The 104,150-nt window shown below is 40.0% G+C and overlaps 2 protein-coding genes across 3 annotated transcripts; one reads left to right on the forward strand and one right to left on the reverse strand.

Moving 5' to 3' along the window:
- Positions 1–17,688: 17,688 nt before the first annotated feature.
- On the reverse strand, positions 17,689–86,446 carry hk2 (hexokinase 2). 2 transcript variants are annotated; one of them, XM_012878326.3, is made up of 19 exons: positions 86,138–86,446; positions 74,756–74,918; positions 70,539–70,687; positions 68,566–68,685; positions 68,112–68,174; positions 63,540–63,635; positions 60,478–60,577; positions 57,410–57,593; positions 53,853–54,014; positions 51,856–52,089; positions 48,684–48,988; positions 48,428–48,576; positions 46,820–46,939; positions 38,092–38,187; positions 29,632–29,731; positions 29,320–29,503; positions 28,653–28,808; positions 20,216–20,452; positions 17,689–19,334 (listed from the first exon to the last, which is right to left on the reverse strand). In XM_012878326.3, exons 1-19 carry the CDS (start codon positions 86,198–86,200, stop codon positions 19,190–19,192), a joined length of 2,826 nt encoding a protein of 941 aa, XP_012733780.1. In that variant the 5' UTR covers positions 86,201–86,446; the 3' UTR covers positions 17,689–19,189. The 2 variants fall into 2 exon arrangements, with proteins under 2 accessions (XP_012733780.1, XP_012733860.1); XM_012878406.3 differs by lacking the exon at positions 68,112–68,174.
- LOC118565047 (zinc finger BED domain-containing protein 1-like) lies at positions 34,504–36,139 on the forward strand. The gene is made up of 2 exons (XM_036144626.1): positions 34,504–34,542; positions 34,949–36,139. Exon 2 carries the CDS (start codon positions 35,354–35,356, stop codon positions 36,119–36,121), a length of 768 nt encoding a protein of 255 aa, XP_036000519.1. The 5' UTR covers positions 34,504–34,542; positions 34,949–35,353; the 3' UTR covers positions 36,122–36,139.
- Positions 86,447–104,150: the final 17,704 nt, after the last annotated feature.

Genomic DNA, 104,150 nt, shown 5'->3' on the forward strand with positions numbered 1-104,150 from the left:
AATGTAACTGGGGCAAAACAAATTATACGTGTTATTTTTTAAGAAATGTAATAAAGCGGGAAGGAATTCAGCACTACTGAGAAGTCTATATGTGAACGCATTTTGCATCCAAAATAGGCATTGTGTTTGGTACACTCGACGGTCAAAGTTAAAGCCACACTGTCTGAGCTGGAGAGGAAAAATCTGTACACTGAAGGGTTAAAGCCATGGAACGTACACAACATATTTTTTACTCCACGGCCTGGTACCAGTCATTTGGGACGCCTCCTTTACATTCCTACATGGAATTAAGACACAATCAGATAGACTATTACTAAGAGTGTTTTCTATGGTGAAACATACAAACAACAACATATATATATATATATATATATATATATATATATACATAGATGTCTGGACACGTGAATGTTAAAGTTTGAAAAAAAGTTGTTGTTGTTTTTTTTATCTGGGCTAGCTGTATTGCTGCATGGTTCTGACACAGAGCTGACGCCTTACTGACAGTACTGAGTAGATGCCGACAGGCAGACTCCATCTTCAACATCATCATATTCATGTCACGTTACAATCGGAAACGTTGGCGAAAGTGCCTGGGGTTTAATAGGATAGACAAAAAGCAAGTAGTTCATACAGAGTTTAAAAAATATGGAAAGTGTGGCAGGGATTTGGTTTCAGCAGCTGTAGTGTTTATTTGGGTTATGTTCCTGTGCAGCATCTAACAGTAGCTCACTGTAGTTCAGCTTTTATTCAACAGTGACATACTTCTTGTTGATCATCAAGGCCAGATTTGTAAAGTGGATAAATGTACACCCCCCTTGTATCTCTGCTGTGCCTCCAGAGTCACTTTTAACCCCCTTTCCTGCTTCTCTGATAAATGCTCTCCTTGTCTGGCCTTCCAGTTTAGGTGGACGGCCATGTCTTGGTAGGTTTGCAGCAGTGCCATGCTTTTGCTATTTTTAGATGATGGACTGAACAGAGCTTTGTAATATATTCACAGCTTTGGATGTTTTAGAACCCAAATCTGCTTTAAACTTCTCCAGAACTTTCTACCTGACCCATCTGCTGTGTTTTTCTCCGGCCCTCATGATGCTCTTTGTTATGGTTCTCCAACAAACCTCTGAGGGCTGCATGGAACACATGCATTTATACAGTTTTTAAACTATACTCAGGTGAACTGTAAGCGACTCCTGAAGGTAACTTTTTGCATTAGCTTTTATTTAGGGATGGAAGAGTAAATGGTAACAACTAGAAAACAATGCCACACCCTTTCAGATTTCTTGTAAAAAATCTTTAGCAATCGTGGATCGTTTTCCTACTTCACAATAATGCAACAGGCCTACTTTTTATCGTGTAAAATCTCATAGAAACACATTGTGGTTTGTGGTTGTAACGTAACAAAATTTGCAGAATTTGGGAATACATTTTCAAGGTCCATTAAAACCTTTTCAGTGGAGCTTTGGGTTAAATTGGTAATTTTGTGGATTTCCAGTATTGCACAGTTTTATTGTTGAACCTTTACTAATGTAAATTATTTACAGATCATTTCTGCGTTCCTTGCTCTCCATCAGAGTACAGAACAGACCCATCTCATCACCAGTTTTACTGTCATTAAAATCAGCTCAATGTCAAAACATATTTATTATAAAACGTCTGTCTGTATTTGAAATGAACAAATGTTTACTCCAGTGTCATAGACAGAGAATGTCTAAGCTACAGTGGGCTTTGGTTTTATTATCACTGTTGACTTTTTGTGAATGTATTACTGATGTCAAAGAAGTCCTGTTTCCTTTTACTCTGGTGAGTCGGTGTTACCTGATGACCGCTCAGGAAAAGCACAACCTGTTGAAGTCTGTGTCTGTGGCTTTGAAATGCAAACTTTGAGTGTGTACTGTGGTTCTCGGAGCTTTCCTGTGTTGTGATACCTGTGTTGAATAGTGATCACTTCTGTTTGTATTTGTCTCAAACAATTCAACCTATGTGGTTTTGTTAGTGTTACTTGTAATTGCTGATTTTTCTGATGCCATCAACCTCCTCTTGTTCAACTTTTGGATAATTTTTTGCTTTGATGAAAAATGCATTGGAGAATGTTTCTTGACAAGCTGCAACTTCAAATAAACCAGCGATATCTACTTTGACTGTCTGTTATTTAAAGGGAAGCCTCCCTTACATACACACCACATCTGATGCTGTATAGAGGAAAATGCATTCTGAAATAAGTTGAAAAAAAAACAAATTTCTTGCCAACAACACATTGGAACGGGAGCATGTCCTCTGCTTGATTGCATCATCTCTTGTGTGTAATTATGCGGCTGAGGGTTTTCATCTGGACTGCACACAGGTAAGTTTAGCTCCAGCAGGGTTCTCCTGTGGAAGCATGCTGCTGTAATAGGAGCAGAAAGCAAATTTGTTTTGATTGGCATAATTAAACAAGGTCTTGTCTGAGGCAGCATACAGCATGTCACTTCAAACCCTGTGTATATCTTTCAGCATTAATGACGCCTTCACAGATGGTCAAGTTAGTCATGCTGAGTGCACTCCTGCACCTGCATGGCATCTCTGCTGGAACGCACGTAGATAACAAGCCAGGTGGTCTGGACACAGAATCTATGAAATATAAATGTTCAAGTTTTTCCACTTTCTATCAGGGCTGCTTCACCCTCACAACTTTGAAAGACAGAAAACTGTACAACTGTAGAAAAGGCACCACAGGTAGTGAAACCTCCAATCTGTTCCAAAGATCTTTTTGAAACACAACCACATATGGCATAGAGGTTATATCGACCAACCGGCATCAAAAACTCCACTTAAAAGTCTGCCATGTTAGCCACCAGCATCAAATCCTTTGGGTTGGACGTATCCAGGATGGATTTCCCGCAGTGAAAACATGGGTTAGATGAAACAACCCAATACTCTCAAACATTTGCTTAAGTGCTCCAGATAAAAAGGTGCAAAGCACCCTGCTAACCAAAAGTCAGGTTCTCTGTGATGTTACGAGGTTGACCTTGAAACACACCTTCCCAACTGAATAACACTCACTGGCCAAAAGAATTGGCTGAGTAAGAAGAGGATAGAGGTACTGGACTGGCCTGTCTGTTGTCGTGGCAAGGGACAAGGCAAATAAAACCAGATATTTACAATGTCTTACAACAGTATCCACCCCCTTTGGAATTTTTCATGCTCCGTTGCCTCACAACCTGGAATTGAAATTGAATTTTTACAGTGTGCACCACTTCATTTAGAGAACATGCCTACAAATTTGAAGATGTTTAATTTTGTATTATTATTATGAAGCAAACAACAAATAGGACAAACTAATGGAAGCCTGAATAACTGTTTAGTACTTTGTAGAGCCACCAATTCCAGCTGCAAGTTGCTTTGGATCAGTCTCTATGAACTCACCACATCTGGCCTCAGGGGTTTTTGCCCATTCCGCAAGGCTAAACTTCTCCATCTCCTTCATGATAGATGGTTTTCTCCTGTGAACAGTAAACTTAGAGTCTAACCACAGACTCAATTGTATTGAGGACTGAACTTTAACTAGGCCATTCAAACACATCTAAATATTTCACTTTTAACCACTCTATTGGTGCTTTAACAGTGTGCTTTGGGTCATTGTCCAGCTGGAAGGTAAACATCTTTCTCAAATAACTTCCTCCATACATTTGGGGAGTCACAGGTGTGTCTTTTGGCAAACTTAAAACACGCCCCCCTATTTTTAGCAATAAGTAAAACATTTACGTGTTTCTGGCCATTCTTTGCCAAAGCCAAGCTTTATGGAGTGTACAGGTTATTGTGGTCCTATGGAGAGATCCTCCAGTCTCTGCTGTGGAGCTCTGCAGCTCCTTCAGGGTTACCTTTGGTCTCTATGCTTCCTCTCTGATTAATGCCCTCCTGGCCCAGTCTGTGAGTTCTGGTGGATGGTCCTCTCTTGGCATGTTTGTTGTGGTATCGTGCTTTCCATTTGCAGATGATGAATCTGATGGTGTTCTGGGGGAAAATCGGGATATTTTTTACAACCCTAACTCGCCTCCCCCTGACTTGTACTTTGTACCTGACTTGTTCAGAGAGCTCCTAGGTCTTCATGGTGTGAGAATGCTGCAGCTCGTGTTCTCACTAAAACCAGGAAGATAGAGCACATCACCCCAGTTCTAAAGTCCTTATTCTGGCTCCCTGTAGCTCAGACAATAGACATTAAAATACTTCTGTTAATTTATAAATCACTGAACGGCTTAGCACCCAAATACATTAAAGACCTGTTGTTGCTGTATCAACCCTCCAGACCACTCAGATCTTCTGGATCTGGTCAACTCTGCATGTCCATTTTGTGGATAAAAATAGCCCCACCACTGGGTGCGATTAACAAATCTAAAGAGACATGGCGACATCCAGTGACACTATCGCAGAACTATCATAATGCTGGTTTGCTTAATTTATAAATCAATGGAAAATAATGCCGGACCGAGCATGACCCTCTGCAATGCCTCGCAGTAAGGCGGCAGCTCGGCATGATAGAAGACCAACCTTTATTAATTAAATACACCGATCTACAGCAACTTTAAGAGCCTCATATCAGAACATTTACTTATGTCAATCAACTCTGTGGTTACATCTGAACCTCGGCAGGTTTAGCGTCTACTTCAGTGAACACCAACAGTCTGTATTCCCAGCAACGATTCAGTCTTTTCCCTCTCAGAATCATATTTTTTGCGCTTTTTTTCATTGGACCTTTCTGCATTGTTTTGTTGGGAGATGCTAATAGCCGTTAGCCGATGTTTTTATGTTTTCATTATATAAAGCACATTGAACCGCCTTGCTGCTGAAATGTGCTATACAAATAAACTTGACTTGATACTTCATGCTTGGTGATGCTGCAGCCTCTGGTGCCTTTCAGAAAAAGTTTGTTTATACTGACAGCTCATGGGACACATAGTGAAATGATGTCCATCTATGTGCAATCTAACAATGGGACTTTTGAAGTTAATTGGTTGCACCGGAATTGTTTAGGGGCTTCCTTGTTCTCAAAGGGGGTGGATACATATTCATAAGGCAGTTTCACTTCTTTCCACATTTCACTTCAGCAATTTAGACTATTTTGTGTTCATCTGTGAGATAAAATAAGAATGCCATTTTAAAAAAATATTAATACAGGTTGGAATGTAACAAAACAGGTAACTGTAAAACACTGTATAAAAAAAAGAAACAAAGTTTTCTCTCTGCCAAACTTTAAATTGAACCAAATCTTTCCCGTTTTTAGGTCAGTAAGATTAGGAAAATTGTTTCAATTTCCTAAATCCTAGAATAAAGACAACCAGACATGCTCTAAGATCATTGTGCCTTAAAACAATTTTGCAAAGCTAAAATAATGATTTCCAGGGTTTGTAGTCAAACAGATAAATAAATCACAAAATTCAACTTAAATTGAGGGACACCTGTGAATGAATCAAACACTCTGTTTCCTTGAATGATGTTGTGGAAAATTTAAACGAAATCAGCCAAGACATGACGAAGAAAATTGTGGAGCTTCACCAGTCTGCTCCATTCTTGGGTAAAACTTCCAGATGTCTGAAAGTCTCACGTTCATCTTCACACGCATATGGAGACCATGGGGTTGTCCAGTCATGTAGTTCAGGAAGTAGTTGGGTTCTGTGTCCCAGAAACATCATTTGGTGCAAAATGTTGTGGACCTGCCTCAGAACAAAAGCCTATGACCTTGTGAAGAAGTTGGCTGAAGCTGTTAAGAGTGTGTTATTATTTAAGGTGAAACAAGTCCAACACCAGAGATAGGAAGACAACAAACAAGAAGCTATTATGTTAAAATGAGTGTCTAAAGTCTGGCCAGGGGGAAATTTTGCAGCCCTCAAATGCAATTCAAGGATTGTTCAAGTATATTAAACTTGGCTAAATATAGCAAGCATTCTAAAACAAAGAGTGACCAAATCCTGATTTTGTTGCTGAGATTTTTTTTTTCTAGCCCAAGAAAACAAAAATCAGTTGACCCACCTAAAAACTAAGAACTAGTGTGCCTAAACTAACCTAAAACAGAAAATGTTTACTCTGATTTAATGGCAATGAAGAAAGGTTACGTACCTTTTCTCATGGTGCATGCAAACATCAGGTTTCAGCTGTGTGACATAAAAAAACGTATCAACAACAACTTATGCTGATGCTTACCCTGAATGTTCTTGCAAGAAATAAAGCATGATAAAATCTCTAACCATTGATGTCCATAAGTCCCATTACGTGGTAAACTCGCTCCTGTTTGAACTATTTTTTTGTGGCAGTCAAAGACAGCAATTGTGTTTTATCAATATGCAGATCTGACCTGGGCACATGGGAATGTTATAGGTTGGCTGTAATAAAATGAAAGTCAAAACCAAGACTTTCAGCTTAATCGTCAGGATTTTTTTGATCTGGAGATGTGTTTTACTTTGCAGCCCTTCATGAGTGGTGAGCCTGTCTCCATTTGTAATTCTGAAATGATTCAGCCTGTGGCCTGTTAAACTGCATAACACAGATATGAGAAATCAGTTGGACTTTTGATGGAGCATATATTCTAAATTAGCATTTTGTTAAACTTCTTGACTTTTGCCATACAGGTATCTGCATTCATACAGCGGCACCAGTTTACACTAATCAAATTATCACACATAACAGTTCCCAGACTTTCTTGGAAACCGCTGATTAGTAGCTTGGGGTGAAAATGGAAAAAAAAAACATCCTCACATTTTCTCTTTAAGGCCTCAATCCTTTTACACTTTACTGTGCAAACATTTGAGCATACTGAGAGGAAGCTCATTGAAGTCAAATAGATCGAGGAAGTGGGCATCATTATGGATTTATGAAACAATTAATCAAGCAGATGCTTTTAAAACTGAACTGGGTCTCTTCTCTCAGAGCTAAGACAGGGTCAGCGGGGCATAAACATTCACTTTCAGCTAAAAACATTTTAAAAGGAATTATGCATTTAACATATGATTACTTTTTATTGTTGGGCATGCTAACCACAACTGCTGACCCTGAACTGTGCCGTCCTCTCAGCAAGCTGTTGGGCCTACCCTGCTGCGTTTGCTCGTGGGTGCAGATAAGCTGCTGCCGCTGTTGGACAGATGGTCTGTCAGTCAAGAAGCAATCACTTCGTGTTTCCATATCTGTGCTCAAAGCCTTTTCCTGTTTCTGTATTTATAAACCGGCACAAACAGTTCATCAGTGTGTCAGATTAGACGGCATTTTCCACACTTAGTTCTGGGTAACATGCTCCTTTAGCTTGTTTTCCTTGTGTTCTCAGTTTTCTGTAATGCAGCACGGTTCAGAAACAACATGAGCATGTTCCCCGGATCACCAACTGCTTGGCTTCATTAAAGCTCCATCCAGAGAACTCCTTTAACATTTTTGAACAAGTTCAAGCCGGCTTTCTCATTAGCCTGCCAGAAATCATTAGCTCTGGTTGTGAGGATACACTTCACTCAGAAATGGCAGATGTATGGGGAGCTGGAGATGCATATTTAAGGCATGCTGACTCTGCCAGCTCATTGCTCGAGGCAGTGCAGTGAAAGGCATGAGCCTGAACAGGACCACTTAGAAAGCTCCACTACAGTCCCTTTTAAAAGCTCCTCGAGCTCCACGTGTATTCTTGTTCTCATGGAAATGAGTTGGTCTCTTGTAGCTCTGTCTCAAAGCATCTGACAAGGTGAACAGATCCTTGGCTGATCAAAGATAAAGGAAAATCGTGACTTGTGAAAGTAAGAAATAAACAATGATACACTGAGTTGTTTATGAAGAAAATCATGTACAGGTAAACAAATTTATTTCAAGCTAAATATGAATGTCATCTCTACATTTCTGTCAATGGGAAGCATCTGAGGCGTCAACGGCCAGTTGGGATATTCATAATATGTCCTCTCTGCTGCCATCTGACAGCAGAATCAACCAGTCAGCAGAGAATGCTCCTTCTAAGCTACCAGGAAAATCATTTCTGAGGACTAAAACCAATTAAATTGTCACTTTTATTTCAATCCGAAAATACTTTATTAATCCAAAAGGGAAATTAAATGCTGGTGTAAAGCATGGGGGTTTCTTCCACAAGTTGTTGTGGATTGCTGCAGACAGGAAGGCTCTCCTGTAGCGGTCTGTCTTACAGCAGATCTGGAGAAGTCTCCAGGTCCAATCAGCTGGCTTCACACAGCTGGATTTCAAAGCTGCACAGAGCTTTCTTCTTCAAAGCAATGAGGTGGGTGTAAGGAGAATGTACCAGCATGTATCTCAAAACCCAGTTGGAATTTGCTCTCAGAAAGCAATGCCAGTGACGTCACAGAGAAAGAAGAGCATGGTTTAAAGTCTGCGGCTTGCGGGTTCCGGCAAGATGGCGGAGTGAATAGCCACAACGTAACAAGCTCTCGCCATCAAACCGATTTTATTGCACACATAGGCCACCAGTTTCTGCAAATGCAGCTGAAATAATTTACTAGAAAAGATTAACACAAACTCTCAGGGAAAGACTAAACTAACAAGCCTATGATGCCTAGAAAGTCCGGACAGAAGCGACTCCATGCCCAACGAGGAGGGTGCTAGCTACTTAGCTAGCGACCACGATTATACCAACAACGGAATGGATTGCAACCAACAAACAAGCCTTGTAGAAGAATTCCCTCCCTTACCCATAACGCCAAGTAAGCCTCCGCTCCATAAGAAACCAACTTTTACTAGAGAAGTCGGGCTAGGCTCAGACGACGCAGTGCGCTCCTTGGCGGATCTTATTAACAGCAGGAGCGACACCCTCGAAAAAATGGTGGAATCTTTTCACGGAGACAATAAAGTCTTAAATGCAAAGGTGGTTTACATTTAGAAGAGGGTGCAAAGGAACGAGGAGTCTGCTTTGAAAACCATGAATCGGGTCAGTGAGCTGGAATGATACAGCCGCCGGTGGAACCTGCGGCTCCAAGGGCTGACGGAGGACAGGGAGGAGGATGTGCCGGCTCGAGTAATCAGCGCTTGTCAGGCGATTCTACCGGAGGAAAAGGAAAGGCTCCCTGCTGCTATAGATGTCGCACACCGGGTGGGAAAACCTTAATAAGATCAGTCGAAACCTAGAGGCGTTATCTTGAGATTTATCTCTCAAAGATACAGGGATGCTGTTTGGAAATCAGCAAAAAAACAACTCTTCACTTCTCAGAGGACTTAACCCGAGAGGACAGAGAGAACAGACAAAAACTGTGGTCGCACATAAAGAATGCTCGGGAGGAAGAAAAAACTGCGTATTTCGTGGGTGGAAAAGGATTCGTGAACGGGTCGGAAATTCATCTGTGATCTGTCAAGCTTAGATCCAAGGGTTTTCTTTTTTATCTCAGGCAGGAGTTTTGTGTTAGTTGGATGGCAGACATAGTTCCTGATGGGTAAAAAGGTATAATGTTTATATGTCTTTTACTTTTACGTTATATGTTTGAATATTATTATTCTTTTTGTGAGTGATGTCAAGTTTACATCATGGTGCTGAGTTATAATACTAAATAGGGAGCCGATCTCGACAGCCTACAGCTACTTTTCAACACTAGTAGCATTCAATCAAGGTTTTCTAAGGTTAAGTTTGTTATCTTTCATAGTTCTTATCTCTGTTCTTATTAATGTTGTCAATTGTCTCACTAAATGCCAGGGGTCTTCGTAATAGTGTTGAGAAAAGCTTTATTTTTGTTCGCAAAACAATTCAAATCAGACTTTACCTACTTTCAAGAATCTCTCTCTAATGAGGACAATTCTAACTTTTGGAGGTCTCAATGGGGAAATACTATATGGCTCTCCCTTGGAACAGTGGGGTCAGCTGGGGTAGCCTCTATAATAACAGGTTTAATGGAAATGTCTTGACCACACAATGTGACCCAGATGGTCATTTTATTTGCCAAGCTATTGGACAAAATGACTCAATCTACTTAGTTTAAAATATTTATGGGTACAATACAAAGAAAGAAAATGTTAACCTTTTGTTGTCAATTGAAAACATTTTCACAGGTTGGTTGATTAGATGACTTTATATTGTTAGGAGGTGATTTTAACATTACTCTAGATGGGTCTATTGATAAAAGTCCTCCTTCTCAGCATAATAACTCAGACTCATACTTGGCTGACTTCATAAGAAGATTTAAACTGATAGATATATGGAGAGAGAAGAATCCTAACAGTAGATTGTACACCTGGAGCAATAAATTAGGCAATCACGACTGGACTATTGGCTCATATCTGACAGTTTAAATAAGGATTATGTTGATTATGATTATGTCTGCCCTACTCCCTTAACTGATCATAAAGCCATATGCATATCTATTAACACCTCAGCTGGTTATACTCCTGCCACACGCTCAGGCTATTGGAAGCTCCATTGTTTTGCACTGCAAAAGGAAGTAGTCCAATATAAGATTAGGGACATGATTTCACTTTATTGGTCTAAAGCAAAAAAGAAAACTGTTTTGGGATCAACTGGGATCTGCTCAAATATGAGATAGGAAAATATTTAAGAAAGTTTGGTGCTGAAACAGTCAGGAACGCAGAGGAATTAAAGATTATCTCTAATATAACAAAATTATCCTGCAGAGAATTTGACTCCCTGACAAAGGAGGAAAAAGAAGAGTTATCTTACTCACAAATCAAACTTGATGAAACGTATCAGCAAAAAGTAACGGGTGCCTTTATCAGGTCTCGCTCTAAGTGGTTAGAAGAAGGTGAACAAAACTCTCGTTATTTCTGTGTCTAGAGAAATCTCGTTCCACCAACAACAGTATTAGTAAGTTAAATATTAATGGAGTTATCACTGAAGATTATCGCAAAATTTCAGGGTTTTGTTCAAAATTTTATAAAGACTTGTATAGCTCTCAATTTAGCGCAACTCCGTCTGATAATTTTTTAAACTCCCTGTCAGTGAAGATGATAAGTGAAACGTATACATAGCACTGTGACATGCCTATATCACACTAAGAAGAAGTAAAGCAAGCTATAAACCAACAAAAAAATAACAAATCGCTGGGGTGTGATGGGCTATCCTCAGAATTTATAAATCTTTTATTGCTGAACTGTCCCCTTTTTTATTGAAAGTCTTCATAGAATCCATTGAAAACGAATGCCTTCCCACCTCTCTGACCCAGGGAATAACAGTTCTAATTCCTAAACCAAACAAGGATAAATTATTTCTAGTCAATTGGCGCCCTATTTGTTTACTCAACATTGACTATAAAATCTTAGCTCTCTTATTGGCTAGAAGATTACGTTCTGTCTTGGACTCCATCATAGATGAAACGCAATCAGACTTCATGAACAAAAGGCATATAGGAAATAACATTAGGGTCATTTTAGATATTTTGGATTACCCAGAATTGGTAGAGGAGGGTGGGCTCATGCTGTTTGTAGATTGTTACAAAGCATTTGACACCGTTGAACATCCATTCATTTTGCAGTCCCTTAAAAAATTTGGATTTGGTGAGTTTTTTTCCTCAGCGATCATAAGTCTATATAACAATAGTAATAGCTTAATCAGGTGGTATGTCCTCCAGGTTCAACGTATCTAGAGACATCCGATAAGGGTGCCCGGCTTCGCCATACCTCTTTCTGTTGGTAGCCCAGCTTTTGTCTGATCATATTAAATCAAGTGAGATAAAAGGCAATAAACGGTATCACAATTACTAAGGACCAAAAAAAAAAAAAAAAAAAAGAACTTCATTGAATTTCGATCCCATTATTCAAAGAACCAGAAAAAAGCTAAGCCAGTGGCTGTTATGGGATCTCTCCCTCAGAGGCAGAACCCTATTGTCTAAGTCAGAAGGTTCATTACGGTTCACATATCCAGCTCTTTCTCTCCATGTGGACAAAAAACATATTACTGAGATTGACAAGCTCCTTCTTAATTTCTTATGGAAAAATAGAACTCATCATGTGAAGACGTTTTTCCTAACAAATCCACATGAAAAGGGTGGATTAAACTTTATCGATTTCTGTACTCTTAATAATACTTTTAAATTAAATTGGTTGAAACACTTCTTTAAAAACCCTAATTCTGTTTGGAATGTCATATCATGTCATTTGCTGTCAAAACTGGGTGGTTTGAGCTTTTTCTTAACCTGTAATTATAATATTGATAAAGTCCTGATAAAAATGTTATCAGCCTTTCACCGCCAGGCCTTCCTTTCATGGTCTCTTGTTTTCAAACACAACTTTTCACCCAACAAATATTTCATATGGAACAACAAAGACATATTGTTTAAACACAAATCTTTTTTTATTGATTACTGGTTTAATAATAACATTATTTTTGTGACCAATTATTTAACAAGGAGGGCTTTCTTTATTCATATAAAGAGTTTCTTGAAGAATACAAAATCCCTGTGTCTCCTGTAGATTATACCAAAGTCTTTGGAGTAATTTCTTCTGATGTTTGCATGTTATATAGAGCTCAACCAAGATTGGACACACAACAACTAACCTTATCATTACTGACTGATACTTCAGTTGGTAAGATTTGTTTATCTTGTGACAATGGTAAGAACAATAAAATAATTAGATCCCTGTTCAAAGCAGATTTTATTACAGTCCCATATGTGGTTCCATACTGGAATAAATTTGTGCAAAACATTGACTGGAGGAAGGTCTGGCTCTTACCCAATGATATTAACAAAATGAAAGAAATATCATTTAAAAATATTCATAAGTTTTACCCGTCTAATGATCATATTGTCAAAAAATTATAAAAAAGACATTGATGTAATGTGCACTTTCTGTTCTATTAGTGTTGAAACAGTAACCCATTTGTTTTGGCATTGCCCTTTTGTCCAAAATCTCTGGCCTGACATTTGTCATTTTATTGCAGAAAAAAATGAGAAAGAGTTCAAGTTATTTTGGAAGGATGTCCTTTTTGGCTTTTATGACATCAACAGAACTAAGACTAGGCCAAATGAAACTTTCATTATTAATCTGATTATTCTCTTGGGAAAATTTTTCGTTCATAAATGTAAGTTTGCGCATTCCAAAACATCTTTTATTGCTTTTAACAATGAGGTCAAGCAATATGTCAACACGATTAAGTATTCTCTTAATCAAAAGGCAATTAAAACTGTGAATGTGTGTAAACAATTGAATATATTTTTGTAAATTTGTACTTCCCCTGGCAAAATGTGATTATGTAAATCTTCATTTATGTTTCATGTTTAAACACCCGCAATGTTGGAAACTGCACAATGTATTATTTTTACAATGGAGAGGCATGTTCATATAAACTGTGCAATTGTTGAATAAAAAAAAGTATTTGCCTTGCTTCTACATTGCATGGGAGGAGCTAAGACTGCTGGAGTGTGAACAGCATAGAAAGACAAGTGCAAAGCCTGCTGGGACTCTGAGTCAAAAATGTTTCCTTGATCCTAGATCCAACATCAGTGTCAGAGTCCCTGACAAAACTTGACACATGATACCTTCTGTTGGTCTTCTGCCTGTGGTTCTGTCCGCTCAGGGCTCGCCCAAAGCACAAGCAAGCTAAGAGGCTGCTTGGGGCACCAAAGAGCAACTGAAAAAAGTTTTTGTTTTTTGATGTGTAATGATTTCTATATGATTATAGTAACAAAAGCACAATTTACTAAATAATAATACATCATTGATTATGTAGAAATCATTACTTATGAATTTCAAAAAAAAAAAAAAAATGTATAATGGGTCTTAGCGGCCCTTATGGTAAGTCACACTGCGCCGATTATATGAGCTTCACGCTGTGCAGCGCGCATCCAAACCTCCAAAGCACGTGAAGCAATGTCGCAAAAAGACATATCCTTCAAGGGCAGAGAAAAGAAAGAGGAAGAAGGGAAAAAGTCAAGATAAAAGTATGTTTCAATGTTTTGGTTATGTAATGTTCATCAAAAAGATTCATGTGGCTGCTAATAGAACATTAGCTTCTTAGTGACCTTTAATAATCCAGTTAAATAGACAAATATTTATGCTAACATGCTTATATTTATAGCTAACAATAATTACAACATCACCATGTTTGACATTTACATTTATAAATACATATTGGTGCCAGAAATAGAGGGCCTGAAATCTAATTTCATTCAGGGCCAGTGTCTACCCCAGTGAGCCGTGCTGGTTGCATGGAGAATTTTTAACAATCATAATTTGCAGGGAGAAGCACTTTTTTTGTTGGATTTTACATAGCAATTGAAGTGTTGTTCTGTTGTTCCGGCTTTGTAAATTATGCATTTTGGCAGAAAATGTTATTAACCCAGAGAGCCTGAGGCTTAGACAATAATGTTGCACAGATCTTCAGGCAAGTAGGCCAATAGGGGTTTACCACACATCGTTAAATAAAATGTCATCTCCTTTCAGTTCAGTGCTCATGAGTGCCATTGAAATACCTTTAAACATTTCAGTGTACCAATCTGTAACTGTAGGTGGCTTGTCTCTGATCCAGGATTTTTTTTTCAACAATTTATAGCTTGGGTAAATCTTTCTTGCTCGCAGATCCAATCTAAATCGGATCTTTTGCATAACCGTAAAGAAGTAAGGCCATTCGACACGGTCGAAAGCCTGCATCAAGAGAAATAACAAGACCCTTTGTTGTTTGTGTGTTGAATAACATTCAATAATGTCCTCATGTTCCACATGAAATAAGCAGGTATAGGTTAAGCTTACTGAAGACTATAACTATATCTGTCCAGTCAGATCTAAGGTATACGACCTAAACTATTCACTCATCCATCCAAATTATTGAATTCAACTGATCCAATCCTTTCCGCAGCAACAGGTGCCTAAAATCCAGCTCCTCTGCATGCAGACTGCTTCAAGGAACATCACTAAATATTCCACAGTCAACTGTTAGTGGGGTTACAAAAAAGTGAAAGTAATCGGGAGCGACAGCAGCAAGGCGTGTGTCAAATGTTAATCTTTAAGAACAGCGAACAGCTCCAATTAACACACTCCCAAACCTTGTGGAAAGCCTTCGTTGTAAAGTTAAAGCTGTTACAGCTGCAAAAGGTTGACCAAAGTTGTCTGAAACGGTGTGAAATCATACAAGCAAATACTTCAGGAAAGTCTGGTTCATCTGTCAAAATAAATGACTGACAAGGTGACCAGTCAGAAAATTATAGGTGCGAGTAACCAAGATATCCTTTGCTGAAGGTGCATATTGAGGCGAAACTGCAGAAAACTCCAGTAGGGACAAAATACCTATCACCACTGATAAGTGCTACATGATCACGATACTAACATAGACCATATCCTATAATGTATATGACACCATTATTTGATGTGACAGTATGTCATTTTACTGCATTTGCAAGGGATTGATTTTATCGAAGCATCAAACTGAGATTCTGGATCTGCTACTGCCTATTCTGAAAGGAGCTGGATGCAGATATCCTCATCAGGGTATTTTTTTCCCCTATAGTGATCCCTAATAACATCACAATAAATTGGTAACAAATGGACGACTTCAGAAAAACGTACCTCAATAATTATGTTCTGAAATCACCTCTCTAAAAATATCAAAAGCCACATTATTTATTTTTGGTTAGTCTAAATAGAAAGCAATGCTGCACACAGGTATCCTCCTTTAGGCCATGACAACCAACAAATGTTACATCAATCTATCGATAGGATGTGGATATTTTGTTCCTACCAATAGAATCCTCAGAACCTGTATGATTATGTTAGCATAGTAAGTCACTGGCTTAAGGTGAACATGACGGTGCCCTTCTGGCACAAAAACACCATGTTGGTGGTTCCTGACTTCTAATGCTAAACCACAACTTAGAAAAGTAGCTAATGGCTGACGCATTTCCATTGGTCATGATCATTGTTTTTTATTAATAAGGAGGTGACTCTTGCAGTTTACTACTGTAAAAATGACCCGAGTCAAACGTGTTCTTCCCCTGCAGTTAAAAGCGTATTGAGCTGCTCCTCGTTTCTCCTCCCAGCAGCGGGGAGAAATAACTGGTGAATGGTCTTGGTTTCAAGCAGATGAATGGTGAATTGCTCAGAACTGAGAATGTAAATGGGGATTACCTGTAATCTATTTTAGTAAAGCGACTAGAAAACATGACAGGTTAGACAGAAAATGGAATATGTGAAAAAGGAATATTTTAAAATGAAATTACTGAGATTAAAAAAAAAAAACACCTTTTCAATCCAGCTGCCGCTTGTCAGGCGCAATATCAGTCTGCCTTTTAAGGCAGAAAACTACCAGGGCCACCATTGTAACTGAGCATGATCAAACACTGGCCATATGACAGATGGATAAAAGTGTAACTTTTGAAGCTAATTAGCATGACCCCCCCTCCATTGGACTGTTTGAATTCTACTTCTAAGTCAGACATTCAGGGACATTCAAATGGTGCAAAAATGAAAATACGTTTCAACAAACACTTGGCACACCCGTATCTCCAGTTCCCTTCAATACTCCGGTTTTCCTTAAACATCATCAGCCTTGTGAATATTTCATCTTGAAGAGTAGGTCTAATGAGCCTCGGCATTTTTATCATCCATCCATGGCTGCAGTGGGCTTAAAGTATGGTCACAGCTCCACACTGAAAGCACAAACCGCTAATTAAAAGTGACGCTTTTAATGGGATTTTTACAGAATGCCAAAATTGTCCTCACTTCACGTTTAGTTTTGGGCTTGCAGACACTGACGTGTCGGAGTAACTCAGCGACTAGGAGTGCATTCATGAGAGGCATCTTAGTCATTTAATCGTCGGTCGCAGTCCTTGTGCGGCAAATGCCATTCAGAGGACCAAAGGCTCATTACAGAGGTCGGTGCAGCGACAATGAGTCAGAGAAAGCCAAGTACATTAACACTAATTAGACTACACGTTATGCAAATGCACAGTTGATAGTTATGGGGAAGTACTAACTCTCTTAAGCACAGCATATGAAGTGCGGCCATATTTCTCTTCAATGCATGATGCATCTCTCTGTGGAGCATGCAGCACTTAGAGCTGCATGGCTTTTAGTGCAATTTTTGCTTTCCTGCTGCTTACAAAGGTCTATTATATATTGTTATATTCAGAAGACATTAAAGAGATATCCCTCTCCCCCCTCCCCCCACGTTTAATTTAATTCTGTAACGGCCACTGTGGTTTTAACAAAACATCTCAAGGACGAAAACAAGGTAAGCTCTGAATCATTAATTAGTGAAGGCTTTGAATATTTTCCAGACATCATGAAACTTTGATCGCCGGCTTAAACATGATCACAAGTCCACTTCTGTGTGTTTGGCTCAATCCTCCACTGAACATTAGATCCAGTTTGATCAATATTTCATACAGGGCTCACCACAAATCTGTCAAAACGCAAGCATATGGTCTTTTTCTCAAGAACAGAGGGAAATACGAGTCAGAACCTTCAATAGACCTTTAAAGTATAATGCGGCAAATGCATTTGGGACTTAAAGCAGATGAATAAATGGGAACATTGGATTGGGCTTGAAGTAAAAGTTTTCCTTTCCGTTTACAGCCTTTGTTATGCATTGTAACATCTCTTGCCCTCAGCAGCCTTTGACGGACATTTCTAGTAGTTTCCTGTGAGCTGCTGATCAGCGCAGCCCATCTGTGAACCCGGGCCAACAGCTGATATTTGTTGGCTTGCAGATACCCAAATCTAAAAATAACAAAAGGCCAGACAGTGACCTGCTAGTCTCTATGACGACAGATAAACAAGAAAAAAAAAACAACATAGCCGGACAAGATTTATTATGTTGGCCTTGGTTGGATGAAATAATGAAAATGAAGCATTTACAGTGGTTCAATAACTGTTTATGTTTTCAGGGGATTTCTTTCCCTTGTAAGTTAATCAATGTGTTCAAAAGCATGAAAATACATTTTTTGTGCAGAATATGAAACTGACGGGTCCAGCCAGGGTGCAGATTGTTCTCTTTCTCATCTTCAGCTTCTCCACCTCCCAGCAACAGGTCTGCCCTCGTTGGGATCACCTCGGGTTTCTTCCCTTTCGGGAAAGCAAATCAAGGCCCCTGCGATTTATTCCTTGCTTTATCTGGAACTGTTGATATTTTCCTTTTTAGGACAGACCATAAGCTTGGAGCAATCAGTACAACACAGTTGGAATTATTTTTACTTCCAGTTATTTGCTGCCTCCTAAAACATTCACAGTTTTCTCAAGTTTTAAAAACAGTTTTGGTTTTTTGAGCATGTTAACAAGCTCTCAACCTGTGGCTAGGACTGTCACGATAATCAGTAAATCAATTAGTCACGATTAATTTAATCTCGTGATTAATTAATATAAGGTTGATAATTTGTGTATGCATGCTTACTTTTTCCCCCCCCATGGGTTTCTTTTTTGTAGATAACAAAAGGTTTCAGTACGGTGCATCGGTGTCTATTTACCCCCCGCCCCTTCTCGTTTCCTCAGTGTAGGAGGAGTTAAATCATGCGTCAGGTAGGCACATGCTCAAAGTTTAGCATGAGGGCCTCGTGAGAGAGAGCCACAGAAACGCTAGTTTGAAGAAAAATGTAATTGGTGCCGTTATGTGTCAAGCGGATATACTTGGATTATTATGTCATTTATCATATTATCTGAAAAAGGTCTCCAAATGACAATATTGTGGTTTATCGCGATAATGTTTCAGAAGATTTATCGGCCAGCAAAATCTGTTATCGTGACAGGCCTACCTGTGGCCAACGGTACAATTTTAAAACACAACACCCCCAAAATGGTTTAAAAAAAAAAAAAAACATTTGTGCGTACCTTCTAACATTCAATGTGAAATTCTTTTAAAACTTAAAGTTATCAAAGAGATACTAAAATAGCTGCTTCATGTCCTGATCTGCTCGTCTTTGGTCTATTAAAGGGTTTTTCTGAACTCATCATACTGTAAATTTGCTAAAAGTCGAATTATTCAAAGTTGACTCACTAAACAACTACAATGTGGGTATAAAAATAAAAGACAATTGGGGAGTGTACAAAAAACAAAGGTCCAATGCTCGTAACAGTAAAGTCTGACTCAAGGTGTAGATTCATTACCACACAGCAGAGCTGTGAGTTCTGAGCTTAATTTACACCCAACCTCCGGCACAGCATCGCGTCATACCCTAAAACTTAGACACCTACATGGGATAAACATGCAGAAAACTCTAAACTACAGAATATTGATGGACTGCACAGTATGTGTCGACCCAAAGGAAGAAACCCCTTGCAGCTCCGCTCTCGTCCAGTGGATTCATAGCAGCTTCTCGCTCTTGAATCTACAGGCCACAGCTGTGATGAGCGCTGCTCCTTTGCCGCTGCCATCCTCCGACTTGAGGAAAGTCACCTCACACTGTGGGGCCAAATCCTGCAGGGTTTCCTGCATGATGCTGGAGAAACTTCAGAGCAAAAGGAGCAGAGAATAGAGAAAAACTTAGCGACTTTACAGAAGAGGAGGGAAACCTCAGCCCAGGAGGGTCAGCGTTCTGCAAGTTTTAGATGTGGAATATTCTCCTCTGCTGGACACAGAGTTCTGCAAAAGCCACGGAAAAGATGTGGTTATTTCAGTTGGGTGTGTTTAAACATCGAAAAACTTGCAGGACAGCAACCCTAGAGGACTGGAGTCCTCATCACAGCATACTCAAAAATAACCAACAGTGAACCAATAAACCCAGCTCATTAATTGATACCAGATACCAGTTTCACAATAATACTGTGTTGAAACAGAAACCGTGCATTTCATTGTTCCCATTATCACAACAGACACTTTGTGCTTCGAAGCAGATGCCGACTTCAGCATTGTTAACGCGCTTAAAAATCATTTGGACCTAGTCTGCTTTTGTTTTTATTGAATCGTCTTATTACGGAAAAGGGCAATATAAATAAACTTGCCTTGCCCTAAATGCTACCAGTTAAAAAAGTAAAAGGTTCCTTCCTGCTTAGAGGTGGCACATGATTCCTTCAGAGGCCAACCAAAAGCTGAATAATAGCTTACAGTAGCTTCATGAGACAAAGTAACATGCTGACTGCAACTGGACAGTAAAACTTCAGTTTGATAAGGAATACTGTTCTAATATCACCAGATGTCGTTACAACCCTGAAAACAACGGCATGATATATTTTCCTTCTGCTTTTGGTTAATGTACAGTAAGACTGTAGCAACTGGGAAGCTTTAAAGTAAAACAATAACAATGAAGGATTGATCCATAAATCAACCTAATACTACCTTGTTTAATGTGAGGCCAAAATGATAAACTTTTCCGATTAAACTGTTCCTTACTGAGGGTGCGTCTTGTAAAGGGTGCCGTCCACTCCCACGGTGATGGAGAGCTGATTCTGGTTGCGGTTCTGCCGTATCTTGTCAACAAGGGCTGCTAAACCGGCGCCACAGAGCTGGGCTGCACGGCGAGCGACAACGCTGCACACCTCCTTCACCAGAACGCTGTCATCACACGTGGACCCGGTGAGGCCCAGGTGCTGCAGGATGGAGCGGACCTGACGCATGGCCAGGCGGTCGCTGTGGGAACAGGAACAATAACGCGTTCATGGACCAATACGAAGCAGGTTTAGAAATATTCATTTTAACTCCGTCCTTACATGAATTGTTGCTACCACCCTTGTTATACAGACGTTTTTTGCCAAACTGTTAAGCTTTTAGCTGGCTAAAAATCTGTCAAATGCTTTATTTTTATATACATGAAAAAATCCAAATACATGGTTTATTTTCTTTTAACTGGGTAAAAATTAAGAGAAAAAACCATTTGCAGCAAGTACAAAGTAAAAAGGACAAGCTGTAAAATGGGAAACAAAGAGATAAAGCAATTTTTACCAGATCCAGAACAGAAATGCGACAGAACTGCTAGATGAAAAAAGAACAGTAACAGTAAAATGAAACTGAAAGACGCCCGTGTGAGGAAAACATGGCCATTTTCTGTCAGTGATCAGATTTGTGAGGCTGCGGGTCAGGTAAGGTAAATTAAAGGTCCAGGTAAATAGTGAAATTGTGGACATATTACTCTGTGTAGTACTTGAATGCAACCCCGGTGCCAAGTCATTTATTTTCACGATCATCTGCCACTGTTTCACTGACATTTAACCATCTACAGCACACCACTACCCCTTCCAGTTGCACAAATATCACACAAAATTCAGAAATATTTGCTGATGGGAATAGAAAATGATCTTCCAGACTTATGTCCACACAGGGACACAGTGCTTGGGAAAACAAATCATACCCATTGATCCTTTCAATTTTGTTACATTACACTCAGAAAAAAACAACTTTATTGGGGTTTTACATCAGAGCATGAGATAATTAGGAGATGCAAGGAAAATGATGCATGGTTCAAAGAACACAGTTCTGAAAAGAGTGGTGTGCATTTGTATTCATTATTTCAGGGTATGCCTCTACCAGTCTTGCACATGTAGACAATGACATTTCTGTTTACTCTTCTTAGCAAATCCGTTTTGTTGACTACAGGCATGTCTTGAAGTCACAAAAACCTGGATGACTTAAAGGTTTCTGCATTTAAATTCAGCTGACAGAAGTTGTCATCTTTAAAAAAAAATAAACTACTTAATCAATCATTTAATCTGGATGGCATTAAACTGACCTCATAAAAAGTAAAAACAAGACATGACATTTAAATCCCATATTAAAACAGGTTTCTAGGCTTTCCTACTTTGAACCTTAGAATATTGCCAAAATTAGAAACATTCTGTCCAGGGATGATGCTGAAAAACTAGTCCATGCATTTGTTACTTCAAGGCTAGACTATTGTAATTGTTTACTATCATGCAGTCCTAAAAAAATACAGTTCAAAGTCTTCAGCTGATACAAAAAGCTGCAGTGGGAGTCCTGATGAAAATTAAAATAGGGATCAAATTTCTCCAATTTGACTTTCCTTTATTGGCTTCCTAATAAATCAACAATAGAATTGAAAATTCTCCTTCTCACTTATAAAGCCCTAACCCTAGTAATCAAGCAGTAATCAAGCTCCATCATATATCAGAGCTCTGATTACCCCGTATGTTCCTAACAGAGCACTTCGCTCTCAGACTGCAGGTCTGCTGGTGGTTCCTACAGTCTCTAAAAGTAGAATGGGAGGCAGATCCTTTAGCTATCAGGCTCCTCTCCTGTGGAACCAACTCCCAGTTTTGGTCCGTGAGGCAGACACCCCGTCTACTTTTAAGACTAATCTTAAAACTTTCCTTTTTGATAAATGCCTTACCCTAGTGAGAGGGGCTTAGGTTTTCCTGAACTATCTCTATAGTTACAGGGTACTCACCATAATTATTTTGTGAGCGTAACGGTGGATGGGGCGCGCGCTGGTGTATCGTTCTGCTGCTTCTCTAGATGCATTCCCACAGCAGAACGTTGTGTTGTGCAGCACAAGGCTGTTCATTAAGCTAATGACAGCTAGCATGAGCTCATGTTTATAGCTGCACTGATGCGCCTTCAGGAGTTTTACTCACTTTTCTATGTTGCTCTCAAAAATCCGTGTCGCACTGAACGCTGAAATGCGCAGGCGAGAACTCTGGGTTATGCTGCTGTAGGCTTAGAGCTGCTAGAGGACATCAAGATCAATTCCTCTCACTGCTGAGTTCTACCGTTCATTTTCAACTTTTAATTTTATGTATGGTTTCTCCTCTTCATAGTAGCTACATCTGGCCTGTCATTCTGTTCAGCACACAAAACAAATAGGACTTTTGGTGTGTATGTGTTGTCTTCTCATATCCTCAGTGAGGATGATGGCCATTCACACTAAGCCTAGTTCTGGTTCTGCTGTACGAGTCAATGACTTGATGCAATCTGCAGGGTTTCTTTAGATTCAACTTTAGATTCAAACTTTCAAACAGTTTGTCAGTATGATTCAATAGGATACTTTGTATAATGCCTTAATATGATGTGTGTTGCTATCTGGCACTATATAAATAAAGTGAACTGAAATAGATTGTGTGAACTTTGGGCCATTTTAACACATGAATAAGCTTTGATCTATAGCACTCTGGTTGCAAGTTTAGTGCATCTGTGCTGTTGGAAGGCAACCTGTGTCCCAGTCTCAAAACGTTTACAGTCAAAGACAAGCCTCCTTTTTTTTATGTCGCAGTTTGTAGTATAATGTGAAAAGAATGCAGTTTAAGTGCTAAAAAATACTAAACTGCAGCTGATCTAATCACAGTTTCTGAAGAGAAACTGGCCTTGTTTGCATAAAGCCCTTTATGGGTGCTTTACATCAGAGCTGTTTAGGAGTCAGAGCTTTCTGAAAGGACAGAAGTATTTTAAAGATATAGTTTTACATTTCTTAGTGGCTTTATTTCATGTTGGAAGTCACAACATCAAGAAAATTGAATGAATCAAAGTTAAAAATAGGAGCTGTTGACGTCAGAGGCAAGACATTGGCTCTGCACAAGGCTGAAATGGGCTTTAACACCATGAGCAGGGTGGTTAGTCAGAAGGTGATACCTGCTGCTCAGATTACCCAAGAATAGAAGAAAAATAAAATGACAATCACCTCCCCTCTGACTTGCTCTCCATGGATCTTGCCTCATTGGGTGAGGATGATCTCAAGAAAGGTGAGGGATCGACCCACAGCTACACGGCAGGAGGTGATTAAGGACTGAAGGCAGCTGGCACCACAGGCACTGAGAACGCACTGATATCACAGAAAATCTGGGCGCAAGAGAAACACCTAAAACCTGCATGCCGAATACACTGACCTAAAGCATTCAGAAGGCTCCAAGACGACTTTACCACACTGAGGGCAGAATCAAGCGCTTCATGTACCATAAAATATTGGATAAGGAAATTTCTTTTCTCAGCCAGAATACTGAAGATGGGTCAAAACACACACTCCAAAGAATTTCCAGAAATGTTGGTCAACTGAAAAGTATGGGCATGTTCAGCACTCAGTACTTGGTTAGGGCTCCTTTTCCCTGCATTACTGCAGCATTGCAGCGTGGCATGGAGTCCATCAGTGGTGCTGCTAAGGTGTTACAAGGGCCCAGGTTGCTCTGATAGTGGCCTTCAGCTCTTCTGCATTGTTAGGTCTGGCGTATCACATCTTCCTCTTCACAATACCCCACAGATATTCTATGGGGTCAAGGTCAGGCAAGTTTTGCTGGCCAATAAACAACAGGGATACCATGGTCCTTAAACCAGGTACTGGTAGCTTTGGAAAATGAAATCTGCATCTCCATAAAGTTGGTCAGCAGCAGGGAGCATGAAGTGCTCTAAAACTTCCTGGTAGACGGCTGCATTGACCTTGGACCTCAGAAAACCCAGTGCAGCAACACCAGCAGATGACATGGCACCACAAACCATCACTGAATGTGGAAACTTTACACTGGATGCCAACGTGGATTCGTAAACTAAAATGTATTTTAATTAGAGAACATAACTTTGAACCACTCAGCAGCAGTCCAGTCCTTTTTGTCTTTAGCCCAGGTGAGACGCTTCTGTCTCTTGTTCAAGAGTGGCTTGACACGAGGAATGTGACAGCTGAACCCAGGTCCTGCATACGTCTGTGCGTGGTGGTTCTTCACTCCAGGGTGCGGTCATCTCTATTACTTTTTTCTACAACATCCCTTCCTTCCTTCCCTTCGCCTCTCCATTAATGCGCTTGGACACAGAGCTCTGTGAACAGCCAGCCTTTTAGCAATAGTCCAATTTTCTTGGATACTTAATTTTGGGTTCTCATTAGTTGTCAGTTATCACAACTAAAAGAAATAAGCACTTAAAATATATTGGTATCTGTGTAAGGAATGAATATAATATACAAGTTTCCTATTTTGAATGGCATTACTGAAAATAAATCAACTTTTTCATGATATTCTTAATTAGGGCTGGGCAAGTTAACGCGTTAATTTCGCGTTAACTCATTAGACTATTAACGGCGATATTTTCTTTAACGCGCGTTAACGCATGTTGCTCACATGCTTTTATTTTGTGAAGGTCTGTTGCTGCGGTGTAGGGGTTTGAATCAGAACAGTAGGTGGTGATAATGCGCCAATAACCTCGCTGTCAGCCCAGCCTCAGATTCAAAGAGGAAGAAAGGTGCTGGCCGGAAAAAAACAAAGCTGACATGCGGAAGGCGGTGTTTCCCGCAGGTACCGCGAGCGAGCTTAGGCGAGGCGAGGCGAGATATCTATGGAGGCGAGGCGGTGAGTTGGCGGCCGGAACAAGTTTTGTGCGGAGCGGAGCGGGGGGGGTCTGCATCGACGCCGTCGGTGAAGTCGCTTCTCGTTTCAAAGTATCCATGTATTTTTGCCTGTTTTCCCCCTGCCATTCACTATATGCGCGCGAGAAAGCAACAACAAAAAACCGCGTGTCAACGTCAAATAAACGCAAGCATATCGAGTTAGCAAGCATTTCAGTTTAAAGTTCTTCCAGCATGGAATATGACAGAAACAAGTTAGTTGGAACCACTGCCAAGTTAAACTTTGGTATTGAACATAAAATGGTAATGCTGCTCCCTGCTGTTACCTCAGAAATTGCCTGTTTTTGGTAGATTTTTTCCCCATAAAGAGAATTCCCTGTCAGTGGCAATAAGCTTTAATTTATTATTATTGCTATTTTTTGTTTTACATGTTTAAGTTGAGCTTTACACTAAATATGTGTTACTGATAAGTGCTACAAATGTTACAACACTTTTGTTCATATGGCAGCAGAACATTAAAATAAAAGTGCTCTTTACACTACTTTTGAATTCATTCTTGGAGTTTGTAAATACAATGCGATTAATCGCGATTAATCGCGATTAATCAGTGCGATTAATCGCGATTAAATATTTTAATCGTTGCCCAGCCCTATTCTTAATATATGTTATTGGAATATTATCCTAAAGTCACTATGACCTGATGCCTCTCGGACATGGGAGGCCTGGAGACACGAGGACTTCATATCGGCTCCACGGTCCTGCTGACTGCCAAGGCCAAATGCTGCGTAGCTACTGCGCGGGATGATGATTGTCTAGGATAGACTGTCTCTGTTTTGTCTCACAGCAAGGCCACTGTCAAGTATTAGGGAGAGCCAGAGAGCGAGGAGGGACAGAGATGGGGCAGACGGATAGGATGCAGCTGGACTGTTGGGTGTGATTATTTTCATCTATGCAATTTCTGCTCTGTTTCTCAATAAAGTGCTGGAACTTGACCACTTCACCATCTCCTTATTCAATAAGTCTTGGAGGTCAGTTATGGTTTGACTTTCTTACCACAATGATAAGCATCTGTATATCAGGATTACCGGTATATGATCTGTCATTTCTATGAAACTACAATTACGTTGTAACCTTGTTTTCTAGAAGCTCCACAAATAAAGTGTAATATATTAACTTTGACACATGCACACAGTGCTCCAAAGTGTGAGTGACCACACTGGTCACACCAGCAGCCAAAAATCTGTCAAGTGTGACTGAAATTTTAATCAGAGCAGTGTGTTTATGTCTTCAGCATTGATTTTCCTCCCACACTTGTAGTCTGTCTCACATCCCATCACTGATTATCTGCTGTAAGAGATGCTCTTCTCTGTTCCTTTGTGGACTCCAGCTGGAAACACTGATACCCAGATATGGTCTGATGGAACATGTGAGTGTTCTGTAAGTGTTAAATGCCACTACTGTGTTGGACACCCATTTTCCAGTTTGTGCCTGGCACCAAAGATGATGACATTTGGTCATCTCATGTAAGACTCTGGACACATTGAACTGCATATCATAACGAAGTCTGTCTCTGGTAAAGAAAAATATTTAACTGCCCTTAAAAAACAGAAATTAACCTTGTTTTACTTGTCGACAAAAGACAAAACCAATGTGTATCTGAGAAAAATGTGAGGACACCGTGTCACCTCTTAGCTGCTTTTATCCATTTTGACTGAAATTAACCTCAGCGAGGCGCTGTCAGGGATCCTGCCAGCACATTTCAGCACAACGCACTATTATGCTGAAAGTTGTCAAAATTACGCTGAAATTGGAGCATGGTCAATGGTCAGTAGGACACGGATGTTTTAAGAGCAACAAAGAATGGTCAGTAAAGCTCTTCAATGTGCATTAGTGCAGTTTTATACCTCCCAGACAGTGTAGGCTAATGCTAGCTGTTATTAGCTTGAAGAACAGGCCCTATTGAGCTGGACTACGCAAAGGAAGTTTTATGCTGACATGCTTGGACCATACCTGGGCATGTTGGTGTTTGTTTTAAAGGTCCTCCCCTCAGACTATTCTTTGTTCAGTGGAATACATGAATTGAAATTCTCTGGAGATCTCTTTAAACTCTTTTGACACCCATGAGCTGCTACAGTCTTCATACTGAAGGCCTCAGACAGGCTCTTTGATCCCATCTTGTTGTTCCCTCACTTCAAGGGTTATCTTTATTTGTTCTCAACCAGAAATTGTATTCATTACATTTTACAGAACATTTTAAAATTGCAATTTCTTTTCTTTTATTTGGTTATCGTATTTTTTTAAATTATTTTTTTAAAGGTATGTAGCTACATTATATGCTTCAGAAAAGAACAAAAAACGTTTGATGATGATAAAATAAGGTTATATACACCAAGCCTCCATCATGATAATGTTTTGATGGTCCTTTTTGTGGATGAATATCGCCCCCGCACCACGATTAGGAGATATAAACAGATGTGGCACCATCTAGTGACAGTATTGCAGAACTATCATAATGCCAGTTTGCTTAATTAATAAATCAAAATTAAACAATGCTGGGCCGAGCCTGATGCTCTGAAATGCCTCGCAGTAAAGTGGTAGCTCGCCGTGATCGAAGACCAACCGTTATTAATTAACTAAACCGATCTACAACAACTTTAAGAGCCTCATATCAGAACATTTACTCACGTCAGTCAAGTCTGCCGTCACACCTTAGCAATCTGCAGGTTTAGCGTTCGCTTCAGTGAACACCAATGTTCATACTGTATTCCCAGTGACATTCTAGTCTAATCCCTCTTGGAATCATATTTCTTTGCATTTTTTTTTCACTAGATCTTGGATTCTTCATTGTTTCGGTGGGAGATGCTAATAGTCGTTAGCCGCTTCCTTGTTTTAACTCCTGCTGCGCATGCGCAGTGCGGACTTTCGTTAAAATAAATAATAAATGAACAAACAAACACGAAAGGCTTTATTTACTAACAAACTCAGCAAAAACAAAGGAGAAAACACAAAAATAACAACTAATATGCCTGCAGAACATGATAATCTTTGATAAAAAAAAAAAAAAAAACTCTGTATGCAACCAGAGTAAGCTACTGTCAAATTTTTACATTTATATTGAGAACTACATGCTGGCTATAAAGACTGCTGGCACCTTGTCTGAGCATGTCAGGGGTGTCTGGTCAGCTTCCGCTAGAAGAGCTCAGGATTCAGCAGTTCCATTTTGAGAGTGGTATGGGTTCTCACATTTCATAATAAACTCCATACCATGGTCCTGCCTCCACTGTGCTGTACTGTTCTATCTATACTGTACTATTCTCCTGTGGGAGATGAGACGAGGCAGGAATTCACTACACTGTAATACGAGCAAGCAAAGATTACCTCAGATAACAAAAACCTCTGTCCACGGGATAGATTCATGGGTGTGGCACCCAAAAGCCACACCAGAGCAACAGAGTTGATAAATTAGGGTGGCACACTTTTTTTCTGTTCTTTCCACACAATTACATTGACACACGTGGCTGAGTGAAGGAAACACAGTGAGAATGTTGGATAGCTCACCTTTCAATTTGTGACAAAAACTTGGTCTCGAAGATGCCCCGTGTCTTCAGCCGCTCTGACATTTTGCCTCTGAACAGCAGACCCTTAGCGGTGAAATCCAGTAGCACATTCCTCACTATCTCTCCAAGGTACATGCCACTGATCAGCTTCTCATACCTTCAAAAAATAAATAAGAAAATAAAAGACACATTAACAGAGATGTTTTCATGCCTGCACAGCATTATTATGTACAGACAGACATTTTATCACAGGCATATTTTCCCACTGTCTGCACAGCTTTGGACACACAGATGTCTAGTTTCCAAATTCAGGAAGGGGCATGAGCACCAAGCTTATCAGCGCTTACACCTGCTCTTAAATAATTACTGGAAAACAAAAACATAGAATAATAAAAAAAGAAAGAAAATAATTAAAGTATATAAATATTCTACTAATTTAAACCATATATGTATGAATAAATATGACTTAATGCAGTCAAACATTTCTTATTAAATAATAAATAGGAATACATCTATTTAAATCAAACAAGTTTATTAACATCTCTGCTGTTTTTTTGTATTAGCTGCCCAAAGAAGCTGCAGTGTGCATTTGCACCTATTCTTTCTGTATATATTCCTATTCCTATTGATTGACTAAACTTGTTGATGCCTTCTTCTAATTCAGATACCTCTGTTTCCCTGGATAGTTGGAGCATTCATCGACAGCATGATCAAACTCCGTGCAAAAGTCGTCCAGTTCACCATTTTCACCAAATGCTCCCCACTCCACATTGACACACATGCGGCCTTCGTTCCCCTCCACTGTTTCAATGTTTTGCATTTCCTCCATGTAACAGGCATTGGTTCCTGTGCCTGAAGTAAAGAGAGGGATGTGAAAGAAATGCTGATGACAGTAAATATCAGAGAAACTTTTGGCTCACAGTTAAGACATTTATACTTTTAAAAATCAGGCAAGAAAGAAGTGGAACAGACAGACTTACCTACAATAAGGCCCACCTCACATCTGGGGTCCTCATAGGCACAGGTCATCATGGTCCCCACTGTGTCATTAACCACCGCCACAAAGTTCAAGTCAAATTTCTGGATATAGAAACAAAATCACAAAAATCTCGTTTCAACAATGAACCAGAAAAAAGCACAATAACGATGAGACAGATCAATACGGAACAAAAATAAATAATAAATCATCCAGAACCCGCTTACAATCACTGAATTCAAGGATAAGCCCACATAAAGGAAAATACTTTGCTTCGGCTGGTGAATAAAAAACAAACTATATACAGTTTTTTTTCTCCTTTTAACCTTTATCTCTGTTCTGCTTTTTTAACCAGGTGCTAGCAGGGGTCTCCGTCACTTTAGCTGCTCACTGCTGGAACTAAAAAGCACGGAAAAGGTTTTTCCTGTAATTGTCTCCATACACTTACTTTCTGTTAGATTCTAACCATTAAACTCTTAAACAGATAGTGGCCTGCTAACAGCCAAACAGTCAAAGTTTTGGAGAAAAGGTTATCGAGTCTATTCCATCAGCGTTCCTATTAAAAGAAAATCTGTGCCTGCCAGGACAAACCAAGCTGAAACCTCCTCTGTGTGAAAGCCTTCAGCAATGTTTGAGATGTTGGTCTGAACATCACACAGACTGAACTCTTGCTTCTTGTAGAGTACTTTAAAACTTTAGGAGGGGGTCAAACTGTCTGCCACAGTTTAAGTGACATCTATGGAAAAAAAATCATAATGCAAGTTTTTCTCGTAGACTACTGTGCCGCAACAACATTCTGCTTAAAAGAATAAAAGGAGACTCAACGTGTTGTGATTACCAATGTTTCACAAACATAAAAAGAATAAGACAAGTTGGTTGACCATCTAAAAATAGGCAGAAGCCTGCTTGCTGCAGTAACGAGGATGTAAACAATTAGTCCTGACGTGATTTGGGAAAAAAAAAAAAAAACGATAGGTGATTTAAATATGGTATGAGGAACAAGGCAGGAGTCTGAAATTGTGGGACTGCTCAGGCAGTAATAGACATACTCTCCCAGTGGAAAAATTTACTGTTTGTTTCAAGAAAATGGTGAAATTAAAGTTGTTGAAGAAGGAAGAAATTCAAGCACATTGTTTGGTCTCATAAGACTGAGGTAAATACTCCCAGGAAAACATAAAATCCTCCAAATGTTTGGGTTATTAAAAGCTTATCTGAATTCTTCTCCAATTATTACAACTTAACCACCTCAAGTCAAACTGCCTGTGGCCCTACTCTCTAATATGGTGTCCAATTAAACTGTATCAGAGCAGCAATACTGCTGCCAGGTTGAGAGAAAGACATACAAAAAACAGCATACAACCTTCACACCATGGCGACAATCAGAAAAAAATAATTTCATCAGGTTCCAGAAAGGTGAGTGGAAATAATTATAACTATTGTAAAATGATAGATGTCAGTTGAAATTGCTGATTACAATTGGTAATTATATAGTAATAGTTACAAGTACTGTGGCAGCTGACATTTACAGTCAAACAATACATCTTCAGATATATAATAAACTGCAAGTTTATTTGAAAAAGCAACGCTAGGATAAAAAGACAAGAAAAAAGACGTGAGAAAGTATTTTCTATATTGTACATAATGCAATTTCTGCCTTTAGATGGCTTAAATGGCCATCTAGAAGTTTGCTTGACTAATATAATCTCCTCTCTGGTTTTTGATTGCTGCACAGAGTGCTTCTCACTTTCCAAGCTGCTGCATAAAAGCAGAGAAAAAGATCTGTGGCAATGCACTTCAAAGTACGCCTCCTCACGCAATGATCCTGGGACCAACTTACATTTAAAAACACTCCTCTATACACTTCCCAGAAAGGTGCTGCTCCTTTGTGCATTGTGTTTTTTTCCCACCATTTCTTTCCCCATTTTATGTCGGTTGGTTTATTAAATACAACCACTTTATACAAACAGGCAATCCCAGTATAATGCTGAAAGCCGAATACATGTAAATATCAACTAGATGAAGTAGTAAAATGACCAGTATGGCGAGTAGACATAACACGCAAATCAGAATAATGATGAGGATGTAAACACAGTACGTTCAAACATTTTGATCCTCTGTGACAATTATTTAATTTAGTTAAAGTTCATCCTCATGTCACAGATTTCTTAATCCAGTCAAATTGGTTTCTCCATTGATTACTAGGACCATATTTGTGGGGTTTATTTGTCAGCCAATCACAGCCCTTAAAAGACAGCGTCACACCTCGCAATGGGGTTAACCACACCTCCTCATTAAAGATAAAAAATTGTCGTCTCCTTTCTCAGAGTCGCTCTCAGCAACTATCTGAATCATTCATAAGCTAAGACTCCAAGGAGGGATTTTTTGGGCTAAAATAGTACCGTATTTTTTGGACTATTAGTCGCTCTGGAATATAAATTGCATCAGTCAAAAAATGCATCACGAGGAACAAAAAAAAACGTATATAACTCACATCGTTGCATTTATTTATAATTTTATTTCACACAATCCAAGACTAAAAACTGACATTTAAAAACTGACTGCAGACTGAAACAGTGAAACCACATATGTACATGTGTTTTTCTAAGTTAATGTTTTAATTAATTTTTAAGTGGTGCAAGAACAGCATATAGTTTTCACAGGCCTAGAACGCCCTCTTGCGGCTATTAAACGGTAAGGTTTACTACTTGGTTCATCTTGGTCAGTATGATTTACCATTCAAATTTTATATATATTTTGATATATATATATATATATATATATTTTGATATATATATATATATATATATATATATATATATATATATATATATATATATATATATATATATATATATATATATATATATATATACATTTTAAATGGTAAATCATACTGACCAAGATGAACCAAGTAGTAAACATTACCGTTACATTAAGTCTGATCTGGCGATAAGTCGCAGGATCTGCCAAACTATGAAAAAAAAGTGTGACTTGTAGTCCGAAGAATACGGTACTAAATGTGCCTGCATCTATAAAATCAGGAGATCCATCAGTTTGTTCGTCTAGCTATGGGGGTCTGTTAAAACAATGCCAAAGTAAAAAGACATCAGCAATTGCTACAGCCTGTAAAATTAACAATTGTTCCCAGCTTCATATTATGACAGCAGGTTTGCTGGTGGTTCATAGAGTTTCTAATAATATACATACATGTCTTTCAGGTGCCAGATTTTCCTGTGAAGCCAGCTCTCAGTTTAATCAATGATGCCGACACCCTGTCTACTTTTAAGACCACACATTAAACCTTGCTTTATGGTAAAGCTTCTACTAGAGTAGCTTATGTTATCCTGAGTTATTTCTGTAGGGGGGGGGGGGGGGTATTGAGAGGTCCTACGGCGCTGCACATTTTCAAGCTTTCAGCGTGTTTCGTGCTGCAAATGTGGTTTGCCGCGTGTTAAGCACCTCTAGGGCGGCCGAGACTAGAGTTGGAAAAACTTTTGCAGCTGGATGCAGGGCTTTCAACCAATCAGAGAGCCTCCGACTCCGCTTTTTGATGTATTTGGGGATTTTCCGACAGCAAAAATGTTTACTTCAGATTAGGGCTGGGCGATAGGACGATACATATCGTACGGACGATAGAAAAGTGTCTACAGTGCTAATTCTATTCTATCGTTTCTAACACAATTTTATCTCGTATTCAAGCAAATATTTCCCAATGTAGACTACGACAAACTTATTAGTGTAGTCACGTAGCCTACACACAGTTTCTAAGTGATAAACAAGATTTATTTATTTTTAATTCACAAAGAAGCGCCGTCTTGTGGTTTTGCAACATGACGCTGCTTTACGGCTTTTGACTCACACGCGGGTTTGCGACATGCTTTACGTTACTTAACTCATGAGAGCTGATAGATGGAGACGCAGGAGGCTGAAGTCTTAAACCCGTGGTCGCAACAAACAGAGACAGCTACGCCGGCAACCCAAGATGAAGCACTTTTGCCAAAAAGAGGGGGTACGTCTGTGGTTTGGTTACATTTTGGATTTAAGAAGTCCGACACGGAGCAGACAACGGTCATTTGCAAACTATGCTACAAGACTGTTCCCTCACCCGACGGCAACACGACAAACCTCTTCTATCACTTAAAGAAGAACCACGAAAAAGAATACATAAGGATCCAAAAAGTGCGAGGTAAAGCAAGTTGTGAAACAGCGGGGGGAAGTTGCAAAAATAAAAATCATAGCCAGCCGAAGATAACGGAGTCATTATCACGGTGCACCCCGTATGAGAAAACTTCTCAGCGGCATAAACAAATCACAGTTGCCATTGCGCATTACATATGTAAAGGCATGGTCCCCGTGTACGAAGTTGAGAAGGAGAGCTTCCGAGAGCTAGTCAAAGTACTTGACCCGAGGTACGTTATGCCCAGTCGCAAGCACTTCAGCCAAGTGGAGTTACCTCGCTTATATGACGCATGCCGGGCCAAAGTAGAAAGGGAGGTTTGCAGCGTGGGACATTTCGCCTTGACAACAGACCTGTAGACAAGCAGGGTGACGCAGCCCTATATGAGTGTAACCATCCATTTCATCAGTGAAGACTGGACCCTCTGCGCTCGCTGCTTACAGACTGCCTACTTTCCAGATGACCACACAGGAGCCATGTTAGCCCAAGGTATGTTACAGGAGCAGTAATTGTGTCATTCTGCTATTGCTGCATATTTATTCTATTCATAATATTTATATATATAAATAAAAGCATTTATCTATCTAGGTCTGAGAGATGCACTGGAGTCATGGGGGCTTCAAGAATGCCACCTTGTCTGTGTCACCACAGATAATGCCACCAACAACATAACTGCAATGGAACTGAATGAATGGCAAAGGCTACAATGCTTTGGTCACCGTCTCCAGCTAGCTATTGGTAAGTGTAATTTAGTGTGAGTGCATCACTGAGGGAGCGTGTCTGTTTTTTCTGTGTATTATGCTATCTGTGTACTTCTTGAGCTAGCATCTTTCTCAAATAATTTCACCATGGTAACAAGTGGTGACGATGACGATTCTTAATTAAACTTACAACAAAATATTAGTGAAATTTAACTTGTTTGTTTATCCTGTTTTATGTTTGATCAGCCTACACACAACACATTAATACTGAACAGGTTTTCGCCCAGCTAATGGAGTAATCCTGGCTGTGGGTGTTGTAATGGATAACAGGAGTTGCGTGCAGATTTAATTAGATTTTATTATAACTTAAATATATTTATAATTTAGATCATAAAATTCACATTTGTTATTAAATTACATACATTTTTCTTTTATCTATACAGAGAACGCTTTGAAAGCTCTCACACCAGCATCTACAAAGCAGGCTGTGGAACGTGCAGTTGGGGTCTGTAAAAAGGTTGTGAGTGCATTCTCCAACTCGTGGAAGAGAAAACGTGACTTGGCCAAGGCTCAAGCAGTGCTGGGCTTGCCTCCCCATCAGCTCATCACTGAAACCCCCACAAGATGGGGTTCACGGCAGCAGATGATCCAGAGGTTCCTGGAGCAGGAGAAAGCTCTGTCACAGGTCCTTCTTGCAGACAAGAAGGTGAGACATGGAAACTGGACTTTGCACACTGATTCCTTGGATTCTGATTATGTTTGCAGTCTAGATTTACCTCCTGATGAAAGTAACCCATTTCCTTTGTTATCTGACTTAGGCAAGAAATCTGGTGCCAAGCTGGCAAGATATGATGGTACTAGAGTCCATGAACAAGGCACTGGGTCCACTGTTCGAGTTTATTGATGCTTTATCGGGGGAGAAGTACGTCACCGTATCTTTTCTGAAACCAGTACTGCACCTCTTCAACAACGAAATACTAAGCCAAAAAGATGGGGACACAGAGCTCTCAAAAGCAATCAAAGAGGGTATTCTTAAGTACCTCAATGAAAAGTATGATGACTGTACCACCAACAACCTTCTAGACATGGCGACATTTGTTGACCCACGGTTTAAGACAGCCTATATGAAGGAGGAGAGGGTGGAGTTTATAAAGATGAGAGCTGCAGCAGAGCTGGTGGACATGGCAACGCTGGCACCTGAAAATGCAGAGACAGCCACCTTCATTTCACCACCAGCTGCTGAAGATAATCCAGACCTTCCTTATCCAACAAAGAAGACAAAGAAGAGTTTGGGAAGCTACTTCAAAAAGGCACCAGCTGCAGGCCAAGGCACCAGCCGCTCTCAGTCAAGCAGAGCATCCATTGAACTGGAGCTCTCCATGTATCTTCAGACACCTGGGCCTGATTCAGAGGCTGACCCTCTGGTATGGTGGAAACAACACGAGTTAAACTTCCCATTAGTGGCCAGGCTTGCTAAGAAGTACTTGTGCATTCCTGCTACTAGTTCTTCATCTGAACGGGCCTTCAGTGTGAGTGGAAACATTGTCACATGTAAGAGGTCATGTCTTAAGCCAAATACAGTTGACCAACTTGTCTTCCTCGCACTCAACCTATAGATTTGACAGAAACAACATTTCTACGTCAACAATGTCAGACCAGATCAGACATACTTTATGTTTGCACTTTTTTGATGGTTGATACCTTAAACAGTTTATAGGTATATTCAGCCTGGATTTATTTAATTTCGATAATCTATATTGCCGTTATGGTATGCAAACTTTGCACTACAAGGTTAAATATTTCAGAAACTTGTAACTAACGTTCGTTCAAAAATGTGTGCTTTTCTACTCCGAAACTTAAACTAAACATTAGTGCACTTTTATTTATTTATTTTGGTAATTTAATTTAAAAACCTGTAGGATTTTGAAAAAAAAAATGTGAAGGGTACTGTAGCGCTACTTCTACCTCATTTTATGTATTTATGTTACTGCACTACAATTTATTTTTGTAATTTGTGACAGTACTATAAATGTCACTTCAAAATAAAGTTGGAAAAAAGTAAAAAATTATGTTTTGTCATATTTTTCAGAGATTTGCTGAAAACTTACTTAATTGGGGCATATTGCAATATATATCGTTATTGTGATATAAAATAGTCCATATCATGATATATGATTTTTTCCATATCGCCCAGCTCTACTTCAGATCACTCAGAAATGTTAATATCGAGATGCCCACTGAAAGTGACCCTCACCAGTGCACAGCTTCTGCTCTAAGTGGTGAATGTCACCAAATTTAAAATGCCTCGGAATTATCTGGTGAATTTAGACACAACACAGATTATATTATATTATTCAGTAAATAAAGCCAAGCCACTCTTGATTTCATCCGCAGTTTTACAGAGAGTCCGGCAGAGGAAAAGAACAGGGTAGCTCCTTCCTACGGGGGCAACTTTGACTGACGCTCCGTCAAAGCGTTCAGTCGCAAGACAGCACGTCAGACTTTTATGTGCACAAGCATCCAAGTTGAGGTCTTGGACGCCTTTTTGACGCTCAAAAGGCGTCTGGTCTGGACACAGCATTACCTTTGGACTCTGTGCCGCCTCTCTGATTAATGCCCTAATGGCCCGGTCTGTGAGTTCTAGTAAAAGACCCTCTGTTTGTTGTGGTACCATGTGCTTTTTATTTGAAGATGATGTAGTTGATGGTGCTCCAGGGAGCATCAAAGATTTGGATATTTTCTTATTACCCCACACTGACTTATACTTCTCAACAACTTCATCCCTGACTTGTTTGGAGAGCTCCTTGGTCCTCACAGTGTGACACCTCTTGCTCAGAGATGCTGCAGCCTCTGAGGTGTGTCAGAAAAGATCATGTGACACTGGCAGGTGTCTGACAGGTCATGTGACATTTAGATTGCACACCGGTGGATTTCATTTAACTAATTATGGGACTTTTGAGGGTAACTGGTTGCTCCAGATCTTTTTAGGGCGCTTCATAGTAAAGGGGGCAGATGGATATGCACATGTCAATTTTCTATTTTTATACATAGTTTTCTAATTTTACTTCACCAACTTAGACCATGTTGTGGAGATCAATCACATAAAATATTAAAACATTTACATTACAGGTTGAAATGTAACAAAATAGGTAAAAAGCCAAGCCAATTCTTCCACAATGATCAGAGAAATACATTATGCACAATATTACTGTATTATATTATTGCTGCTAAAGCTGGTTCTACAATCATCTTGAAACAGCTCTTTGCATCCTTCCAATGTAATGGTACATAGTTCATCAGCTCATGCCCAGTGAAAGTAGTAATCAGATGCTGGATGCTTTAAATAAATGGCCATTCTACCACCAGCACTTCCTATTTTATGTCCTTACCTGGAAAATCTGCCGCAAATAGATGGCATCTGCACACAGACCTACTATGCCTGGACTATTTCATTGCTGAGCGTTTAATACAGATATAAAACTGTGAGAGCTTGTCGAAAGCATTAACATTGGATATTCTTTTATAAAAACAAACTACATAAACGTTTTGGTTTTTTTTCGCAAATATATTTAAAATATGCACTGACCTGTTTGCGCTGGACAGCCTCTTTAAGCAACTTAACGACATCTTTCCCCTCACAGCCGCTGGCTTTGAAACCCTTTGTCCACTTCAGAAGAATGCCCTGCGCAAATGAGACCAAGGAGAAATTGTGTCACTCTCTGTGTATATGAAAACAAACTTCATCAAAATACTCAAAACCAATCATAACTTCAAAATAATCTAGACGTATAATTCCTAAGAATTCCATGAATGAATGAATGTCTCTTTTAGGAAGGAAAACGTTAGAACCCCAGAAACGCACAGAAACAACATAAAATGTTCTATAGTAACTGAATGATTCAGTAATAAATTTTACACAAAAACAAGTATACTTATGACAACTTTGTATGTGAGGGTTTGAGGAAAAAAAAAAACTTGGCACGAGATAAGCAACATAATGCGATGTTTAGCTCATTCCTTTCTGCTGTTTCAATGTAAACTGATTCCATGAGAGGCCTGAAATTAGAGGCTAAGTGATTATTACTCCTTTTCAAAGAAACTTTTTAACTGTAAAAACCTAATAAGTGGTCTGGTCATATGGATTAATAAGAGAAGCAAAACCCACAATTTGCCACTTTAAATTAAAACCCTTAATTGCCCATACTAAAACATAACCCTTACAGACAGACTTACTAAAGTATTTAGACCAAATAACCAAAGATGTTGACATATTTACGATCTGAAGCACATTTGTTCTGCAACTGTTTTGCCTTACTATGACCAGCGTGTTTTAATTTAAGAAGCAAACCACACCACCTCTCAAATAAAGTGCATTCTTACAATGTAAAAGCTAGCTTTTGTAGATAAAGCATAAAGAGGAGAGCAAAACTGCTGACTTTGTACAAAGAGCATGGAATAGCTAGTTACACCCAGTCACAACCCTGGTGGCATGGGTTACTAAATTTGATCAGGCAATTCATGGCAACACTTTGTTGGAAATAATGTTTCATGCTCAGTCCACACAAAAGCCTCCTTTCTCTCTCCTGCTTTCTTTCCCTTCCCCCATGCTCTTCTTCCTTTACTTCTATGGCAGCGTTACTGCACCACTAACTGGCATGGCATAGGTCTGGAACGCCTATTACGGCTTAATGCGGTTTCATCTTTAGGCTCAAATTTTTCTGTGCGGACACAGTGTTCGGTTCTGTGTGGACGTAGCCTAAACCCACTTTACCTTTTTCAGGAGTGAATCAGTGACTGACAGTCTTCTGAAGTCTGACTTTACTCCCTTACAACCAGCCAAAAAGGTCTGGTACCATGGAACTGATGCTAATGGAGAACTATAGGTTACTTGCGTAACCTCGGTTCTCAGAGTAGCATGAGTGAGATGTCTCACTATGGGATACGCCCCTTGCCGTATTCCTCAGAAGCATATATCTAATTACGCCAATCCTGATTGGCTGGTGATCGCGACGTCTGCGTCACCCCTCCTATAAGTAGCTTGCGCTACGACGCCACGTCATTCGAAATAAGTACCTCTTCTCGCTTAGCCCCAGCAAGAAGGGTTGTCTGGTGAGACATCTCACTCATGCTACTCTGAGAACTGGGGTTATGCAAGTAACCTATATTTCTCATTCATAGCATTCGTTTCAATGTCTCACTATGGGATATGGAGATTCCCGTATTGCCAGACTTCTTATCTCTAGCGACCCCCAGTACTCGGATGTGCATGTCCCAGTAGTGCCTCAGAGTCCAATACAGCTGACGCCACACTTGGAACCGAGACATCCAACTTATAGAACCGAGTAAATGCGAGTGGCGAAGACCAACTCGCTGCTGCACATATGTCCTGAATGGACACTCCCCTAAAGAGGGCCCCTAGTGGAGTGGGCCCGTAGACCCCCCGGGGCCTGAAGACCCTGGCTTGTATAAGACAGCACAATAGACCCCTTGCAACCACGTGACTCCGTTACCCAGAACCCCTTGCGTGGCGGCCATATTGGTTGGCACGCCATTTGACGAAATGACGAGTTCTCCAGGTATTTTTCTTCTTTAGATAACGTATCACAAGATCGTTTTAAGAGTAAGTTGATGGTTGATGGTATCAGATTGCCAGATCCACACAGCAAAAGCCTGAAGGGACGGAGCGAGTCTGTGAAATGCTGGCCAAGGGTTTCGTACCGCGACACAGCTGCTTTATAAACGCGCAGGCCAGTACGGACAAGAGAGCACGAAAGCCCTGAAACCACTGGACGGCTGCAATTATTTTATATCAGGAAAAAGGCTCCAGCAACGCCCGCGACGCCATGAGGGATTAAGCGGTCAGAAAATGGATGGATGGATGTTCAGACATGTTTGTGTAACAGCACAAAGCAGAGGAAGACCCGCCCGGTAGGTTAAAAAAACATCACTCACTACGGATTATTTAGGTGTTTTTGTCTTGTTAAAATGGGTGGGGGTGTCGGCGACATTGCAGCGTAAACACAGACGTACTAGCGCCCGTGAACGGGCGGAGGGGAGGTGGCGATCGTTACACTGGCCGGAGAGCCGCCGCTGTCTGGAGCAGCAGGAAGCGGGTGCTGCTCCAGACGGCGGCGGCTCTACACGGGCCGGAGAGCCGCCTCCGCCGCCGCGGCTGCTGCCTCCGCCGCCGGAGAGCCGCCGCTGTCTGCTGCTTCAGACAGCGGCTGTCTGAAGCTACACGGGCGGCTCTCCGGCCCGTGTAACGATCGCTACACGGGCCGGAGAGCCGCCTCCGCCGCCGCGGCTGCTGCCTCCGCCGCCGCTGTCTCCGCCGCCGGAGAGCCGCCGCTGTCGGCTCTCCGGCGGCGGAGACAGCGGCGGCTCTCCGGCCCGTGTAGCGATCGCTACACAGGCCGGAGAGCCGCCCGTGTAGCTTCAGACAGCCGCTGTCTGAAGCAGCAGACAGCGGCGGCTCTCCGGCGGCGGAGGCAGCAGCCGCGGCGGCGGAGGCGGCTCTCCGGCCCGTGTAACGATCGTTACACGGGCCGGAGAGCCGCCGCTGTCTGAAGCAGCAACAGCTACACGGGCCGGAGAAGCCGCTGTTGCTGCTTCAGACAGCGGCGGAGGGGAGGTAGCTATCGCTACACGGGCCGCTTCTCCGGCCTGTGTAGCGATAGCTACCTCCCCTCCGCCGCTATTTAAGTAGAACAATGACTAGAGCAGAATTAAGTTGTATTTACCGGAGATGAAGTGTAGACTGCAAATTCTGTTGTAGTATGATCGCTCCCCCAGTCCATTGTGAGTGTCTGCCTGCGCTCTTTTCATTGAAAATATCCAATTCTTTCTTCATCCTTCGGTAAACGACAGAAACGTACATCCAACGATTTGGAATGCCTCTCTGTGCAACCGGGAGCGCAACAAGTCGTAGGCATTGTTTAGATCCCATAAATAAACGAACTAAAAGTACGCTCTAAATCACCCGTTTTCTCATGTAGTAGACGGGTTGTCAGGCTAGCCTGCCCACCAAGATGGAGGCGCGCACCCCCGATCACGTGACTGTGACGTCAGATGCAAGGGGTCTATTGCTCCCACAATCCAGTGGGAGAGCCGTTGCTTTGAGATGGGCTTGCCCTGAAAAGGCTTTGCCCAGGACACAAAGAGCTGATCACTCCTCCGGAAACCGCTAGTCTTGTCCACATAGGCCCGCAGGGCCTGGACCGGACAAAGCCTGTTCTACCGCTGTTTCTCCGGGGAGGAAAAAGGAGGAGGAGAGAAGGCTGTAAGAGTAATAGGAGAAAACGAGCCCACCACTTTAGGTACAAAAACCGGGTTGGGTTGCAGTGAGACCTTAGCACTCTGAATGGTATATATAACACTCTGAGGCAACCCTGCTGTGTTTAAATTATACCACTCACGGGCCAGGCCCATAGTTTTAGGTGTTCTGGGTGAGGGTGGAACACTGTCCCCCTCACCATGAGACAGCATGTCGACCCGTAGCGGGAGTTGCCAAGGCTGTCCTCTCAGGAGCTGATATATCTCCGCTAACCAGTGCATCGCTGGCCAATGTGGAGCTATCAGGATCAGCGAGTGGCGATGCTCCCTCACTCTGGCGAGAGTGGGGAGATCAGAGCCAGAGGAGGAAAAACGTACAACAGAGCGTGAGGCCACTTGTGCGCAAGCGTGTCCACGCCGAGCGGTGCGTTCTGATCGCGCATCGAGAAGAACAGCGGACACTGAGCGTTCTCGCTGGAGGCGAACAGGTCCAGATAATTTATGTGGAACTGTCGGAGGTTCGGGCTCCACAGGCCTCTAACATACCGACCCTCATGAATTCCTCCCCATCCTGACAGGCTCGCGTCCGTCGTGATCACCTTCCGTGACACAACCGGACTCAGCGGCACACCCAGCCCTAGAAAAGTTGGACGGCGCCAGGGGCGCAGCGCCCTGATGCACTCTGAGGTGACAACCACCCGTTGCGCACCATGACGCGCGGGATGAAGCTTGAGTGCGGCTACCCAGTGCTGAAATCCCCTCATATGCAGACGGCCGAGGGGAACAACCAGAATGACGGAGGCCATCAAACCCAGCAGCCGCAGGCATAATCTGAAAGGGACTGCCCTGAGCAGGCGGAATGAGGCGAGGCAGGACCTCAGCCTGAGCACCCTGTCTGAAGACAGACGAGCGGTGCACGAGACCGAATCCAGCTCTAGACCCAGAAAGATGATATTCCGTGTCGGGGCTAACACACTCTTTTCGTGGTTCAGCACAAAACCCAGATCGAGCAGGTGCCGAACGAGTATCTGTGTGTGCGTCACCGCCTCCCTCTGTGATCGAGCCAGAAGGAGCCAGTCGTACAGATATGTGGCAAAGCGGATGCCCTGCTTCCTTAGTGGAGCAATCGCCGCTTCAGTACAGCGCACAAACACTCTCGGGCTCAGGAAGAGCCCGAACGGGAGCACTGTGTATTCATAACAGACACCCTGAAAAGTGAATCTCAGATATTTCCTGTGTGGTGGGTACACAGAAATATGGAAATACGCGTCCTTCGGGTCGATCGAGGTGAACCAGTCGCCTTCACGTACCAGACGCAACAGGGATGCGTGTGTGAGCATCCTGAATTTGTATTTCCGGAGATAACCGTTCAGAGGTCTCAAGTCCAGGATAGGGCAAATTCCTTTCCCTCCCCGTTTCGGGATCAGAAAATACCTGGAGTAGAAGCCACTGTGTTTCTGCTCCGTGGGAACAGGACTGATAGCTCCTTTCCTCAAGAGCGCAGAGATTTCCTCCTGCAGCGCGCAAGCAGATTCTCCCCCCGCCTGAGTGGGAACTATGCCCTGAAAAGCAAGGGGGAATCCTGGCAAACTGAAGCCGGTATCCCCTCGTTACGGTCCGCTGAACCCAGGCTGACGTTGTGAGGGAAGCCCATCTGTCTCTTTGAGCGGAGTGTGGCGTCCTTACAGGGTCTCTCTTCGATCTCAAAAGGCGGACTTACGGGGTCCCCTAGCGACAGAGCAGAGTCTTCGCGAATGGACGGCACTGCGCATGCGCATGGAAATGACTGCTTCATGAAGCCGGTCCCAAGCTGCTGCCTGTGAGGATGAGGCGTCCCCTGCAGGAGCAGTGATGTGACCGGTCCGTTTATTTTTATTTTTTGTGTTTTCATCTGCGCCCTCGACCAGGTCTGGATGCGACAGGAGAACATGGTTTATTTTTGAACATGTGCGTGTGCTTGCGCGACTTGTAGGGACAGGAACAGCAGTCGCAACTTTCAAGCTTCCTCGTCCTCTGGCTGAGGGAACAACTCGCAGCAGAGGTCTCGAGGGACACACATTCGTTGGCGGGTCGTATAGAACTGGTGAACGGGGAACGTCCAGTTCTAACACCCGTGAGAGGGCTGCGCCGTCAGGCCGTCCTCTTCTTTCTCCTGGCCTCGTGGCTGGAGGTTTGCGCCGGCTGGCCCGCAGGGGGAGTTGTCGGAGGCATCGACCTCCTTGGCCTCCTTGGTCGGAAGGGACCGGTGGAGAGGGCTGGGGTTTCGGCCGTCTGGGGATCTTGAAGGGAGGGGGCCAGGGCATTGCCTAGGCATAGGACTGCCTTGATGTCACCTGAGGAGAAGGTTCCGTCTTCCTGGGTAGGCAGAAACGGAGCGCTTCGTCCTCCTTCTTCAGAGCCTCACAGAGCTGTTGCATGGATGCCAGCGCAGACCCGAAGATGCCTTCCGGCACGATTGGCATGTCCAAAATCTCCTCCTTTTCTCGGTCCGACATGTTGGTCAGGTTGAGCCACCTAGCTCTTTCCTGCAACACCATCATCCCCATAGATTTACCCGTGGCTTGGACTGCGCAGCGCTGTACGCGGAGGCAGAGGTCCGTTATCACGGTGATCTCATCCCACGCGTCAGGGTCCGGTTTGGAAGCCGCAACCGCTGTCACTTTATATGCTCTGTCCGTCAAGGCGGACTGGAAGCGGTCCGCCTTGGCTGGCAACGTGCTGGACTTGGCTGGCAACGTGGGACTTTTGGAGGACGTCGGCAGCTGTGGATGCAGGTGTGCTGCTACCAGCGGCTCCATCGGGGGCTTGCGATGGATGCCAAGCTTCTTCATGCCCTCGAAGTCCAGGGACGAAGCTCCCTGAATCTGGGTTTTCCCGCTGAACGAGCAGTCCTTCCAAGAGACCGCTACTTCATCCAGGAGCTCCGGGAAAACGGGGAGCAGCTGTCTGGTCGCCCTGGTGGCCTGAGGCAATTTCTTCCCTTTGTAGCGGGATCTGGTGGTCTCCACCACTACTTCAGGCCACTGGATTTTGAGCCTGGATGCAGCGCGTTTGCACACTGACTGCATGTCCATGCACATGGCGGGGGAGGCTGTTGCACTCTCCCTGTCATCCCAGGGAACTGACAGCGCGCCCGGCTTTGCAGCCTGCGGGCTCGGAATGAAGAATCCATCATCATCGTCGTCCTCCTCAGAAATGAGGAGCTCTGAGATGGCTTCATCTTCTTCCTCGTAGTCCAGCACTAGGACGTCCTCCACGGACGAGAGCGCTGTGGCCAAATCTGCCTGGGAACCCCAGCTGGCCGTAGCGTCCGCTCCGTGAGCGCCATCCTCTTCGCATTTGTCGTCGTTGTTGGGCGGCAGCCCACACGACGACAGACACGGGTCTTTGCCGGAGAGGCTAGCTTGGCGCGCTAGCCGTCTTCAGAGGCTCTTCATGGTGAAGCGGGAACAGTCCACACATGAGCCTGGGGCGTCCACCACCAGGCGGGCATGTTCCAGCCCAAAACATGTCGAGCACACCTGGTGTGGGTCTTTGCTCGAGATCTTGTTCCCGCAGCCACAAAGGCGAGTTTCCGCGCTGCCGCCTCCCCGTGTGTAAGGAGAAGCAGGAATAATTTCGTTAGCTGGTGTGCTACCCAAAGTGAAAAGCTGAGCTGACTGGTGTGACAGTTCAGTGAGGTTATTAGCTGGTGTGCTAATATTGGCGGCACGTGCTCCAGACTATGGTGAAGGCTGGAGAGGTAGCAGCTAGCGCCCCATGTCAAAGGGTTAGCTTAAACTCCCCGACCGTGGACCGTTAAGCTAGTCTGCTATCAGAGATATGCCTCGAAGCGAGAAGAGGTTTTCGAATGACGTGGCGTCGTAGCGCAAGCTACTTATAGAAGGGGTGACGCAAACGTCGCGATCACCAGCCAATCAGGATTGGCGTAATGAGATATATGCTTCTGAGGAATACGGCAAGGGGCGTATCCCATAGTGAGACATCGAAACGAATGCTATGAATGAGAACCCAAATAACTGGGAATAGTTAGAGCACGCCACACAGACACGTTTAGGTTAAAAAGCTTTTAAAATTGCATCACGTGTCCTGGCCTCATTATTCCTGTGTAAAATTAATTGTTCTGACAAGGTAGAAACAACAATATTCAAGCAAGTGATTTTCCCAAGCCAGGGCACACACTTACGTACACCCAAGAGTGTACGTAAGAGTCAATGTGATGGATGTGGGTCTATGTACAAGTCCAACATAGTCCATTTATAAACTGGCTGTTCTTAGCCAACAGTTCTTATTTTCACATGACTCAATACTTAATGAAAACAATGTTATGAATCGCGTGTCTGCCATAGAAACTCAACTTAAATGGTCAATTTTGGAGCTCTGAACGGCAACAGAATTTCTGACGGGGCTTCCAAAAATTCTCCCCCTATTTATCTAACACTTCTGCAGTGAATTGTCTTCAATGAGCAACTAAGGCAACTTATACAATCACTTCACCAAAACACCCAATTATGTTTAGGTTTTTTTTTTAGACCCTGTAAGAGTGATACCTTATTTTACACATAATGTTTAGAGGCAGTGACACAAAGTTCACTTTTCATGTGAGCTGCTTCTAAATGTTGTCAGCAGCTAAATGGCGGCCCCCACAGTTTACTGATTGTACATGCTTCCAGCTGCGATGAATGCTGGATTGGTAAGCATTTATATTTCAAGGTAATATGTTGTTGTGGAAACTAAGCCTGGATGGCTGCGTGTGCTCCCCCACCAATGTGACAAGCTTATAACACAGACAGCAATTCAGACTAAGCTCTGCTTAATGTAATCCTGCTTTTGTGAGCGTTAAAAAGGTGTTTTTCTAATGCAATTTAAAAACAAATAAATAACTTATTTAGCAAAAGGCTCAACATATAGTAAATTCATAGTTTAAACCTTCAGCAAAAACACCTTCTGCCTGTGTATCACGCAACCAATACTTTAGGAAACAATTTAATACACAGAGTTAATAATTACAATATGCAAGTACAATCTAAAGAAAATGTTACCTCATCCAGTTTGGTTTGATCACATGGGAAAGAGAATGTAAATCCCAGAGGTAAGGAGGCTCCTCTCATTCCCATGTAGTCCAAGAAGTCAGCAATGCAGTACACAATATGGTTGAAGAGCTAGGACACAGATAACGGAGTGAAATTAAAATAATGACTATATTCATTTTTAGATATAATACATTTGCAAAAAATACCCATAAAAAAGCTTTATATGACTGCTGCAGTAAACTTTGCATTATTGCTGTATATGACAACCTAAGCACAGACCATTTAGTTTAAAACTTCAGTCACATTATTGCAGATAAAGGAGTGACACAGGAGTGGATTTTCACTCCTGGCTGATTCCACTCTCAAACAATTTTTTTTTTGTCCCATCTCAATCCTGGGTATGGATCAAGTCCCCTTAATTTAAACAGTGACATTACTGTTGCTTAAACAAAAAACAAATGTGTACCAGTGTAACACCGTCACACTCGACTCATGTAGCATGAAGTTTGGTAATATTTGTTACTTTCCTGCCAGTTATGCAAGTCTAATAGAAAGGTCGTCATTACGTTGCTAATCAATTTTTATCAAATCAATTTCTCCACTGGCATTTTTTTTTTTCAATTCTGGCAGAGAGCAGTGCACAGAAGCACTGTTGGCTTCTGGACCATGTAGGTGTTTTGACTTGCACAACAGTCGACAGCGGTTCCCAGACCTTTTTAGCTGTGCCCTCACTTCTGTGTCCCAACTGGGTTGACGCACCCCCAATCTTCAAAAAATGTTAATAATAATAATAATAATAATAATAATAATAATTGCAGTTGCAACAACACAACCATCATAACAAAGGTTATGGAAATAAAATTGGAACATAACTTTATTTAAATTGCAAAAAAAGTTACACACAACATCCACAACAGGATCCTGAGGAATTAATCTGGGTTGCCCAGGTCATTGGCTCCTCAGTCAGCTCAATATGCCAGTTGTTGTGGCTCAAACCAGAGCCCACCGCAGCCCCTAAATCAACAACAGTATTAAAATTTTCTTAATCGCTTATGATCGGGTCCTGGAAAACCCTTGATATATCTGGCAATAATTCTCTTTTTGTCCTGACTGCAGAAAGCCATTATACTCCCGTCTTTACAGCTGGTGTTCTTCGAAAGTTGCTGCCCCAATCAGTAATAATAGAGAAATGTTTGGCTGTCTCCATTCCTGTCATATATATTTGTATTTCTTTTTAGCTATTGTCAAAACCTTACTCTAACGTAAATAATACATAGAACATTGAAAAGAGGAGCATAGTAGAGAGATAAGGCCCTGAAACAAGCATCACCACTGAGAAGTTTGTCCAGATGCAGTATAACACAGAATGTGCTAAATACTGCATCTCAACACAGATGCATCTAGCTGCCTTCAAAGCAACATATTTACTTCATAGGTGTGAAAAGAACTTCATTTTCCAAAATATATGATTTCTTCACCCAAAAACCCAGGTCAAAGTCATTTTCACATACCACCAAAACAGGATGGGAAACGGTGTGATCGCAGCTTTACGGTTGGCTCCGATATATAAACCTTAGGATGATTTTCCAACTATTTGAATCCCAAATGACATGTTACCTCTTCCCCTGTGCCTTGCATGGTCTCCTGGTCGATACTATAGATCTTCTGGTGCATATTCACTTTTAGCTTCTTTTCATGTCTCAGCCGAACAAGAAGAACACGAAAACTGGATCCACCAAGGTCTAAAGCCAAGAAATCTCCTTGCTCTGAAAAACGAAAAAAAAAAAAAGGAGAAAAGAGTTCACACAAAACAGAAGCAAGGTTTCTTATTTGTGTAAGACGTTATGAAAATCTTGTTTTCTCTTAAGCCAACCTGTTCCGTCCGGGGTGGATCTGACATACGTCGGAAGCATCTTGACGCTTGTTTGGTCATGTGTTTGCTTCGACAGGCCTCGTGCCATCTCTTCCGTCATTCTCCTCTTCACCTCAAAGAGCTGCTCCCGACTCAAACGCAGGGTGTCAAGGATGCGCTGCCGCTCGGCCTGCTGAGCGGCGAGACGGTAGGCCACCGCTGTAACCATGGCGGCCCCTTTCCCGCTGCCATGCTGGGACTGCAAGAAGCGCACGTCACAGTCTGGCACAAGGCGCCGCACCATTTTGTTGAGCCTCCTGGAAAATCTACAGATTGTGTAAAACAGAACCAGATTTATTGCCTCGTCAATTGTTAAACTTACAAGAACCTTTAAAAAGAAGCATTTTGTCTGAGACAGCAGTGGTCATATTTTTAGTTACTTAATAACAATAGAAATTAGAGATGAAAGAAAATGCCAAAAATGCTTTGAAGCACTGATATCCCCAAACATATTAGTATACATTTTGATGCATGCAGTTTTCTCTGTGAATAACAGTCTTAGTATCTTTTTGGATCAGTGGGAGAGCCATATATGATCATATTTCTAAAACTGGTGGACAGATTTGTGTTAAACAATGACAATTATGTGGCACTATAGACTCAAAGGCTGACATTTCCCCCAGGAACTCCCTGGGAACTATCATCTCCCAGGACCTAAATTGGGAGCTGAACATCAACTCCCTCACCAAGAAAGCCCAGCAGAGGATGTACTTCCTGCGGCAGCTGAACAAATTCAACCTGCCAAGGACAATGATGATGCAGTTCTACTCCTCCATCATTGAGTCCATCCTCACCTCCTCCATCACCATCTGGTACGCTGGTGCCACCGCTAAGGACAAGAGCAGACTGCAGCGCGTTATCAGGTCTGCAGAGAAGGTGATTGGCTGCAATCTTCCATCTCTCCAGGACCTGTACGCCTCCAGGACTCTGAGGCGTGCAGGGAAGATTGTGGCTGATCCCTCACACACCAGTCACAGACTATTTCAGTCACTTCCCCCTGGCAGGAGGCAGCGGCCCATCAGGACCAAAACCTCACGCCACAAGAACAGCTTTTTCCCATCTGCTACCAGCCTGATCAACAAAGCCCAGAGCCACTCGTGACAATGCCTCTCTTCCCCGTTCAGGACTTACAAGCTACACCAACGTGGCATCTCCAGACCAAGTCAACCTTCCTGTAAGTGCAGACCTACTTGGTTATCTCAGAATCAGAATCAAGTTTGTTGCCATAATATAAACCTGTTAAGGTACGATAATCCTTTGACCCTATTAATGCACCAGCAACAGTCTCTCTTTTCAACTACTTTCAGAGCATATAATGGACACACATTGTTTGAGCTTTGCCATCTTGCCCTTTTCGTTTTTCATAATATTTTCTATGCTTTACAAAAAAACTTAGTTAAATAACCACTAATGCAAATACAAAGAACAGTGGCAACAGTGCTTTACATTAGTGTTTATACCCCCTTGAACGCTTTAGCATTCTGTCAAGTTACAACTACAAACTTTAATGTATTTTACTGGAATTATATGATAGAACATCTAACAGTGGACCATAACTTTAAATCCATCTGTTCTGTGGAGGGTCTCGGGTGTTTGTTAGTAAATACTGGAGCATTAATCAGAAAAACAGCCAAGAGCCCCATGGTAACGCTAGAGGAGCTGCAGAGATCCAAAACTCAGGTAAGAATCTGTAGACAGAAATATTTGTGGCTCACAAAAAGACCTTTATGAAAAAGTTAAAATAAGAAACAAATTCTTCAGTTCTACTGACGTAGAAGCTGGTCAAAGTATGCGAGAAGACAGATGGAGACAATACAGGCTTATCCTGGAAGAAAACCACTCAGAAGCTGAAAAATACATGAGACCAGGTAGGAGGTCCACCTCCCAGGAGGACATTAACCCCAAATATACAGCCAGTGCTCCAAAGGAAACGTTTGCATCAGGGCTTATTAAGAAGAATGGCCTAGTCAAAGCACAAACGTCCAATTAGAGAATTAACAAAAATCTTAATCTGTTGTGCAAACATGGCATACATCATAATAACTGCAGCAGCAACTCAAGTGAAGACAGATATGTGTACTGCCCTTTAATCCATATCAATTTGTAAAAGCTTGTCCAATTTTCCTTCCACTTCACAATGTGATAAACGTAAACCATTTCAGGGGTTTGATTACGTTTGCCAGGCAGCATATAATATTTTTTCACCTTATGGCAGTTTGTTCTGTTTTATTTCATCTGAACAACTAAAGAGAAGCCAATATAATTATACTGTTTCACAATCATTTATAATATATCATCTTTGAAAGTCCAAGTGGAGTTTACGCTCATTCCAACTATGAACAGAGGAGCGCAGATGACAAAAACAAAAAAGAAACCTGTGCTTGTGGGAATAAAAAGCCTCCAAAGAACTCTGTATGTACTGTAAGCCAGAACCAAGAAAATAAACAAAAGAAATCAACACTGTAATAAAAGATTAAATCTAAATGCGTTTGATTGTGTTTGCATAGTGAAGAAATATTAACCGGTCAAGCCCTCCTAAAAGAGATCGAGCAAGGTGAATTTTAATCAGAAGGGATGAGTGAGGATAATTACATTGTGTTCAATGGACTGACCCAAAGTCTGTTCATTACAAAAGGCGGCTGACATCCAGCCTGACTGTAAGTCCTTGGCTCTGGTCTGAGTGGATTTAACAGAGAAAAAGACCAAACCCCAACCAGACACCGGAGGGGTGGGGCTGTGTGGCATGTGTCCCGTTATATTTTACAACTGGAACACACGGCTGGACAAATATTTTGCAAGGCATGTGAAGTGTAGCAGGCAAATAAACAACTTTGTAAATGCTGACTTGAAGTCAGTCAGGCAAACACCGATGACAAGGGAGAACAAATCCCTTTGTGTGAACGAGCTCGAAATATGTAAAGAGGGCTTAAACAATCAACATGTGGGGATTGTGTGTACTTGTTGGAACAATTCGGCCCGTTGTAGGACAAATGTACTCAGGCACTTGCAGATACACCCCTAATGGCTCTAATCAAGCTCAGTCCTAGATGAGCTCTTTATCTCTACTACAACTCACTTTATAATATAATATTTCATGAGTGAGATACACGCGGAAGGGCTCTGGATCACTTACTTTGGATGGTTCTTGTAAACGGAGCCATCTACTCCGATGGTGATGCGCAACTTTTCGGCTGCTTTGTTATCCCGGATCTGTCGCATCACTGCTGCCAGACTGGTGGCACACAAGCGCGCGGCCCGAGTAGACACGATCTGACAAATCCTCCGAGTAGCGGCGCAGTCTTCGGCGGTCGGGTCCAGACCCATGTCACGGAGCACCTTCTCAGCGCTGGCCAGACCTTCTTCATCTCTGCATGCGAAGCAGAAAACAATCAAGCTCTACAGCTAGAATTCATTTTTGAACAGGTTGCACAGTGAACTCCAAGAAATAAGGAAGAGAAGAATTTTTATTTATTTGTGCTTAAACGCCATAAAGGTCCCACATACTTGTAACGCCTCAAAATATTATTCGAGTTCTTAGAAAGCAAAAGTACGATTTAAAACCCCTCTCCAGCTTATTCTGGGGATCCCAGTGGGTCCCCAGGCCAGAAGAGATACACAGCATCTATGGTGAGTTGTGGTTCTACCGCAATGGTCTCCTTTCAGTGGGAGCTAAAATCTTAAATTATTCTTTGTAGCTTCGTTCTTCATACAAGTGTACTTTGATGCGTCCTTTAAACTAAAGTCTTCCAGTTAGACACGTGATGAGCCAGCAGAATATAGAGCCCTATATAGGTGCAGGGTAACTACAGCCAGAAGGTAAATGATGTCGGATAAACTTCGGGGGCTAAACGTTCCTCTCATTGCAGTGTTAAATGTTTTAAAGATAAGCCGTTCCAGACCTCCTGCTTGTTCTTTTCATCTCATCAAAGAGCCAGTTTGATCTTAGTGTCATCTGTCAGAAGAATGGTGTTCCAGAACTGCCTTCTGCATTTTCTCTCATTAACTTCCTTATTTATAGCAGGCTGGGATAATGACACGTCAGCCTCCCGGGAGGCATTCTTCACTTAGCTGCATGTCTCTCACCAATGAGTCATGTTTTCTTCAGTACATATCATTGGGCCCACCAGTTGTTTCAACACTGCTTCACGTGTAGATTAGTTGTGACTTTGCTCTGGAACGGATGGCACATTTAGTCTGAAATACGAACTCCTCCACTGCACACTGTCAGTTTATACCAACAGTTTCTAAATGTTGATTTCACACGTTGAATCAAATCTCAATACTTTAATTGTTTAACTGTAGAGGAAATAACAAAGGAAAACTGATTGTGAAACTTTCCTCCTAGTCCCTGTCAATTAAAGCTGAGTTTACATTTTTATGCTAAATTCATTATGACAAGTTCATTAAGGAAAGCCAATGTCACAATGTTTACAAATGTACCCGTCCGGAAAAAACGTTGGATTCCTCGTTAAGCTCAGCAGCGTTGAAGCTTTCACAAACATTTCTTGCTTGTGACGATAGATCCCTGCTGTGTTAGCCACATTGCAGCTTTTGCTTCGGGAAAGTCTGTTTTGAGGAAAGGGGTAGCCAGCAATTAATCCAATTCTTAGATGGTACAATTAGACTTTAAAGTGAGTTAAGCACAGTTTTAGCAAACATAATTCTCATTGTTTAGTGAAAACAATTGACTTAAGAAAAACTAGCTTAGTATTATGGTTGGGAAGCCCATAGACCCTTTCTGAATGTTAAAAGGAAGCATATTAGGCTACCTTTAAAACATGTTGTGGTTTCAATACATGGATACAAATATCTTTGTTCTTTTTTACAGATAGGAAGCAGTGAGACACCAACAGCAACATACTCCCACTACCATCATTTGATATATTAAAGTTGTTTTTCCAGAATTCCAATCTTTTTACATTTCTGGGTTAACCCAGACAAAAATCACACAAAGAACAAAGTGTTGAAGGTCTTTTGCGGCTCACTAATCTCATTTCTTGACGTCAATCCACCGTCACACTGGATGTTTTAGGGCTCTAATTGGACACCATTTTTGTGCAAATCACACTGGATGTTTTAGGGCTCTAATTGGACACCATTTTTGTGCAAATCACACTAACTTATACTAACTTGTCACTCTCGATAGTGTAGATGTAGTTGGTGCTGAAGTGTCCAGTGGTCAGAAGCTCTGGCGTAATGTTTCCCTGGAACAACAGTTGATCTCTGGCCATCTTGACCAAGATGAGACGCACCAGCTCCCCCATGTACATCCCACTTATCATCTTCTCAAACCTAAGAAAAATACAGACAGCAACTATAAATACACATAGATCGGCTTCCGAATGGCAGCCTCTACAAGGTAATTCACATTTTGAATCCAAACTGTAGAAGGGATGATAACACATGCTGATATACATCTGTCTAGAGGACTTTTAATAAGATCAGAGAATAAATTAGGAAGTGAGAACACAAAAATACCATCTGGATGACATTTCTGCATTAAACAAAAAATATTAATTAAAACCCTTGCTTAATTTAGACTCAGAAGTACTTATTGTGATGGCGCGCAAAGACATGTCTTCACATCGCCCTTAAGCTCGTTAGTCGAACAATTTATCAGCTCCATTTCCAGGAAAAATTAATAAATCATTAAAAGCTGCATGTTTCTGATGTTTTGTTTCTATGATGTGGTTTCAAGCTTAAATTCCTTGCTTGTTTTAGATGTGCTGGATCTGTTTTTACCTATTCTGATTTTAACATAACACCAAATAGTTATAGGGAAAATGTTTACGGACAGTGTGCGGCAAACTAAGCCTGTAGAATCAATTAATGATGTTCAATTATGATTTAGGCTCTAAAAAAAACCCCCACGAAAACAGTGGCTTTATGTCATTGTTTTGAGATATGTTCAAGTCGGCCCTTATTTTTTGATCCCTCACGAGTGATGCACACTACCACCTCTCACTAAATCTGAACCCACATGCACTCTGTGGTCTTGTTCAGAAAAAGCAGCACAAGGACACATGGAGAAAAAAATTATGTTTATAGAATGGCCAGGTCAAAGTCCAGACATAAATCTAATCTAAATTTGTAGAGCCGAACAAACTGATCAGCGTGAGATTGATCCAATTAGCAAAGGAAACATGCGAAAAAATATTTTTTTAGACATGCATAGCTGGAAAAAAACAGAACCTAAAAAGGCCTGCAGCTGTTGCAACAAAAGGCTGTTTTACAACACATCATGTATTCCACTCACTTCATTATTATGTGATAATTTACTACTTTTTTATAATGTAGCAACTGAGAGGGAGCGAATAAAAATACACATTGAGCTTTGTGGTTGAAATGTGACAAAATGTGAGAGTTCTCGGGAGATGAGTAGTCTAGCGGATTGCTCCATTTAGTATTTATACATGACCAGCAGGGCATATGCTTAGAAATAAATTTAGAATAGTATTTGATGCAGTGTAATATTACATCAATTATTATCCTCAACAAAAAAGTTTAGGAACTTAAAAGTGCTTTAAAGAGGAACAAGGGTGCAGAAATAGATTGGTTTCAATCCACCAGGCAAAGGGTTGCTTATTTGTTAATCCTGTCCACTGTTGAATCTGATATTTCCTCTTGTCAGTATTTAAAAGTTTGAAAAGGCCGTAAAGGCTTGTAGAGAATGAAAGCTCAGATGAGCATATTAAATTGAACTGACTATTTTAAAACCCACTCATATCAAGGTTACCCAGTATTGCAGTTTTCTTCCACAAGGAATAAACCAATAGATTATGTATGTGCCGCATTCACTCTGTTATTATGCTCTAAAGTGGGAGGCTGTTATCAAATTGACATTAAAAATATTCTAGCAAAGGTATAAATAAAGTGAAATTATTCAACCGAAATAGATCAGATGGGAGCTGTGTGGCTTCACAATAATAGTATTTTATTTAATAAAAATTTGCTATTTTACCCACACTTGAATTCATTTGAGATTTGTGCGGTCGCTCTAAGCTTTATACCTTAACGAGATTTATTTTTCTTAAATTGCTTTTACACTTTCAGTAGTTTTTAAACTGGTACGTTTATACTTTCACAGTAAAACATTTGAGTTGACAGAGTTGGTAGAGTTGAGCTGAGACACTGATTCAACGAGCATGACAGATCTATATTTATACTGCCTAAAAAAACATGTAAGCAACACTTGTTAATCAGAGTATAACATCAAATTAACAACCGGTGCATTAAAGGGGCAACAATGAGACCACCCCAAACAGGAATAATTTCCCGCAACTCATTTGTTTTGAGTGGTTTTGCATTTGATCAGGGTCAGTTTCACTACTGGTGGCGTGAGGCGACACCTGGACCCTACAGAGGTCACACAGGCTGTCGAAGGCCAGCAGAATGGCACATCAATACAATCCAATGCAGAAGGTTTGCTTCGTCTCCCAGCACGGTCTCGAGAACATGGAGGAGATTACAGGAGACAGGAAGTTACTCTAAGAGAGCTGGAGAGGAGCTGGGATGGAGGTCCTCAACCCATCAGCAGAACGGGTATGCTCTCCTTTGTGCAAGGAGGATCAGGATGATTGCTGCCAGAGTTCCACAAATTACCTTCAGCAGGCTAATGCTGTGAATGTCTCTGACCAAACCATTGAACCAACCATACTAATGGTTGGCTAATGTTCTTTAACTTTGATATTACACTGATTATTCTGCTATTAAAAATATAAAAGAAAAGATTTAGATTTGCTCAGGGTAGCCCTCCTTCTACCCCTGAAAAACAATTAGGAAACACCACCACTGTTTAAGGGCTGGGGACACCCTAAAGGCTAAGATCTAAGCGTGAAATGGGAATAAGCTCAAATCCAAATAAACTCACATGAGTTAAAATATCTGAAGCTCAAAACTTTCCAACTGTTCCCTTAAGTAAAATATTTTTCCCCTTTATTTGGTTTACTTGCAATGTGTGCATTACACTGTGTGTTTATCATGAAGATTATAGAGGATTAGTGAGCATCAGAGGCTCTATCCAGGATGAACATCACTATAGTTAGTGGCATCCTGCTGGGATGAACGTATATTTAAGTGCCTTAGGACTCAGTGCAGGGAGTGTGATGTGGATATAGAGGGAGTTTTACTGTGGATCAACCCCCCCCCCCCCCAATGCAATAACTCAGATGGAAGTACTGGGAACATCTACTGAAGCCTAAAGGACAGGAGCCTGATGATAACAACACATGAACAGTTTCTAGGCACTAAAGCAGAGGCCTACAACACATGCAATCAAAGGGAATTAAAGTCCCAGACAGTGAAACAAGCTTTTGGTGTTTCGATTTTAGCAGCCAATAATGTCATAGGTGAAGACCATGACAAGGTTAGTAAATCCCTGGGACTAAAGCAACAACAGGAAAAGGGAAAGCAATCAGGATAGTTTGTGTAACCTTAAAACCTCCAGTTCTCTAGTAGAAAGAAAGCATGGTGGCTTGCAAAGAATATCAGGTCTTTTTGAAGGATAAATCACTGGTTTTCTCGAGCCTCACAAAAGGGGGCAAAAAAATTGCATCAGAAAATAAGACAGTTTTCATAATAAATTATTAATCTATATACCATATACAAACAGTGGAGTCTGAAAATGAAGATTTCCTATTACAGATTTATTCTGCAGCCAACACTGAGATAAATTTTCTGAAACTCACAGCTGCTTGCCAGGGTTCAACGAGCCTGCATCGATTTCCCGGTCAATGTCAGTGCGCACGTCCTCCAGGGCACCATCATCTCCAAAAGCTCCCCACTCCGTATTTACACACATCTGGCCCTCGTCTCCATCCAGCAGCTGAAGGTTCCTCATCTGTTCCATGTAACAGGCATTGGTGCCCGTTCCTGGAGGGAAGTGGTGTTACCACGATGATTACTGATCAACAAACACACTTCAGCCAGAGGATAACGTCAAGTTTACTACCCGTCTTAAGCCTGATGTGGTTGAAACTCTAATTTGTGCACAGTTCTCATTTGTGTCAGACATATTAAGATATATATATATATATATATATATATATATATTAAGATATATATATATATATATATATATATATATATATATATATATATATATATATATATATATATATATATATATATTTGTTTCAATGCACAGAGAATAGGGCTGTTGATTTAGCCAAAAATGAAAATTGCGATATATTTCAACCATAATTGACTAATTGATTGATTTTTGACTTTTCTCTGCATTAACGACAAGCAACAAAAATGCCCTATAGATAAAGATGTTTGTAAATAAGGACCATTTACAACAAGAAATTTGACTGTTTTTATTAATTAGAATATTATTATTCAAGAGAATAGCTTGTCGAGTTGGACATCAATCCTTGTTGAACATTAAGTACAACCAACAAGGAAGTCTATGTCTTAAACAGTTTGATCGGTACTTAATGCCATGGTGAGATTCCTGAAAGCTTCTGGTAAAAAAAAAGGATGATTATATAAACTCTGAAACAAGTAAACTCACTGCTGCAACTCTCTTCCCTCTTAAAATTGTGATTATATTGCAAATACGATTACTTGTGCAGCCCTAACAGAGAATTGGATTTCATTTTTCCAGTCATGGATTTGGGCCTGACAGACTTTCACATTCAGCTGCCTGTGTTTCTGTGAAGTCAGGACTAAAGTTTAAATTGTGTTTTGCGACAAAAAAAGCACGGCCTCCAGCCAAGACGAGTTTTTTTTGTTTTTGTTTTTTGTTTTAGGAAGTTATCCTTGACTTCCTGTTTTCAAGAGGCATAAATATGATGTGAAAGAGGACAATTTTTAGGCACCGCAGAAGCCAGTAAAGCTCTGTATGTGTTAATATGCATCCAATCACTTATTATAATGTAACAGAGTGAATTGTCATTAAAAATTAAAACCAAGTTTGCAAAACAACCTGTTACTTTCAAAGCTTCATGCTGTGACTCTACTTGATAACCATTTATTAGCTTGTAAATGAGGCATTTTAGGACTTAAAAACCACCAAGAGAAAAACAATAAGACAACTTTTTTTGGGGGGGCATTTTAATATCCAGAAGCATTGTTGTTAGAATGAGTAAAAGCTTTAAGGTTGGAAGTAAGGTGTGGTGCTAACTTCAAAAATTAGTTTTTACTGATTACATTATGGTAATATTTCAAGTCTGCAGTAACATTTTCCTATATTTAGCAATCTGTTCACTAAATTCCCTTCGAGTGGCAGCTTAAGCTGAGCTGAAAATTAACAACAGAAAATTTAGCATTACTGCTGCTGTGCCAAGCCTGCAGGTGTTGCTTCAATTAAACAAGCAGTCCCTCGCTCCTGACAGAAACCTATACCATCCAAGAACAATATACCTTTCTCCATTATCTTGTTCGTGTAATTTTCAAACACATTTAGTCAAAATGGGAAAGAACAGCTTTGATGATGTGAGTGCGGTCTTTTCTTTCATCACATTAGCTGAGGTATAAATAGCCACTGATGAGAGCAGGACTGACTGCCTGCTGAGGGAGAGAAGACGTGCAGAGTACATCTGGGATTTCCTGGACATCTTTTCCCCTGGCAGACACGAGAATGCTAACAGCACAAGACTGCCTATTTGAAAAAGTAGCTAGTAACTGAATACTAAAAAAATATGAAACTAAGAAGTTACACAAATAACCAACATTTGGTTCCATTTTAAATGAACCCTAAAAGCAACTTAGCTGGGGGAAACTGAATGAGCCTTTAGAGAAACATATTCCATCTTCAAGGTGTGTTTTATAGAGAGGTGTTCATGCATTTTTAACAAAGACTATCCAAAACCCCAGGCTGCTCATATTACAAAGGCTTGGCTGTGAAGGAGGAGGGTATAAGTACAGGACCAGACCTCACGCTGTCCTCATCTGGTCCAATGAGAAGGGACTTGGAGAGGGAAGAGTGTGGTGGTGGCTGCTGTAGCCCTTAGGCTTCTCATGAAGGCATGAAAGGTGTCAAAGCTTAAGCAAAAAAAGGTTGGAACGCTAAAGACTGCTCGTCTAAAAAGCAACACAGTTTGCACCACAATTCATTAAGAGTTTTTTTTTTAATGAAAAGTTGGCTCCAATTTCTAAAGAAATGTGTGTTAATAATTAGTTGCAAGATGTGCTAAAGTCAAAAAAGATATTTTGAATATTACCTCTTACTTTTTAATTATTCATTGCCATTGATGGGGAAAAAAGTTGTTGTTTTTTAACTGCATCCTCATTTACTGAGTGTAAACTGATGAGGAAGACATGCAAATTTAATTCAGAAAAGAGAAATGAAAATATGGCGAGGTTAATGTTTTTTTCTGAAGCACTCGTTCAAACGCCTTCCCTTCTGCTTATAACAATCTGGACATCAGATGGTGTATTATGTTTAGAAATGCATTAGAAAATAGGAATAAATAGCTCACTGAGTGTCTGTGGAGTAAATCAGAGGAAAAGTGTGGAATAGAAATGTCCATGGCAGCCCCGGTTACAACCTGGGTTTATTTTAGCCTACACCCTTGAGTTTCTCTGAATAGCCTTGGTAGATTATCTATAATCTTGCTAAATGCTGATATTTTGAAGTCAATACAAACAGAACACTTGAAGCAAAATAGGGCAACATAAATGCCTCCAGATTATTTTCTTTCCTTGAAAAATTACCTACTTGATCTTCTTTCCCATTTGCATCATTCAAAACCTAAATATCTAACACCCTTCATCTTCACTTTACCTCTAATCACAGTCAGATTGCACTCACCCACGATAAGGCCAATTTCACAGTGACGGTCATCAAAGCCACAGGTCATCATGGTTCCCACTGTGTCGCTGATCACTGCCATAATGTCAGTGTCAAAGTCCTGCAATGAAAGTTTGCTTATAATAAAACAAGCAAAATCTTTAAAGTGTAACTCACCCCGATGTAAAAACAAAACCCCGCCTCCAGACAAGTTTGGTACAATGCCATCAAAGTGGGCAGATTTGTTTGGAGTAACTTCAACCTTAAGTTAAATTTGTAGGTATGGATAAAATAACTACAAATGTGGACTCATCTTGATTAAAAAAAACAAAAAAAAACTTAGAACAACCAATGTCTTGGCTTTAACATTTCTTTTAAATGTTTTTTCCCCATCTTTGATGTAAACTCTGTAACCCTAATTATGACCCAGTTTGAACAACAATGATGCATTGAAAATGGGATCGCTTTTCCATTTCTTTTAGCATATCTACATAACGTTTTCATTACGATCTCCGTGCACAACACACTAGTAGACATGTTAAAGACGGTGTAAATTCTCTGCCACACCACTAGGCAGTATGTGCTTTGAAACTACAAAACACCCCCTGCCTAAAAAGGCGCCACCATTATATCAAACTGCACATTTGCCAGGGCTTCCCCATACAGGCAGATTCAGCTTTTCCTGTGTACATAACGACGGAGACTGAGATGTTTTCAAAACATAATATTTTGGAACCTGCTTTAGAAAAGGTGCCATTTTAAGTGAAAACGCACCCTGGTGTGGCATAGATGAACACTAGAAATGCAACAAAAAACTTTTCTGTTTACACCAAGAAACGTTATGCAAAGGGGGGCTCTGTTGTTACATGCCATACGAAGCTGGAGGGATCCCTGACGGGCTTTTAAAGTTCCCAGCAGGCGTTTTTGACTGGCCATCAGCCACCTGAACAGGATGCATGCACAGACAGGCTTGCTTCTGCCATCAACACTGCTCGACTAGCACAGAAAATTCATCAGCATTTGTTCAGGACCTAAAGTCATTTAACCTAGCAGTGTTTTCTTTCCTACATCTGCCCACTCCTCCATCCCCACTTACAAACACCATCTTCTGCTGGAGTGCTTCTGTGCATTTGTGTCATGTCTTATTTCAAAACTATTTTGGCTAACAAAACAAGCAGTCTTGCATCCTCATATTGTGACCGTGAAGCAGATATTTAAATGTCTGAAACATTTGTAAATGATTATAAATGTACCTTTACAATCATCAAAGATGAATGTAAAGACAGACATTTAGTTTTGCCGGTAAGAAGGGCCCAGAGCAAACATAATTGCTCAGGTTAAACATGATTCTGGCCCTGAGGCCAGAGCTCAAACATCTGGCATGCAGCTGGATCACTTGCTTTCACTATACGGATCTGTTCTACATTTCTTGGGTTCAAAAGAAGAGTAGGTTTGCTGATCCACAGATAATCTCCAGCAGATATAGAAAGTGTAAATAGCCATCTGAAAATGTCTGTGTGTGATGTTAATAAACTTAGACCAAGATAAATAATGTCTACATTTTACACCGTTAATGTGATCTATAACCCATACAACTAAACTGAAAAATAAGCTGAAATCTTCAGGGGGAAAAACTAAAATAATGCGTTCCATAAGTGTGCACACCCTCTTATAACTGGACATGTAGCTGCATTCAAAATTAATCACCACATTCAGGAGTCGCCCTCATGTTAAGAAGAAGAAGAAATCCTTATTTGTCATTTCAATGTTGTCCATCTTTAACCCATTTTTTAGGGAGCAGTGGGCAGCTTACAGTGCCAGGCCAGCAAACTAAAGTTGAGGGTCTTGCTCAGGGACCCATAGCGGCAATCTGCAGGGTTCAAACTGGGGAACTGCAGCCTTCTCAGAACGAAAGCACGCTGCTCTAACCACTAGGTCATCAGTTCCCTTTTTAAAAATGCCTAGGATGAACTTCAAATAATGTTCTAGTAGGCATCTCCTGACAATTCATTAGGTACATCTTACAGCAACAATCATGATCTGCTAGAGAGCTTCCAAAAACAAAATGGTGACATTACCAGAACACGGACATCTCTAAAGAAATGATGGAACATGTGAAGAAAACTACTTGGGTAGGCTGCCAAGATGCTTAAAACGACATTAAACTTAATTAAACTAACTTTATTTCAATCAGTTGTTATTTTACCCCGTTATTTGATTGTACATTATTTTTCTAAACAGTGTTTTAATTGTAGCCTGTTGAGTTCCATAAACTGATGTAAAGTGCATCATAAGTAAATTAAAAATATATTATTATAGGATTAATTTCTGTTCATCTAGTACTGGATGCTGTACTGGAGACAACAATCTCTCATATTCTTTTTAGGCGCGGGCTGAGTTTGGGTGACCAGACAGAGCGCTTTTTCTTATGAAGATGAAAACATCGAGGCCCAGTCAAATTTAGCCAAAACAATTATCAAGTTTTTCAAAATCATCTGGTAGGTAGCACTTTATGGTGATAATTTTAAAAACTAAACAAAGTTGAAGGTGAAGAGGAGCTTCAGCTTTCAGGACAACAATGACCCAAAGCATCCACCCAAATTAATAAAAGAAGATGTAGTAGAGGTAAAAGCTCTGAAAAGCTGGACCCCAGACTTCACTGAAAAGCTGTGCGGTAATCTGAGAAGGACTGCACTCACAGTTAGACAGACTTAGAGTGTTTTTGCAAAAGAAAAAGAAGGAAACGGTATTGCAAAACTGAGATCTGTCACGCTGATGGACTTCAACCCAAACAGACTGCTGCAGTAAGAGTGCTATTAGTTTTGCTGTGTGCAATCTTATGTAAAACTTCTGGTCACCACCGACCAAAAGTCTCATTAAAAGATTCACAAAAACAATTATCTTTGTCAATTTTCTATACATCAGAAAAAAGAAGTATTTAAACGTGTTTTTTTATATATTTACTGTACACACCATCTGACTATTGAGATGAACAAGAGCTTGCCAATAACTTGTCAGACAATGTTGGTAATGAATAACAGTTTTGTGTACAAAAATGTCATATCTTGTTTTGTTTTTTTTACCCCTCGTTTTTTGATGGCATTCCTCAAAAGGCTGACTACATCCTTTCCTTCCACTCCACTCAACCTGAAGCCTTTGGTCCAAGACATCAAGATGCTCTGAAGGGGGGGAAAAAAAAGAAAGATTAAATAGTTATTTCAACCATAACTAAAAAAAAACACCATTCCCAAGACACAAATAAAAAAACTTCAACAATTAAACTGAATTTTTTTTTTTTATCTGAATGAGAGAAGAAAAAATGTGTGTGTGTGTGTGTGTGTGTGTGTGTGTGTGTGTGTGTGGGGTGGGGGGGACAAAGAACTTAGGTTACAGACCTTTACAGCTCATTTATTATGGTGCATATGCTCTGGAAGAGCAACGGAAGGTCATAAAAGGTTGGGAATGCGGACAATAACCTCAAGCAGTTCACCTGCACAACACCATCATCTCATCTCATTGTTGCAGCAGATCTACCTTTGGGTATTGATAAAGTAACCTGAACCTGAAGCCCCCTACCCAGACATTCCTGAGAAAGATGTGGACCCCCACCACCAGGGCAACACAGGGCAGCGAGGACGAAATATTTTGAGTATTCTGTGTGCATCAAAACAATCACACACACAAATGGAGAAAGAAAATTAAAAGGCTCATCAAGGGAAAAAGAAAGGTGAAATAACCCCTTAGCGGAAAAATAACCTGCCCGAACCTAATTTTCACATCAGACTAAAGTCTACTTGCTGAACTAAAGATTGGAGGAACTTCAAAATATTCCAGTGAATAGCACGTGCCTGAAATGATGTATGTTGGATTGGAAATCATCCCTAAAAAGAAAGAAATGTTCATGAAATATTAAATGTTGCTTTGATTATGCGCTATGCATCAGGCCAGTTACTTTGGGGCGTTGGGCTCTTTAGTTTAAAGGGGGTTTGATCTTTCACAAACAAGTATGCCTGTGGACCCAAAGTTGAGGCAGAAAAGATCACAGAAGATGTGTGAGGGAGTGGTGTGATGAAGACTGATGCAAATAAACTCAACAGATTTTTAAAACTTTTAAAAAAACTTTTAAAAATTAAAAAACTACATTGAGCCCGCAGTCTGCATTTGTGACGAATACAATTTTATTTAGATAATTTAGCAGTTTCTTTTTTCTCAAAAGCTTCAGGCTTAAAGATGAACATAGAAAAATGTGAAATCTTAGCAGTTCAAAATAATCAACCCACTTTAATTGATAAAAAAGAGGTAAAATATTTAGGTATAATGATTAACATAAGAACCACACTGAAAATGACAGAACAAATATTCAAGTCATTTTATATATACTAAAAAAAATAATAATAAAAAAAATCAACAAATATTTGAAAATTGGCTGAATTTTTGGAAGAATATTGTCACAATTTAATCTGGAATAATAAAAAACATGTGATCAGAAAAAACGATATAGTAATATCAGTAGAAAAAGGAGGAATAAACGTTATTGATTTTAAAGTGATGAATGCCGTGATAAAATTACATTGGTTGCAGACTTAATAAAAATGAAAAGTTTAGTTTCCCTTCACAGTTTTTTTTTTTTTTTTAAACTGGAGGAAGGAAATTTCTCCTAAGATGTAACTTTGATCCTGCAAAATCACCGATTAAATTGTCAGACTACCACAGAAGCATTCCAAAATTATGTTAAAAGTTTTCATGCCTCGATTAAGTTACTGGAAAATAACCGTAAATTCAAATATAATTGATTTGTACCAAATGGAGACCGCGGGCGTAATGTTGTTTGTTTGAGTGGAGTTGCCATATAATAGACGTCATCGGGAAGCGCAGCCACCCCCCCCCCCCACGAGTCGATCTGACCTCCCGAGCCGATCTGGTACCTACACCGTAACGCCCCTAATATCCATTGAGTGGAGCGGCTTTGTTGCTAACCAAAGTGGTACTTACACATTTTAACAGATTTTTGAGCAAATCTTACCACATTATTTTACACTGATTTTTTTACACTGTTTAATAATGACAATGATGCAAAATGCATTTTGTGCAGTTGTTTTTAAATAAAAACACTCAACAAGCTCTTATATCGCCACCTACATAGCATCGATTCATCCGTGCTGCATGGCGGAGAAAAGTCAACTTCTCAACCAAACGTTTCACATATTTTATTCTATTCAGCTTATCTGTTTCTATTCAGTAACCTAATAGGTTCATGTTTAGTTATATTTTACAAATATGTCTAAGTTTAAAAATGTGTGAGAAAACCCCAATTTTCTGTTTATTCAGTCATTATTTAAAACAGGTGGCACAATAAATCATTCAAATACAATGATGTGTATCTGTTTAAATTCAGCAGATTATAAAAAAAAAGATTAGCCCTACATGTTATGAAAAGACCCTCCTGACACAAGAGAAAGAAGAAAGGCACAAGAAAATGGTCTCTTTTGATTAATTGGTAGACATTTCATAAGATCAATCAACTTTAGATTGACTCAAACAATAACTTGTGAAGGTTATCAGACATATTTGTTGAAATCATACAAATACTAAATTAATGAAATTTAAATGTCTATTATAAAATTATAACAAAAAAGTGCAATAGAAATCATTTTTTTTCATTGCAAGACCTCTACCGCCTCAACAAAGTCAGTATTTTTCTAAACATACAATCTACAACATATAAATTAATATATTTTGCACACCCTTTATAAAAATGCATAAAATATGAGGACATTTTTTTTTGGTCTAACATATCAGTTTAAAAGAAAATTTCAAAGCCTGACATTTTATTTTTTAAAGCAACCAAAAAGATTTTCTTTTTCACTAATGTAAAGTTTCTTCACGCATCTTCATGTATCAGGCTTTAAAGGATGCAACACAAGATGGCAAAAAGAGGAACAAAAGAGCTGCGTCGGTATCACATGGGTCAGTATGAACTGAGGCATCGTTGGTACAAAACATCCCATGGTGGACAGCATTTCCTATGTGGAATAGGTCAGATATGAAACAACCAAAACCATAAAAGGTAAGAAGTGACAGATGGACCAAATGATCAACAAAGCAGGTGAAAACAGTAGAAATGTTTTGCAAATATACAAGAATGCCATACGTTAGTATGGGAACACTTGAAAAAAAAGAAAGAAATAATAATCAAAAACACAAGATGTACTGAAATCGACGCTCATTGATGTAGGGCACTATAAAGCACATTTGATCTGTGTTCATTTGATTTAAAATACGCTACATGTGAATCAATATTCTGTCAGTTATTTGAAGGAAAGAGTCAACAAAAAGATGCAATAAAAGCATTTTCCAAACTTGAAATATAGTTTTAAATAATTGTGACTTCAATATTGGCCAAATGAATTGTAAGCAAATTTTTTCTCAGAATCAAGCAGCCTTATTCTAATGATGTCCTTTTTGTCAGCAACAAAAATGCACTAATAATAAAAACAGGGCTGGGTTAGAAAGTATGGATTTTCACAGCAGGATTTCAGAACATACTAAACCTGCTAATTTTGCTTTGTATGCGTATGGTCGCCAACATCACAGAGACACGATAAATCTTATGGTGGACAAAACTTTTGATTGATCTCCACGTAAAATGCCAAATCATTTGAGCGACATTTCAGTACAATCTTATGTATTTGAACCCGTGCCATGATGGATATAGCTGAAGCAAAACAGTAGCAATGAGAAACAGCATCTTCTGAAGGACAACTGGTTCAAATCTGCTTATGTTTGTTTGAATATGTTCATATGATTGCTTTCCATGTTCACAGACCACTCATAACATAAATAAGTGCAATACTGTGCTTGTATCATATTGAATAATTGTCTAACTACTTTGCTATGTAGCTGTTGAGCAGTTGGATTTGTTTTTTTCCCTTCTGGTCTCACTGGAATGATGGCAATAAATTAGGCTGTGTTTGTTTTATTTGCATCTTAAGGCCCCATCCACACAAAGATGAAAAAGGTAAATTAAACGATTAAGAAGAAATATGTGTCCACTGTGACACTGCCACAGAAAAACACCGGGCAAGCTGGAGAAATCATGTAAAGTAAACAGCAGCATGGCGGGAGATCAGACACAAAATCACAAGTTAAATGTGATTTTTATGTAGGTAGGCTGGCAGGGGACACGCTGTGTAGAGTCACACAAAGAGTCACACAAGAGTTCAGGCAAGGTTGGCTGCTCGAGTGTACACATGGAAATACAAAACCGGTGTTTTGACATTTAACCAATCTGGGACCAGTTTTCAAAAATGATAGTTTACGGTCTCCCAAAACGCCACATACATGTGGATGCAAAGCCTAAACGATTATACTGTTGCAGCTACACCAGATCTCGTTTCTGTGTGGACAGGGCCTAGGACAGTTTGCCTGAAATCTCTTCCGGGGAATCGTCTTTAACAGTGTCCAAGTGTTTTATTGTTTCTGAATATTACTGAAATCCCTATATGATTAAAAAAATTTGCTTCAGCCATAAAGAGCACAAATGAACACCGTTAAAGTAGAAAATACATTTAAAACTTTTGAATGTATTTCCTGTCGGAAAAAAAGGAAAACTTCAAATACCAGCATTACAAGAACTGAGGTCATGTGCCTTATACCTGATACGATGTCAGCAAAGACAAGTGTGGGTAGAAGCCTGTTTTGTGGACAGTTGATTTTGTCTCGATAAAGGAAAAATAAGTACAATTTATGACAAAACAGAAAAACAAAACAGAACCGAGACACGTTGTACAGGTGGTAAACTACTGTGCATCTAAAGTGTGATAGATTTTACAGAATAGTCAGGTTAGTAGCTGCACTGGTTACTTTAAAGTTGTATGTTTTTGCTTGTGGAGCTAGATTGCCTGCTGCAAAGGTATGAATGAACAAAATAGAAGTTCAAAGAGCAGGAAAACAATGACTGAAGAACATTTGAAAATTTAAAGAAAATTTGGCTCTTTTGAAGCAAAACCTAAAGAGAGAAATGTGATTGACTTTTAGGCATATCTGTAAAATTTTAAGTAGAGCGTGATGATCACTTAAAATGCTAAAAAGGAGTGCTAAACGACTTACCTCATCTAATTTGGTCTGTTGGCAGGGAAAAGAGAAGGTGAACCCCAGAGGAAGCTTTTTATCTTTTATGCCCATCTTCTCCACAAAATCGGCCAGGCACTCGGCAATGTGGTCAAATAACTGCAAGAGAGAAAAGGTTGTTTTCATTGAGCATGAGCAGAACAATCTGCAATCTGGGCTGGAACCATCAAAGCCTTTCTTTTAGACTGTTGACCAAAAGCTTGGTGTTTCTCTCCCTGATTTTACCAAGGATTCCCTGTAGGGAAAAGTCTGCAGTAGTTGGTGTCAGTCGGCAGGATGATTAGGCACAAAAGCCTGTTGTGTTAGATGGGATCTGCAAGGGTGTGAGGTGAACAGACCAGACCTGAACTCAACCTCATGGAAACAAACGTTTGAATGTTTTAGCCAGATCTGGATGCAGTCGGGAAGTGTGAACGGATCACTGACCCAACTGCAAACCCATGAACCCATAAATATTAAATATACACAGTATAACCATAAACAGAAACCAACAATGGCCAGAATTAAAATGTATCAAGTAATGACTTTACTGTTTCTGAATGAACAGAACACATACTTAGAAAAAGGAAGAACATAAATAAGCAGCTCATTTCCTTTCTGTTTTAGTTAGGGCTTAGATGTAAAGAATCAGTATTTGTTCATTAAATATTTTCCATTAAATATTTTCGTTAAGACAGTTAAGGTGGAAATAATGACATTTTAGAATAAAGCCAATATTGAAAGTTATTCCAAAACCCATGAACATTTTTATTTTTATTTGATAAATATACAAGAAGGGGTAGTTCTGAACAGTACTTAATTCCCCATGTCTTTGCTTTAGGGTAGGGTTTCTAAACAGGGGTGTTTAGAGGCTAACGGGGCGCTGACAGCAATATTTACAAAAGGGGAGCGTTGAGATCCTTTTGGTGGGCGTTTCACTGAAGGTAAAATTTACACCAAAATGCACAATACCAGTTTAAACTTTCATCAATTCCTTATTGTGACGTGCCAGCTAAAATAACGAGATTGTTATGAGCCACTGACACCCCGTAACCCTTTAACACCACTCCCTAATAAATCAAACTCATTATTCCTCAGTAACTCTGTAGCACACATTGGCTTTCTTTCACTCTTCATTATTCAAGACTTAATCCTCAGATCAAGAGCACAAGTTCAGAAGATAGATAGATAGATAGATAGATAGATAGATAGATAGATAGATAGATAGATAGATAGATAGATAGATAGATAGATAGATAGATAGATAGATAGATAGATAGATAGATAGATAGATAGATAGATAGATAGATAGATAGATAGATAGATAGATAGATAGATAGATAGATAGATAGATAGATAGATAGATAGATAGATAGATAGATAGATAGATAGATAGATAGATAGATAGATAGACAGACAGACAGACAGACAGACAGACAGACAGACAGACAGACAGACAGACAGACAGACAGACAGACAGACAGAGAGAGAGACAGACAGACAGGGAGAGAGACAGACAGACAGGGAGAGAGAGAGACAGAGAGAGAGACAGACAGGGAGAGAGATAAAGAGAGACTGTTCAGCATTGTAAATCACTGCAAAAATGTGACAACTAAGAGCTTCACTAAATCAAAATGTCAGAAATTTTATTTTCATTTGCAAGCGTCACATCTTGGGCTATAATTTTCCAAAGAAAAATGCTGAGAAGAAAATGAACTGTCTCTATGTCATTTTCCTCTGTGTGAAAATCCTTTTTTTATATACTCCTCTTATGCGGGGGAAGATTGGTGCATGAGAGCCCAAAGACAAGACCACAGCCACATGTCAAAACAGCTAATTATCATCACAAAGGCAAACATGGAACCCCAGCATGAGGAGATGAGCAGCGCTCTGACATGACAGCCAAAATAACCAAAACAGGACAGGAAGGAGCTGGCCAGCACTTTTCTTCTTGACAACACGTGGGGGCTTACCTCAGAGCCACTGCCTGTCATGACAAGCTCAGGTATGTCATAAATCTGGCTTTCCATATCCACCTTCTGCTCGCCATTGCCCTTAACCTTGACCAGGAGAACTCTGAAGTTAGATCCACCGAGGTCGAGAGCCAGGAATTCTCCTTGTTCTTTAAACACAAAAACAATTGCATTCATAGTTAATGAACATCCAAATTTCATTTTTAGTAAAATAAATATTTTAGCTGACTTAATATCTTTTTTCCATCTTCAAATGTTAATTACTAAATGAAAATAAGTACATATGTAAATTTTAACTGTCTAAGCCATTTTTGCTTTATTTGTTTGTTTATTTAATAAAACAGTATTTAAAAAAGAACAAGTAACTGTTTGTGCAGTTTGTGCCAAGTTATCAAACACCAACAATCAAGAATCTTTACTGTCATTATGCATCACAATAATTATATTTTTGATGACACTGGCTCAGAATGTACACAGATTACACATAACATGCAGACACAACAAGATAATGTTTTTTTTTTTTTCATGAACTCAGATGATTGCACTGACCAACAACACTCCCTGCAAAGCTGCTGCAAATAGTACTTAGCATATAATGAGAATCATGTTCAAATAAAAATAAGACATAGCAGTCCATTTACATACAATGTAGATTACTGTGCAGTTGCATGAGTGTATCACACGAACTCTCTGTCGCTTTACACACTCATGCACACAGCAAAACATTGTGCAATTAATTTAAATCTTCAACATGGATTCTTAAGATAAAATCAGCAATCAGCAGAGCTGCTGCCCCATGTCGGGGGAAGAATCACCATCTGGGACAAAAGCTACAGGTGTCTTCGGTCAGTAAATCCATCACTGCTCAATAGAGATTTAGCCTAATGATATTTACTAAATATGTAAAACAATAACACTTTTGTAGCTAAATAAATGGATGAGAAGCACATTTAACGTGATGCGAATTGACAGAAAATTTAGATTGTTGATCTCAAGCAAAATTTCTCTTTGCTCTATTCGCACATCTCCGGCACTGTTTGGAGTTTCGCTTCGCTCTATTTGGCCAGTTTGTGCTGTTCGCATTGCTCGAAACGCATCGTTCACATTGCGGACTGTTAATTCACTCCTGAACGCACCTTTACAAAGGGATAACATGTAAATCATTCACTCAATTTGCCTTGTTGTCGCTCGCGATGCGGAAAACACGGAGGGACTCGCAGAGTTTAGCAAATAAAATGGAACGTGGTACAAAACGTGGCGTCTCACAAAACACGCTCATTTGGGCAAGACGTAGTAGTCTGTGAGATATTTTGTCTACTGTCTACTCCAGTCTCTGCCATTTCCTAGTTACACAGGTGGACTCTTCTCTCCACAGACAAGAAAAAGTAGGTCAGCAGCGTTTCCCCTACCGTTCTACAAGGGTGGGCGCACCGCCCCACCAACAAAATTGCCCCCATGCATGCAGTAAATTATTATAAGTCTGTGCGTGTTCACGATTAATTTTATTAGATTAGCCCTTCTAAATAGCGCCAGATTACTGTCTCAATGCTCCCACATAATAAGGTGGACATGAGTCCTGGACAGCAGAGTGAGAAAAATAGATCTTGATGTTCTGACCTAACCAGCCTAATGCTTTTCCCTTAATCGCTACACTGTGTTCAAGTCTTTCTACGAAATATCGTGATCAACCGTATTAATTGCAGCTCTGATGTCTAACAGGACAAGTACTGACACAAGTCCATTATCTGAGGCCATGAGAATATTAGTTTATCACTTGATTAGGATCTACTTTCTCAAGAATTTTAGATAAGAAAAGATTAGATACAGGTGTATAATTTATTAAGTTATCTTGATCAAGAAAAGGTTTCTTAAGTAAAGGTTTAATAACAGCTACTTTAAAAGCCTGTGGTACAAATCCATTTACTAAGGATAGATTAATTAGATATAAAATGGGGGCATTAATCAAAGGGAATACTTCCTTAATTAATTAAGCGTCTAAACAGTTCAGACACTGCGCAGGTTCTAAGGATTCCTCCAATGCTGCCTCACTTACTGAGGACGAGGTAATCATGTTTTGGAGGATGCCAATGATTTTTTTTTTTTATAGAATCAATTTTATTCATGAAGAATCTCATAAAGGCATTACTATTAGTAATGCCTTTATACGATTATTCATGCTGAGGGAATGGAGGGATCAACAGAGCTGTGGCTCTGGGTGAGTTTGTCAACTGTACTAAAGGGAAACCTATGATTGCTTTTATTATCTTCTATTAATGATGAAACATATGCTGCTCCAACTCTGCAAAGGGTCTTTTTATACAACAGTAGACTGTCTTTCCAGATTAGGTAGGATTTCTCTCCAATTTCGTAACATTGTGCTTCAAAGAACTAAATGCTCTAAATGAAACCAGGGAGCCAGCTCCCTGTGAATAATCGCCTTCTTTTTCAAGGGAGCTACATAGTCTAATGCAAAATGCAACGAGGAAGTGACGCCATCAATGAAAGCATCAATTTGTGAAGGGGAAGAAAACATTGCTGCCATGATCTGCTGTGTATTTCTATGATAATGAGGATATTAAAAGGGGGACAGACTCTTTAAAGTTTGATATAGTATTATCTGACAAAGGTCTACTATAATGAAATCCTTTTTGGGGGTGGAAAACGCTATTAAATTGAACCCAAAGGTTAAAAATGGTCAGATAGGACAGGGTTATGAGGAAACACTGTTAATTCTTCACAAGCAATGCCATATGTCAGCACAAGGTCCAAAGTAGGGAAGCAAAAATGCTTTGGTTTATGCACATTTTGAGCTAATCCAGATGAATCTAGGATAGTATTAAAAGCTACATTAAGGTTATCACATTCAGTGTCCAAATGAATATTAAAATCCCCCACTATAACAACAGTGTCAGTGTTTAACCCTGAATCAGATAAGAAGTCTGAGAACTGAACTAAAAACTGAGAGTAAGGGCTTAGTGGATGATACAAAACAACAAACCGAAGAGGTTTTATTGCTTTGCAGTTTGGACGCGGTATGCCATTTTATATCAGGTATGTAATTTCAAGCAGAAATTGCTCCTAATCTCCTCTGGGTTTAAGGTGGTAAAAGAATAATCCCCAGGCCTTAATCAGAACGTCAAATGATAGATTCTCCTTTACAGTTTAGCACTTCTTTGTGTCGGGGTAACACATAAAATCCCAATGAAATACAATTACGTTTTTGGTAGTAATGTGATTATGAATAAATTACAGACATTATAAGGGCTTGTAAGACAGGCTGCTGATGATGGTTGCTTTATGCTCGACACATACAATCCGCACGTAAACGAGACGTGCGGACACAACATCTGCAGCATTTATGCTCTGTATGGCTGTTCCTCCAAAGAAGCACTTTCCTCCTAGACTCTGGAGGGCAGCGTTGCACTCCTATGCCAAGCATACCACACCCCACTACATCTAGAAGTAGAAAAACACAATCCTTTCCAACAGTTAAGCTTCATACTTTCTTCCAAGAGTGGCAACGATTTCTGTACGAAACTTTTTCATTTGTTGATCACTGTGATCTATTTTGGCCGAATCACAAAGATGTCTATATTTACGGACCTCCATCAGAAGGAGCACTTGCTTGTCTGCAATGTTTTTCCGTGCGGGACTGTCTGGGTTGTTTGCAATTTACCCATGTGTGCGGTGCTGAAATTCTGGCTGAGCGGAGGGCATGGAGGCCAAAATGACGTAATATGGCCACGCGCACCTTGCAGATTCGTCAAGCATAAACTAGGTTTAACATGCTGCTTAAAGACATGAATTTAAATCCTTCTAACTTGTCTGTTATGTGTAAACGTAACTGGTTCATCTCAAGTTTAAATCGCTTTCATTAAATAATTTAGAGATAAGTGGTGTAGTAAAACAATCCTCTTAAAATGCTCAACAACACAAAGAAATAAAAAGGAAAACACAGTCAACCTCAAACTTTTCTCTCACACTTCTATACTTTGTGCTTCAAGATGAACCCTGACAAAAACATGTGGTAGCTCAAAATGTTCTTTTTTTGTTTCAGACTAAAGCCAAAACTTTCAAAAGGCTTTGAATTTCCATTGTTCCTGACATTCTCAATGTCTGGCATTATTATGGGCTGCAAGCCCTCTCCAAAAAGCTTGTGTTCAGTAGAGCAATTAAAAAAGACAGATTTGCTAAAAAAGGAAAACAGAAGGAGATACCTGTTCCATCAGGAGTGGAGCGCACAAATGTTGGCAGCATCTTGACAGCGGCTGTGGGATTCGTGTCCCTGCATAAGCCTTTATCCATCTCTCGCCGAAATCTCATAGACAACTCCATCAAAGTCTCGTCTGACAACTTGAACTGGTGCAGGTATTTGTCCACCTAGAAGAAGAAAACAGAAAATGTGTTGTAATCAAAAATTAGTAAAACACATTAAATGCTTTAACCCCCCACTATGCATCTCTTTCAGTATTTTGTGTAGTTTGAGCCAGGAACATGATCAACACTAGTTAAATAGTGAGTGCAGTGGGGGTCAGTGTAGCAGGAGGAACACAGCCCAGCAGTACACCCGGACGCACAACGACTTTCAGCTTAAAAGATAGGAATGAGAACTACAGCCAGGATACCGCAAGGATCTTTTTCTAAGACTGGTCAGGAGCGATTTAGAGAATGTTAATGCAGCAGTTTGGACTCATGGTAAGGATAAGCATTTTCACCATCTGGCTAAAAATGTGAATAAAAAAAGGTTTTGACTTAAATACGGTATCTGTCCAAACTGATCAAAACCTTATAATGTGCTTATTTCATTTACATAGAATTGGCGTTCTGGTAAAAAAATAATAAGATGTGAGAAGAGTTTTCAACTTTGCCAAATTACAGATACCTGAGTGAGTCAAATCTTGCTAGTGCCAAACACCCACATAAGCCCGAGCAAGCTGGTAACTGGCAAAAAGGAGGATACAGCTTCCCCCCACCTAAAGTTTTCCTGAACTTTTTCCCACTGCAGCTCTTCTTGTATCAATGACTGATTTGTTCTGTCAACATAGACGGTTTTAATTGACAGCGATGACAGCTGTATTTGGTTTTCCTCTGTAGCAGTAATTGCACCTGCTTATGCTGTGAAATGTCAAGATAATCACTGTTTACCTTGCCTCAGAACCTAAAGGGCACACTCTGTTGAGCATAATGACTTCTTTTTTAACCCTGTTCTTTCTTTCAACAAGCAGACTCACACCAAGCTAATTCACTTTTCTCTTTGGAAAATAAGAGAATCAGCAGCACCTCATCTTAGTGCAGGCAAACTACACAGCTTTTCTATAGTTTTTCCATTAGAATTGCAATATTTTTCAATAAGTCAGAGCCACATTAAGGAAGATACAACAATGAGATACAGTATCTCGAGTATTTCTCAAAACCAAATACAAAAAGATTTCTAAAAGCAAGTGCCTCAAAAATCTTGAACTACAGAAGTGATACTATGTCAATTTGATTATAACTTAACAGAAATTGATTATATATATATATATATATATATATATATATATATATATATATATATTCTTTTTTTAATCTATTGTATCTATGTGCGCGTTACCAAACATTTTAAAGCCCAAGGATTCTCAAGCCTGGGAATTAGTTTGCGGAGCTCACCCTGCAACATCATACCCTGGTCTCAAAATAAGATTATATTAACAGCTACCGGTAACTTAAATTGGGCCAAAATTATGTTAAATTCCCAGTCTTGTTTCTCACATACACATTTTAGCAAATGACAATTCATCCCCATCTGTATAAGACAGTTTTCATCCCTAATTACTGAAATAATCAGATCCTGCAGTCATCCCCATCTTTTATCCCACTGGGTAATACGAACACTGTTCACCCATTGATCAGGCCAGAGATTAGCAAATATACAAGTTGTATAATTCAGATTTTATTGTTTTCAGCCTAATCTTTTCCTTAAGCAGCTAGGTAGAATCCAATGAATGGTGATGTAAGTTCAATGAGTGTGTGCCAGCAGCAGAGAAGACTTAGCTTAGCCGAGCTAAAGACAAACATAGAAAGTGAGATAAATCAGAGCCGGTGGTGGGCGGACCTTAAAGGTGGTTCTACAAATGTTACTAGATTCTTCCAGGATTCATTCAGTTATGATTAAGACCTGTTAAAAACCTTTTAAAAACTATTATGAATGAAATTTTATTCCAACACAACACATTACCAGAATACTTCACATACATTTTAACAGGGAAATCTTGTATTGTTATCAGTTTGTTAAAGAAGATTCAATTTTATGAAATTAATAAGTAAATAAAACAACAGTCTTTATCTTTTTAACCAAAGTAGTCTTCCCACCCTAATAACACGTAAACACTTCCCAACACTAATATGTCTACATACAACCTCACCCTACGTTTGTCTGAGCTCAACCCCTTTAGCACCAATCTCAGTTTTAATGGATTTTATGGATGTTTGATTAGTATAATTAATTGTTATAGTTGATTATGTTGGTCGATAGAACAACATTGTTATATTTTCATTTTACTTTTAGAAATCTCCTTTCATAAGGCACTAGCTGAATCCAACATATCACTCATGCTCGGGTCCTGAACTCGTTCTGTTGTTCTGTTTTCCCTTGGTCCACAGCTGAAATGGAGTCTGTCCCAGTTAGGACGAAAAGCTACGGCTGATTCTGAAAATATTCCGATAGGGATTCTGAAATTTTGTTGCAACCCTCTGGACTGTATTGGCAGCTACTTTAAAAGCATCTACTTTGTTAGTTTTTTTTCTGCAAAACTATTATTGTCACAGTTTAATAAATGACAAAGGTAAAGATTTCCCCAATTTTTTTACTTTATTCTTACAAAACCCAGACATGAAAATAGTCAAAATGTTAAAGGTGCCGTGTTGTCTAAATAAATCTAAACTTTTGATCAATAAGATGGAATCTTCACTGATTCTTGTATAATGTAAAGCATGTTGTATCTGAACATGAAAGATTATTTTTATCTGACTTCTTTCCTAAATAAGACCAATTTGACTGCTTAATTAATACAGATTATTCTGCAGTCTCTGGTCTATCGAATAAACATTAGTTGCCACCAAAACTATACCATTTAAATTTATGAACTGACATATTTCAGAGGCGGTTGTCAAAAAGCTTAAACGAGTGCAGAATAAGCATAAGAAAAGAATAAAAGGGGAACCCAACAAAACATTTTCAAATAGATGACATTCTTTCTTTAAAAGTAAAAATCTTTCCCTCACACACAGCTCTTATGTTCCCACTCTGTGTCCAGCTTTTGGGCGCTTTAGTGCTTCATATTCCTTTGCCTAGGAGACAGACTCGAGCACTTTCACACCAAAGATCCCTGACTTGATTTTAGTCTTGCAAAGTTTACAGCAAGCTTTGTATCGCTTGCCGGAGGCCGCTAGCAACCAAATGAGAAAACGGCAGATATCAAGGAAAGTCTCGTTGAAAACGTAATGTTACGCAAACTACTGTTCCCTGAAGGAGAGCAACGAAGTAGAACACATGAGCATGGGATATCAGGCCCCTGCGTGTCCGAAAGGGAACACAACTTCTATTAAAGACTATTAAATTAAATTCAAGACCTTGGATTCAATTCTGGTAATTTTGAAGACTTTTAACAGGGTTCCTACAGCATAAGGCAAGTTAAATTCAAGACTTTTTAAGACTTTTTAATGCCACTTGAAATAAAAAGTTAAGACCAACTTCACGATAAACAATATAAACCTGGTTGCGACAACTTCACCCAAATGTTTATTTTAACATAAACCATTACTTTCTGGCCCAGTAGACATGTTTAAAAATTTAAAAAACATTCCATATAGGAAGAAAGCTAAAAAACACAAATTACAGATATATTTTTAACAACTACTGAACTGAATTCACAAACTTTGTTTTGTTCTCTACTAAAATAAACTATAAATCAGTTTTAAAAAAACACAACATAACCAGTGCCAACTCTTTTTCGCAGCTATGGTCCGGCCGCAACAGTTTTTATTGGTTCTGCTATCGGGACGGAACCAATAATGGTTACATTGAGCCGTTCAGTAAATTAAAAAATATATATAATTGTGTCAATTATTTTACTGTTTGGTAAGGATTACAAAAATAAAATCCTATTTATGACCTGGTAACAATTTTAAGACCTAAGAAAGACTGATTTAAGACATTTTAATGCTAATTAAGGCCTTAGTTTTATATTACAGAATATAATGCCTTTTAAGACTTTTTAAGGATCTGCGGGAACCCTGTTTAAGATCTTAAATGTAAAGTTATGTATTCTAGACATTTTTAGACTTTTTATGACCCCAGGGGAACCTTGATGCTATTTTTTCTTTTTGGTTCTTGTTTTTTTCTTTCCTGACAATTTACAATGAGTCATTTTCTATAAGCACTGCTTTTAGCATTGTCGTCGGCCCACACCACAACGTATAGCCTATTTCTAAAGCAGTAATTACAATAAAGCACAACCAGAGAACATATACGGCCGACATAGAGGTGGGCTAATGTCGCTCACATAAAAAGAAATGATCACTGAAGACTATCACGTCATCTGAGAGAAGGAAGACAAGAACTGGGCAGGTGACTCATCTGCATCTATGTAACGGGCTTTGCCTCAGGGTTCTCTGCAAAGGTAGAACAATGTAGCATGAACTTGGGCCGTTCTCGAGGCCTCTCAGGCCTTTTGATTTTCAGCTATTGTGGCTGACTGAAAACAAAAAAAAAAAGATGGAGAAAGGGGCAACTGCTTATTTTTTATTATTCAAATTGTATAATATATTCAGTCCTTGGGAGTTTGCTATAACAGGCTTTTAGTTTCAACCTTGTCCAGTATTTTACATATTACAGTCTTCCAAATGTCCTGTTCCCAACAGAAACCCAACAGGAGCACCTGTGTACAATTCATCAAAGTGGGAAAAAGAATCAAAATGATGGATAAGAAAAATGTGAAACCATATCTGATATCTACTGTGAAATGCAACAGAATGCTTAAGAGATGCCAATTCTAAGGTCTGATCAGAAAACGTTGTCATCTTAGATGATATGTAATTGAATAAAATCGTGAGTATATAGTCTCTCTGAATGATTCGGTTGCTACAAACAAAAGATTACTGAAACTAAGCATTTCATTGATTTTGGGTTAAAGGGGAAGACAAAGAGCTCAACACAATCAGAAGCCATGAGGGCTGTATACAGCATGGTTTTCTAACCACTCTCTCTGTATCTCTCAGTTTTAAATGCCATCATATTCATTGCTAATGGACTGCTCTGAGATCTGCAAATGGCAGATACTACTGATAATTATACATAGATATTATTTGAATCATACTGAAAACAGTACCACAATTATTCGAGAACAATTGAAATATCTGTAAAGAGCATTCATTTGATGCCATGATGTTTGTCTCACAGAATGTATGCACAGAGCGGCAAGAAAGCGCCTGACAGTGAAAAACACTAGAAAGACAATCTGAGATGTACAAGATTTTATGACCTTCTTTAAACAAACATTTGAAAAATTAAATAAATCCAATAAATAATTAAAAATCATAAAGACAACAAATGTTTTAGTTACTTTACTTTATCTAGACAAAGGCACTATGTTGGCTTTTAAACATCAGGATAAATTTAACATACATTCTGTATTTGAAACCTAAACAGGAAGAAACTTTCAACATAGTATATACTTTTATTTTGGTTAAGATGAAAAATACGTTACTTTTTGTATTGTGTAAAAAAAAAAAAAAGATCTATATTGTAAAAGGCGTCGACACTATATTGCACAAAGTACTCGCTCACCTGCTTTGACTCATATGAGCTTAAGTGACATCCCATTCCTAATCCATGGGGATTCAATATGATGTCGGTCCACACTTTGCAGCTAGAACAGCTTCAACTCTTCTGGGAAGGATGTCCACAAGGTTTAGTAGTGTGTTTATGGGAATCTTTGACCATTCTTCCGGAAGCGCATTTGTGAGGTCAGACACTGATGTTGGATGATAAGGCCTGGCTCTCAGTCTCTGCTCTAATTCATCCCAAAGGTGTTCTATCTGGTTGAAGTCAGGCCAGCCAAGTTCATCCAGATCAGACTCTGCCATCCATTTCTTTATGGACCTTGCTTTGTGCTCTGGTCATGTAGGAAGAGGAAGGGGCCAACTCCAAACTATTCCCAGAATGTTGGCAGCATGGAATTGTCCAAAATGTCTTGATATGCTGAAGCTTTCAGAGTTCCTTTCACTGGAACTAAGGGGCCAAGCCCAGCTCCTGAAAAACAACCCCACACCATAACCCCCCCCCCACCAAACTTTACACTTGGCACAATGAAGTCAGACAAGTACCGTTCTCCTGGCAACCGGTATACCCAGACTCGTCCATCAGATTTCCAGATGGAGAAGTGCGATTCGTCACTCCAGAGAACGCGTCTCCACTGCTCTGGAGTCCTGGAGTTTACACCACTGCTTCTGATGGTGATGTATGGTTGGATGCAGCTGCTCGATCATGAAAACCCATTCCACAAAGCTCTCTGCGCTGTTCCTGAGCTAATCTGAAGGTCACATGGAGTTTGGAGGTGTGTAGTGATTGACTCTGCAGGAAAGTCGCCGACCTCTTCGCATTATGCGCTTCAGCATCCACCGACTCCACTCCGTCAGTTTACGTGGCCTACAACTTCGTGGCCGAGTTGCTGTCGTTCCCAAACACTTCTATTTTCTTGTGATACAGCTGACAGTGGAATATTTAGTAGCGAGAAAATTTCACGACTGGATTTGTTGCACAGGTGGCATCCCAGCACAGCTCCACGCAGGGATTTCCTAAGAGCGACCCATTCTCTCACAAATGTTTGTAAAAACAGTCTGCGTGCCTCGGTGCTTGATTTTATGCACCTGTGGCCATGAAAGTGATTGGAACACCTGATTCCAATTATTTGGCTGGGTGAGCAAATACTTTAGGCAATATAGTGTATGTGAATTTCTTTTTTTTTTTTTTTTTTTTACAAATCCAAGTTCTTTCTGTTATATCCCTCTAAATGTTTTATCTTTCAATTTATTTTTTTTGAAGCAAACAATCTTTCATCTAAAAGGTTTTGGGAGTCATTTGGTTAATAATTAAAATGTCAACAGTTCAATAGAAAAACAACCCTTGGTTATTGGGCTTTATTCGAATTTTGGATTTTCTTTTTTTGTCATGTGAAAAACTTGCACATTAGCTTACTGTTTTACTATAAAAGTAAATAAACAGTCCATGGTCATTACAGCACAAGGATATGAACTTTAAATTTACATTTTTAATTAGCATCACACTTAAACAATAATGATGTTAGGGGATGTCATTACAAATCAACAGCAACCAGCGATTTGTATCCCCACAGTTTTTGCATTGACTTAAGTGATCCAACCCATGATTTAAGGGGTTTTAGAAAGCTGCTTTAATGCTCTAACATGCACAAACAACTGATTTTTAAGTACACAAACATCCCCGAGTTTGCAGAAACAGCAGACTTAACATATCTTCCATCTTCGTCTTCGTTCTGATATGCTCTGCTACTAATTCCATCATAACTTTTCCACTTCCAATTCTTGGTGTGCGGACAAAACTTAGAGGAAGAGTTGTTCTTCTTCTTCTGACTGTAATAAACAGGATCAGTAATGGAGCGAGGCTTTATCAAATGTGCCAATTTTTCTTCCACAGATGAGACTAAGAAATGCTTGACTCCCTTTGTCGGTCAACGCGTACCTGTTGTTGCTTCCAGCCCTGTTTGAGCAATATGGGAATATCTGGGGAAACGCCAGCAGCAGAAAAAGCTCATGAGTCATGTGAGGTAAACTTTCCACAAATGTGTTTCCATATCCTCTTTAGCGCATTTGCTGTTTTTTTTTTGAAAAAGTCAAAAACCACATCTAGACTGGTTTCGAAATTCAGTGAGTTAATTTAAATGTTGTCGTTTCTATCAACCTTTTCTAAAGCGATACTTCAAAATGTGCACCAAAACACGTTGATGGAAATGCGACCATAGCTTCCCAGCAAAAAAAAACGTGCTGCTGACAAAGAAGCAAGACGAATGGCTGGCTACTGCTACTTTATCCCACTGCAAACAAATTAATCTGTGCAAGGCTCCCAGTTTTAAATGTACTACCATTAGTTTTCAAACATGACCCATATTAACAGAGATTCTCAGAGTCTCTCAGAGAGCCTAAATCTAAAAAGGAAAAAAATCCTACGTAGGAGTCTTAGCCTGAGAGTGATACAGATAGTTGCTCAGAGCGACTAAGTAAGGAGATGACAGAAATGTTTATCTTAGTTAGGAGGAGTGGTTGACCCCTTGCTAGGCATGATGCTGTCTTTTAAGAGCTGTGATTGGTTGATTATACAAGAAAAAAAACAACAAGAAAAAAAACAACCACGCTCCTAGCGATCAAAAGAGAGAATTTAGCCTGGATTAAGAAGTGTTTCTCAAGATGATGAGAACTAGCAAAAATCATCAGAATTGTTATGTTAACTCGCCAGTCATTTTACTACCTCATCTATTTGATATTACCTGTCAGCATTTTACTGGCATTGCCTGCTTGTTGAAAGCGGTCGTATTTGGCAAAGCCTTTTTCTCTGCGCCTGGAAAGTGAAGCGCTACGTGCGGCAATCAAAAACGAGGAGATGGCATAACACAAGCGAACTTCCAGATGACCATTTAGGCTGCTGACATCATGCATTGCAGAAAATACTTCCTCACCTCTTTATATTCTTTGCAAATTTCTCCAATTTTTTATTCATGATTCTCCAATATTTTTCTTATCTATCCTCAATAAAATGATGTTAGTTAGAGCCGCGCCTTTAACCCATTGGGCCTATGAAACTTTTTAATTTACCTCCATGGGGTTGATAAAGTAAACCTTATCCACATATTAATAATTGTATGATTGTTTTAGAAGTTTACCATGTTCTCATTCTTCCATTGTTTAGGTGGTGGATGGACCAACCATCATGGACTGTCCTCCCTGCTGCCCTCTGGCAAAAGGTGCAGCAGCTTCAAATGCTGAACAACCACATTCCACAACGGCTTCATTCCACACATCAATAATCCCGCCTCCTATAATAGAAAACCAGTCCCTTTACATGGTCACTATGAACTCTAAGTAACTACACCGTCTGCACCATCATATGGTGAGTTCACTGTTGCAAAACATCTTGCTGCTACAAATACTTGCAAACTTTTCTGTACATATAAAAAGTTGCTTTTAACACCTCCACTTGAGCAGCTCTCCTTTGACACGTCTGTAAACCCTGAAGCTCAGTTGTTCCATTAAAGCGCAAAGCTCCCAGATGATGACAGAGCCCCTGCTTCTGACCTCTGTCAGACACATTACCAGTAAGATCTCATTGTAATAGCCAATAGGACAATTCAGATTAAGCTTTCTGTCATAAAATAAAGCTTTCTTTCACCTTTCTTGCTCCCATCTTTAGTACTTGATTCCAAAATCCAAGAGGAAAATGTGTGCTGTAAAAGAAGCGTGGCCTTTGAAGGTGCTTTTTGCTCTTGCCGGAGACTTAAACCACAAAAAGGCCAGGCTTGTGCAAAGACTTTGAATGTTTAAGGCTAGGGTATCAAAATGTATCTGTTGGAGGGGGGGGGGGGGGAATGGGCATTCAGAACAAATGCCTGAGCCACCTCAACATACTCATCTCGATGTGGAAAGCAGAAGCTCTACTCTGAGCCCTTATCGGATGGCTGGGCTTAAATTTAAATAGCTGAACAATCTAAGCAGCATTTAAAATCTGGATAAATTAAGACATTGAGAACATTCAGGAAGTCCAGCCAGCCAACTGTCTTTGATCAATGTTGCTGTTGTTTCAACTTGATGGAAGTGCAGAAATTGTAATTTCCTATAAGAACACAGTACTTCGTCCCTTAACTGCACGGTAAATGTAACGGAATAATCAAAACCAGAACTATTTGATTTCACATAATCTGGCATATCACACCGGGTGAAAGGCATGCGTGTATTAAAAACATAGAGGAATTCCTGCAGCTCGTTTGGTTGTGGCTCACTGTGGTCTTTCACAGTTTCTGGCCCTAGGGAACAAATTAAAGTTTTAGATGTTACCAAACACAAACACACCTGATTAAAATGAATGAGTCATATCCTTGCTGCACCCAAGTTTTAATGTCAAGCTGACAAAGCTTTCATTTAAATAACACGTGTTGGAGACAGCAAACGTCTAAAATATTCATGGTAGGGTGTCCCTGGAACTAAAGCTGGCAAATCTGAAAGGACATTTAATAGAAAAAGGATATCTATTGACATTCTAAGCTTCACATTGCTTGTTATTCTCTGACAGGTAATAATGCCTGCTGTCTAAAGGGTCCATTAGATTCAATCACATCTGGACACTGGGATTCAAAATTGAGTTGAAATAGTGTCATTTTCCTACCCTGTTGAACGTCCTAAAATGTATCCAGCCTACTTAAGTTATGAGAGAGATGCTGCATCAAACGCAGGAACCTGAGCCCTATTCTAGAAGTAGCAACGGAGAGTTTCTTGGCTGACTCGGTTGTGATCAGAGCGGCCGACGTCAGTTCAAGTCAGTTCAACAGCCAGACAAAATTCTTGAGATGAAAGCAAGTTTTTAAAATTATTTCTTTAAATTCCTTTTGTGAAATGACAAGGAGGGGAAAAAAAATAATTTAGTTGGATTTGGTATCATAAAGTCGGAGATTTCATTTCTAAACCCTATCGCCCTAATTTGATTGTAAGTAAATCTGAAAGATTAAAAAGTGTGAAGAAAAAAATCCAGAAAAAAAACCCCACTTGTAATAAATACACAAAGAGAAAATAAGAAGTTCAAGAAAAGTGCAAGATTAAAGTTGAGTAGTTTAAATAAATAAAAAAAAACACAAAAGCATAGACATAAAATATGACAAGTAATTATTGAAATAGTAATATATATATATATATATATATATAGATAGATAGATAGATAGATAGATAGATAGATAGATAGATAGATAGATAGATAGATAGAGTAGGTTATTAGGTGATCAATTATGAAATGTTTTATTTTATTAATTTAATGCATTTAATGACACAAGTATATTTTGCTACTTTGTGGCCTTGTATTTATTATATTGAGTCGTTTATTTCTGTACATATCCCCCTAATTAAGGATTGATCGTCCATAGACAGGGTCAATCAGAAACAACCTTCTTGGTTGGATGAAGTGGCTTTACATCTAAATCTACCAGGGGTATGAATAGTTTTTGCCTAACTTTTACAAAACAGTGATGGCTTGATATTCAGTTACCCACTCAGATTACAGTAGTGACGTAGCTCTGAACTTTAAAGTCTAAGAGTTGTCTTATCCTTGGTGCTGCTGCTCCTGTGACTTCCTGCCCTCCCAGATGTGCCTCTGTCTGTCAACAAACAATCGGACAACAGCGAAACTGTCGCTAATGCTAGCTTCCAGGCGACCTTGCTGACCTGCTTTCACCAGGAAGCCAGTTCTCAGATTACAACACCGCACTTACACCCCCAGTCCTCCTAAAACTCACACTGTGGCTTTATTATTCCATAACGGCACTCACCTTTTGGTCGTGGTCATCATGGTGCTCAGTAAAGGGGTTAGCGGGAAGAGTTGAGGCTAACATCTTCAGTTGACTGTGTAAACTTTACGTCCTGCCCCCTCTGTCTTCCGTACACTGACACGAAAAGCTTTCTTTACACACAAAAAGGACACCTCCTTTGAGCAACGACGGCTGAAGGTTCTCCTCTCCTCCCTGGCGCCAAGAAGAACAACTCGTTTCAAATCAGGTTAACAGAAAAAAAAAAGAGCAGCAGCAAATCAAGGAAACAATAAACTTCTAGCTTCCTGAACTGGGGAGAATCTGGGCGGTAAGGTGACGTCATTGGAAAGTAATGGCGCCGATTGGCTGTTGAAGAACCGTGACGTGTTCTGTTGTACGTGAGACAGAGCATGACAATGAAAAAAAAAGTTATAATAAAAATAGAATAATGGCAGCTTTTCATCTTTTAGCTTTGATATTCTCAATATTTTGCAGCCATCCCCTGATGAGTGGATTTCAGCGTTTACACAGCAAGCAGCCCCTCGGCTGATCAGTTTTCCGCTGTAAGTTATTTACCTGGTATTTTAAAGGAGCAATATGCAATATTTCAATATTTTACATACAAAAGAACTAAAACGTAATTATGTGAAGAACTAAAGGAAATATTTCAGAGGATCTATGGTGTGATGTCACATTCTGCAGTCTCTTTACATAGCCGTGCGTGTACATGCATGTATGTGCATGTGAACCATATGTCTATGATGTAAACAGCTGTCACTCAGGGCTTAGCCCCTCCCTGCCTTAAAATGTCACTGCTATAGCACCCCCAGCAGATCATTTGAAATGTTACTTCAAAAGCTGATGCTATTTTGCTGTGTTTTTGTCCTTTACAAATATGCACATAGAAGGCAACAGTGAGAAGGGAAAGGAGGGGCTGGGTTTTGTTTTGGTCTACAGACAGGCTCTACAGGCGCTAGTACCACCTAGTGGTGAAATATCGCTTACTGGTCCTTTAAATTGGCAGTAGCCTACAAGACATAGACTGTTTTATTTAGCTGCATTTTGTCATAAAAAAAATGAGCAAAAGAGAAAAATGTATGTAACATTTGAAGTCAGCGGTCAAAATATCCGAAACGCAACAAATCCCGGAAAACTCTATGTGGCTAAATTTGGAGGTTTCTCCCCAACCCAGAATCAAAGATGACTGATGTTCACCTGAAAGCTAGTTGCTTTCAGGTGCCAGAATTGCTGTTTGTTTGCATTTCTATTCGGTTGTGTCCCTGTTAAATCAGCCCTAAATCCTGACTGTGTTACTATAGAATTTAAATGTCTAAAATGCAAAGAAATACATCATCATGGTCTTTTTGAGTTAACTAACTCAACTCAGCAAACCCTGTTGTTTTTTATTTTGTGGCCCTGTTAGCCTTTAATTGAAAGCTGACTGAGAGAAAAAAGGGTCGAGACAGAAGGCGAAGACATGCAGCAAAAGGTCCTTGGGCCAGAAGTTGAACCCAGGACAACCAAGTGAAGGACACCTAACCTTGATAGTTCATGTTTTTGGGGGGGGGGGGGGGGGGGGGGGCAGGAAGTAAAAATTTTAACTCTAATCCACAAACACATGTTGACTGAAAAAAAAGCATTAAATCAACAGAACATAAGTCAAGCTTAGGGGTGAAGCAGTAATGATTGCTTTTGCAGCCACGGGATATGGAGACCTTGTAGTCATCAAGTCGGCTTTGAACACTATACACCAGGTATTCTCAAGTAAAAAATCATAGCTGAAATTTGGCCTAAACTATAACATTGTTAAGGACTGAATGTGTCTTTCAGATTTCTGAGGGTGGTAGTTCTACAAGCCATTAAAACCTGGACTGTGTTTAATTTATCTGATGTGGGTTTTTGTATTTTAACTTTATTTCCATTTGATAAAAAAAAATGGCCTTTGGGGTTAAATATTCAGAAAATGTTAAAATATTGCATATAAAGAAGTTTTTATCATGGTTTGTTATGCAACTCTCTAGAAATAAGAAAATAATTTGTCACTTCTTTTTCTAAATATACTGACAAAGATATGATATTCACACATTTACATTCAGAGGCATTTAATGATCTTATATCCACAGAGAAAATGTGGTAGAACCTCTACAATCAACCTTCCTACATGTTTCATATTTGAAAGCTGTGATTAAGATCATTTCCAGTAATTTATGAGAAAGCTTGGTTAATTCCAGATTAAATATACAATCTCTTTACAAATGTCTTTGTTTTTTTTATTACTTTTTTGTAAAACTTAAAAACTTTAGCTAAAACACATTGTTATGTCAGACAAAGATAACCAGAGTTGAGACAAAAATGCACTTTTCAAATTGTGATTAACCACAGACCCCAGGATGGATTACTGTCAGATGAGTTGAATCACTAAGATACCCAGCAGGTTGGGTGAGAGTAATACATTCATGGCACTGCAATCTGTCAGTTTATGGTGATCCCTCATCTCCACCCCCAACCCAAACACCCACACACAACAAAAAATGGCCTTCTAACTGCCGCTGGAGAAATAGTGGCTCTAAAGAGGCAAATCAGCTCAATGTATTTCAGGGATGTCCAAAAATACAAACCTTTTGGCATGCCATTTATGAGGCATTGGTGAAATTTTAGGAGCAAAGGTCCTTTCACCTGATAAGAACCAATTTTAGCATACAATTTATTTTAAATGCCATCACAGTGAAATAGCTGGAGCCAGATGATTTGAGCATAGAGGACTTGCACACAACTAAATGCTCTCTGTGATCTGTTTTACTTGTTTTGTTGTTGTTGTTGTTGTTGTTGTTGTTGTTTTTGTGTGTGTGTGTGTGGGGGGGGGGGGGGTTGTCTAACACACACACACACACACACACACACACATGTCTTTTGTGTCTTCAAATTTTATTTAGTGGCATCAAAGTCAAAATGACTTGTCTTAGTGTTTTCTGTCTAGCAAATATTCAGACTGTAATGACCGGATATTCTTACAGGCAGAATAAATCTTCTTAATACTATAGAAATTTTTTCTCAAATGTGTGCAACGCAGTGGAAAAAGAATGAGACCAAGAGCTAATGTTATTCCTTATTAAAGGATAAGGTCAAGCAGAAACTCTCTGTCCGCTGTGCCTGTCATCCTAATGTGCAGAACACTTATCAGTGAGAAAAAAGCTTGGTCCCTAGAATTAGCTGAATGCTCTGAGCGGAAATCAAAGCTCAAAATTAAAATCTAGAAAGTAATTCCTACATTTAACAACGTATCCCCTAAAAATATTGTTTTCTAAACAGCAATGTGGACACAGACTCTGAAAATGTATTATTTAATTAGCTGCCTTCACAGTAGACACTGTTGTAAAGGCAATACAACATTAAGAGAGGGTATTTTCCCAGGCAGGTATTGCAAAGGTTGTGCTCTATCCATGCTGCAAAATCTGGATTTTTGAGTTGCAAGTTGGTAAAAAAAATAAATAAACTGGAACACAGCTGAAGTTGCAATTCTGACCTGGAAAGTCAGAGGTCTCTCACCAGCCGTGATCTCAAAATGTTTATACTGTATCTGATAAAATATGCTATACATAATACTGAATACATTGAGCAACCTCTAGTAGGGGCCATTCTCAGATCTAACTTTCTGGACAAGCATAATGAAGCATTTTGGCTATAGCTGGTTATATATTGTTAATATTTCAAACGTTTTCTGATCGGTTTACCTTTGTAAATATTTCTATTTAGTTTTCATAGGACGTTTTTTTTGAGTTTCCAACTTTATTGTCGTCCGTTAGCAAGATGAATAATAATTTAGCTTCTTTCAGAAAAGATGGCTGTCAAAGATGCTCTTTATTGTATTTTACATATTTAAAGAGATTATGAAAGAGACATGTTCTTAAGCAGATGTACAGTATTACATATGCAAAGGATAGTAATGAACATAAGGAAAATAATTCACTGAGAACTGCAAATAAACAGTTTTACATCAAAGTTATTGCTACATTTCTTAGATTCAGCAGCCATTATACAACTTTACAAAATGCTATATTTTCCTTATGGGGGATTTTCTGAAAGTTCACAACTTTATCACCTGTTTACTGTATTCCAGTTGCAAGATGGACAGCTGGAACTTACAAACTATGAGCACAGCAAGCTGGTATAATGTACATCTGTGTTATGTGCATCAATTCACAGAGTGAATATATTCATAAGAAGAGGTTATGCAGTACTATTAACGCCAATGACTTCATGAGATGCAAACCGCAGCTTATTAGTTTGTTACTGGTGAATATGCATGGCTGTCATATGGAACAGTTTGTGAGTGGACCCAAATAAAGAACAATAAATCTGATAAAGATCAGCTCAAGTCACATTGTGCTGCATTGCTAGAGACTAATGACAATAAATGGTACATTTATTTAACAACTCACAAAACATTTGGCAATAGATGTTTAAATTATCGTTTAATAAACTCAGAGTTTTGTTATTTATATTAATTGCAGTATATTCGACTGATGATACATACTGATTGAAATACTCTCTTAAAGCTAATATGTACTGAAGGTCTCTTACTACACTATATGCATTTCGTCATTTATCAACACTCAGTGCTGGGATATATAGTATAATAATCTCTTCCCTTAACTTTGTTTATTTTTGTCAATAATTCTGTTATCACTTAACTGAAAAAAGTGCTGCCTATGAAGATTGTGGTTCCAGCATACAGCCATGTTGTTAAATGTGTTGGACAATGTACTCTAGGTGCATCTTCAGTTAGGGTGAGAAAGAGTTAAAGAGAAATAGGGCTAGAAGGTCAGTGAGATTATTTCTCCCTCTCAGACAGTTCTTTGTATCCTGCGATGGCATCTTCATATCTTTGTTTTGGCTTCTATTAGAATCCAAGCTCAAATCCTTAGGATAAGGCTTTATTTTTATTCAGTGTAGTCATAATTGTTTCTGCGCTTTGTAATGACTCTCAGACCTTGATTAAGTCAGAATATTTTTTTACAAGGTCTTTTGCAAAAGAACAGAGGATAAGAATTGGACTTTCTATACCGAGTGTGGTTTAATTGTAGCCACAAAAAACATGGAGCAATTTTGTAAATTATGCTCAATTGCCAGCACATCCTAGGTTATTGTGGTAAAGAAAAATCATAAGACAATTAAAATCTGAAAGACAGATTTTTTGTACAAAATAAAACCTTAAAAGTGTAAATATGATAAGAACTGATGCAAAAAACATCCATATTTTTTTAGTTTGGACAGACTATCTTAATAAAAACATTCAGGACACAGAATTAAAACCAAATTATATCTTATACTAGAAAAATAAAATTGGCATCAGCTGGCAAATTGATTTCTTTGCTAACAAATTGTTGTCAACCTAACACTCTATATGCATGTAAACCTCATCAAAGTTGAATTAAATTTTAACTTGCAGCCAGAGGACATTGAAGCATGACAAAACTTTTCTCAAGAAATGGTGGTACAACAGCTCAGGACAGGAGTGGTCAAAAATGCAATAAGTCCTAATATTATGTGAAAAGCCAAGATACAGCAATCTAAACCTTTGAAAGCAACAACTCCTTTGCTCATTGACTTGATTATTTACCATGGATATTTTCTATATTACATAAAGTCCTTGTTGAAGCTGCAGTAGGTAACTTTTGTATAAATGTATTTTTATTTTACGTTTAAGTAGCCTCAGAAAACCATGTGGTATTTCAGTTAGACAACTGGCCTGCTTTAAAATTCCAGATATATGTTTGTAATTCTTATTTTCTAAACTCAGCCAAGGTTAAGATTCTTTAAACCTGATTGCCCGACAAACACAGTTTTTAACCATATAGTTGGATTGGGATGTTGTATTGGCCTTCAGTACTGAAGGTCAGACATCTATGATTAGAAAATGCCCTTCAACTAAAATTACAGACAAGGGACTTAGAAGGAGAAACACAAACATGAATGTGTTTTTCTAACACAATTGACTATAATCTATAGAGGATTATTGGTATCTATTAATGAGATGAAGACCAATTGTAGGTAGAAAATAAAAACACAATTGTGCTGATACAGAAATATACTTACTCAGGAGGAAAAGAAGACAGAGAACTGCACAGAGATAACAAATGATTCTTAAATTATGTGATATAACCTAGATTAATGTACACCTGTTTTACATATTCTGTTTTCCAGATTCTGACAGTTGCACAGAACCTGTCTCCGAATAATTCAAATTATATCTCATTACTAAGGTTATTAATTTAAAAACAAATCAAAAATAAATATGTAATAATTCCAATCACAATAGAGAAATGAAATCGCCTGACAGGCCATTTTGATTTGCCAACACGTTCCAATTCATATGATTGCAAAGAAATAATTAAATAAAAAAAGTAAATGTTCATAGGGCATGCCACTTATTTTTACTGCCACGAGGACAGCATAATTGTAGCTTTTTCATGAAAGTTCATAAATAGGGTTCTATAGAAAACTGCTCACATATTCTATAATAGACCTAATCTAATTGCTCATATCGGCTAATCATAGGTGAGCTGTACAAAAGTTAAATTACCCATTTTCCTATTACTAGGGTTGGAAGGAGCTTGCCTTTCTTATGTTTTAAACTGGTTGTGATCAATGGTATTTTAGATTCTATAAAGGTCTTTAAAGGTCCATCTTCCCACTTTGATGGATTTTTTACTAAGTCTTGCCATTATATCCAGGTACAGATTTGCACTTGTACTTAAAAGTGTGAGCAACTCAACCTGAGAGTCCTTGATACCCCCATCACTGCTATATACCTCACTTTCCCGTGCTTTATAAAAATACCCAGCTTTATGATCCAGGTTGCTGTGATTTTCTTTTAGTGTATGCCAAAATGTATTGTGAATTAAGAACTACTACTCTTAAATGTCATATACAGGTGAAATTAGATCATTTTCATACACTTTATAAAACTGTACATAACCATTTTAATTTACTGCCAGAGTTATTAATTTACTGAGAGAACACATGCTTTCATTGCATGGCAATCTGGTGAAGAGGATACTCATATCATGTTTGTTTTAAGACTTTTGACCCACATGCAAGGACCACACTCAGGAGAATGGAGAATGTTCAACAGTTGATTGAATGTAAGGTGAACTGGTTTGGATCCATGGGGGCTGGTCTGAGCCCAGGGCAAATAGGAACAAATGGTCGAGAAGATGAGAGTGCTGGAGAGTGAGCCAAGTCCAGGGTGTGCCCTTAAGCACACTGGTGGTTTAAGCGCACACCTGTCAGAGGGCGGACAGGTTATTGACCACGAGAATTAAAGCTCCCATCGTGGAACTGGACCCAAGGAGTAATATTTCCAGCAAATTGCAGGTAGGGAACCAGATAAGTTGTCCAGAAGGTTTTGAGGTTTCTTTAATGCTGTTCAATTTAAATCAATTACATTTTATGTATATAGTGGCAATTCACAATACATGTCATCTCGAGGTACTTTACAAAGACAGATTACTGTGGTCCAAATGTTTCCTATCTAAGGAAACCCAGCAGATTGCATCGAATCTTGACAAGCAGCATTCACTCCTGAAAGAGCATGGAGCTTCAGTGGACACTAGTCTGCACTGTCGATGGCTTTGCAGCAATCCTTCATACTGAGCAAGCATGAAGTGACGGTGGAGAGGAAAACTCCCCTTTAACAGGGAGGAAAACATCCAGCAGAACCAGGCTCAGTGAGAACAGGAGAAAAGGTGACAAAAATAGAGGAGAGGAAATGGAGAGAGCAATATAACATCCTCTGAGTTTGCTTCTACACCTGCAGAAAGAAATCTAAAAAGAACAGCAAAACCAACTGATAAAATATTACAGGTACAAATAACTAATGCCTTGATATCATCACTAAGGAATACATACAATTATGCCCCTCCAGAGCACTGAAGCAGGCATTGGGGAAACCAGAACCCCAGACGCCTGAAAGGACCCCCAAAGCAAAGGGGCACAAGAGGAACCAACACCGGGATAGCTGCCTCCCCCATCCCAGGGAAGAACAGAGAGGAGCCCCAGGAAACCCCCAACAGCCACAGTGCTGAAGCCCGCAGGAGCTATGGCGAAAAGCCCGTGGGCTCCGCTGGCGGCCAGCTACTCCACAGGGAATCCAGCCATGTGCCCAGAGACCCGAGGCCCAGGGACACCTTGCCACGACAGAGCCACGAGGTCTGCCGAGGAGTGAGTCAGTATATACCCGAGCACCCAGCCCCGGACACCAAGGACCACAAACGTGCCATTAGGTCAAGGAGCCTGCCATCAGAGGGGAGCTGGATGGGGTTATGAGCTCCACACTTAGTGGAGACCTCAGTTGTCCGAGGAAAGGGGGCAGTCCAAAACCCAACCTGACAAAAAGACAAACAAAAAAAACAGGTACATTGTCACACTCACACGTTACCACCCTGGTGTCCCCACATAAATACACTTACCCACAAATGCTGTACACACACACACACTCACCTTACATATCATATACTCCCAGGTCCAGGTACCGGCACTCAGAAGGGGAATCCAGCCTCCAGACCTGAGAGATGAATCCTACCCGGTCCATACTCCGGCTGTAACCCCCACCTCGATCCCAGGCCAGACGACCCACGAGCCCATCCACCCAGAAATGGGGCCAACATGAACCAAACGGGCCAGCCAACCAGAGCCCACCCCACGAAAGCAAAGGCGCTGCCTTCCCCGCACCCTGGCCTCTATACTTCTTACTCTAAATTCCAGGGGAAAGCAGAAGTGCCAGCCCAAGCTGACCCCCAAGACCCAACGTCCATCCTCAGCCCAGACCCCGACTGGGTGGCCCGCTCCTCCTCCAGGCCTCACATGCCGAATGGCAATGTGAGATAGACCCCGAGCTGACCCCCACCATCTGAAATGTCGATGTCGTTGTATATTGTTCTCAAGTGCATTTAAAACTGGGAGGGCCAAAAAGGGGGGAGTCCAGCACAGTCAAAGCCCCCTCATCCACACCACCTCCTCCGGAAGGTAGCAGGTGCCAGCGCACACCCCAGATGCATTACCCCCCCCCCCCCCAATCCATGCCTTAAGTGTGAGTGTTGTGAAAATGTTACGTTGTACAATAAATATGGGGCAAAGTCCCTCTCAAGACAGCGGCGCTGGAAAATCCTCCCTACAACCCAGCGATGTCCCCACCCCCTCAAGTTCCCACACGCAGAGCAGCGTGATAGAGCAGGCAGAGGGAGGTGTCCGGGGATGGGGAGGAAATGACTGGGGAGCAACATGCCCTTCTAGGAAGCCAGCTCCCCTGCTGGCTCCAATAGGCACCCCCGTTCTCCAAAAACTTACCCGGAGAGGGAGGCACCACTGGGAGGGCCACCAAAATCTGCGGGGCCAGAGGCTAGAGACAAGCACCGAGGCCTGAGAGCCAACTGCAAACCAAAATCAACACACCCACACACACATAGACCATCCCCACCCGGACCAACCCTACTCTAGTCAGCCAGCCCGCCAAAGCCATGCAGACCCCTGTTCCATGGATAGAACCAGCACAAGAGTCAACATGAACCAGAACCAAGAGAAGGAGCTGGACACAAAGCCATCCAAGCAAGCCCCTAACCTTTTTTGCAAAATTCCTTTTATATTAATTATATACCATATATATTTAAATGTTTCAAGTAAAAAAAAACTCAAAAATATGTAAATGAAGTGGCTCACTTGTCTGGGGTAAATTTGAAATTTAACAGTCTTTCTCTTATCAGTTGTGGATGGTCTACTGACTCTTGTGTAGCCTTCTGTCCCATAATTCCTGCATGCAATTGTTGTCTTTATAACCCACAGGTGTTTTTATAATTGGTTATACTGAATTTTGGATCTTTCATTATAAGATGATGACAGAGACACTTTGCTGCCACAGAGATAGAACAGACACAGATACTTACAGAGGTCTGGTCCTTAAAAGTGTAATCTAACAGTTTTACCTTTCTATACTTTTGAGTGTACAGCAGAATATTAGTTGGTAATCTTTCCTAACAGAACAATGCTGGACATTCAGGTGAAGAGGGTCTATCCACATCTGGAGCACAACCTGTCTCTGTTAGAAGTTAAACCTCATGAATTAATATAAAAACAGTAGACATGCAACTGGAATTAAATATCTTACTGTCCCCAAAGCTTCCTATGAAACAACTTTACAAGGTTTGCTTACAAGAAAAAAATAGAAACATATGTAATAATAAAGGACCACCTAAAAATGGCTCTGAAGAACATTCACCTTGAATATTACTGGAGCATCTGTTAAATGTGAGTGAGGTGTCCACAGAGGTGGATGATTTTATTGGAACAAACAACCACTGGATTTGACTTGCAGGCAATAAAGAACACTTTATTTTTACTTCAAAAGGAATCTGCTTGGGGTTCTTCTTCTTTGCTTTAACCCGAATGAATACTGTTGTTGAACAGAACTTTAATATGAGAAAAAAGCAACAGCTTCTCACTGTTTCACTTTTTGATTGACTTAGCTGCAGTCCATCCAACGTTATTGCTCATAGACTGAGTTACTTTATAAATAAGAATTTATAATTGCTTGTTTTTAAAAGTGATGCTAATAAAAACATCACTGTGCACAAAGTGTATGTAAATTCAGTTAATAATGTTCTTCCAAAGAGGTATTTGTGTCAGTTCAAGTGTTTGTTCTACATATAAGAACCTAGTACACTTATACAGTAATTTTCTTCAACCTTCAGAGAGCTTTCATTTGTTGAATATAATCAGTCCATGTATTTTAGATAGAATGTCTTTATTAAAAACCTCAGCAAGATGGCTAATTCAATATCCCACTTGAAAATATTTTTTATGTATTTAGAAACTCAGTAACCACCAGAGCTTTCTGTAGCAACCATTTTAAAGCCTTTGGTCTCCTCAAGTATGGCAGTGGGAAATTTACAAAACTATACTGTACACATTATCTCCTAACATGATCAACTTTGCATATTGTTTTTGAATGGTATTCAGGTGCTTTCTCTTTTTCACATCCTTGCAATCAAATGGTCAGTACTTACTTAGCTTTTTTCCCCTTCCCAACCATTCAAAGCACTTTCACATAACAAGTCACATTCACAAGCTCACTCATGTAAATAAATAGACACATTGTGCTGATGGGAAGTTTTAGGCTCAGTGACCTTCCCAAGGATTATTTTAAAAAGTTCTGTGAAACAGTATATCTACTGTTAGATTTAATATAAGGCCGCTCCTGTCCATTCCCCACGGCCCATCTCACCCCGATTCAAAATTTGGTAGTAAAGGAGAAACATTTATCAGAGGCAAACATTTAAAATATGCATATTTATTTCATTTGGAATTCCAAAGAGACAAAGAAAAACGCTCAAGCTTAGTTTCAGTATGTTACCAACGTCCTTTTCCCAGCCATTGTAAGCTCTTTGTTTACCCTCATTTTTGCAAACCCATCTTTTATCAGACTGACCAGCCCCTCCTGCTTAGTTTGGTGGTTGTGGGCACAGACATTAAGGCTCCAGGTCCTATCTGATCCCAAAACAAGGAGAATATTCTCTCGAGAGTCTTCATGAAGTAAGGCTGATTTAGCACCCAGATGTCCTATCAGGGGGTCAACCCAGATGACCTCAAGAACCATAAAATAGCTTTCAGACCTTAAAACAAACACCCTGTGAGCTGTGCGTTTTCTTCGTCAGAGGGACAACACCCACCTCCTTCCAAGACACTATAGAGGCCAAAAAGTACCTCTTATCGTTTTCCATAAAATTGCCTGATTAATATAACAAGTAATCATATTTTCCCATAACACCATCTTACAGATTTCACTTAAATGTTTCAGATCAGAAATTAATATATTTCACTGTTAAAAATAAGAAAGTACTTCACAAAGATACTATAATAATAATAATAATAATAATAATAATAATAATAATAATTTAACTTCAGAAATTCACTTCTGCATCTTAACCCATCCCCTTGGGGAGCAGTGGGCTGCCACTGTGCGGTGCCTGGGGAGCAATCGGGGATTAAGGGTCTTGCTCAGGGACCCAGAGTGAAGGCTGTGGGGATCGAACCGGGTACTTGCAACCTTCTCAGAGCGCAAGAGTGCTACTCTAACCACTAGGCCACCACTACCCCCACCCCCAAACATGATTTAATCAATAAATGATTAAAAGACAAAGAGAAAATTAATGTATACAAAAAATTAAAAACAAACATAAAACTATATTTCTAAAGGTTATTTAGAAACAACACATTTAGATAAAAATGTCTTCAGCTGCTTTTGAAAGGAGTCTAGACTTACAGGCAACAAAAAGAAGTTTGTTCTGAAGTGCAACAGTCTAGAAAAAGTGATCCCCTCAAGGTAAAGTAGGTAATTTTAATAATTTAGCAGTATAACAAGGAGCTTGACTATGTATGTTGTTTCTGCCTGGACTGTATCTAGATCTTATGTGTGTGTGTCTGGCTGACAGCCTTAACCAACTCCAGCTGAGCTCAACACAAGCTTTAATAAAGAAGTAGCAAATATGATTACCAGTTGTTTATCCAAGCTATAGTGGTAAATTGGGCCCTAATGCTATCAATGTTTTCATAGATATGACATTACATATTTTTTGTCTCTCCTTTGAGATCCTTGGATCCCAGAGAACATATGTTGGAAACATTCACTTTGCTTACTTTGTGGTTAGGGTGCCATCCCTAGCACTTACCTCTTCTTTCATGTATTGAATCCTCACAGTTTCCCTGCTCCTCTTCCTAACTTCTCCCTGCATTTAGAAAGCCTGTGGCTCCATCCAAATACGTCTTTTGGGTAAGGACTCTTTAGCCAAAGCGGAAGTGTGTCAGCGGTCGACATAAGTGGTGTCCAAATAGCGCAGTCAGTAAATAAGCAGGAAAGGAGCCTGTACACTTCCTCTCTTTAGCATAGGAACCTTGCAATGTCCCTGGCCAATAATGATTACTGCAGGTGAACCCGATATTCAACCGGACACAGAGTTACGTTTAAAAGGTTTATTGTGATGTATACTGCTGCAGGTCGAGGATGAATCACCAGCGTCTGGGACAGGAACCACTTCTCACAATCCAGAAACAGGCTGGGGAGGTGAGTGAAGGCTCCTGTTGGCAGGTGATATCGCTGGTGAAGCCCAATGTGATCCAGAGTCCGATTAGAGCAGCTTGAAGGATCTTACTCATGGGGCTGGCAGTGTAAGGGAGTGAGGTCAAGGGTCAGCAAAGTGAACCGAAGAAACAGCCTCAATCAACAGTTCCAGCTTCTGAAGACTTTCACCACAGGATTCTGAACACTCATCTTTTTCTCCCTCTGAGCTTCCAAGAGCTCTGTTTTATAATCAAGTGGAAACACACCTGCACTTGAGTGGACCAAACCACAATTAAACAGGGAACAGGGAAAACACATGAAAAACTAAACAGAAAAACAAAAATAAAAGTATTAATCTAATTTACAAAGTCGTCTATATAATAAAATTGTCTGCAAAATAAACCATGTAATACAAGAGAAGTCAAAAAGTTACTTTAAAGAAAAACAAAGCAATACCCCAAAAGAAACCCTCTAATTGGTAGAACCCAGCCAAACAATCAGTGACATCATTCAGACATTTAAGCAGGATTTACTGGGCCGGCCCCTCCCATACTCCTGCCCTGCTGCAGATCTACAAGGGACAAACAATGGTGAGTAAAAAGGTAAACAAATATCATGAATATACTTTGGAACCAAATAAACAAGTTCAACCAATAATCCAGTAGGAGCTTTGACCTAAACATAGATGGAAACTGCAACCTAATGTTTAAATTTAAGCAATATGGCCAGCTACAGAAAGGAAATGAATCAGAAATAAGAATAGGGACTAATGGTGAACACAAACTGAACCACTTTGTCACAGGCAGGTAATCGTGGTCAAAGGACTGGCACAGGGTCAGAACCGTGATGGCAGAGACAGGCAGGATGGTCAGGGGGAATAACCAGAGTCTGGAGTCTGAGGGCATATCCAGGGTCAGAGCCAGGTGAGCAGAGATACAGGAAAAATCCAAAGCAGAATCCGGGGAGTCAGGGCACAGAAAACAGGTCAGAGATCCAGACAACACAACAATCAGGTCTGTCAGGGGCTTGGCAGGCTCAGAGAATCAGAAGGCAGAAACAGGCAGGCTTCAGAACGCTGGATTAAACTCACCGGTGTCTTGTAATAATCTGGCACAAGTGACTAGTCTGAGAGCTGGTTATATAGTCAGAGATGCTGGTGGATCTGGTGAAGGCTGGTTAGAACAGGTGTGTCAAATAGTGAATCAGACCAGCACTAGTGGCAAGATCATGACATGACCGGTGCTAATGAGCTATAAGGAATCCCACAATCCTTTGCGTGACATGACATTTAACACAGCCCACCTCACGGAAATTAATGAAAATGTCCTGAGACATTGTAGTTCGTTTTTGGAAAGCTGTATGCCCAGATTTGACTAGAATCATCCATGTGTGTTCCAATGCACAATGACGTAGGAGTCAAAGGCCGTCCAAAATCGGCACAGCAGTCCGAAGCTCCTTTCCTCTTCACAATAGAGTTCTTACTGTTGACCGGATGGAACCAGAGATTTCCAACAGAACTTTCCTTCAGGAGGAGTCTTCTGGTAAATCCTGCCGTGTAATGTCGGTAGTTTTAGCAACAGTCCTTCTTTGACAATGTCCCTGGCTGGGACATTGCCCTCAAACATAAAATGAAGCCTTGCATCTCTCTTCTCCATGTCTTGGAGAATGTACACAGATAAATGTACTGCAGCAAACAACCAAACATTTGACCTCTAAAAGTGAAGTGGGAGGATTTCCGACTGGTTTGCTAGGTGAAGGAACAGGGTCCACCAATTGTGATGCAATCGGGATGTTTTTGAAATAAGTTAGCTCATTTTTAGACACCAACAGAAAGCTTGTTGCTAAAAAATGTCTGTATAGGTTTCTAGAAGCAGTAGAGACACAAATGCAAGCACAACAATTTGCAAAAGGGGATTATTTTATTTCCTTGACAAGGGTTGAGATCTTGAAGCAGGCTGGCACATTACAGGTCTCCTGTGAGGTGTTAAAAATGTCTGTGAACACTGGAGACAGCTGATTGGCATAGTTTTGGGTGGGGTGGAGAAACAGACTGCAACAGCAATTCAACCATTTTCAGGTGTTTTTTAGTATGAATGGCCTGTTTAATGCCATGCCACAGCATCTCAATTAGATCCAGGTCTAGACTTTGACTAACGTGACTCTCGCCAGATGGATGTACTTCCACCAAGCTCTACACTGCTCCACACATCCATCTGGACTCATGTTATAAAAATATTATTCTGAAGTCACTATGGCCTCACACCACTCGGACATAGGAGGCGTGTAGACATGATGGCTGTGTATAAGATCCACTGTTTGCTGATTGCAAGGCCAAATGCTGCAGCTGCTGGGGGATACTGATTGTCTACGATAGACTGTCTTTGTTATGTCTCATGCCAAGGCCACTGTGCAATATTAGGGGGAGCCGAAAAGTGAGACAGGCAGAGACAGGGCAGACGCAGACTGCAGCGGGACCATGGGGTGCGATTACTTTCCATCTATGTGATCTCTGCTCTGTTTCTCAATAAAAGTGCTGGAACTTCATCACCGCTGTCTCTTCATTAGTAAAGATGGAAATTCAGTTATCATTGTTTAGAATTTCCATAACAACTCACCGTCATTGGGAAGGATTTCAGTACCACATATAATGGACAAGCCAATCAGGATTGCCGGGCAGGATTTTCGTAGATGTGACGTATCAGAGAAGCGGCTGTTTGGATTCAACAACAATGGCGGCTTGCAGTTAGAAACATTAATGCTGCTATTTCATCAGTGTTATCCAATCTACCCAATATTACTTTTTTAAAAGAACATCAGAGAACATCTTTGAAGGCTTTTGTTAGTGGAAACAATGTTTTCGCCCTTCTCCCGACTGGGTTTGGCAAAAGCTTGTAGTGCGTCAGTAAAGATGACAGACAAGGTTTATCCAATCATATGCAAGGGTTTTTGATCAAGGCCCTCCTTCTGAAATACAACTAGAAGGGAGCAATCCCAGGTGTATGTGTGGAGCCACGTGGAGCTCGGTGGAATTACATCAATCTGGTGAGATCCAGGTTAGACTTTGACTAGGCCATGCCCAAACCATTATTTAGTTTTTTTCAGCATTTAGACATGGACATGATTATATGCCTTGGATAATACTCCTACTGTATGATCCAAGTGCTCTAAAGCTCAAAGTCATGAACTGGCAGACATCATTCCTTGGGATTTTCAGGTTAAAGGCAGAATTGCTGTTTCCATCAGTTGTGGCAGGTTGCCCAGGTCCTGAAGCAGCCCAAGTCCATCATGTTGCTCCCAGCACTACTGACTATTAGCACAATGGTCTTTTTGTGACATGCTGAGTTAGTTTTACACCAGATATGACGAGATGTCAGTCCACATATATTTTCCCTAAAGTCTTGGGATCAAGATGTTTTTGGCATATATGAGAAGACCTTGGTAGGGGATAGTTTTGGCCTTGGAACTCTACAATGCATAGGTCACCAACACAGTAGAATTGTCATTGCTCTTTTAGTCACACTACATAGACTTAAAAATTACAACATCTAAACACAAACAAAAATGTCTTTATTTTACTTAAAGTTAAGGTGAACTCTGACTATTCTAGTTCAATGCGCTACTGATAGCCCTTTGTATGATACAGTACCGATGAAGTAGCTCTCAGTTTCAGAAAGGTTGGTGATCCCCTGGATGCAAATTTTGCCCAGTCTCTTTTTTTTTACTGTTGAATCATAAACACTGAACAAAAGGAAGGCAGGTAGTGCTTAGATGTTGTTCTGGGTTCTCTTGTGACATCCTTGATGATTTAAAAGCTATGTTTACATGGACATAAGTAATCAGATTAAACAGCCAATCAAAATAAAATGCGTCATGTAAGCACATCAATCAGAATATTGTGATTGGATTAAGCTCAATCGGAATAAAATTGTATTTCGAATGAGACAGGTGGTTTGTGCCGCTCCTTAATTTGAACAACGTCCATCAAAACATTCATTGCAATCATGTCATTCGGATTGGAACAAACTGTCTTGACTGCACATGTGTGCCTGATGTCTCATTCTGTAATGCAGGAAGAGCAATAGCATTTGTTGCTAAGCCTCCAGCTTTATTAGTGAGTGTAATAACATTTCTATTGTTCTTATACTCTGGAGTGGGTCCATTCTGAGCCCCCAAAAGACAGAACGAACACACTCCTATGTTTGTTTGTACAATATTTAATAATTGCATGTTTTCCGTGTTTGTATATGATTATTCAACCAAATTTTAAAAAGCTTCTTATTTTTTCTTTGGGACTAACGTAAGTAGACCTTCTGTGAATTTTAGGAACATTCACACATGTCACAGTGTTTGTATTCTGAATACAGTCTGGGGCATGTAAACCTACGTCATGATCAGTTTAGTTGATTTTGTGCCTATATAAATTATGTACTCAGATTATCACATTTAAGCATTTGATCAAGGAATTTTGTGCATGCAAAAATACCTATTGATACAGTCTTTGAGTAACTGTAGGTCTGCCACTCATTGTGGATAATGGTTCACATGAGACTCAAAGCCTAAGAAATTACTTTTTAACCTTTTCAGAATTATATCAGTGAATTTGTTTCTAATCTGTTCATTAATTTATTTTGATCAGGGCATGATCTGTTGCTTTTTGAGATATTTCAGTGTACTTAATATTGTCAGACAAGTTTGTTTAAAAGATCTCTCAAACCTACTAGTAAGGCAGTAATCAGACCTGAGTTTGGCTTACTCAGTTTTCTATAAAATGTGGTTATTCACAGTTAAAGACTTAATCGGGGCACAATCACTTTTTACACAGACAGCTTCAGTTACCCTTTTCTCCCCCAATTAATTATTTCAAAAGGGCATTTTTACATTTACTCAGGTTTCTCTCTGATGTTGAAATCTGTTTGATGATCT

Source organism: Fundulus heteroclitus, chromosome 12 (assembly GCF_011125445.2).
Source record: "Fundulus heteroclitus isolate FHET01 chromosome 12, MU-UCD_Fhet_4.1, whole genome shotgun sequence".
Taxonomy (NCBI): Eukaryota; Metazoa; Chordata; class Actinopteri; order Cyprinodontiformes; family Fundulidae; genus Fundulus; species Fundulus heteroclitus.

What these genes read in the sequence shown, in the direction of transcription:
- LOC118565047 (XM_036144626.1), top strand. Translation starts at nt 35,354, where the DNA reads ATGATGGTACTAGAGTCCATGAACAAGGCACTGGGTCCACTGTTCGAG.
- hk2 (XM_012878326.3), bottom strand. Translation starts at nt 86,200, where the DNA reads ATGTTAGCCTCAACTCTTCCCGCTAACCCCTTTACTGAGCACCATGAT. An exon ending in TACACTATCGAGAGTGACAA is followed by an intron (nt 52,090 to 53,852) that starts GTTAGTATAAGT and finishes CTTCGCATGCAG; the next exon opens with AGATGAAGAAGGTCTGGCCA. An exon ending in CTTTACAAGACGCACCCTCA is followed by an intron (nt 19,335 to 20,215) that starts GTAAGGAACAGT and finishes TTTGCTCTGAAG; the next exon opens with TTTCTCCAGCATCATGCAGG.